Source organism: Monodelphis domestica, chromosome 4 (assembly GCF_027887165.1).
Source record: "Monodelphis domestica isolate mMonDom1 chromosome 4, mMonDom1.pri, whole genome shotgun sequence".
Taxonomy (NCBI): domain Eukaryota; kingdom Metazoa; phylum Chordata; class Mammalia; order Didelphimorphia; family Didelphidae; genus Monodelphis; species Monodelphis domestica.
Genome location: NC_077230.1, coordinates 7,766,263 through 7,874,207, shown reverse-complemented (window position 1 = coordinate 7,874,207; position 107,945 = coordinate 7,766,263). Strand labels below are relative to the sequence as shown.

At 38.1% G+C, this 107,945-nt stretch overlaps 3 protein-coding genes across 13 annotated transcripts in view; 2 read left to right on the top strand and 1 right to left on the bottom strand.

Annotated features, from left to right (window-relative positions):
* Positions 1-7,681: 7,681 nt before the first annotated feature.
* On the bottom strand, positions 7,682-19,833 carry ATP5PF (ATP synthase peripheral stalk subunit F6). Of its 3 annotated transcripts, none has more exons than XM_056826003.1 (4): positions 19,695-19,833; positions 18,126-18,296; positions 14,183-14,307; positions 7,682-7,820 (listed from the first exon to the last, which is right to left on the bottom strand). In XM_056826003.1, exons 2-4 carry the CDS (start codon positions 18,287-18,289, stop codon positions 7,783-7,785), a joined length of 327 nt encoding a protein of 108 aa, XP_056681981.1. In that variant the 5' UTR covers positions 18,290-18,296; positions 19,695-19,833; the 3' UTR covers positions 7,682-7,782. The 3 variants fall into 3 exon arrangements, with proteins under 3 accessions (XP_056681981.1, XP_007493226.1, XP_007493227.1); XM_007493164.3 differs by lacking the exon at positions 19,695-19,833 and adding an exon at positions 19,532-19,670; XM_007493165.3 differs by lacking the exon at positions 19,695-19,833 and adding an exon at positions 19,452-19,589.
* Positions 19,614-88,919, top strand: GABPA (GA binding protein transcription factor subunit alpha). Of its 4 annotated transcripts, none has more exons than XM_056825998.1 (11): positions 20,208-20,345; positions 21,870-22,200; positions 30,040-30,118; positions 36,208-36,352; positions 52,974-53,058; positions 57,441-57,686; positions 72,401-72,595; positions 74,729-74,788; positions 75,838-75,978; positions 76,240-76,432; positions 85,819-88,919. In XM_056825998.1, the coding sequence occupies exons 3-11, from the start codon at positions 30,042-30,044 to the stop codon at positions 86,045-86,047; spliced, it is 1,371 nt and encodes a 456-aa protein (XP_056681976.1). In that variant the 5' UTR covers positions 20,208-20,345; positions 21,870-22,200; positions 30,040-30,041; the 3' UTR covers positions 86,048-88,919. The 4 variants fall into 4 exon arrangements, with proteins under 4 accessions (XP_001363875.1, XP_056681976.1, XP_007493224.1 ...); XM_056825997.1 differs by having other exon boundaries at positions 20,214-20,345; positions 21,870-21,923; XM_001363838.5 differs by lacking the exons at positions 20,208-20,345; positions 21,870-22,200 and adding an exon at positions 19,614-19,742.
* A 14,735-nt stretch (positions 88,920-103,654) lies between these two features.
* The window catches only part of HLCS (holocarboxylase synthetase), a 153,942-nt gene continuing 149,651 nt past the window's right edge, over positions 103,655-107,945 (top strand). The window contains exon 1 of one of the 6 annotated variants that reach the window (XM_056825994.1): positions 103,655-103,787. Coding sequence is in view for 3 of the 6 variants with exons in the window: in XM_007493157.3 (XP_007493219.2) it covers positions 104,798-105,040 (243 nt within the window). In the remaining 3 variants the exon portion in view is untranslated. Of the gene's footprint in view, positions 103,788-104,403; positions 105,041-105,109; positions 106,102-107,945 lie in introns of those variants that run through there. The other 5 variants (XM_056825996.1, XM_007493157.3, XM_007493158.3 and 2 more) reach the window with 5 other exon arrangements.

Sequence of the window (107,945 nt, the reverse complement as noted above, 5' to 3'; positions counted from 1 at the left end):
TACCAGTACCAGACCTCAACATATACCATAAAGCAGTGGTCATCAAAATAATATGGTACTGGCTAAGAGACAGAAGGGAGGATCAGTGGAATAGACTTGGGGTAAGTGACCTCACCAAGATAATCTATGATAAACCCAAAGATCCCAGCTTTTGGGACCAAAATCCACTATTTGACAAAAACTGCTAGGAAAATTGGAAAACAATATGGGAGAGATTAGGTTTAGATCAACATCTCACACCCTATACCAAGATAAACTCAGAATGGGTGAATGACCTGAATATAAAGAAAGAAACTATAAGCAAATTAGGTGAACCCAGAATAGTATACATGTCAGATCTTTGGGAAAGGAAAGATTTTAAGACCAAGCAAGAGCTAGAAAAAAATTACAAAATGCAAAATAAATAATTTTGATTACATTAAATTAAAAAGGTTTTGTATAAACAAAACCAATGCAACCAAAATTAGAAGGGAAGCAACAAATTGGGGAAAAAACCTTCATAACAAAACTCTGACAAAGGTCTAATTATTCAAATTTATAAAGAGCTAAATCAATTGTACAAAAAATCAAGTCATACCCCAATTGATAAATGGGCAAGGGACATGAATAGGCAATTTTCAGTTAAGGAAATCAAAACTATCAATAAACACATGAAAAAATGTTCTAAATCTCTTTTAATCAGAGAAATGCAAATCACCTCACACCTAGAAGATTGGCTAACATAACAGCAAAGGAAAATAATAAATGTTGGATGGGATGTGGCAAAATTGGGACATTAATACATTGCTGGTGGAATTGTGAATTGATCCAGCCATTCTGAATGGCAATTTGGAACTATGCCCAAAGGGTGCTAAAAGACTGCCTGCCCTTTGATCCAGCCATAGCACTGCTAGGTTTGTACTCCAGAGAGATAATAAGGAAAAAAGCATGTATAAAAATATTCATAGCTGCTCTTTTTGTGGTGGCAAAAAAATTGGAAAATGTGGGGATGCCCTTCAGTTAGGGAATGGCTGAACAAATTGTGGTATCTGATAGTGATGGAATACCATTGTGCTAAAAGGAATAAGGAACTGGAGGAATTTCATGTGAACTGGAATGACCTCTAGGAATTGATGCAGAGTGAAAAGAGCAGAACCAGGAGAACCTTATACACAGAGACTGATACACTGTGGTACAATTGAATGTAATGGACTTCTCTAGTAGCAGCAATGCAATGACCCAGGACAACTCTGAGGGATTTATGAGAAAGAACACTATCCACATTCAGAGGAAGAACTATGGGAGTAGAAACACAGAAGAAAAACAACTGCTTGATCACATGGGTCAATGGGGATATGATTGGGGATGCAGACTCTAAACAATCACCCTAGTGCAAATATTAATCATATGGAAATAGGTTTGATCAATGACACATGTAAAACCCAGTGGAATTATGTGTCAGCTATGGGAGAGGGTTTTGAAGGGAGGGAGGGCAGGGAAAGAACATGAATCTTGTAACCATAGAAAAATATTCTAAATCAATTAAATAAAATTTTAAAAAGATAATAAAAATATTTTTAAAATTAGTTTATTATTCTGTTCTCTTCCTTTTCATAGGTGGGCTATAGATTTAGCAATTTTGTTAGTCTTTTGAACAACCAGATTTTAGTTTTTGTTAATAACTTTCAATAAATTACAAAATTTCCATTTTTTGTACTTTTATTGCTTGAAAAAAATTTTAAATGCGTCTCCAAAAAATTGATCTTATCTTTTTTATCTTTTAAGATATATTAACAAAATTTTATTTTGAATCTTTCTTTATCTGCATCCTAGAAACTTATATCTTGTTTCTTCATTATTGCCTTTCTGTTAATTATCATTGTTTCTATGCTTTGTTCTTTGACTCTCATAATTTAGGTCTGTCATTTTTTTTCACGTTTTTTGATTTAATTACTGCATTTATTGCAGTATGGTCTATGAAAGATGTGATTAGTGTTTCTGCCTTTTTACATTTATTTATAATTTCTCTGAACCCCTATACACATCTCTATATAATTTACCAATCTATTTTGCTTATTTTTTTTAACCATTCATCTACACATTGAATCGTATTTCATAATTTATTCTTTCATTGGGAGTTGTATTTACTCACCTTTTTCTGTTTCTGTTGTTTGGGGTGTTACAAAATCAAATACTCTGCTCATGTCTCAGTGTTGGTTTTGTTGTGTTTTATTGTTTGTAGGATTGCCTCAAATTCATCTCTTTTATCTTTGTCCATTCATGATTAGGCTTATTATAGTATGACATTTTCTGTTATATGTTCAGTTCAATTCCTTTTTTGGGATATTTGTAAGTACTTATGGAATTTCAAATGGGTACAGAATAGTCTTATTAAAAGTTCCTTCCCTTTATATTTGAAGGTCTTGCTCCTGGCTGCTTGAATCGCCTTTTGTTTTGTTTGACATTGGAATTATTAAATTTAATCATTATATGTTTGGGTGTTTAGAGCATAGGGTGTTTTCTTGTTTTCTGGAGACAATGTGTGTATTCTTTTCATCAGAAGTCCTGGGAAGTTTTCTTATATTAATTTCTGAATTACAGTATTGAGGATTTTAAAAAATGTATTGTGTTCTCCTGGGATGCCTGGTTTTTCTTTTTTAAAACTCTCACCTTTAGTCTTGGAATCAATACTAAGATTGGTTTCAAGGCAGAAGAGCAGTTAGGTCTAGGCAAAGGAGGTTCCGTGACTTGCTCAGTCACACAGCTAAGAAGTATCTGAGACTGCATTTGAACCCAGGACCTTCCAAATCTAGGCCATAAAATAAATTAGAAGTTAAAGATATTAACAATTTTAGAAAACATATTTTACAAAAAGTGTTGGGAAAACTGAAAGCCATTTGGCAGAAACTAAGCATAAACTACCATCTCATACAGTAGGCCAAGATAAAATCAAAATGGATACATGATTTAGACACACAAGCACAGAAAATTTTTTCTCTCAAATCTATAAAGAAAAAGTTTATGATTAAACAAGATAGAGAGGATCACAGAAAATTATATTGACAATTTTGATCACATGAAATTAAAAGGGTTTTTGACAAATAAAACCAATGCTGCTAAAATGAGAAAGAAATCAGAAAACAGGTAGGGGCAGGGGAAATTTATAGCAAATTTCTTTGATAAAGGTCTCATTTCTCAAATATACAAATTGAGCCAGATTTCAAAAAACAAAATCCATTCCTCAACTGATAAATGTATAAAGGACATAAAGATGAAGTTTTCAGAAGAAATCAAAGCTATTTATAATCACATGAAAAAATGCTTCAAATTACTATTAAAGAAAGGCAAATTAAAGTAAATCTTGATACCACTTCATACTATCTAATTAGGTAGCATGAAAGAAAAGGCAAATGACAAATGCTTCAGAAGATATGGAAAAATCAATACATTAATGACCTGTTTGTGGAGTTGTCCAACTATTTGAAAACAATTTGGAACTATACCCAAAGACTTATACATAATAAAATAATTATAAAATAATAAATAATAAATATAAATATTATAAAATAATAAATTATAAAATAATAAAATATTATGTATACCCTTTGATCCACTAATGCCATTACTAGGTTTCTATCCCAAAGGGATTTTTAAAAAAAAGGAAAAAAGACCTATATATACAAAAATGTATAGAAGGTATTTGTGGTGGCAAAGAATTAAAAATTAATGGGATGTGGCTAACATGCTGTGGGATATAATTATGCTGGAATACTATTTTTCTATAAGAAATGAGGTGGATTGTTTCATAAAAACCAAGGAAGACTTGTATGAACTGATGCAAAGTGAAGTGAGAAGAATCAGGTGAACCTTGTAATAGCAATAGTGTAATAATGATCAATTGTGAATTCAAGAAAATTCCCCAAACTTCATAATGAAAAATGCTATCCACCTACAGAGAGAACTGATAAACTCTGAGTACAGATTGTAAAGATTGGATTTATCTATCTCCTCATTGTAACAATGAAGATACTTAGCTCTTCCTTTATTGGGAAGATGGAATTGTAATCCACAATCTATTTTTAGATTTTAATCCCCAAAAGGTGATAACTCAGTATTTGAAGTAGATCTACCCATTTTAACTACAAAAAGGTGTTAACTAACTACAAAAGGTGAACTAACAAAAAAAGGTGTTAAGTAACCAAAAAAAGGTATAATATAACCAAAGAAGGTGTGAACTAAAGAGTGGGCAGTCCTGGAGAGGAGCATCAGTTGTGATTGGTAGAAATAAAATTTAGGGGAGGTGACACAAGAGAAAAAGATCTTTAAAAGGAGGACCAAAGGCTAGAAGATATATTCTATTCGAGTTAGATCAAAGAACTCTCCCTCAGAGGAGTCCGGAAGAGGGACACTTGGACTTGACTATGGAACTGGACCCCTGGAGGAGCTCGTGCAAAACTCAGACTGCTTTCACAGTTGGTGAGTGAAAGGCTGACTTAGTAACCCTGCCTTTCTCAGAGGTGCAAACCTCTGAGAAAGGCCCATTAATTTGAGACTTTTTCCCTGATTAGGGTCTTAAAATTTCTACCTGGCTCAGAGGAAGCCAGAGTTGTCTCTCTCTCTCTCTCTCTCTCTCTCATTCCTTAATATCTTCCCTCTATTATAAATAAAACTACCATAAATTACATTTTACTTTAGTAATACACTTTGGGATTTAGAAATTAAATCCCTGGCGACCTCCTATGTAATTATTCAAGTCTAACCATAAATAAATTTAACGAGATTGAAGCAAACTTTTTAAACTCACTTTATTTTCCTTTTTAAAAAATTTGCTATATAGTTCTTGTAGGAATGTCTTACATGATTTCACATGTGTAATTGATATCTTGTTTGCCTTCTCAATGAGTAAGGGAGCATTTGAAGGCAATTTAAAATCCAAAAAATTTTTTAAAGAATGTTAACATTATTTTAAAAAAAGGAATTGCTGGATTCCCTGAAAACCACCATTGGAAAAAATATCACAGGTTCTATGTTTCAAGAAATTATAAATGAAAACTGTTTAGGCCTATTAGAATTAGAGAAAAATTGAAGATACAATTCAATGATCAATTACTGACAGAAAGTATAAAAGTCAATGTCATAACCAACATCCAGAGATCCTATACATAAGCAGACAGAAGCATTTCAAGTACCAAAGATCCAAGTACAAAGGATAACATTTGGAATTTTTTACTCTAAGAGATCTTTGGATATAATATTCTAAAAGGCAAAAGTTATGTCTTAAAATCAAGAATAAGTTACCTTTAAAAACTGAGTATAATCTACAGGGAGAAAAGTCAAAAAAGGAAACTAATCTAGTCTAATTTGTCCTTTTCTTCTTGAAGAGATGGTAGTTCTTTCAAATCAATGCTGCTTCTATCTTCTATCATCTGATTACCAAAATTCCCTTAAATTTGACAGGGAAAAAAAATTGAACTTCATTGGTCTGTACTTTAGACTCCATCCTGTCCACTTTTACAAAGTTGCATCAGTATCTCTTCTCTAGCCCATTTTCCAGTTTTCCAAAGAAACTGTGATTATCTCTTCTTCCAGTGCCCTAGAATGTTGTTCATTTATACTTGACTATTACTAAATTGAGTGCCTATCTTAGAAGTGAATTGAGTTGAACATCTCTCTTCAATACATTGAACTTTATTCCTTTCCATGTTGAACTTTTTGGATATATTATTTTTTTAAAGTGACTGGGCCAAGAAATACACTTCTCTGTGGTCACTGAAAATTTCTCCTTGCTTCACATACTTCCTGGAAATGAGATCATTATTTTTTCTTTCTAGTAGGTCCCCTAGAGAATTGGCCTTTTGTAGTTCTTTGGGTAATAGATATGGGAGAGCCTGAGGAACACATACTATTATATGGGGCACCAATTCATCTTTTGCTGCATCATGAAACAGTCTGAATACTTCCACCTATATCCCTGGTTCTTTCCTACAGACTACAGCAACTGAAGTCAATGAAGGGTGATGATGAGTTCTTCCAGGAAAGAAAGTACAATAGCAGTACACATTCTTGGGACTGAATCTATTGATGTATCTCTTGGGAAATATAAGGAATTAAATTTAGGGTTTGACTAAATAGTGAGAGTCCCAGAGTAATATCGTGGTTGCTGATTTAATATTATAATTCAAGTCAAAATGACTTTTAAAAGCGTTTTCCAAAAAGAGTGGAAAGAGTGAAAGTAGAGAAATACAAAAAGAGGGTAGAGAAGATATCTACCCTATCATACTAAATATTGCTCCGGGGCTTGGCTCAACCCTCTAGGGCTTGTTAACCCTCAACCAGAGGACCTGGAGTTCCACCCACATGGCCTCCTCCAAGAAGGGAAGGCCTGTCCAAAACTAATCTCTCTCCAGACACCAGGAAAGGAAGGCCACTCACCCAAGAGGCAGTCCAAGTCCCAAGTTACCCCCTGACTACTAAAGACAGCTGAAGACCACAACAACCTCTAGCCAAAGATCAGTACTTTTATAGTCCTTTTTGTCCCTTCCCCTCTTCACAGGGGCCAATCACAGCTTCCAAACTGCCTAGCACTGCCCAGGGAGGGCAGTGTCTGTGGGACTCACACTTCTCATCCTCTGAAGGTGTCAATTCTTATCATAGGCCTCTGAAGATGTCAACTTTTTATCATGGGATTCACAAGTTTCTGATTGTTGGGCCAGGATTCCTCAGATTATTGCAGATGAGTTGCTTAGGGTCAACAGATGTCACACAAGCTTCTATCAATAAAGAAAGCCTTAAGAGAGACTTTCTGGAGAGAATAGGAACTATTAGTTGAAAATTTAGAATCCTTGAGACAGAAATAGCTAAGAAAAAAGTATAGGGTGCTGAAACCAACATGCATCTCCTTCCCCATATTTTTCAGTGAGTGGTTCAAAAGTGTAAATAAAATTTTAGCTCAAGATTCAAGAAAAAAAATCAAGGAAATTTACCAAAGGAAAAACTAGAACAAATTTGGTTGTGACAAGCCCAGCTCTTATATGTTTGTATAGCTTTCAAATAGTTGTCAAAGTAAATTTTATACTGTGACTTCAGTGCCAAAGGTTTAAGGTGGAGACCATCATACCACATAACATTTTGCATTTTGGTTAGATGAAGTTTTTAAAAGTTTCCTCTGGGTGAAGTACACTATAACAGTGTCTTGGGAGAATCAAGTGTCCAAAGAAATCTTTTACATCAGAGGTTCTTACTCTCTTTGTGTGCTAAGGACTCCTTTGGCAAATTGGTGAAACCAGTGACCCCTTCTTAGAATGTTTTTAAATGCAGAAAATAAAATACAAGGTACTAAAAATTCAACTAATCATGGTGAAATACTACCTACCTATCAATCTGTGAGTTCATAGATGCCATGTTAAGATCTTCTGTTCAATATACATGTTTCCCCATGAATTTTTTTCTTCATACCTTTATAGGATATCCCCCTTCCCTGCCCTATCTGACCCATGATCCCCATATTTTTGCATTTCATGTTCCTGATTTTTAGATTCTGGGATCAGAGATGTTGAGCTCCTATTGATTTCTAACAGAAAATGAAAGCTAGCGCGGAATTTCTGTAGGTACAAAGCTGAGAAAATGTCAAGAACATGTTAAGAATTGAAAAAAAACCTGCCCCAACTATCCAGATATAGATACATGATTAATGAAATAAGTATTTGGTGGAAATGAAATTAAAATTTATTGTCATTATCTATTAGACATACAGCTAATTCATGTCAAATAACCAAACAGCAAGATATAGTTTGTAGTCACTCTTCAAGCCTGGGGTTTAGGTGCCTCTTCAAATATGGGGTCTGGAAATGAGAAAAAATAGTCATAATTATTACATATGTTAAAAAAAAGAGGGCAAGAAAAGGAATAGGTATAATTTCTATGAAAATATCATCTTGTAAATACAACATTTGGAAGATAAATATACTCTAATTCCTTTACATTTGAAAGATGAGAAAAAAACCACCAAACCTTGTAAGATTCTATTTAACTTAAAATTACAGCAAATTGTAACCATAATTAGCTGGAAAATACTGATATGTATTATTTTCCGCAATCTTAAATCAGGATCAGAAACTGCACAAAACAAATTATGAGAAGAAATCTAAGCAGGAGGCTTAGAAAAAAATAAATTTGAAAAAAATAGAGCTTAAAAAATCTAAGATAATAGTGATACCAGAAGAATGGTCAAAAAATTATGGATGTATAAAACCTCAACCTTGATAATTACTACCCCCAAGAACTTGAGCAAGTCATTTAACATCTCCAAGAGTCCTTTTCCTTCTCTGTAAAATAAAAAAGGATGAATAGGATGACTTCCAAAGTTCCTTTCCAGCTCTAAATTTAAGATCCTAGGAAACGTATGAAGAGATAAATGTGATCCCACAAAGGATGTACGTACCTTGTGAGATACAGGGGAAAATCTAATAAAAACTTTTTAAAGAGATAAAGGGAGTTGCTTTAGAGGGATAGCACAGTCACTCAAATTAGTCCTCTTCATTGACAGAAGAGCCATCACTGTTTAGTGCCATTTCATCAAGTAGTAAGAATTTTACCTGAGGTCACCACCTAAGTGTTTTATTTGGGGGAAAGAGAAAAGCCTTTCCAGAGATACATAAAATTTTGATATGAAAGGCTTCAAGATTTCCTCAGTGGAGTCATTTTTGGACAGAATGTTACTGTAACTATTAATAACTTGAAAAAAATTACCATGTTAAGTACATAGGAACCTTTAAGGAAATTTCTAGAATCTTATAAGGAATGTGGCAGAGAGAGTTCCTACGTTGATATGTCAAGGGCATTTAATTTCAAGAATTTCCTCTACTTATATAGATCAAAACTCTTCAATAATTTACATTCTTAATAGTCATTTGCAGCTCAAAGAGATTAAGGGATTTATCTGTGATCACATAATTAAGTAGTAGGAGAGGGCAGGATTTGAACCCATATATCCCTCATTCCAAATTTAGCAATATTATCTCTTATACTGTGCTTTTTAGAGAAAATTCATATCAGAATCAATAAGCAAATGACAATGACTAAAACCTATGATTTCACTCCTCTCTAATCCTACCTTATACTTCTACAATCCAAGATCTTATAAAGATGCCTTTTAAAAATTTTCATTCAGGGGCAGCTGGGTAGCTCAGTGGATTGAGAGCCAGGCCTAGAGATGGGAGGTCCTAGGTTCAACTCTGACCTCAGACACTTCCCAGCTGTGTGACCCTGGGCAAGTCACTTGACCCCCATTGCCTAGCCCTTACCACACAGTATTGACTCCAAGACGGAAGGTAAGGGTTTTAAATTAAAAAAAAAAAAATTTCATTCATCAAAACAATCAATAATCACATGAAAAAGTGTTCTAAATTCCTCCTAATCAGAGAAATGCAGATCAAAACAACTCTAAGATACCACCTTACACCTAGCAGATTAGCCAATATGACAGTAAAGGAAAATAAATGCTGGAGGGGGTGTGGCAAAATTAGGACATTAATGCATTGCTGGTATAGTTGTGAATTAATCCAACCATCCTGGAAGGCAATTTGGAACTATGCCCAAAGAGCGATAAAAGACTGTTTGCCCTTTGATCCAGCAATACCACTACTAGGTCTGTACCCCAAAGAAATAATAAGGAAAAATAAGTGTTCAAAAATATTCAGTCACACTTTTTTTTAAATTTAAAAATGTATTTAATTAATTAATTTAGAATATTTTTTCCATGGTTACATGATTCATGTTCTTTCCCTCTCCTCCTCCTCCCCCCTTCCCTGTAGCTGATACACAATTCCGCTGGGTTTTACATGTGTCATTGATCAAGACCTATTTCCATATTATTGATAATTGCACTCGGGTGATCCTTTAGAGTCTCCATCCCCAATCATATCCTCATCAACCCATGTGATCAAGCAGTTGTTTTTCTTCTGTGTTTCTACTCCCACAGTTCTTCCTCTGAATGTGGATAGCGTTCTTTCTCAAAACTCCCTCAGGATCGTCCTGAACTGCATTGCTGCTACTAGAGAAGCCCATTACATTCAATTGTGCCACAGTGTATCAGTCTCTGTGTACAATGTTCTCCTGGTTCTGCTCCTCTCGCTCTGCATCACTTCCTGGAGGTCATTCCAGACTCCATGGAATTCCTCCACTTTATTATTCCTTTGAGCACAATAGTATTCCCTCACCAATAGACACCAGAATTCGTTCAGCCGTTCCCCAATCGAAGGGCATCCCCTCATTTTCCAATTTTTGGCCACCACAAAGAGCGCAGCTATGAATATTCTTGTACAAGTCTTTTTCCTCATTATCTCTTTGGGGTACAAGCCCAGCAGTGCTATGGCTGGCTCAAAGGGCAGACAAGTCTTTTAGCTCCCTTTGGGCATAGTCCCAAATTGCCCTCCAGAATGGTTGGATCCATTCACAACTCTACCAGCAATGCATTCATAGCTGCACTTTGTGGTGGCAAAAAGTTGGAAAATGAAGGCTTGTCCCTCAATTGGGGGATGGCTGAATAAATTGTGGTATATGTTAGTGATGGAATACTTCTGTGCTGTAAGGACTGATGATCTGGAGGATTTCTATATGAATTGGGAGAACCTCAATGAACTGATGCAGAGTGAAATGAACAGAACCTGAAGAACATCGTACACAAAAAGTAAAACATTGTGCAACAATCCAGTGTAATGGACTTTGCTACTAGTAAAAGTGCAACAAGCCAAAACACTTCTGAAGGACTTATGGGGAAAAAAACGGTATCCACATTGCAAAAGAAAAACATATGACATCACTTACCACAGGTATATATGGGTAGGTGATTTGGAGTTTAGGATTTTAAAAGATCACTCTACAGCAAAAATGAATAATATGGAAATAGATATAAAGTGATAACATTTGTACAACCCAGTGGAATTGCTTGTTGGCTCTTGGCAGAGGGAGGGAAGAAGGAACGGAAATAAAATGAATCATGGAAACATGGAAAAATATTTAAAAACAAATTTTAAAAATTAGAAAGATTAAGGAAGAAAAAAAATTTCATTTCTCTCTATTTTCAGGTCATCACACCATTTGATATTCCAGACTGCCCATTTCAATAAGGTCTAATTTCATGTAGGTCTATCTAAGTTGTTTTTTTTTAATTCACCTGCTCATCATTTCTTACAGAGCAGAAGTACTCCATCACAATCCTGTGCCACAATGTACTCAGTCATTCACAAATCAATGGGCATCCCTTCAATCTCCAGTTCTTTATCACCTCAAAGAGAGTTGCTATTAATATTTTAGAACATATAGGTTCTTTTCCCCTTTCCCTAGCCTCCTTGGGAAATAGACTGGTATTGCTGAGTCTAAGGGTATACACAGTTTTAGAACTCTTTGGGCATAATTCCAGATTGCTCTACAAAATGGTTGGCTCAGTTCATAATTCCACCAACAGTGTATTACAATGTACACAACCATTAGTTCAATTGTATGTTATCTCATTTGTAAATATATATATTGGATATATTACACCCAAATATTATAATTTTTTTGATAGAAGGGAGTGAGAAAAATAAAATAAGCATTATAGAAAGAAAATTAAAGAAAATAAGCAATATGGAAACTACTATGTACCAGACACTAGGCTAAAGGCTTCACAAATATTATCTCATTTGATCCTCTGTTATTATTAGGTGCTGTTATTATTCCCTTTTTACAAATGAGTAAACTGAGGCAAACGGAGGTTAGGTGACTTGCCCATGGTCACACGGCTAATCTCTGAGACTAAATATGAACTTACATCTTCCTAGAGACCCCACAACTCTATCCACAGTGCCACCTACTTCCTCATTGAGATGCAAAATCACTTCTTTAGATAATTTTCTATTTCTATTCTGAGTAGTTTTTTATACTTGTTTGGTTTTTTACATGATACTACTATATAGCGTAAATATAATTTTTATATGACCTGGGAAATAAAAATACTTTGTCTTACTTTATGGAGATATTTGCTTTATTTCAGTGGTTTGGACCAGAACCCACAATATCTCCAAAGTATGCCAGCAAATTAATTTAGGCTAAATCGTCACTTTAATTATATTGGCTCTGCCTACCCATGAGCAATTAATATTACTCCAATTATTTAGATCTGGCATATAGCACTTTTAGCAAGTGAAACCTCTAAAAACTATGGATAAATTTAAGGATACCTATATTTTTTGGCTTTGCCATGAGGCCCATTATGATTAATGGCCTCACAAATGTTTCTAGAGTCTAGCCAGAGCCATAGAGCAGGCTCCTAGAACTATGAGAATAGGCCTCTCATTCTTCATGAAGGTGAATCACATTGTTGTTCCCATTTTTCCTCCTATTCCTTTGTGCCATATATCAATTACAATACTCAACAACCTCAAAGGGTAGATTTGGGAATGGAGGTTAACAAATTATAATTTTGCTCCTCTAGCAATCACTGAACATGAAAGAAACCAAGTGAAAAGACATGATCAATATCCTAAAGGCCTGCCTATGCAGGTTTGTCAGCCAACAAGCATTTATTAAATGCTTATTATGGGAGAGACACTGTACTAAGTGTAAGCAATACAAAGAAATGCAAAAGAACCTGCTCTCACAGCACTCACATTCTAATGGAAGAACTACATGAGAGTAACTAAGTACAAGCATACTAAATTGGAAGTAACTGACAGAGAAAGGCAGTATTAGTAGCATTAAGAAGAGCTAAAAGGGCTTATGGAAAGCAGGATTTTTGATATGACTTGAAAGAAGCCAGGAGACAGAGACGAGGCAAGAGGGCACTAAATATGGGGGACAGCCAGTGAAAATGCTCATTGGGAAAGTGTCTTGTGCACGGAATAGTAAGGAAGTTAGTCTCATTGAGTTATTCGTGGAGGAGGTTGAAGAAGGTCAGCAAGGCATAGGGGGCAAGTTTATGAAGGACTTTGAACACCAAGCAGAGGAATTTATATTTGATCCTGACAGGGACCCCTGGAGTTGACAAAATACAGGGAGCTTACACTGTTAGACTTGTGCTTTAGGACATTTCATTTGTCAGCTGAGTGGGGGGAAAACACTGGAGTCAAGAGACCTAAAAGCTAGTTTTTCCTTCAAAATGTTAAAACTAATTTTCTCTCTTTTTAAAAATTTATTTACTAATTTAGAATATTTTTCCAAAGTTACATGATTCATATTCTATCCCTCCTCTCCTCCACTCTCCCTCCCAAAGCCAGTGAGCATTTCTACCGGGTTTTACATGTATCACTGCTCAAAACCCATTTCCACATTATTATTTCCATAATAAGCATTTAATAAATTTGCAATTGTGATCATTTAAAGTCAACATCCCCAATCACATCCCCATTGAAACATGTGATCGATCGTGTTTTTCTTCTACATAAAACTAATTTTCTATCCTTCTAAAGGGCTTGATTTGGCTGTCAAAAATGTGTTATTCACCATTTCATGGAGATGCCTAAGTTTTGCATTTGATCTTCCTCATTTTCCCTTTCCTTGTTTAGATATCAACGTATCATAATTAGTCAGTCATTTGGAGAAGTATTCAACACCAAACAACAAGACTAGAAAAGCAGAGAACTGAAAAATTGTAGAAACCATGAAAAATAGCCCTCATCCTATATTCTTGTAGCTATCAAACAGAAAGACCTAGAAAGATCTAGATTTGAAAGATGTGATTCTACCACTTACTGAGCAACTCTGTGTATTGGTTCTAAGGCAGAAGAGCAGTAACAACTAGGCAATGGAGGTTAAGTGACTTGCACAGGGTCACACAGCTAGGAAGTATCTGAAGCCAGATTTGAACCTAAGACCTCCAGTCTCTAGACTTGCCTCTCAATCCACTGTGCCACCTAATTGCCCAGTGTTTTAAAGCAATCTCTTACACTCAAGTTTACATTCCATCTGGAAAGATAACAAGTACACATAGATCACAGTATTCCTCTGGAGAGAGAGGGTAATTCAATCTGTTTAAATACAAATCTATTTGACTAGACAACTTTATCTTTAAAAAAACAACCACCACCACCTCCCCCCCAACTCAGAATATCTTTGTGCTAACTTTAACACTCGACAGACCCTTGTAATGAGATGTTCTCCAAACTTAGTTTATATCTATTAAATCACTAAACCAGGTTTTAATTTGAAAATGAAAACGAAAACTTACCTTCAAATTTGAAAGTCGGGAATGTATTCATGTCTCCTTTACCATACATTTGCTTAAGCTTGAATAATTCCCTTTCCAGATCTTGTTGATATTCAGGACCTGTATCAACAGGTCCTCCAACTGTCCTAATAGGCAAAAGAATAAGAATTCCTTTTATCACTTACACATTTCACCAAATGTATTTGAGGAGAGAAACCTGATCTATGATTTTATCTGTATATGCAACTCAACTCTTAGGAGATAAATGAGCACCTCAAATCACGAACCATTTGAGATACAAGCAGCTACGATCAGGGTTTTTGCTTTAAGTAACAAGCAGATATTTGAATCTGAGCTTCTACTACCCTCCACTAGATCGCCTGCCAAACATTTGGTTTCATAAGCTACAAGGAGGCTGTCTCAGTATTGTTCAGTATTGATCTGGCCGTGTGAGCATCTGTATTGAATTGCTTTTGTTTCCTTCTTTAGTTTTGTCTTTATTATCAATTTTTTGGGTAAATTTCTTAACTTTTAATATGGATTCTGACAACAGGAATTGAAGGAGTTACAGCAGTAGCAGCAGCACACAGAGGTATTGCAGGAAATTAGTGGGGAGAAGACCAAGGTGGATGAGGTAATCCGTAGAAGCGAGATTAATGAATGTTGAGAATTTGAGAAAAAAATAAACAGTTTATTGAAAAGACACACCCAGAAAAAGTTGCAACAGGTCATGTGTTGGAGCTGTGTAATGACACTTGTTTCACACATTATCAAAACGTTCTGAAAGGGAGGAAGAAACAAATTTCCATGGAAAGGTTTTGGTTGAAACAGCCTTTAAGTGAAATCAAGGAAAGTGTGGCAAAACAGCCAAAATTCACTGAAGAACATGATGATAATTAAGTAAAATTAAAAAATAGCAATTAAGTTTAGCAATAAAGTTACATATCACAAGTAATGCGTGAGGTCAATTTTCAATTTAAATGCAGCATTACATGTGTAGAGAGTAAGTTATGTTAAGCGATTGGTCAGGAAATGAAAACCTCAGCATCTTAGCCTGATCTTGAAGGTAAATAACATTTCATAAGCAAGTTTTATTTCTTTACTTTCTTTTTTATTTTTTCTTATTATCTTTCTTATTGTCTATATTTCTTAGTATCTAAAAATATATATTTATTTGTTGTTTATAAAGTACATTTTTGTATTTAAAAGCACATAAAACAAAAAATTTGTGTTTTTGGGGGGGCCAGAACGGATTGTTTTTCCATTAATTTAAATAGGGAAATTGTGAACCTTAAAAATTCCCAGACCCTACTTCATAAGATTGGATTAAGACCATTCCCCATTTGGGCAGTGAACTCTACTTAGATCAAAAATGTGGGGGGCAGCTGGGTAGCTCAGTGGATTGAGAGCCAGGCCTAGAGATGGGAGGTCCTAGGTTCAAATCTGACCTCAGCCACTTCCTAGCTGTGTGACCCTGGGCAAGTCACTTGACCCCCATTGCCTAGCCCTTACCACTCTTCTGCCTTGGAACCAATACACAGTATTGACTCCAAGAAGGAAGGTAAGGGTTTAAAAAAAAATGTGAAGACCTCTCTACTCCAAGGGTACTTAAGCCTTCTTTAGGGGAAAAAACTCCTTGCTGAACAATGAAAAATACTTAAGCCATGCCTATTTTTAGAACTAATACAAAGGGGTGCTAAGTACCTATAAAGGTCAGGCAACTTGTGAATTTACAAGGAACAAAGAGGTGAGAACTTACTCAGAGATTTTAGTCTACTCAGGTGTGAATTCAGAATGGGCTGTCCTTTGGAAAACGTCTACTGTGATTGGTAGATGGGAGAACTTAGGGGAGGTGACATAGGAGAAAATGCCCTTTAAATAGGAGCTCAGAGACATTCAGAGGGAGGATTGAGCTGGTGGACTCAGCTGAGATGGAGCTGGCCTCGTGTCACTAGAATCCTTGCTTGGAGAGATCTTGTGGTGAGTGATTAAGGACTGACTGATCTTTTCTCAAAGAGCTTAGGCCTGGGTTGGCCAGGACTGGCCAGGGCCGGATTATCCCTTTCTCATTATTCCCTCTTTTTCTCTCTTTCTTTAATTCCTCATTGTATTAATTAATTAAAATCTGTAAAAAACCCAGTTGACTTGGGTATATTTCATAATTGGGAATATTTCCCTGGCGACCACCTTATATATTGATTTAAAAACAAGACACTGTCTTGAAAGCATATTTTCTGCAGTCACAATTTAAACCATCCACTCTTATATCTACTGCAATTTATATCTTCCACTCTTTTAATCACCACATTTTATGACCATAACTATTTTAATTATTACAAAATATGATTGACACATGACCAAAGTGAATTACAAGCTTAGCCATGGAATGAATTAAACTCGTGTGTCAAGGTACCACTGTACCTGGAGCACTGAGACACTAAGAGGTCTCACACTAGAATGTGCCAAAGGGGAGGACTTCCTGACTTCAAGGTCTTCCTGACTTCAAGGCAAGACCTCTAGCCCAGTGATGACAAACCTATGTCACAGGTGCCAAAGATGGCACACAAAGCGCTCTCTGTGGGCATGTGGCCATCCCCCAGTTTGTTAGTAGAAAGGCAGAGGGACTTGAGTGGAGCTACTCTCCTTCCCCTTCTCCACTACTGAGGACATTTTTTCACATCCCCTGTTACTCTGTCCAGCAGCCCAGTGGGAGTGCACAGGGGATAAGGTGGTCTACTCACAGACAACAGAACTGGAAGGAAGCAGAGTGCTTGGGCCACTCCCCTACCCCTCTCTACACTCTCTGAGAACATTTTTTAGTTCATCACCCCTCCACCCAGTAGCCAATGGCAGCACTTCCTCCCTCCCCTGGGTGGGGTAAGGGGGTGAGTAGGGCACACCTGGCATTCAGTCTCTGGTGTCAGGGGGGTGGGGTGGGGTGGCAGGGCCCAGCAATCCATCTCTAGAAAGTTTAGCCATCACTGCTCTAGCCATTATATCATCACTTCTTACTAAACAGAGGTATTATCTGATTTCAAACTAATTAATTTGATTATAACAATTGCTATAATGCCAAATCAAGAGCAAAGTATGACCATCAGCTAATGAGCATAGTATAGGAAGTGTGGTAAAATGAATAGAATAATGGAACGGGTCAAAAGACTTAAGTACAAATCTTGGTTCTGATTTCTATTGGCTTGTACAGTACCTAGACATTTTTAAGTACATAAAGATTAAGAACAGAGAAAAATACAAAGAAATATAACCCATTTATGAGGAAAGACATTAATATTTAGAGAATGAAGAAAAGCTTCATGAAGGTACTACTTGAGCTATGTTTTAAAGCAGGAAAATCTAGGAGGTGGGGGTGAAAAGGATGTACCGTCTTGCATGCATGGATGAAAACCATAACTACAGCAGAAGCAGTAGATAAAGTATAATATGTATATGAAGACAAGAGATAAGGCACTTTTTTTTTCTTCAGGAGTGTGGGCAAGGGAGTAAAATATAAGAAGAATGAAAAAATAAATTAGGGTCAATTCACCTACTACCTTCTGGGAGAGGAGATGTTAAAAAAAGGTTTTCCTAGTTCTTCCAAGAGCTTTTGCTTTCCCTTCTCAGAGTACTTAGTAACTACTTTGTACTTATCTTGTATAAACAAATATATGAACAAACACATATAAATATGAACATATATACCATTTTAGCATAATTAGCATAGAATAATATTTGATTTTAAAGGTTTCACCCAGATTAAGTCTATAGCAATTTAATTAATGAATTACTAGAATAAAAAGCTTCTTAAAAGGCAGTTATTTATGTAAAGTATTCTCTTATAAGCAACAGCTGTACAATGAGGTTTTCGTATACTTGAAAGCATTTACCAAACAAAAAGATTTTTATTGCAATCACAGAAGATAAAACTTTGAATATCTAGAAAATATTGTATTTCATTTCTACTTACTGTCTTTTCGATTTATATTCTCTAATCTTTTCTACAAAGAGTTTTTGAACAGGATCAAGTTCCTTGCTAAATGCAATAGCTGTCATAGTAATGTTCCTTTGAGAATACACTGAAGTTGCAGACTGAACAAGAGATGAAAATCTGGAGAGCCTGTTAAGAGCCATGATGATCCTGAAGATAAATTAATAGAATCAAACAAATAGGTTTAATAGGTTGCAAATTTTTATGTGCTGTAAAGTACAATGGGATTCTAATTATATCATCCAAATGGGTTAAATCATATCAATACTTGATAAAAAATAATATGCTTCACTGTACCCAAGAACTTTCTATATGCATATGTATATATATATATCTATATACATGAATATTGGTGATATATATCTCTCTGCACAGAAAACAATATTCATCACCACTATTCTTTATTTAAAAAATCCTTTCATGTTTTAAACCCCTTCCTTTCAGTTTTTTATATTCCTATTCATATAAAAGGCTACAATAAATTAGTCTGTGGAACCCCAAAATAAACAATCATAAGGAACTAAAATTTGATCATAGTTAAAAAATCCGACACTTCAGCTACACCTAAGTTATGGAGGCAGTCATGGGTTAATTGGAAAAATAATAAGGTTAAAAACATTAAGGGTTAACCCAACCAATCTGTGTATTTAAAAAAAAAACACAATGATACTTAGGCTCAATTCCCAGCTTGCCTGCTGGGATTTAATTATGTAACAAAGTTACCTCCAATTATTACCATAGTCATAGATATCCATTTATACTTTACTCTTCAATTTACATAAACATATCCATATTCTTTTTGGATCTGTTTCTAAGTTCAGGTAGCAAACGTTAAAGATTTTTAAATCCCTAACTACTGCTCTATATTAGACATTTAGAGCTAGAAGAGATCTTAAAAAGGTCATCGAAATCCATTCCCCACAGATTTTACAGATGAGGGGCTCAGAAAAGTTAAGAGCACTTCATACTTCACCCTTAAACAAGCGGGGCGCACGCAGCAGGAAAGCCTAGGGCCCAGAAATAAAAGCCTTCTCCCAGTCACTAAGTAGTCCTAGGAGTGACCTTGGACCCTCATTGGTGTCAGACGACTCCCCCCATTCCTCACTTCCCAGCAACAGGATATTTCGTTCCTGCACCCTGACCAAGCAGGGTCAGTTCATTACTAATTTTTCCCCTAACAAGTTAAGGAATGCAAATAGATCCCGGGGTCTGAAGGCCGGAATGGGGTACCAAGGGCAAAGAGACCGGTTCTTTTCCACAAGACGTGAGGCTCTAAAGGGAAGAGTAAAGCAAGCAATCACTCACTTTTCGCAGCTTTACTGGGTGCAGGGGTGGGTACTACCAGCCCTAGGACTCAAGAGAGTACAAGAACGAGCCTGACCTACCTGGCCCTACAGCTCAGCCACAGTCACCTTGCAGGTCTAGTAGTCCCGAATACTTGGAGCCACTCGAATTCTACTTCCGGTATTTGCTCCGCCCCTCCTAGCTTCCCCACCCTCCGAATTGCATTATGGTTCACCGATACTCTCACGGGCTCTCGCTACTTGCCGGAGAAGGAGGAACGTTGGAATACTACTGTAATTTTAATCGGCCAAGGTGAGATCCGCGGCGGGTTTTTCGGGAGGAAATGGAACGGAAAGTGCTTCCGGGTCCCGTGACGAACACCCCGGCCTCCGCCATCTTTTTTTGTCCCTTCTTCCCCTTATTCTTCCTGCCCTTTCCACCCTTCTTTCCTCGCTACCCCCGCGTGGAAACCATTGATCTGTACGCATGCGCATTAGAGCGGTATTTTTCTCCCGGTCGACTTTCTAGATTGTTAATACGTTTAAAGCAGAGCGTAGGAGAATGCATGTAGGACTCAGGATAGGTGAAGGTCTTGTGGTTCTGTGACCCTACATTTTCCGAAAGAGGAGAAAGAGGGAGTGAAGGGTTTTTGTTCCCCGCGGGTCCGTCCCTAAGTGGTGGGAGGGGGTAAGGATTCTGGGAGTTGTAGTTTAGTGCCCGAAAACGCTTGGCAAGCTGGAGCGGGGTAGGGGGGGCTTCTGATCTCTGTCTGGGTGCCGAAGAAAGGCCCCAGATCCGAGCCTCACTGGAGCCGTGGCTTTGCTGGGGAAGTCACAGGAAGCAGATCCGAAGGCGCCACTGTTATCAGTTGGCTCCAAGAACCGTGTGGGAGAAAGAGGCTGATTCCCAAAACGGGTGAGTGGCCCCAGACAGGGAGGGGCGAAGGCTGGTGACCCACGGGGCCCGCAGCCCGGGTTTGGGCCCTGTCTCGATGCTTCCTCTCGCCCACTAACCGGCCACCGTCACTGTTTTGTTTCCGCTGGATCCTGACGCGATGCCTCCTATTTCCGTTTGTGGAGAATTGAGGGAGAGAGACCCAAGCGATGCTTGGAGAGGGAGGAGGAGGAGGAGGAGGAGGCGGCGCCGCGGGGCCGGGAGTGGGGGATGGGGATGGGGATTGGGGGGGGGCGCTCCAGCTTGACCCCTTTTCTCCCTAGAGACGGCTCCCCATCTAGCCCTCGAGTCCCCTGCCTCTTCCAGAGGCCAACTCTAAGGATACTTCGCCCTACAGAATTGTCACTTAAGTTATTTCTTTAATTTTTGCCTTCCCCATCCAAATCTTCAAAATTGCCGGTATCACTTTTTCTTAAGAGTTGTAGCTGCAGACCTTCTTTGCTGTTCGTTTCAGCTCGTGGCGCTGCTGTGGACTGTAGTTTACCTTTGGTCCCTTCTCTGGGGTGGGTGGGGGGTTGGGGGGAGGCGCGGTTAAGCGTTTCATTTCATTCTGGTTAGGGTTTAAATAGTGTTGGTCCCTCTAGCGATTCATATGTAATCAAAACAACTTATTGAGCGTTGTAAAGTGCCTTAGGTTGCTTTTTCATAAAAGGAGACAGTTTTGTAAACTTTTATTTCTTCCTGTATTCTCTTACTGAAAGGTCTGGAAGCTTACTTTAAAATATATATCTAAAGTCTAGATTTATAAGGCACTGAATGCTTTTTGTAGTTGACCTTTACACTAAATGTTTAGCTTATGATTAATTTCTAAGTTTTTATCAGAGCTTAAAAACAGAGAAAGGAATCAATTACTACAGTACAGTTATTTTACTGTTATCAAACTACTCCTGTACAGTTATCTTAGTGTACTGGAATCGTTTGATCCCTTTCCCCGGTTTTGGGATCTATATATTAAGATTTAGAAGTAAAAAATACCTTAAATAACATGGAATATTCCCTGATTCTATAGCTAAGGTGAGGAAACTAAGGCCAAAAGAGGTGAATTCGTGTAACTGTTGTCAAGCAGGCTTTAGGTATCTGTGAGATAAATGGTCTTCTAATGGTAATGGCAAATGTGACTGGGGAAAGAACAAAGATTATTTAGGAGATATATGAAAAGTAGAAAGAGATAGTGATTAAATGAATTAAGTATTGTTTAACAGTTTAATCAGGCACTGAGCCCTAGAGTGACAAATGTAAACATGATCACTTCCTGCTTTCTGAGGAGAATGGGGGTATTTTAAGTAGAATAGAACATATAAACTAATGCAAAGATGAAAGTTTTGATTAGTGGAATAATAGGGTTTGTGAGTAGTGAAGAGGGAAGAAAATAAACATTTATATAGTGCTTACTGCATGTTGGACACTGTGCTAAATACTTTACACATGATTATCTTATTTGAACCTAATTACACATCCTATGCTATTATTTTCCCTATTTTACAGTTGAGAAAATTGAGGCAGGCAGAAGTAAAGTGACTTGCCAGGGTTACACAGCTAGTAAGTATCTAACCTGGGATTTGAATTGTGGTCCTGCTGATTCCAGACCCTGGGCTCTCTATCAACTCAATTGCCTCTGAGTAGTCATAGGGTTTTCTAGTAGCAGTCATGATGTTAATATGACTACTGTTCCCAGAAATGTAAAAGAGGGAAGACAGTAGCTAAAGGTCACTCACTGCTCCTTTTGGAAGCAGGGCAGGTTGCAAGATATGGGACCCTGTTTTACTGATGGATGAATCAGTCTCGTGAATTCCCTATAAAGTCTATAGTGAGTTAGGTAAGTAACAATCAGGAAATCTCAACTTCTGAGCAATTGCAAAGCAAAGGGCAAATAACTTTTGGTTTTTGCTTTGGAGACTTTCTTTTCCCTTTTAATAATCAAACTTCTAAAAAAAATGCTAAACTTTTTATTGTTGTACTCTCATTTTCCACTTCTCATACCCTTGCATTTTTAAACATCGTTACCACTCAGCTAAATTCAGTTTCTTACAAGGTCAATGATAAACACCAGTGACTTCTTCATTCTTTTATTATCTCTGCAGGATTTGACACTGGACTTATCCCTCTCTTAGGATACTCATTTCTCTCTGAGTTTTTGTGACATTGTTTTGTTTTACTTCACTTCTTACCTAACTTTTCACCTTTCTAAAGTATGCTTTGTAGAATCATATTATCTGTCCTATCACCTATGTATGAGTGAGTCAACAAGCATTAGCTGCTTACTGTGTGCAGGCATTTTGCTAATGAATAAGCACTGGGTATACAGATAAAAGCAAAAAAAAGTCCCTGCCTTAAAGAGGTAACACAAATAGGAACTGAAAAGTGGGAAAGCTGGAGGCACTTGCATGAGGGGGAATAAAATGAAAGATGGATGGTTTGGACTCCTTCCTCAAATTGTTTTCTGTAGAGTTAGAGTGAGAAAGCATCTGAGTCTGTCGTCTTGAATTATGTCAGGTTTTGAACTGAACCCTCTTCAGTTCTTTCAGGGTACTTACTCTTCTTCATCAGCTCCCATGGCTTCAATCTCATTTTTATGTCATCTCATTTTTAGGTGACTCCCCAATTACATATCCAACAGTTCTTTTTTTCCTGAGCTCCAGGCTGATCTGTCCAACTACTTACAAAACATCTCTATTTGGATATCCCATAGATTTTCCAAATTGAAGGCACCACCATCCTGTTAGTCATCCATTACTGATCTCAGATCCTGGATCCTTCTCTCTTTCAACTCCCGGATTTTGGTAATTGACAGATCTTGTCAGTTCTCTTTTAGTATCTCTTCTGTCTCTTCATTTATGTAGCTACCACCCTAATTCATTTCTTACCTAGATTATTACAAAAACCAATCTCCCTTTTCTAATCTATCCCCCCACCCCCTGTAATGTGTTATCTTATTTTACACAGAAAGAAACAGGTCCAGAAAGGTTAAATAGCTCACATAGGGTCACCTGGGTAGTTAAAAAGAGGCAACCTGAAATCAGTTTCTCTGACTCTTATCTGGTGTTTTCTCCTATAGTACTAATGCCACCTTTTTTTGTAATGCACAGTTTGGGCCATATTATTACCTCTATTCAAGAATATGTAATGACATCCTATAGTTTCTAAGATAAATAAAGCCCTTACAATCTGGCTCATCTTTTTTGAAAATTAAAAATACCATATAAATTGAACATGAATAAATCAAATAGAAAAAGAGAATTGTAAATGAAACTGCAAATCCATTACATTTAGCTTACTTTTCCTTTAAAGCAGAGGTGTCGAACTCAAACAGGAACTGATCCAAAAACCCCACAAATCAACATTATAGATGTTACATTTTTATTTATTTTGTTAAATGTTTCCTAATTACATTTTAAACTGATTCAGGCTCTACATGGGAATTTAGCAGACCCTTTTGCTTTAAAATATATAATAAGCAGTATGTAATTATCAAAACTATCCTCCTTGTCTATATTTCTTTTTGATCTTCCTTCTGTTATCTTCTGTGCATTTAAAAATGCTTGATGGACCCCCTTTTTTCTTTCTTTTTTTGTTTTATTTTGTTTTTATTAATCTCAGTGCATGTCTCCTCCCCCAATTTCATACTCTTAACTCTCCAAAATAAAAGAAAAAAAAGAAAGAGACAAAAAATAAGCATATTTAAGGAAAATAGATTTCCAAATTGAGCCACTCTGAAAATGATATGAGTCCATCTCTGTCAGGAGGTGATTAGGTCCTCTTTCCTAATAAGGTCTTTTAGAATCATGGTTAATCATTCCATTGATCAGGGTTTTTAAGCTTTTCAAAATTTTTTCATTTTTATAATGTTGGGCAGCTAGGTGTCAAAGTAGATAGACTACTGAGCCTGAAGTCAGGAATGCATCTTGAGTTCAAATGTGACCAAACACTTCATAGCTATGAGTCCTTGGGCAAGTCATTTTACCATTTTTGCCTCAGTTTCTTCAAACATAAAATGAACTGGAGAAAGAAATGGCAAACCACTCCAGTATCTTTTTTTTTCAATGTAAGTTAAAAAAAATTTTTTTTTGCATGTCACTACACATTTTTATTTGTTTTCTGACATTTTGTGATCCATGTTCTGCTAAGAAGGAAGTTAATATGATATGGGTTGTACATGCGTTAGCATATAGTACATATTTCCATGTTCATCATGTTGTAAAAGAAGACATTTATTGCTTAAGACTAGAGAAAATTTCATGGAGGAAATAAAGAATGGTATGCTTCTATCTGCATTCAGACTCTTAACAGTTCTCTCTCCAGACGTGGATTTCCTTTTTCCTCATGAGAACTTTGGAGTTGTCCTAGATTCTTGCTTTGCCCATAGTTCTTACGTCATTCACAGCTGGTCATTACACATTATTGCTGTTATTGTGTATAATGTTCTCCTAGTTCTACTCATTTCACTTTGCATCACTTCATATAAATCTTTCCAGGTTTTTTTGTGATTATATTGTTAGTAATTTCTTATGGCACAATAGCATTCCATATACCACAACTTGGTCACCAATTTCCAGTTGATGGACATTTCTTTATAGTTGCTGGTTTTTTGCCACCACAAGAAGAACTGCTATAAATATTTTTGTACAAGTAGGTACTTTCTCCCCATCTTTGATCTCTCTGGTATAAAGATCTAGTGATGACAACACTGATTCACAGGATATACACAGTTTTATGGCTCTTTGGACATGGTTCCAGACTGCTCTCCAGAATGGTTGTCAGTTCACAGTTCTACCAGTTTGTCCCAATATTTCATATTAGTGTCCCAATTTTCCCACAGCCTTTCTAACATATGTCATTTTCCTTTTTTGTCATATTAGTCTGATAGGTGTGAGGTGGTATCTCAGAGTTGTTCTAATTTGCAGCTCTCTAATTACTAGTAATTTGGAGCATTTTTTCATGTTGCCAAAGATAGTTTTAATTTCTTAATCTAAGAATTATCTGTTCATATTCTTTGACCACACTCCAGTATCTTTGCCAAGAAAATTCCAAATGGGCTATGAAGAGTCTGGACACAACTGAAAACAACTAAACAACAATAATGATGTCGTTGGGGGCAGCTAGGTGGCTCAGTGGATAGAGCACCAAGCCTGGAAATGGGAAGACATTTGCCTAGCTTTTGCCCATCTATCTTAGTTGCTACTGTCATTCTGGTTTAGAAAAAATGTCATCGTGTAAATTGTCCTAGTTTTGTCTGATTCATTAATTAGTTTATACAACGTTTTCCAGGTTTATCTGAAATCATCTTTCATCATTTATTTTAGAACAGTAGTATTACATTACATTCATATACCATAATTTGTTTAGCCATTCTCAGTTGATCAATACCTGCTTAATTTTCAGTTCTTTGCCAAGAACAAAGAGCTATATAAATGTTTTTGTATCTATCCCTTGTATAGGTCCTTTTTGTAATAATAGTCTGGTAATGACATTACTGGGTCAAAGGGCATGTGATTTTGTAACTATTAGGGTATCCCTCGATGGCTAAAATAATCTACCATTACTCCAACAGAACATCAGTGTGCCCATTTCCCCCAAATTCCTTTAACATATGTCATTTTCTTTTTTGTCAGCTCTGCCAGTCTGGTGTGTTGTGAGGTGGCATCTCGAATTGCCTTAATATTCATCTTTCTGGTTAGTGAAATGTAGAGCATTTTTTTCATGTGCCTTAGATTTCTTCCTTTGAAACCATTTATATCCTTTGCTCATTTATCAATTGGCAAGTAACTCTTGCTCTTATAAATTCATATTCGTTCTCTATAAATCTTGAAAATGAAACCTTTCTCATTCTGGAAAGCAAATTGGAACTGTGTCCAAAAAATGTATAATACAGGGTATACTTGACCCAGCAATATCACTACCACTTCTGTACTCCAAAGAGATCGAAATTTTTATACAAAAATATTTATAGTAGTTCTTTTTTAGTGGCAAGGAATTGGAAACCACTCATCAGTTAGAAGAATGACTGACATAAGGTAAACATGATGAAGGGGATGTTTTATGGGAAATCCTGGAAGACTCATGTGTAAAGAATGAAGTGAGAAGAACCAAAGCATTTTTTATTCGATACCAGCAATATTGTAAAGACAACTTTGAAAGACTTAGGAATACTAATCAAAAATGATTCATCATACTTCCAAAAGACTTGTAATAAAATATGCTACCTATCTTTTGATAGTTGATGTACTATGAATGCAGATTGAGAAATATTTTGTTGCATTTGCCCACTTTGGACATTTGTTTGTAATAGGGTCTTTGTTTTTCTTGCTTTCTCAGTGGGAACATGGGAAGCAGGAGGCAAATTTTCATGAAAATAAATTTTAAAAGAATGAAGTGGAATGTAAAACAAAAAAAGAAATGAGACCTGTATCTGAAAAGCTTGCTGCAAAGATTTTTTTCCCCCTTTAACAATTTCTTTTCTAATTTTAGCTGCATTGGATTGTGCACAAACTTTTATATTTTATATAATCATAATTTTCCATTTTCTCTTCTTTGATCAAATACTTTCTTATAATCAGTAAATACATGGAGATCTATATTCTCTATGCCTTTCAGTCATCTTTTTACTGTGATCTATAGAATATTATTTTATTTTTTCTTTTTTTTTTAAACCTTACCTTCCTTCTGTTTTAGAATCCATACTGTGTAAGGGCTAGGCAATGGGCATTTAGTGACTTGCCCAGGGTCACACAGCTGGGAAGTGTTTGAGGCCACATTTGAACCTAGGACCCCCTCTCTGTAGGCCTGACTCTCAATCCACTGAGCCACCCAGCTGCCCCAGAATATTATTTTCTAAAGCTTGTCTATTCCCTTTTAAATACTTTCAACTATCAACTTGACTCAGATTTTCTAGAAAGCTAGTAGCTACATTTTGTTGTTCTTGGTTTATTCTATAAGTTTAGCAACTAAATAAGTTCAACATCTTCAGAATTTTCTCCAGGAAAAAAAAAACAACTCCTCTATGATCCAGCTCCATCCTTCACAGCTTAGTTTTACTATTCTAACTGCCTTTTGTAGCATATGAAAGAGTCCAAATGTGATCTTTATGAAAGTCTCTTCCAAATTTGGTCTTTATTTTTTGTCTCATTTTCATCCTTAAAAACTTTAAAAGGCTGCTAATACAGATTGTTTAGATTTCTAAAGCTTTCTGTAAATTTGTTTCTCCTCCCAGACTGCTGAAAATCATTTTCGTGATTTTCCCCTTATTGGCACTCAAATCATATAGAATTCTTTCCTATCAAATGAGATAATAACTAGAAAGCTCTTAGGTCAGTGCCTAGCATATAAATGTTAGCTGGTATTATTACATCACTAATGGCAGAAGCCTTCGGTATATCTAGCCAATAAGTAAGGAGAATATGGTTCTATTACCTATTTTGGAACTTTAGCAGGCTTCTTATATAATGATGCTACCTGGTTCCTCCTTCAGGGTCTCTGTTTTATAGCCATGTCTAAGGGGTGGGTATGAACCCTGAATTTCTGATGGTGCCGTGTGGCCTGCTCAAGGCCCAAGACCTGAAAGGAAATTCAGTGGCCACCGTCGCCTTTATTTCTGGATCAGTGGGGACGTAAACTTGCCGCAAAGAATTTAACAATCTCTGTGCCTCATTTTGTACCTCATCCTGATATAACCCACTAAACTAAGCTGTTTGACTCATAATCAGAAGAGACAGTATTTATAAAGTGCTTACACAATGCCTAGCACGCAGTATGGCCTTAATCAATATTTGTTCATTTCCTCCCATCCTCCATATCCTAAAAATAATTGTTTTATATCTTTCTCCTACTTCTGTTTCCCTGTGTATCAACAATTATCCAAATAATCATATTGTCAGGGCCCAATGGTAACCACGTTTAGTAACCCCCTGATTAATGATCGGAAAAGGACATGAGATAAAAATGCCATTATCTTCTTCCTCATTAAAAAACACCACCTCCATTGAAGGAATTAGCGATCACATTCTTCTCTACCCAAACAATAACTTCAGAACTATTAATATTTGATATTATTGATAACACCTACCTCACCGACTAAGGAACTACAAATACGACTCATTCCCTTCAACAATCATAATAAAGTTACAAAAAGTAACTCTAAAATGAATGGATATAAAAAGTCATCAAATTCAGTAATTCCATTTTATGGATAAGGAAACTGAGGCTCAAAATGGTCAAATAACTGGTCTAAGATCATCTGGGGAGTCTTAATCAGACTCATGTCTGACCCAGAATGTAATTTCTTCCACAGTGAAGTTAAATCTTATTTGGGAAGGTGAAAAAGTATGGAAATTGAGTCAAAACATTTATATGGTCCATCTGAGTTCATTTTAAACCTCTTTAAAAGAGACATCTTGGGGGCAGCTGGGTAGCTCAGTGCATTGAAAGCCAAGCCCAGAGATGGGAGGTCCTGGGTTCAAATTTGACCTCAGACACTTCCTAGCTATGTGACCATAGGCAAGTCACTTAACCCCCATTGCCTTCAAAAAAAAAAGTCATCTTCTTAAAGCTTGTACATACCTCCTATTCTAAAAGTTTTTTTCTTCAGGGGTAATATTGGACACAGTTCTCATTCTTTGCCTCAAAGGTAAGATTTTAACTCGTGAGATTTAGAAGGTGCTTTTTTCCTCCTTTGGTGAAAATACTAGATGATGTTTTCCCTTCATGAACTATATACCATCCCAGAATGGATCTCCCTAATGGTTAAGATAAAGTGCCAGGCAGATGCTTCCCAGGAACAGTTTCTATAACCAGTGGGCAGAGAAAATAAGATGATCAAAATATAATCAAAGTTTTGCAGCCCCCATAAGCTTTCCAAAGCACTATTTTTTTTTTAAACCCTTACCTTCCGTCTTGGAGTCAATACTGTGTATTGGCTCCAAGGCAGAAGAGTGGTAAGGGCTAGGCAATGGGGGTCAAGTGACTTGCCCAGGGTCACACAGCTAGGAAGTGGCTGAGGCCAGATTTCCAAAGCACTATTTTGAAGGCAGGCATTTCCTGGCATTCAACTTGCAGACAAATAGAAAAAAAAATTTTTTTTTAATTTCAGATCACCAGAAAGTAGCAAGATGTTTAGAAAAAAAGCTATAGACACATTTTTCTCTTTTTCCTAAATTCACTAGATAGGTTCACAATCCACATTGATCAAATCGCATATCTTGAAAGCATTGAAAGAAGTTTTCTCTTTGGCAGTCATGTAAGCCACTTAGAAACCAACTAAAGAATGCTGCTTTATAAAAATATTCTTTGGATACTCAGTCATATTATGAATGTTTTATTCTCCTAAAATAAGAATCACGTCTCTGAATTACTTTATTTACTTAAATATCTACCTCTACAGGGTTGTTATGAGTAAAATGCTTTGTAGATCTTAAGAAATATAAATTGAGTTGTGACCTTAAAAAAAAATTATCCACATCCAAGGGTTGAATGGATTATAGATATTCTTTCATTACATATTGCATTGAGAATGTAGCTAACCTAAGCCTCAGGTATGAAACATTATTGAAGAAATGTGCATTATGATCTGGTTTATATTTTTCATCTTTATCAGTAGTTTGTGTTTAGATCGAGTCTTTAAAATTTTAAATGTTGTACGACTGGTCTCTTTTTTTTTTTTCAGCCATGACTAAGAGAGAAGCAGAGGAACTGATAGAAATTGAGATTGATGGAACAGAAAAACAAGAATGCACAGAAGAAAGGTACAAATTGTATTGCCTTCACTAATTTTTTACATTATTTAATGTGTCTCATTGAAATCAAATGAAGGTTTTTATTGACTGAAGGGCTTACAGGGATTATTTATTGGTTTTCCCTTCGACTGTATAGTGTCCCATCAATTAAAAAGAATTGATCTTGTAGCCAGGAATATCCTGGGCTCAAATCTTGCCTCTGATTTGGTTCAGGTGTTGTGACCCTCGTCCTATCACATAACCTCTCAGCTGTGTAACCCACGTTCTAAGACTACAAATGAACAGAGAAGGAGCTGGCCTGCATTGGTTAGATGCAATTTCCTGGCCAAGTCTTCTTGTATGAATGACATCCTTAGTGAAGGAAGTGGGGGAGAGTTCATCTTAAACTAAGGAAGCAGAAACAGAAATAAGAATCTAGCCTCTTCGTGATTGAGAATTGCTAGTTGTATTGGTTAAACTGCCGTCTGCCCCCATTATACTTCTAGGGCCTTTTCCCTCTTCTTAAAGCTGACCACTAGATTCAGAACAATGTTGGTGTTCCCACGAGGACTAAGGCTGTATTCCATGCCTGGTAATACATAATGCTGACTTTAGTTCTAAGTACTTACAGAGGAAATAGCCAAGGGGAAGAGTGCGCGAGGCACCAAGAAGACAGTAGCCAGGAACCAAACAACTGGCCATCGAGGCTCCTAAAGAGTCTGCATTCGCAAATCTCCACAGTCCAGTATTTGAAAACAGAAACTACCTGGCTGGAATTTCTTTCTTCCAACTTGGCCTGTAGGCTGACATGACATTTCTCCTCTCGTTCTGCTACTAAGTCTCCAGGCTATCAGTCAGTCAGTTAATAAAACTTAAGTGCTTACTATGTGCCAGACAGTGGTTACCCCCCTTCCTTCTCTAAGACATTTACCCACAGAAGTGTCCTTCATCAGCTCGGAGAGCCTCCCTTTTCTCTAGAGCCTCCTTGCCCAGCTCCTTAACTAGGCAGAAGAATTGGGCAGCTAGCCTCTGCCCGTGGCCAGGGTCCCGAACCCTTTCTTGCCCTGCTAATGCCATCGGGCCCAAAGCCCTCTCTTGGCTTTCTTCCGGGCAGCTCCGAAGGCTGTATGTCTCGGGGCGTCGTTTGCCTGACCTAACCTGGGAGGAGGGCAGGCGTGAAGCTGCCGTCACCAACTTGCTCGACAAAGCGAATGTCTTTATCGTAGAAAAGTGATAGAGAGCCCTGAGGAAGTCGTCTTCGTGGCGTTGTTTCATCCCGGGAAGGCACCATGTTGTCAGTGACTCGCTGACTGGTCTCCCGGCATGCCCGTTCGCAAAGTACTCCCGAAGCCCTCCGTGATGGTCCGTCGATCAAATCTTTAGGCTTCCAGCAGCCCACGTAGGAGACTCTCCGTGCTTCAGGGAGTCGCAGAGACAGAGTTAAGCTTGAAGAAGAAGCCAGCGGAGGCCAAGTGCAGAATAAAGGAAACCACCGAAAAACAACCAGTAGATAGTTCAGGGTCCCAAACCTCACGAGGGCTTTATCCAGGGCTCCCGAGCTAAGAGTGGAAAGGAAAGGAGGAGCCCAGAGGCAGTACCGTCCTCAGGAAGGATCTTGGCCCCAGGAGCCCACGCTTAACACCTTCTTGGACCCTGCCCATCCGGCTCATGTATGTTCTGAGGATGCAGATCTCGGCCTCATCCTCAAGAATTCGTACAGCTGAAAAGTCAGAGTGGAGGCTGCTTTGTGCAAATCATGGGTCTTCCAGTGATCTTTCAGTCATTCAGCAAGCCTTGATTAAGTGCTTACTATGTGGCAAGTGTCGCCCTAAGGTCTGGGAATAGAGATGGCAGAAATAGTCCCTGACCTCCTAGGTCTTAGGTTCTCGTGGGAGAGGCAGCCTGTCAATAACTGATATATACAAGACATTTACCGAATAGCTAGAAGGCGGTCCTGAGAGGGGATGGCATTGTCCGCTGGGGAAGGGAACGTCTTACAGGAAGTGGCAATTCAACTGAGTCTTGAAGGAAATTAGAAGAACTAAGAGACAAAGGTGAGGGAGCGAGTACATAGAGAGCCAGGAATAGAAATGGGAGGTCCTGAGTTTACATATGCTCATAGACACTTTCTGGACAAGTCTCTTAACCCCCATTGCCTAACCATTAGCACATTTTTAAAGCCTTAGAAGCAATACAAAGAGTGTACAGGAAGAGGAGGTGATTAACAGTGTCAAAGGCCACAGGAAGGGGAGGGGGGGGTTGGACATTTCAATGCGGCAGGTTAGAGATCATTAGTAGTGTTGGAGAGAGCCGTTTTCAGTTGTGATAAGGTTTAGGGTTGAGCAGTGACTGATAGGCAATACCTATCATTTATAATTTAATTAAGGAGGAAGAAAAGGAAACAGCATGAGAGTGGGGACCATCAGATCAAGTGAGGTGAGACATGGTAGTATTTGTAGGCGGCAGGAAAGGACTCGGTAAATGGGAGAGATTGAAGAAAGAGTGGGCATGGTAGTGGGGCAGTCTACTGAAGGAGATGGAATGAGATGAGAGGATTTACCCTATGATAAGCATGAGGGTTAATTCCTCATATAAGGACATAATTTATTGCAATAAGGGGAGATTTCTTGATGTGAAGGTAGCGCTATGGAAGCTCAATTTATTATGATTATTATTGTTATTATGGGGAGGTGGTGAAGTATGAGTCAGAGCCTTTACCTGAAAGGATTGAGGTGGGGTGGGGGGAGCACAGGGGAGGAAGATAATAAGGTTTGGAACAACCACTGTAAATAGATAGTAGGACCGTGATTCAGTTAGGGAAGAACAGAATGTTTGGGCCCCTGCATTGATGGCCCAGTTGAATTTAGATAATATAAATTTGTATTCGATTTATTCGGTTTGGTTTTGTGATTTCGACCAGCTCCAATCAGCAGCATGTAATTCCATAGCAAATAATATTTTTTAAATTCAATATTATTTACTTAATGAACCATCATTTGACATTTACAATGTGATATCACTGATAGATATGTGTGTGTGTTTATATAACTTTCCAGTAATATTTACTACTACATCGTTGATTTTGCATCCGAAGGGATCTTGGAGGTCATCTAGTCCGATCACCCCCACGTTATGCAAGAAAATGAGCAGTTTTCTCTGAATTCAGAACCTGTTCCTCTAGTTTTTTCCACCAGCTGCACTCTTTTGGACTGGACTCCATCACGACCCCAAGAAACCTGACCATTAGGCTAGTCCTTATCCTTCAAGTTGATGTCAGCCTTGGTGCTCACAACTCATCAGTTCCCTTTGCCCTTCATTTGGAGCACTAGAGGGTGGAACAAAGACTCCCTAAAGCCTCCATTTATAGAAGGCTCCCAGGCCAACCATCTCTTTATTTTACACCTGTTACATACCTTTGGCTTGACCGCTGATCATACACTTGAGAATGCTCAAAAGGAATCTGAAAAGAGGGAGGCAAGGTACTCCCAGACTCATGAGCCAGTACCTTCACCCTCTGTTTCCCTTTCAGCTTCCTTTCTGGGTTCTCTTTCCCTGGATTGCAAGCTTCTTGAAGGCAGAGACCACCTTTCTTTTCTGTATTTTATACATCCCCAGGATCGTTGTATTCCCCGGTGCCTGGCACAGTGCCTCGCATGTAGTAAGGTTATTGATTGACTGAGGCCATATGCTGTACTTCTTCAGTTGCATCTTATTGCACACCACAGTGCTTAGTTTGGGAGATGTAGGGGAGAAACCAAAACCATCTGTAGCTGAATGTAACATATTTGGTGAGAGATGGGAAAGAGGCATACCACCAACAGGGAATATATACAAAAGAAAATAGCCGTATCTTTGGACAGAAAATATGAGCAAAATAAGGGAAATGGCTACGATAGGTAGTACCCCCTCCCAAAATTGGCTTGTGTTTATGTTAAAAGGTTGTCGTTAAGTCATTTTTCAACCTGCATGACCTCATTTGGGGTTTTCTTGGCAACAATCCTGGAGTGGTTTGCCCATTTTACATATGAAGAAATTGAGACAAATGTGATTAAGTGACTTGTCCAGGGTCACACAGCTAATACATATCTGAGGCCAAATTTGAATTCAGGAAGATTCTTCCTGATTCTAAGCTTGGTGTCCTAACCACTGCGACACCAAGCTGCCATGTATTAAAAGGTAAGGTTATATGAAAAGAAGCTTAAAACCATCAAACACAACTATGATTTTATACAATAAAGATTACTTATATGAAGTTTTGACACAAGTCCCAGGATCTGGTGGTGAAAATAATAACAATAGCATTTATATATATTTCATATATATCAGATTTAAACAAGTTGGAAGAAAGCTTTCCTTTATTCTTTGGGACCAAGAATCATATGTAAAACTTCCAGCATGCCTAGCATAGTATTTAGTGCAGAGTATGTGTTCAACAAATATATTTTTGATAAATAAAAGACAGATTTGTAGTGAAGGATGTGAATCTGGACAGGGGAATCACTGTGATATAAATTTTTAATTAGAGAATCATGCATTTTGATGTGACTTATTTTTTTATCATAGGCTTTTTGTGAAATTTCAAAAAAACTTACCTCTTCAGTCATAAATCTATTTGTTGGCCATTTTTCCAATTTAAAGTATAGTTATAGTTAATGTTTATTGTGATTATACTTAAGCATTACAAGATTTTAAAGTACTTTCTTGGTGCTTTGTTTCCTTTTATTACATTTTTTTATAGTATGGTTTGAAATCAGTTTCAAATGAGAAACCATTGAATGAAGTCAATTAACTAGCATTTATTAAAGAGCTCTGCAAGTCGTTGTAGAAAGATGGAAAATGATAGTCATGTCCATCAGGTAGTTCATAAGTAGGTGTTCATGTTATATGCACAATTATGATAAGTGGAATATGAAAGTAAAACAGGAGAGACTCGGGCAAAGTATTCCAAGAATATTTGAATAGAGATCACTTTAAGCTGGGGATGGGATGATGAAAGGGAGGACACCTGGGTTAGTAATTCTGTGCTGGACCTTGAATGAATTTAATTTCAACAGGCATTCATTTTCCTTATAATATTTATTTTATAATTTGCTTAATTTAACTTTTCAATACCATTTGTTTCTAGATTTAGAGTTAAGAGAGACCTTGGACGTAATTTGATCTTCTTATTTTATAGATGAGGAAATTGAAACCCAGGTAGAGAAGACTACATCCTAGACAAATGCCCAGAAACAAAGAGTGCAGAATAGGAGGGGGGAATCGAAATGAAGTTTTCCTGGATGTATGTAGAGGATGGGAAGAGATATAATATGAAATAAGAAAAGGCACATTGTTGAAGATCTTCACCCCTTAAGGGCATTTGTGTTGTATGGAAGTCATTAAAAGTTTTCAGGTAGAGAAGTTAAAATAAGCTCTCAAAAGAAAGGAGAAATTACAGTCTGAAAGATCAATTAGGAAGCTCTCCTATTAATAAAAAGCCATGAGTACCTGAATGAAAGTAGGAGCTATGCGAATGAAAAGGAGTTACTGGTAAACCTGTGTGTTGTTGAGTACTTTACTAGAGTTTACTGTGTCCTGACCATATCAAATTTATTTACCTTGCTTATTTTCCTAGAATTTCATGTTCTTAGTCAAGAATTCTATTCAGTAAATTGGCAATCATACTGGTTTTTAATGACAGTATTTGGCCTGTGTCTGTCTACTAAATGTTGGTATGATTTTTTTTACTTCCATTAATGTTTATATAGGTGAGAGCTACATTCAGATTTAGGGGAGTTAATTTTAAAAACTCAAGTAATTTAAGAATTTTTTTTAAAGATTTTTTAAAATTTTAATTAATTTAATTTTATTTTTTTATTTATATTTTCTTCTTGTTTTAATTAAAATAAATTTTAATTTTAATTAATTTAAAATTAAATTTTTAATTTAAGAATAGAATATTTTATTATCTAAATATAATATTGCCTTCATTTTTTTTTTTGTAAGAGTGGGGTGGTACAAATATTTGTATTGGCAATTTAATGTTTAAAAATAATATCTTAAACATTGCTGAGTTATATCAGTAAGTTAATTTTTGCAGTTTATTTCAACCACTAACCATTATATCCTTTGATATTTAGCATTGTAGAGCAGACCTACACTCCTGCAGAATGTGTGAGTCAGGCCATAGACATCAATGAACCAATAGGGAATCTTAAGAAACTACTGGAACCAAGACTTCAGTGTTCATTGGATGCACATGAAATTTGCCTGCAAGATATTCAGGTAAAGTAAAAAAGCATGGAGTCATGTTTGTAAACAGTTCAGTTCTACCTAGAATATATGAGTTAAAGTTACTTTATTATTTGTGATAAAATAGTCTTTTTTTAGCTAAGTTTTCCTGATATGATGAAATTATTTAATGAATACAGATTCTCTCATATCTATTACATATATTATTGGCAGATATTGTTGCTTTGAAAAATCTTTCCCTAACAGATAGCTTCTATTTTCCCGCCAATCTCTATATTTTTCAAAGTATAGAGAGGCTATATAACTTACTGGAAGGTATACTGCAAAAAATACAAGAGCAAAATGAAATTCAGGGGGGGACACAGATAAAGATCGTATTGACACTACCATATTAAATTTAATATTTAAAAAATGCTTCATGTAGTAGATTTACAGTCTTATAAGTAATTCTCTTTCTATCCTTTGTTTATGGAAATATTCATAACTGTCAAGTTCACAATGCAAAAATCTCTCTAAGTGTGTAAGATTAGAAGAAACAAGACCTTGATTTAATCTAGGCACTTTTAAGAGGTAATTTTGTGATTCTGGACAAGTCATTTAATCTCTCATTATCCCAATTTCTTCATCATTTGGAATTATTTTTAGCAATTTCTTTTGTTCTTCTACCTGTAGTAAAAGTATAACAAATTATCTTTGAAATTCTTTCATAGTCACATCATTATTTTTAGTAAGGAAAATATTTCCATCCTTATTAAATAATAACCTACATAGAATTAAAGCTAGCTAAATGATTTTTCTTAAGGACCTTTAAACATGATAGCATTATGAGACAAGGTCTCACTGTCATATAGATTTCTGAATTATTCAGAAGTGATTTAATGAAAAAGATACCAGAAATAGGGTGGAAAGTGTAATCAAAACATTTTGACCTTGAGGGTCAGGAAGAGCTTGGTTCAAGTACTCTCTCTGACACATCCTGGTGTCAGATATGACATTAAACAGGTCATTTAACTTTCCAAACCCTAATTGCAGAACATAAAAATAAAATCCTAGATCCAAATGAAGAAATTCCTTCTCAGCTCATTGGGTTTTTTCATGCTCCCTTTCCCATATTATTTGGCTGTTTTCCTCCCATCTCAGTCGATCCCAAGGGCAAGAGAAGGACTTTTTAAAAATTCAAATAAGTTAAACTCTTGATTTAGTAGAAAGGACAATTCATAATTAAACTAGGTCCTTCAGTTGTATGAACATAATTACTCATGAACTAACCGTACTCTTTCTTTTCATGTTACTAGATGTAGTTCTTACGTGTGAGCCTGAAAATGATATCCTTGCTTCTCTTTTTAAAAGATAGGTACACCAGTTATCTTAGCAGATGTGAAGTGCACATCATGAAATTTTAGGCAAAGATGCTGTGCCCTCCGATTCTCCACATAATAAGGCCTTGGCAATATGGTTTGCCTTAGTGTACAAGTTGTTCCAATTTGCTTTCAAAAATCCCTTAATACATAGAAACACTAAAGACAGGAGCTCTTAGGAAATGTTCTTGCCTATAGCTATGAATAAGACATTTGACTGTCTAGGTTTGGTTTGGTTTTTAATGAGGTGACTGTAGAAGTTATTGATTAAATTGGTAGGATTTTGCAGCAGAAGAGCAGAGTAAGATGTTATAATAAATCACATGTGGCCTTTAATCACCTCAAGAAGAATAACAAATACGAGAAAAGAAAAGGAACCACAAAATGCTTATAATAAAAATTGCATCATGGAAAACAAATAAACAAAATGAATGGAGGAAATGAAGAACCAAAAAGAAGTCTTCAACTTGAAAATAAATATTGAAGAATACAAGATACCCAGAATACTCAATAGAAGTCCAGGACAAAAGAATATAATGGGGTTTGAGGAGATGAGATGGGGAATACCATGAGAAGTGAAACTGGGTCTATCAAAGCAATTTCATTCTATGTAATAAACTCAAGAAATAAGAGTAATAATGGTAACAGCTAGAATTTGTGGCATATCTTAATTGAAAATGGTGGGTTGAGAATAGATTTGTCCTAGTGAGAGACAAACATGGCAGAACAAACAAGAAAGGGAAATCAAAAATCAAAAAAACTAGGAAGAAAAAATGAAAACTATTTTTTTAGGTTCCTGTAACAGAACTAGAGAGAATCTTAAAATTAATGGTCTCTAAGAAAAATAGTTACAACCATAGGCTTTGAGCTGGAAGGGACCCTAGAGATTATCTAGTCCAGCAAATATCAAACTATCTGGTCTCTGGACCCCTTTATATTTTCAAAAAATGTTAAGGACCTCCAAGAGCTTTTATTATCTATCATTATAGAAATAAAAGTTGATATGTTAATTGATGTTAATTCATTTAAAACAACAATAATCTCATAATGTTAATAAAAGTAATATTCTTATGAAAAATAACTTATCCAAAATTTAAAAATTGTGAAAAGAGTAACATTGTATCAACATTGTTTGCAAATTTCATTAATATCTGCCTACAGAAAATAGCTAAATTCTTATAATTGTTTATGCATTTAATCTCAATAAGTTATTTTGTCTCAATAAGTTATTTTGCTTGAAGTATATGAAGAAAATCCAGCCTCACCCAGCTAAGTAGTTGGAAAAGTGAAGTGTTTTTATGGCCTTTTCTGATAATTTTGGATATTCTTCTGTGATACTACACCAAAACTGAATAGGTAGTAATTTCTTAAGTTTAGTTGCTAGGTGGAACTTGAGACCATATCAGTGAACTTCTTATATTCTGGTATGTTAAAAGTCTTTTGGTATGTCTTGCATTTTGAATATCTCTTTTACCCATTCATTATTTTGTAATATTATTCATTAGTGGTTTGGAAAATACCGGTTCATTGAGCTATCCAAATCTGCAAAATGTTATCATATTTCATTATATAATATCCAGAGAAAAAACCACAGTGTATAATATAATATTACTACCTCTCTCATCAGAAAAGTCTTTAAATATGGAAAAGCTGGCATGCTCATGGTGGTAAATACATAATTTTCCAAAATTCTAATTTTTGCTTAAAAGCTCAAATTTTGTTGTTGGCAACAAACTACTGTAGGTTGTTTTTCTTGAAGTAAAAGCTCTTTTCGTTCATTTTTGAGAAAATATCTTTCAGAAACTTAAGTTTGAATAATATCATTTTTCCCCCTAAGTAAAATTTATGTTCTTTGGGGTAAAAAGCAACTAGTTCAACTCTCAATTCAAATGGGATCACCAGCAACAATTTTAGGGTACACAGTATAAGTATTTTATTTGTATTTCCTAATTTATAATGTAAAATATTAAAAAGATATGTAATCAAGGGTTGGCATTGAATAAAATTAACAATTTTTATTGCTTCATTAAGGACATCTTAAGTGAGATTGACCTTTCTGTTTATTGTGAGTGTATGGGAGTGAAGAATACAATGACTACTTGTACAATTTGTTTCCACCATGATTTATGTAAAGGTGTCAACAGTTATACTCACCACTGTTTTTCTACCATCAGACAAATTGGAGTCAACATAGTTGTTCAAGATAAGCCATGAGATTCAGAAAAAAAAAGTTATTTCACACCTTTGACTATCTCCTCATTTTTGTTTGATGCCAAGCATTCATGTAAAAGAATGTCTTTAGTGATTAATTAGTGCTGAGCCTGGACGAATGCAAACAAATCAACAAGCCTAGCACTTCCTGTAGATTTGTCCATTTGTAAGGCAAAAGTACAATTCTGCAAGTGAAATAATTAGGTCGTGTAGCCTCTGAAAAATTCTCTATGCTTGTATGACAGTGTATGTACAGACAAATGATATGTTCATATTATTATGAAAATAGTTTTGATTCTATAATCCTCTCAAAGGTTCTCTGGTTCCCCCAGAGTGTTCCTAGACTAGACTTTGAGAACTGCTAATCTAATCTGTTGTTCTCTTTTTAAAAATGAGAAACTTGAGGCTTTGAGAAAAAACTCATTTTGTCCAAGATTACACAACTAGTAACTAGTAGAGCCAGAATTCAAAACCAGCTTCAGGCTTCCAATCATGCTCTCATAACACCATACATACCATGCCACATTTCAGAAGTCATGCAAGGAAATATCCTTGAGTTAGTATTCCTAAGCAAGGTCTGGAATGTAGATGGACAAGAATCCACAGGACAACAGCAGAACTGAATGTTAAATTTAATTGATCCAGACATACTGTTGTCAAAGTTAGACATTTCAGTGAAGGAGAACGAGGATCCAGGAACCTATCTCGTGGCTCAGTGGGTACAGTACAGAGGCATAAAGACCTGGGTCCAAATCTTGCCTTAGACCTTAACTGTGTGACCCTCGATAAGTCTGTCTTAGCTACCATTTCTTCACCTGTAATTGGAGATAATAGCACCTATCTTACTAGCTTGTTCTAAAGATCAGGTGAGCTTAACTTATAAAGGACTTTGCAAACCTTTACAGTACTTGATATAGGCAAGCTATTGCTCTTACCTAATTAAGTTCTCCTCCCCATCCCCCATTTTATAGCTGAGGAATCCCCAGCCCAGGGAGGTTAAGTGATTTAAGTTTAGTCACATTGGTGACTTTTCTGTCCAGCTGTATTCATAGTAGGAAATTTCTGTGGTGTAGTAATTCCATTGCATGCACATACTAAACTTGATTTAGCCATTCTCCAATTATTAGGTTCTTTGTTTCCAGTTAAGTGCTTATTGTGTGGCAGTCATTAGGACATGCAATACAGTCTAGTAACTTCATCTCTGGTGAAGAGCAATCTGTACACCTGGTCATTTTCGAAGCAGAATGTTAGGATCAAATTAGAAATCCACCAAAAGTATATTAATGTGCTTATCTTTAGCTCTTCCCCTAACCCCTAGTTTTCGTCAATGCCAACATTTACTGGGTATGTAAAAAAAAACTGAGTTAATCTTTTGAATTTTGAGCATAAAAAAAAACACAAGTAAGATTATTTTAGGCTTTCATACAAAATAAATTGTGGCTAGTGCTGTTAATAAACAAATCAACCACAAAACAATAATGAATGAAAGTGTTAAGCCATGGTTTCATTGATAGTTTAATAGATACATTTGAACTGATTGATTTTGGAGGAGTGTCTTTAATAGTTATGACTCCTATAACAAATACTTCATATTCTCATTGAGGGGAAATGTAAAGTTGTAAGGGAGAAAAGGGGGCTATTTTTTAAAGCGTTGGACTTGATTATTTAAGAGTTTGGTCACCAGGAATTTAATTAATTCCAACAAGATTTTATTTACAATTTATTTACAAAATGTAGAAAAAGTGAAGCAAGAAATCTGAGAGAGGATAGGGTAAGATATCTAGCCTGAGCACTAAGTCATTTACTCCTGGCCCCTCCAGGCAGGGAGAATTAGTTTCAGCCGGCCTCAGCAAAGCCAAGGAACCAGGCAGTTTTCTCAAGAGGAGAGGCCTTTCCTGAGGCTGGTCTCTTCAGAGAAAAGCCAGCAGTTAGGAGTGAGCCTTTCCCTAACCACATGTCAGTCCAGTCAGCAGATCCTTCTGACCCTCTTCACCAGCCTCAACTCGAAAGCATGAAGAATTCCTCCGGTAGAAGTGGAAGTCCAAGTTAACCCCCGCCACAGGAATCTCCAACTCTGTGTAGCGTTTTCTCGTGTCACCCCCCTAATTCTGCATCTACCAGTCACAGCTGACACTCCTCTAGGACGGCCCAGAAGGCAGTTCGTCGATTCTGATTCGTCACCCACTATCGTACACGTGGGCCACAGACTTCCCACTTCATGATGAAGTGGGGGATTTGCACTCTTGGTGATCAGATCTAAATGGGCAGATCTTCTACTTCACTTTAAGTACTGTGTTTGCACTTTTGGTGAGTGAAGCTAAAAACAGACCTGAGCTACAATTCAAATCTTCACCGTCAGGGGAGAGCCAAGTACCTGCATTGTTACAGTCAGGGGAGAGCCGAATCCCATCTTCACAAAGTTGAGGCAGGAGCCTATTTACGTAATCACACGAGAGAGGTTCCACAGATGAAGATCAAGCGGCTGTGGGAGCAACAGGGAAAGAATGACACAGGCCCTTCCATTTAGAACTGGAAGGAAAGGTAGGTCAGAGACCGCAGAGATGCACTGACAAATACGGGATTGGATGCTAGTGAACCAAATTGTTCTGGCTCTGAAGAAACAACATGTATAGGCTTAGATGCAAACAGACACAACATTTCTAAAGTGGAACGGGTTACGTGATGGATTTTAAAGCAACTCTCTGGTATGTCCCCTGCTGGAAACAATAAGACCATTAGCATGAGAGCTTAGAGTGCAGTATCACAACAATAAATCAGGAGTCGTCATCATGATATTGTGTTAGGTTGAATTCAAAGTAAAAAGCATTAACAGACAGAAGGAAAGTGTATCTTTTAACAATACTAACAGTATTCGTTTTATTTTTTAACCATATTAGTTTCAAATGTATACCTGTCGAGTGCCATAGTAACTACTTAAATGAAGTTACCAGAAATGTGAAAAGTCAGACAATAATAGAAAGTCAAAATTTGACAAATCAAACTCCCAGAAAGCTTTGAATATGCATATTAGGCAATTTCCATACATATTATTCATATTAAATGTATGTGGGTGGGTGTGTATGTGTACACATATACACAGATAGATATATCTTTTATAACCCTATACACAACAAAATAGTAGTGAGGAGGAAAATTTCATCAAAAGATGCAAATCTAAAAAATGCTGTTACACAATTGGTCATACACCCAGACATAGGTGATTTTTAAAAGTAAAGTTAATTCTTTTTTTTTTTTAAACCCTTACCTTCCGTCTTGGAGTCAATACTGTATATTGGCTCCAAGGCAGAAGAGTGGTAAGGGCTAGGCCATGGGGGTCAAGTGACTTGCCCAGGGTCACACAGCTGGGCAGTGTCTGAGGCCAGATTGGAACCTAGGACGACCTCCTGTCTCTAGGCCTGGCTCTCAATCCACTGAGCCACCCAGCTGCCCCCTGGAAATATAAATTTTCAAAGACGTTGTACAACTGAGTTCAAGTACATGTACTGTATAGGTGATAGCAAAAAAAGGGGTAGAGCAGAACGTAAGACTAGAACAAGGCTCCATTTCTGCCTGTTTAAATTGGTATAAGGACTTATTTTCAAGAGAAATAGCCGAGGATCTGATGTATCAGGAATGGCACCTGATAAGGGGATAACTTGCAAACAGGCTGACAATTATTTGAAGTACTTTAATGGCTAGACAAAATTTTGTCCATCACAAACAAATTTTGGAGGGGGAGGGGTACTGTTGCTTTTGGTTCTTCATACCATCGCTTCCAAATATTTGCCCCTCCTTTTCCATAAACCCACACTTGTAACTATTAAAAATGACACGGTGACACAGAGACCGCTTCTGACAACATAGGCAACGTTCTATTCCTGTCATTGCACATCTTTGTACATTGTACAAGAGCACAATCACTAAGAAGTTATTCATTCACCTAAATCAGTTGAGAAAACTGGATGACGGTATCATGGAACAATCTGGGGGTAGATTTTCATGTTCACACATCACAACCAATTTGAGATAATCATTGATCTAAACATAAAACCTCTGTGATGACAATTCAGTAAGCTATAATTGGGTCGAGAATACACTATCGACCCATGCAGATTGTAACATGAAGGCAAAATGGACCAATATCTTATACCATTTGCCAAGAAAAATTCAAAATGGATACATCACCTAAACATAAAGGAAGATAAAAGCAAATTAGAAGGACAGGAAACATTACCTATCAGAGTTATGGATAAGAGAAGAATTTATGAATATATAAAAAGTATTATGAGATTTGAAATGGATAATTTTGAATACATTAAATTGAAATGGCTTTGTACAGACAAAATTAATGTAGCCAAAACTAGAAGGAAAGCAGTAAGTTGGGTGGGAAATTTTATATATATATATGTATGTATATAGTTTCTTGGATAGAGGTCTTCTCTAAAATATATAGAGAACTCTGTCAAATTAAGAATATGAACCATTCATCAATTGATAAGTGGTCAAAAGATATGAAATTACAGTTTTTTGGATGAAGAAATCAAAGCTATATATGACTGAAGAAATGCTGTCATTATTGATTAGAGAAATACAAATCAAAACAACTATGAAATATCTTCTACCTATTAGATTGGTTAAAATGACAAAAGGGTGAAATGACAGATGTTGGAGGGGATATAGAGAAAGGAGGACACTAATATACAGTTGAACCAATCCAACCATTTTGAAGAGCAGTCTGGAATTATGTCTAAAAAGTTACATAAAATTGTATACCCATTGACCCAGCAATACCACTTTATTTCCTAAGGTGATCAAGGAAAATGGAAAAGAAACTATATGTTCTAAAATATTTAGAGCAGCTCTCTTTGTGGTTGCAAAATCTGGAAACTGAGGGGAAAGGATGTCCATCGGTTGGGGAATGGCTAAACAAGTTGTGGCATATTCTACTCCCCCTAAGAAATAAGTTAGTTTTGGAAAAACATGGAAAGGCTTCCATGAAATTATGAAGAGTGAAATGAACAGAACCAGGAGAACATTAGATACAGCAACAGAAGTATTGCTTGAAGAATGACTTGTTTATGTCTAAAGGATTGATAAATAGAAATAAGTAAGATATAGATTTATATATGCATATCTTTTTGTCAAATGATGCCTTCTCTGACATGGGAAGGGGAGGAATAGAGTGAACTGTTTATTTAAATTTAACAAATTTTAAAAAATAAAAGCAATTCTCAAATAGTTAAATATTCCAAGAATATAAAAAGACTGTTGGCAAATCAAACTCTCAAAAACCACTTGAAAGGGGGCTCTAATCAGTAATAGACCCCCCAAATCTAAAAAACCGACATTACTTGAGTTCTCATCAAATTGCTAGTCAAATATGGGAAATCCCTATGCAAATGGAGCTGTGGAAATACTGGAATGAAACTTCTAGAGGAGTTGTGAATTTGTTCTTTTTTAAGAAGCGTTATGGAACATCACTCTTTGTCAATGAAAAACTAGAAATACCATAATTATGGTGTGTGATATTGAAATATTATTGTGAAATAAATTATTAATATGGAGAGTTGCCCAGAATAATCAAATACCAGAACTGAAAGGGACTTCAAAGATCACTTAACTTCAATCCAGACCTAAATGAGAACCTACTCAGTAATCTTCCAGCAACTGTTAATCTAGCTCAGTGAAGGAAACACCACTTCTTGAGTCAATCTATTTCACTTTGAAGTAATTATAATTGCTCAGAACTTTTTCTTTATTCAGATTATAGTTAGTTATATGACATAGTGAATAGGGTGCAAACTTCCAAATTTGGGAGACCAGAATTCAAATTCTCCCTCAAATATTTACCAGCTCTATAACTCTAGGCAAGTAACTTACCCTTTTTCTACACTGGTTTTCTCATCTGTGAAATGGGGATACTGTACCTTCACAGGATTGTTATGATATGTTAGTATGAAGATGAACTTTTGCTTTCTTGGGAAGTTTTAAGTCCATGAAAAAGCTGTGTGATTTCCCACCAATTTTTCTTGAGCCATACTTTTCTACCTTTGCATTGCAATTGCCAAGTATCAGTATATTTTGACTTGGTTTTTAAATGTTCTTCATAGAATTCCTTACCACTTCATACTCAGCAACTGATGTTGGTTTCTATTTCAGTGGTCTTTTTGCAGATAATTATCATTAATACTACCAAACATGAACTAATGGCCCTTTTTGCCTCTAGGCATATGAGGAAAACCACTCTGTCCATTCCTTTCTTTGCCCTCTTCTGGACTGTTCTATTTTTCCATTTAGTTGTAATTTTCTTCTTCCTTCTGGTTTCTTTTACATCAAAGCTAAATCTTCCTCTTAGCAATTTTCAGCCTTCCTAGTTCTTCCCTCTTAGGACAAGTAAATAAACAATTCTTCTACATCACAGTCCTTTGGATATTTGAAGACAGCTCTCTTATTCCACTAAGTCTTTCCTTAAGGCTAATCAGAGTTCTTTCAACGAACCCTTATTTTCCATAGATTCACGATCTTTAACCACTCCACCCTGTACCCTCTCCCAGCTAATGCTTGTCTTAAAATATGAGACCAAAAACTGAATACAGTACATGTCTGATCACAGAAGAGTGCTGTGGGGTCTTGCCACCTAATTTTTTGGTACTCTTTTAATGCATCTTAAATTTGAGTTTGCTTTTTGATTTTTATCCCACATTACCCATATTGTGCTTTTGGTTAATTAAAGCTATCAGATCTTGGCAGGAAAATTGCTATATAGCCATTTCCCCTCCCTCCCCCATTTTTTACTTTTGTATTTAAACTTTTTAACCTAAAATATTTAGTTTTTTAAAGCCCTATTAAATTTAGTGCTATTAAATTAAGCCTAAAGTTCTACTTTGTCATGATCTTTTTGGATTCTGACTTTGTCAACCATTTATCCTTTTCAGCTGTATTGCTTGCACATTTGATAAATATCTTGTCCACAGATTAAAAAGTTAACAGCATTAGACCAAGCAAATTCCTGGGGTACTAAAAGGATTTTATTTTGTTTAACTTCTGGTCCAGGTGCAGCCACTGTTCAGCCTATTATGCAGCAATTTACAGCCTGATATTGCTACTGATTACAATATGAACTTTTACCTAATCTATTTCTGATCTGGCACAGTTTGGCTCTCCTTCGGAAACCAAGAATTCACCATCATTACCCCCAACTTTGGTGTGAACAGTCCCACTCTGGCCTAATGCTCTTCAGAACTGTGAGCCTCAAGCAGTCCACAAGCGTCAGCCTGCCAGACACCAGGGATTCCTGGTATATACCGCCACATCCAGCCTTTTTTTACCTTTTAATCTTGTTCTGTGGGGCCAACCATTTAACTAGCTCTGAATATAACCACTTGGCCTACAATTTAGCCAGTGTTGAGTTTTTTCCACCCTAGTGTTTATGCAAATTATAGGAAGACATAAAAGTGGTGGTGAGTTAAGAAAGCGAAACCAAAAAAAAAATTTATTTTTATCTTTTATAGAAGTTAAAGCAAACTTTGTTCATGGAAAAAAGCAATTAGTCAGTAATTTGTGAGATAGCTCTGTCTAGGGCAACTAGGTAGCAGCAGACTGGAGAGAGTGTCAGGCCTAGAGTCAAGAAGACCCAAGTTCAAATTTGGCCTCCGATGCTTCCCAGCTGTGTGATCCTGGGCAATCCACTTATCCCCAATTGCTGAGCCCTTGCTGTTCCTTTGCCTTGGAACCAATACTCCGTATGTCTTCCAAGACAGAAGGTGAGGGTTTTAAGAGAGTTCGATTTCTATGACTAAAGTCTGACATCATTAATAAGGCTACACGCGTAATTTTGAATACCTCTGATGCATTGCTTACTGACTTTGGCACAGAAATCTTTGAGTATAAGCAATCTAAGTCCTAAGAGCAAAAAGGTTCTTGAATGGGTAGAGTTCAGAGTTCAATTCCATTTTTTTGTGAATGACTAATCTTGGATTTATTTCAGTATAACAAATATTAAGCTCTTAGCAGGCAATTATGCTACGTACCGGGGAAAAATAGAGAAAGCCAAAACAGTCCCTGACTTCAAGGATCTCGCTTGAAAGTGGGAGGGGTGGGGAGAGCGGGGTGTCCAAGCAGAATAAAGCATCAGCTAGTGAGCGCCTGCATCCTTGTTTGAGAAGGCAGAAAATACGTAGGGAGGTAGGACAGAAAAAGCTTTCCCAGGAGGCGGAACCTGAATTGATCTTTAACGAGCCAGGAATTCTAAGAAGTAGAACTATGTTCTAGACCTGGAAGATAGCCAGCAAGAAGGCTCAAAGGCAGGAGAAGGAGTACCAGCATTGGGAGAAGGACATTCAGCCAGTGAGACAAATGCTAAAATACGTTTATTTCCTTTTTGTAGTGATGTGCAATGACAGGAATAGAACGTTGCCTATGTTGTCAAAAGCGGCCTCTGTGTCACCGTGTCATTTTTAATAGTTACAAGTGTGGGTTTATGGAAAAGGAGGGGCAAATATTTGGAAGCGATGGTATGAAGAACCAAAAGCAACAGTACCCCTCCCCCAAAATTTGTTTGTGATGGACAAAATTTTGTCTAGCCATTAAAGTACTTCAAATAATTGTCAGCCTGTTTGCAAGTTATCCCCTTATCAGGTGCCATTCCTGATACATCAGATCCTCGGCTATTTCTCTTGAAAATAAGTCCTTATACCAATTTAAACAGGCAGAAATGGAGCCTTGTTCTAGTCTTACGTTCTGCTCTACCCCTTTTTTGCTATCACCTATATAGTACATGTACTTGAACTCAGTTGTACAATGTCTTTGAAAATTTATATTTCCAGGGGGCAGCTGGGTGGCTCAGTGGATTGAGAGCCAGGCCTAGAGACAGGAGGTTGTCCTAGGTTCCAATCTGGCCTCAGACACTTCCCAGCTGTGTGACCCTGGGCAAGTCACTTGACCCCCATGGCCTAGCCCTTACCACTCTTCTGCCTCTGAGCCAATACACAGGATTGGTTCCAAGATGGAAGGTAAGGGTTTAAAAAGAAAAAGAAAATGTATATTTTCAATGTGTGCTCTGTTGAATTCAGGTGTACTTCTGTAGCCTAGTTACCACAAAGACAAACAACTTGCCCAGGTTTCTGAGAAATCAAAAGCTCTGGCATTCATACTGTGTAGCTTCAAGTTGATGTAACGATTGTAAGACATCTAGAACTCTTTTACCTACACTAATTCTAGGAGTGCAGTGCCAGACTAAGGGTCGGTTTTTATATAACCAGAAGAAATGGAAGTAAAATATCTGACCTGCCTACTTTCAGTGAAGCCACACTTTCTTTTCCTCTGTCATCCATAGCAAAATTTATTTTGCTTCATACACAAAATTCAGTTCAGTAGACCTTTATTAATTCCGTATTTTGTGCAAGTCACTGTGTTGGGAAATGGGGGTACATAAAAACAGAGAGTCCCAATTCTCAAGGAGCTCATGTTCTCTTAGGAGAATGCAACCTATCAGTAAGTAAAATCAAGGGGACTGGAGGCAAAAGACAGCAGGAACAATTGGGGCAGTTGAGGCTTTGTAGCTAAGGCAGCACCAAAGCGGAGACTAAGAAAGATAAAGATCCTGATAATCAGAGGAGAGAAAAGACTGCATTTCAGGGAGGAGAAATGGCCTGTGCAAAGGCAAGGGGAAAGAAGATGCCATTCTGGAGGCTAGCAAATGTGAAGGGGAAATGATACGTAATAAGTCAGGTAAGATAGGGGGGTGATGGAGTGTTTAGGACTGTAAGAGCCAGACTGGATGTTTCTATTTGTTTTTCATGTGTTGTTTTTTGGATGGCGACCGCACACTTGTATACACTGATCTGTTCCTACCTTTGCATTTAGAATTTTTAAAATGATGTTTGCTCAGGTCCTTGTTTTCTCCTTTAACACTGCCGCTCTGGTCCAGGCCCTCATCCCCAGGAACCTGCTGGTTGGTCTCCCCACTCCAGTCCATCCTCCACTCTGCTGCAAAGTGACCTTCCTGCAGCACAGATGTGACCGTGTCCCCTTCCTATTCAGCCAGTTCTAGTAGCTCTTCATCACCTCTGTGATTACATAGAAAATGCTGTTTGGCATTTAGTCCTTCCTAAGCCAGGCCCCCTCGTGCTTGTACGGTTTCATGCCTTACTCAGCTCCATGCACCCTCCATTCCAGAGACCCGGGTCTCCTTGCTCCTCCTCGTACAGGGCACTCCATTTCCTGACCCTGGCCTGGAGTTCTCTCCCTCATCTTCTCCCTGGCGTCTCGGCCTAGCTACAACCTGGCCTTCGGCGCAAAGTCTTTCCCAGTCACCATTAATGCTAGTGCCTTCCTTCCGTAGATAAACTCTGGCTTATTTTGTGTGTGTCTTATTTGGGGAAGCGAAGGGAAGGGGCATTTATGTAGCACCCTACATGTGCCAGGCACTCTGCTAAGGGCTTTTACAAGTATTTTCATTTGATCTCACAACAACCCTGTGAAGGAGGTCCTGTTATTGTTCCCATTTTATGATTGAGGAAACTGAGGCAAGCATTGTCACCCTGCTGGTAGCTGTCTGAAGTGGATTTGAATTCAGCTCTTCCTGACTGTAGGCCCAGTACCCTATCCCTGCACCACCACCTCCCTACCTAGTTGTTTGTACCTCGTGGTTAGCATGGTGCCTCCCTCATTAGACTGCGAGCTTTCCTTCATGGAACCTTTGTCACAGATTTCATGAAGGAAAAATTGCCACACATTTTCCTTCAGCCGGAGCTCTTAACCGCATGATCTCAAGGCTTTCAGCATCCTCGTTACCCTCCTTCGAACTGCCCAGTTCCTCATCGTCCTCCTAAAATGTGCATGAAAGAGCTCAACAGAATGTCCCCTCTGGTCTAATCAGGGCAACTCCCCCACGTGAGGATTGCTTCTCCTTCCTTGTCTACCCAGATAGCCTGGAGCTTTTCGGCTAGCGCCTCTCTGCTGAGCTTGAACAAGCTGAGGGCTCGGCGCCTAGAACGTCTCTGGTTGCCTTTTTAACCCAAGGATGAGACTCGGCACGTATGGTCAGACGGGAAAGGAAAAGGGCACTTGCTGACTAGGAAGGCCGAGGACTGGGGTTCAGCCTCGGGGCGAGTCATTGCACATCTCTGGGCCTCCGTTCCCTCAACTCCAACGCGGGGGAGATACAGCAAACACGGAGGCAGTGGCCAGTTTGTGAGATGTAAATTCTGAACACTGCACAGTTAACAGTTAGCAGTTAAAGTGGCTCAAGGACACCACTGAGACGGAGTTTGGTGTGCGAGGACTAGCGAGGAGGCCAACATCACTGGATCTCGGCGTGCCTGGTGAGGTGTACAGTCTAAGGAGAATAAAGAGGAAAGGTTAGGTGGGACAGGCACTGAATGCCCAGCAGATAGGGAGTCACTGGACCGGACTGAATAGGTGATGACATGGTTCGAGCTGCTCTTTAGGGATCCGTTTGGCAGCAGCCCCTTACATTAGAGCAGACCTGAGGAAGGTAAACTCGATGGAGCTTGGCAGCACATTGGGTATGAGACGGAGGATTCAAGAAGGACAGTCTGTGTCCTCGGAAGGTGGTACCTCAATAAAAAGACGTGCACAGGTGGGAAGAATTTAGGGGAGATAATGACTTGTTTGGACATGTTGAATGTCTACTAGACATCCAGCTGCAGATGTCTGAGCTAAATAAATAGGTTTGAGAATCTTTACCTTAGAGATGACAATTAAGTTCGTGTGAGCTCATGAGATCACCAAACTAAATAGAAGAGAGGGCGGGAAGAGGAGGTCCCAGTTAAGAACCCTCTTAGAGCTCTCTCTCCAATACCCTTCTTAGCAGGCATGCCTTGGAAGAGCGTCAAGCAAAGGAGACAGAGAAAGAACAGACAAGTAGGAGGAGAAATTCAAGTAGTATCCTGGAAACCCAGAGACCCGTTGGTCAACTGTCAAAGGGGACAAGAAGGATGAGGATAGAAAAAAAGACCATTGGAGTCAGGGATTAGGAGATCCTTGGTAGGAACAGCTAGATGGCTGGGTGGGTGGAGAGGCAGGCCCAGAGATGGGGGTTCCTAGGTTCAAATCTGGCCTCAGAGGCTTCCTAGCTGTGTGGCCCTGGGCAAGTCACTTCAGCCCTATTGCCTAACAGGAGGGGGGGATGATGTGTGTGTATGTGGAAAGAGAGAGAGAGAGACTTTGTAACTTTGGAGACAGCAGTTTTGTTTGAATGGCAATATTGGAGTCCAGCGTATAGAGAATTAAGATAGTAATAGGGTAAGTAGAAGCATAAATTTTAGGGCGTCTTTTCATATAAAAGAAAACTACAGATAAGAAACGATAGCTAATGGGGATGGACAGATCAAGGGAGGGCTTTTGAGGATGGAGAAGACATGGGCATATTCGTAGGTCCCGAGGAAACAGCCAAGTCGTCAAGGAGATACTCAAGATAGGTAAAAATGAGGATGTGAAACGGCATTTTTTTTTAAACCCTTATCTTCCGTCTTGGAGTCAATACTGTGTATTGGCTCCAAGGCAGAAGAGTGGTAAGGGCTAGGCAATGGGGGTCAAGTGACTTGCCCAGGGTCACACAGCTAGGAAGTGGTTGAGGCCAGATTTGAACCTAGGACCTCCCATCTCTAGGACTGGCTCTTAATCCACTGAGCTACCCAGCTGCCCCCGAAACGGCATTTTTTAAAGATAGAGGAGATTTGGGTGTTTGTAAGGCAGCAGAAAAGGAACCAATATATCAGGACAGATTGATCTTGCAGTGTGGTGCAATGGAAAGAACACTGTTTGGAGTCACAGAAACTGAATTTGAATCCTGGATTTACCACTTACTACTTCCTGAACTTCTCTGAGATTCTTTCCAGCTCAAAATCTATGGCCCTAACGTATGCAATCTTTTGATCTTAATATTTACTCCAGCAATTAAAATGGAAAATTAAATGTCACATTCAGTCAGGTAATCAGATGTCATAAAATGCCTTAGTCACTCATGGCGGTTATGTTCATGTTTCCTTGTAGTAAAGTGATTTATTTTAAAGACTGAAACAAATTATGACAACATATTATTATTTTATACTTATATCAAGCTGGATCCAGACCGAAGTTTATTTGACCAAGGAGTAAAGACTGATGGAACTGTTCAGCTTAGTGTACAAGTCATCTCTTATCAAGGTTAGTGTTTTAAAATTATTTTTTAGCTTAAAAAATGTATTAAGCAACTATTATGTTTCAGGCATAGTCCTATCACTTGACTATTTAATAATTGCTTTGTAAATTAGAAGTTGCCTCTTAAAGTACTTAATGCTTTCATAGAACATGACCTTACACTTTATAAATTTTGCATATATCAAGAAAACTTTAAAAAGTACCACTCTTTCCTAAAATGCAATAAACTTCCAAATTTCCCTTTCACTACTAGAATTAACTATAAAATTTTGTTTGGTGTTCAACAGCCCTTCATAACCTCCCTGTCTCCTGCCTTTCCAAGCCTTTTACACCTTCTACTACTCTTCCCAGCCTCATACCCTTCCATCCGGTGACATTGGCCTCCTTACTGTTCCTCAAATTAGCCACTACATCTCTCATTTCTGATAATTGTCACTGGCTACCCCCCATAACTAGAGTACTCATCTTCATTTCTGCCTCCTAACCTTCATAACTACCATCAATTCCCAACGAAAATCCCTTCTATTGAAAAATTTTCCTTTATATACTTTAATTATAGAGTTACCCCTCTGGTGATTATTTCAAATTTAACTTGCATACATGCTCCCATGTTGTCCCCAACACCTTGAGACCAGGGACCATCTTTTGCCTTACTTTGTATTCTCCAGTGCTTAGCAATCTCTGGCACCTATTAAGCACTTAATATTTTTTATTGACTATTTATTGCCTGGCTAAGTAAGGTATGGATGATTCTTAATTTGAATTACTTTAGGTAATTTATTTATTATTTTAGATAATAGGACATGATTCAAAAATTGTCACAAACTGAGGTTTTCTTAATGGATATTAGACAGTTGGTCCTTATTTCTACCTTGCTTGACAATTTTCAGAAAAATAGAGATATTCAGTAATTCTATCAGAAGCCTGGGGAATCTTTGAAGGCTTGATTTAATAAGATTTGAATGTGTTCTAAGAAGTCATATCTTTAAAATATTGCTGCCTCAAATCTCTTTATCTTAGGTATTGCTGAGAAAAAAGACTTTTTAGGTCTTTATATGTTAGGTAAATGAATTTTAAAGAATTAATTGGGCAGCAAAGTTTTAACAACTTTCAAGACTGATTTTCATTATTAATTCAATGTGAGTTTGTTTTTCTTACCAAAAAGTTTGCTATATTATATTTTGATTGAAAACTGCCAACAGATACCAAATTGGGAAACAGCTGCTAAATCATACACCGTAATTTTTAAGAACTATTTAGAAGTGAAATGATTTGGCCAGGGTCACAGACTAAATAATATTCTGAGACTTCATTTGAACTCAACTTCCTGACTTTAAGCCCAGGACTCTAATTACCACCTCACTTGCTGCCTTAACTGGGAGTGGTGCCACAGGAGGTAGAGGGATTTTCCAGGATGAAAAGGCTGCTGGGGCATGGCATGGAGGATCAAGAATACACGTAGATGGTTTTCTCTAAAACGACAAACTATTAATAATACTACAAAAAATGGATCCTAAGTAATTAAAACTAACAAATACAGTTAAAATATAATTTCTATTTTATTCTCACACCCATGAAATTGGCAAAGACGATAAAAGATGGGACAGTCTGATTCCAAGAACCTGTATTAGAAGATAAGTGCACTGTTGATTTGGGTTATGAATTGGGCCAGCAATTCTGGAAAATAATTTAGACAAGCAAGAAAAATTACCAAACTGTTCGTGTCGTTTGACCCAAAGGCCTCACCTCTGGACACTCCCTCTAAAAGGTCTAAGACAAAGGCACGCTCCTCTGATATACCAAAATTACAGATGGTACTTTTTGTGGTACCGAAAGGATAACTAGAAACAAAGTATTGTGTGCGCGCACACTTACAGACCCTTGTTTGGAGTGCTATTTACTCTCTCCTCCCTAACTGCGCAGGCCCCACTTTGTGGGAATGTCTGAAGAGAACCGTCCTCAGAATCACTTACTTGCTCTATCCATCCCTTACTCTGTCCGTCTTTACCAGCTATTGTCCTCTATATTGTCCACCTCCCTTTCTTGGCTAAACTCCTTCAGGAGTCCATCTGTAATCTGGGCCTCTGCTTTTCTTTCTCCTCTCTGTCTCCTTAGCTTTACAATATGGCTTTCAGCCTCACCATTCAACAGATACTCTCTCCAGAGTTAGAAATGGGCTCCTAATTGTCAGATGTGAGACTAGCCTTTTCTCAATCCTCCTCCTCCTTGATTTCACTGCAGCCGTTGAGACTCGCCTTCTGCTCCTTCATACTCTTTATTCCCTTTCTCCTGGTTCTCCTCTTGCCTGACTATTTATTCTCAGTTTCCTTTGTGGGTTCTTCTTTTAAGTCATAAAAGTCCAAAGAACTTTTGTTTATGTGGATTTTAGCTGTTGATGTTTATCATATTAAAACTTAAAACATTGTAGTATTAGAGAAATAGATTTGATCTTGAAGAATCCCCTACATGGGTCTCGGGGATCCTTAGGGATCACATTTGCTTGATGCTTTCATTAACTGCCATGGAGTCAGTTCTTCTCCCTGTGCAAATGAGTCTCCTGTCTATTCATCCGGCTCTACCTTCTCCTCGCCTCCGGCCCTGCATATTTAGCTCCCTCCTCAGCATTTCAGACTGAAGGCTGTCGGCATCTTAAAATTAACCTGCCCCAAACTGAACCAGTTACTTCTCTCCTAAAACCCTCCCCCCTTCTTAACGTCCCTGTTACTGTGGAAAGCAGGGCTCCTTGCCTACTTGTCTTCCTTGATTCCTGCCTCACTTCCATTCCTAGTCGTGTCCGGTCATGATTCTGCTTCCACAGCACCCCTCTTGCGTGTCTCCGTCTCTCTTCGGGCACTGCCAGTACCCAAGTGTAGGTGTTCGTCACCATGCAGTAGCTTTGCGGCGAGTCACTCTTCCTCAAGCCTCTCCCCCTCCAGCCCATCCACCATTCAGTTGTCAGAGTGAATTCCCTAAAACGCAGCGGCGACCACATCACGCGGCTATTCAGCTCCGGTGACTCCCTGTCACATCCAGGATCAAATACAAAGTCCTCTTCAGCTTCCATTCTTGTTACTGTTCAGAACCTGGCCCCTGCCTGCCTTTTGGGTCTTCGTGTCTCCTCACCCTCACTAGCTGTGGCCTCTTGGCTCTTGCTCCTATTTGACATTCCATTACCCAGCTCCATGCATTTTCCCTAGTTGTTCCATAGGACTAATGAGGAAATGTGGAAACTGCCCTTCCTTATGTCTGCTGCCTGCCTTCCCTGGTTTCCTTCAAGTCCCCACTCAATCTCGACCTTGAGCAGGAAGCCTTTTCCTGTTCTAATGCTAAGTGCTTTCGGTCTGTGTATATCTCCAGAATGCCTGTAAACGCCTGGCTCATACATGCCAGTTGGCACATTTTCTCCTCCTTGTAAGTAAGGACTGTGGGCTGCCTTTCTCTGTATCCTTGGCCCCTTGCACAGAGCCTAGCACATAACTAGCTGTTTATTAAATACTTGTCATGCTGAATTGAGTGTTTTAATCAAGCCGGCCTTCCTTAAGCACCATGTTCCCAGGCTTTCTTTTTTCCTTTCCCATCATCAGAGGTAACGGACTTCTAAATCGGGGGTAGCATCCCAGATCATTTCAACCAAACTTTTTTAAAACCATAACATTTTGAGTGTTTGTGCACGTTTGTCCTTGTTCTCAGAAGTGCTAATATTATTCGTTGTCACGAGAATTTAAATGTACTAAGCAAAAATGTATAAAGCAAAAACTTCCTTATACGGGTAAGAAACATAATATAATAGTGGATATCAAGTTGAAATGGAATCTGAAAGCGTTGGGTTCTGACCAGGGTTTTGCTCAATTCATTTGTGAGAGCTGATTGTTAAATTTTCAGTGCAAAGATTTACATCTTAGAAATCAGTAAACATTATAAATCAGGACTTGGTCATTGTTTTGTTGATTAGAGACTTTAAAAAGTGATGAGAGGAGGTTACTGTAATGGAGAAAATGTCAATATGCAGATTATAAACCTAAAAGTGTTTGTGGAGGACCAGTAGTTCAATATCCAGTATAACCATGGTTCTGGCACGTATTGCCTAGGTGAGCCTTAATTTCTCAGTACCTTAGGCAGCTCTATGAAAGTGTAAGTTGCAGAACAGGGCCTTTTTTGTCTTGGAAGAGACCTCTTGGAACCACTCTTACCCTTCAAATCACAGGTCTGGTTTAAAATAACATTGAATGTTTTTATTATCTGTTATGTGCCAAGAATCATTTTGAGATATGTTATAAAACATTGTAATAGCAATTTGTTGTATGATATTTTTAAGAATTTGAAATAAACTTAAATATTAATCTTGCTCTTTTTCTGTTAAATTAAAAATGTTTTTCCATTCTGTTTAGGTATAGAGCCCAAGTTAAATATCCTTGAAATTGTTAAACCTGCTGAAACTGTCGAAGTTGTTATTGACCCAGACGTTCACCACGCTGAAGCCGAAGCACATCTTGTGGAAGAAGCTCAAGTAATAACTCTTGATGGCACTAAGCATATTGCAACAATTTCGGACGAAACCTCAGAACAGGTGACAAGATGGGCTGCTGCACTCGAAGGCTACAGAAAAGAACAAGAACGCCTTGGGATACCCTATGGTAATAAAAATATGGAAACATTGGTAACTGTTTTAAAAAAGTTTTATTTGGAAAGTATATTTATTTAGAAGGCACCAAAAAGGTGGCTATGTTTATATGAGTTGTTTTCAAAGATACATATTTTAGTTTAAAAAGTGGCCTATATTTACATAATTTTAGTTCAGTGGTTTAGGCAGACTTGAAAATATGTGAAACCCTATGTAATATAGATAAAAGGTTATCATTTTTTAATTCCTTCTCATTTCTGTCCAGTTCTGTTCTATTCTGTATTATGTTCTCCCTTTCATTAGTTATAATGCTACATCTTCCTTATTAATTCTCTTGGTTTTTTAATGACAGATTAAATGTAAAAGTATTTGAGTGCCAAATTTGAGCTGCCTCCTCGATTCCCTTCCCTTTTTTCCTTTTGCATTTTTTTTAACAAGGCCTTCTCCTGTGCCTCGTTTCTAGAAATCAGTTCACAAGCAAACAGTGCAAAGATTTTTCCCCCCATTTGACCACTTCCCATCTTATTCTAGATACAGTAATGTTGTCTATGAAAAACTTTTCAAACTTGAAGTAATCCAACTTATCTATCTTTTGTAATTGCCTCTATCTCTTCTGGTTTAAAAAAAAAAAAAAACCCTAGTCTTACCTATGCCTGTGAGAGGTATATAGTCTGTTTCTTTTCTAGTTTTTTTAGAATATGATCTTTACTATTAAGGTCATGTATCTATTTAGAATGTATTATGGAGTAAGAGGTTGGTCTAAGCCTGTTTTCTGCTCACTGCTTTCTAATTTTCCTCAGTTTTTATCAAAGAGGAAATTTTCCCTAAGTAACATGTTTTGCACTTTATAAAACACTGCATTATTGAAATCTTTTGTTGCCCAATCTCTCTTCTATAATCTGTTCCATTGTTCTAGTTTATAGAGAGACAAACAATACCAGGTAGTTGTGACAACTACTGATTCCTACTATACCAAATAGTTCCCCAACTATTTTAGTTCTGTTTCTTTAAGGAGCACTCTGTAATTGAATCTGTACAAATTTTTGTGTGCTTTAGAACATTGATCACCTGATATTTTACACATTTTGTAGTTATTTTGAATGGGAGCCTCCTTTTTATTATTATGCCTCTTGTGTTTTGTTACTATTCTATAGAAATGCCTTTTTTTTTTAACCCTGATGCTCTGTATTCTGAGACAGAAGAATAGTAAGGAGTAGCCATTTGGGGTTAAATCACTTGTGCAGGGCCACACAGCTATACAGAAACTAATGTCCAATTTGAACATGTCTTCCTGACTCCAGATCTGGTACCTTTTCTACTGGGCTACCCTACTTGCCCCAGTGCTATTCATTTTTGAAGATATATTTTGTAAACTGTGACTTTGCTCATGCTGTTGTTTCAATGTTAGTGTCTTTGCTGGTTCCCTGCAGTTCTCCAAGTAAAGCATCATATTATTAGCAAACAGGGATAGTTTTATCTCTTCTCTTTATTTTCTTAGTTCCTTTCTCTTAAGAATATTGCTAGCATACTAGGACTACGTCAAATAATAGAGAGAATGGGCATTGTTACTTTAACTCCTGTACTTATCGAAAATATTCTAGTGTATCTAAATTGTATGACATGCTTGCATTTTATTCTAGACAGATGCTTTTAATGGTATTTTTTTAAAAGTTCCCTCTATTCCAGAGGCTTTTTCTGCATCTATTGAGAATAACCTGTGGTTTGCATTTTAATATAATTAATTGTAGTGATTGGTTTTTAAATTTTTTAGCCTTACTTGTATACCTGGTATAAATCTTACTTGATTACATTCAGTGAGACTTTTAAATCTAGTTTTTCCAGAAATTTGTTCAATTCTCTACTTTCCCTTTTGTTTGTTTTTCTGTTACATTTATCCAAAGCTGATCTCTTCTATTATACCATTATTATTTCATTGTATTATCATCTTATGTCTTCTTAATTCCTACATACAACATTTCCTCTATGAATTTGGAAGCTAAGGCATTTTGAGAATATGTTTATCATTGATAATGATTTATTAACCATAATTCCTTTCAGTCTAATAATAGTTTACTTATTTATCCCATTTTATTTTTTGAATGTTTTTGTTTTGTCTGATAACATGGTCAACACCCTACTTTTTCGGATTGATTATGTAGTAAAATGTTTTTCATCTCTTCAGTTTTATTTTCTGTATATCTTTTTTTTTTTAAGGAACAGCAGATTGTAGAGTTTTGTTTTCTTATCCAATTTTGTCACTCCTTTTTGCTTTATTGGGTTGTTAAATCCTTTCACATTTGTCGTGTAAAGAATTAGGTTTATATTTTCCTCCAACTATCTAAAGTTGGTGTCCTTTCTCAAGTAATAATTTTTTGCCCCTTTTCTGCTTTTATTATATATAATATAAATATATATATATATATATAAAATATACACTGTTATATAGTTTTTGACATAATCTTTTTTAAAGTGACCGTTCCCACTAGTTCTGTTCCCCTCATCCTTGATCCTCAATTCTCATTTGTTACCCTTTTTTACTTAAAGGGTTTTTTTTTAGTAGATTCTTCTTTCTGCATAGATCTGGTTTTATATTTCTTCCTCCTCTTTTTTTTTTCCTCAGTTGGTCAAGTAGATTCCCACTTTCTCTCCTCTCCTTCATCTCATCCCATTCATTAATCTTTTTTTGTTCTTGTTTTTATACCCCTTTCCAAAAAAAGATTTCACAGATTTTCTTCATTATTGATCTTCCCTTTCTATTTAAACTCTCATTCTTTTCTTCATGAACTCTCTGTATTCTTCATGTAATCAAAGCTTCTAAGGCATGCATTCTGAGACTCTAGATGCTTTCTGCCTCTGCCTTGAAGGGCTTAGCCTGGGTATTCCCCTTTTTCCATTGTGTATCACTTTCAGAACAAAGCCAATTATTGTGGGTGTTAGAGAAGGCACTTGCCCTGGTAGGTGGAAAAGGTAATTCTTAATCCTTTGCTCTAACTTAACTGGGGAAAGAGCTGACCAGCCCACAGTTAAAGGAAATAGAAAATGCTCTCAGAGGAGAAGTGGGGTAAAAATGACAGTTGGACAGTAAAGGCAAGCACAAAATGTGAGAAGGGGGATTTTTTGCTCTAAGTTTTCCTGAGGGCAGGGTGCTGCTGGCAGTTGCTGTTGACATTTGGCTGCTGAAGAATTAAAGGAGAGTGTGTGGGTTGGTAGCTGTCCATTGTTTAGTGAGTTAGTTAGAATATATATATTGTAGGTTAGGCCTGGTTAGCTAGGCTGGAGAGTTATTAGTGAGACTCTACAGTTTTTAGGTAGTTTATAGGTTATATAAGAAGATTTGGGTAGTACTAGGGTATATAGCTAAATATCTCTCTCTCCATCTTTACTATTTTTTCTCAAAACAAAAATCTGTTAAACTGCTCTCTATCTTTGTCAAGCTCCTAATTTTAAGCCCTACATTTCTTTAAGAGCCAGCTAGGAATTTGATTAATCTTGTAATCTACTGATTATTTTCCACACTTGTTATTAAACTCTCCCTACTGGAATTAGTTAGAATTTTTAAGACTATATAGGCAAGACTATATAGGCAAGTATGGTGCTGGAGATCATGGCACAGGTTGTGAAGCAGTTTCCAGCCTATCTCAAACAACTCCTGTTCCCAGAAAACTCACAATTTTAGATTGCCTCCAATTATTACTATTTCTGGGATTATTCGTTCTGATAGGATCCTTACAAATTTACCAAATAGTTTACCTATTTCTCTCCAGCAAGAGAAAACAATGGAAAGATAGTTTAATTGAGTCTTTAAGAGAATACCATGAAAAGTACCTCTCTCAACTAGCCCAAATTATCTCTCAACTTAATGAAACTACCTCTCACTCTACCGAACCTGTCTCTCTTTCTGTTTCTCCTCCTCCTCCTCCTTTCATCTACTGCATGGCAACTCAAGCAGGAAACCAAGAGGGGAAAAAAAAGAAGAAATAATATAGTTACAGGCCTATTCCCCTTTAATCATAAAGAAGAGTTAGTTTCTATAAGACATCAAACACCATTCACCCCTCAAGATACTGAGAAATTTAAGAAGTATACTCCTTCTTTTGAGGATGAGCCTATACCAGTTATCAAAAAGCTAGAGAATATTTGTCAAACATATGACCCCACCTGGATTGACTTTGAAATTTTATTACAGTCATTTTTTAATGGAAAGGGAGAAAAATAAGATCATCACTCTTGCCAATCAGGCTCAAGGTAGGGGAGCAGTTAGTTGACCCCGGCAAGACCCACAATGGAATGTGAATAATGAAAATGATTACATAAGACTGTGTCGAGCTAGGGAGGCATTACTAAGAGCCATGAGAGCATGTTCTCCCAGACCTAGTTCCTGGACAAAATTTGAAGATCTCAGAAAAGATTGGTGAAAATCCTTCCCAGTTCATGGACAGACTTATTGAGCTGAGAGGTAGATATGTAGACCTAGATCTGACCAGAGAAAGAGATGCCAGACAGATAAGTAGGCAGTTTATGAAAAACTAAAGTCACCCCACCCTATCTATACCTCTCTTGTTGATCTTTTTGTACATTTGTCTGTAAATCTCATGCTTTTGTCCATGCTTTCCCATTTCTCCAGATGCCAATTGACCTCAGAGCTTACAACTTTTCTCTTCTCTGAATTGGTAGACTTTTCAAATATCAAATACCCTGGGCCTCATCCTGTTTAAGGTCCTAATCTCCCTTCACCTATAAGAACATATATCAAAATATCTGCAGGTTCTCTCCAGTAATACCCTATGTTGGCCTCTTCATTGTTAACTCTACTAGATTACTGCCTTCACTCCCATCTCTTAATGTACATTTAGAAGATTATCTCCTGATCTTTCTCTTGTTAGTCTCTTTCTATTTTTGTATACAGTTATTTAGTCCTCCTGAATTTCTTCTGTTTGGGTATTCATGAACCAAATCTCTTTAGTTCTCAATTTCTTTCTGAAAATGTTTCTCTTCTTTTTTATTGAATGCCCATCTTTTGTCCTGTATAGTTAGTCTAGATTTTCAGGATAGATCACCCTGAGATGCATCCTAAGCACTAATACCCTTTTAGAACACATTCTATCCCTCCTTTTTCTAGCAGGTGCAGAGTAGCCTTGTGTTCTTTGAGTACCCTTTCCTTTGTATTAAAAGGTCTTTCTCCTCATGGCTTGCAGAGCTTTCTGGTTTCTAAATCAAATTATTAAATTTAACCCATTGGGTCATGAAGTTTGTAGCCTTGGGTTTGAGGTTTTTTTGATTGGTTGTTTTCTGGAGGTGATCTGAATTCATTCAGTTGGAATTTCAGAAATTTTAGATTGTTTTCTTCTATTTCCTTCAGTATGATGTTAAAGGTTTTTGTTTGTTTGTTTTTTGGTACTATTATGTTCTTCTGGGAGACCCTTGATGCTTAGTTTGTCTCCATCCTGTCTTTGGGAAATCCATATCCTTTGCTCGCACAATAAGCATATTTTCTTTTAATATTATTGGTTTTTGTTCCTCTTCTTCTTCTGGTTTTAACTTCTGTGTATTTGCATTCCCAACTTATTGTTCTTTTTTGTTTCTTTAGTGAAGTTTCTTATTGCAAATTCCAGTTTTTCTACTCTGCTCTTTATTTTTGCTGTGTAAGACATCCATTTTGCTCTTAATACCATTTTTAAACACTCAGAAATAGTGTGTTTTAATTCCACATTCTCCTCAAATCCCACAGAGTCCTGTGCTGGATCATTTTTCTTTATTTTGAAATCTTTATTCATAAATGCCTGAATTCTTTTACTCAGTTTGGGGGCCATATTTTCCTCCTTTTATTGTTTCTCCTATTGATACTTTCAGGCTCCTCCCGTCTCCTTTATTTTTCTTTTTACTCACTACCTAACTCCCTCTCACCTGATTATGGTTTCCTTGGGGGCTAAATCTTAAAGTATCTCATAACTAGTCAGAGCTAGCCCCAGCTGGATGTTGTGTTCTTTCCCTCAAAGTTAGTGCAGTGCTGCTTAGCTCCCCACACATACTGTGTCCTGTCCTAGTGACCTGTCCCATTCCCTCTCTTCCTTAGTTCTCTGGCCTGGCACCAGCAGTTCAGAGCCTGCATTCCCTGTACCTGCATTTCAGAGCTTTGCAGCACTAGTGCTTCTGAGTTTCAGTCCCTACCAGACTTTTGCTCCTTAATTGTCATGGCCAAGCTGGCTGTCAAAGCCCAAGCAAACTTCTACAGCCTGGAACCCAGGTATCTATGCACTAGAAACAGGGAGGGGAGAACAGGGTGGTACAGGGGTGGATTTTGATGGAAGCTTATGCTTTGGGTTAGTCAGTACTTTCTCACTGACAGTCAAATGTGTGTGTGTTGGTGGGGAGAGAGGGGGCGAGTTAGTTCAGGGTCAGTAAGCATCAGTTCCTAGGTTTGGTTTGGTTTCTACCTACCTTTATGTTCTGGGTATCTTAAACCGTAAAAGCAGCTGAAGTTTCTCTAATCTGTAATTTTATGTCTTTTCATTTTTAAAAATAATTTTTTAAAAGTCAATGTTATTTTATTTTCAGTTCTAAATTTTCTCCCTCTCATTACCCCTTCCCCCACCTACTGAGAAGGCAAGAAAAATAAAATCTATTACAAATATGCATAATTATGCAAAAGAAATCCTCACATTAGCTATAACCAAATAAAGAAGGATACAAAAGAATATATGGTTTGTTTACACTCTTGAGTGTAAACACTTCAGCTCCCCAAATAGTATCATTGGGGGAAAGCAATAGATAATCTGTTCATTGTCCCCTGATCTGAGTTATTCACGTTTCTGTACCAGATTCAGGTCTATGGGCTTATTCCTGGTTGATAGTTTAGCAGACTGCTATTGGCCCACTGGGAAACTCTCCAGGTTCAGAGCCACTGAACTGCTTGTTCCCCTTTTGTCTGGAGTGCTGCTCTGCGCCCGAGTTCAGAGCCACGTAGTTACCACCATTTGCGTTGCTGAGCTTGTTCCTTGTTCAATACCCCAGCTAGGACCAGGGCTTACAACCACTTCTCTCTATCCTAGACCTGTGATCCAGCACTAGGTGGAAGCCATCCGCTTCCAGTTGTCGCCCATCCAGCACCCAGGACTTGTGCAGGGATTCACTTTTTGGTGTCCTATTTCAACCCACTCTGTCCGCCAGACACTGGAATCCTCTGTTCCCCTGCCATTTCTGGCCCGATCTGCTCCCCTCCATCCATCAAGCTCTTTGTCCATCTCCCTGAGCTGGATAAATGACTCACTGTGCATTTCCCAGTTAGAATTCAGTCGAATGTATCTTTAGGTCTTTGTCAAGCAGGTAGGTAGGGGAAAGAATGAAACTCTAATGCTTCTTCTCCCTCTAACATGTGTTAGGCCCCATTTTTCCCAACAGGCATATACCTCCCTTTCCACCATTTCCCCTTCAAGAGCCAGACCCTATTTCCATCCCCCTTTTTCTGTTGTTATTACTCTACTGTGTAACTCGTAAAAACACTGTTGATCTTGAGGCTAGTTGGGTATGTATCTCTCCCTCTCTTGCTTCCCCTCTTACTCACTTGGACAACTTTCTTACCTACCATAAATGCTATTTAACAACCCTGGGGCAGCACAATTCCTCCCACTCACCTGTCCCCCAACCGCCAAAACTGGTCGTTTCTCTAGGACATCGAATCTTTGCTTTATCTTTTGTATTTCTAGAGTTTTACACATGACGATTATTGTGAAGGTTGAATTGAATTACTCTATTTGTATATCTGCCTAACTTCCCTTGTCAGACCCACCTCCCCTCCCTTTTACTGAATCCATGTCATTTAGAAAAGGTTCTACTGTAAAAATGGATGTTAGCATTTCAAGTACAGCCTTAGATGAGAGTTGAATAGATGTGAAACGAGGTTAAACTTATATGCATCAATATGCTACTCATCAATGTTTTTATTTTAGAAGTTTCAATGTTTGAACAGCCATAGTGGTTTCTGTCCAATAAGATTTAAACCCAGTTTTTAAAATAATTACATTTTAGACAAGATAACTCACTACATTTCTAGTAGTTTGAGTTTTACCTCTAGATTCTTCATCAGTTTCTTAGACATTAAGGTTGGAGAAAATGAATGTTATGTAAATTTTTTTTTCAAAAGAGGAAGAAAGTTAAATTTGATCAACAAACATTAAATTTCTACTACTTGCCAGGCATTGTTCAAGGCTCTGGTAGTATAAATACAAAGAATGAAACAATTCCTGTTTCCATGCCGTTGCATTCCTGTAAGGGAAAAAACAAGTACATACAAAATATAGCATAAACATGAAGTGAATACATATAAATAAATCTAAAATGATCAAATGCAAGATAATTTGGCAGGAAAGACCCTAGCATTTAAAGAGATTAGGAAAGGCTTTATGTATATGATGTTACTTGAGTGGCATCTTGAAAGATGAGAGGGACTTTAAGGCAGAGGTTAGCAAGAAGTAAATTCTAAGTATGTGGGATAGCGAGTGTAAAAAGCAAGGCAACAAGAACTGAATTGTCATGGAGGGAAACAAAAGGCTGATTTGGCTGAATTGCAGAGTGCAGGGCAATAAAGAGTGAAGCAGGAAAAATAGGAGGGGGATATAGAAGATTTTATGTTGAATTCTAGAGACAATAAGAAGCACTGGAATTGATTGATAGGTACATCACATAGATCTGTTTTTAAGGAAAAATATTTTGAACAACAGTCTGTTCGATAAACTAGAGACTTGAGGCAGGTAGACTAAATAAGAAATTATTGTAGTAATCTAGTAAAGAAATGATGAAGGCTTAAATTTAAGTGGTAGCTGTATGAATTAATAGAAGGGATCAAATATGAGAGATGCTATGAAGATAGAAATCGAAAATTTTGCCAACTGATAGATAAGATATGATGTAATAAGAGAATATGAGGAATTAAAGATAATGCTGAGGTTACAAATCTAAGAAACTAGAAGAGTGTTAATGCCTTAGATAGAAATAGGGAAGGCTTCAATGGGGGAAGATAATTGCATTTTAGGCATATTGAGTTTGAGATGTTTATTGAGACATCCATTTTGAAATGTCCAAAAAAAGCATTTGGTGATAGAGGCCTGAAGCTCAAGGAATAAGACTGGGTCTGCATAGAAATGGTAGTTAATAACTTTTTTTTTCCCCACAAACAAAGTCAATGCAGCCAAGATTAGAAGAAAAGGAGAAAGCTGATAAAGGCCCTTTTTCTCAAATATATAAATAACTGAATCAAATTATAAGAATACAAATCATTCCCCAATTGATAAATAGTCAAGGGATATGAATAGACAGTTTTCAGATGAAGAAATCAAAGCTATATATATATAAAATCACATGAAAAAATGTTCCAAATTGCTTTTGTTTAGAGAAATGCAAATTAAAACAATTCTGAGGTACCACCTCACCTCTATCAGATTGGCTAATATGACGGAAAAGAAAAATAATAAATGCTAAATGGACGTGGCAATATTGGGAGACTATTACACTGCTGGTGAAGGTATGAACTGATGCAACCATTCTGGAGAACAACTTGAAACTACGCTCAAAGATCTTTAAAACTGCATATCCTTTGATCTTGTAATACCACTATTTGGTCTATATCCCAAAGAGATCATAAAAAAAGAGGGGGAGACCTACTTGTACAAAATTTTCTATAGCAGCTCTTTTTTGTGGTGGCAAAGAATTGGAAACTGAGGAGATGTCTATCAATTGGGGAATGGCTGAACAAGTTGTGATACATGATCATAATTGAATACTACTGTGCTATAAGAAATGATATGAATGAAATAGAAAAAAACATAACAAAGTTCATTTGGAAGAACAAAAGATCAAGAATATCCAGGGAAATCATGGAAAAAAGATGCAAAGGAAGGAGGACTTGCAGTCCCAGATCTCAAACTATACTATAAAGCAGTGGTTATCAAAACAATTTGGCACTGGCTAAGAGACAGAAAGTAGGATCAGTGGAATAGACTTGGGGTAAATTACCTCAGCAAGACAGTCTATGATAAACCCAAAGATCCCAGTTTTTGGTTCCAAAACCCACTATTTGATAAAAACTGCTGAAAAAATTGGAAGACAGTTTGGGAGAGATTAGGTTTGGATCAACATCTCACACCCTACATCAAGAGCAACTCAGAATGGGTGAATGACTTTTGAATATAAAGAAGGAAACTATAAGCAGATTAGGTGAACACAGAATAGTATACATGTCAGATCTTTGAGAAAGGAAAGACTTTAAAACCAAGGAAGAGCTAGAAAAAATCACAAAATGTAAAATCAGTAATTTTGATTACATCAAGTTTTTGTACAAACAAAACTAATGCTTCCAAAATTAGAAGGGAAGCAACAAACTGGGAAACAATCTTCATTACAAAAACCTCTGACAAAGGTCAGATTACTCATATTTATAAAGAACTAAACCAATTGTGCAAAAAAAAAAAGTCATTCTCCAATTGATAAATGGGCAAGGGACATGAATAGGCAATTTTCAGTTAAAGAAATCAAAACTATTAATAAGCACATGAAAAAGTGTTCTAAATCTCTTATAATCAGAGAGAAGCAAATCAAAACAACCCTGAGGTATCATCTCACACCTAGCAGATTGGCTAACATGACAGCAAAGAAAAGTAATGAATGCTGGAGGGGATATGGCAAAGTTGGGACATTAATTCATTGCTGGTGGAGTTGTGAATGGATCCAACCATTATGGAGGGCAATTTGGAACTATGCCCAAAGGGCGCTAAAAGACTGTCTGCCCTTTGATCCAGCCATAGCACTGCTGGGTTTGTACTCCAGAGAGATAATAAGGGAAAAGACTTTTACAAGAATATTCCTAGCTGTGCTCTTTGTGGTGGCAAAAAAATTGGAAAATGAGGGGATGCCCTTCCATTGGGGAATGGCTGAAGAAGTTGTGGTATCTGTTGGTGATGGAATACTATTGTGCTCAGAGGAATAATGAACTGGAGGAATTCCATGTGAACTGGAACAACCTCCAGGAAGTGATGCAGAGTGAAAGGAGCAGAACCAGGAGAACATTGTACACAGAGACTGAGACACTGTGGTACAATCGAATGTAATGGACGTCTCCGTTAGTGGCAATGCAGTGATCCTGAACAACTTGGAGGAATCTATGAGAAAGAACACTCTCCACATTCAGAGGAAGAAAAAACACCGAAGGAAAACAACTGCTTGACTACATGGGTCGAAGGGATGTGGTTGGGGATGTAAACTCTAAATGAACAAACAACAACATGGAAATAAGTTCTGATCAAGGACACAAGTAATACCAAATGAAATTATGCGTCGGCTGTGGGAAGGGCGGGTGGAGGAGAGGGAGGGAAATAAAATGAGTATTGTAACCAAAAAAAAAATTAAAAAAAGAAATGATATGAAGTATGATTTAAGAAAAACCTGGAAAGATCTACATGAACTGATGCAAAGTGAAGTGAGCAGAACTAGGAGAACATTGTGCACATTAACAGCAATATTACACAAACAATAGTGTATTCCTAACAATACAGTGGTCCAAGAAAATACTCAAAGACTCATGATGAAAAATGCCATCTGCCTCAAGAGAAAGAACTGATAGGGTTTGAATGTGGTCCAAGACATACTTTATTTTACTTTATTCCTTTTTTTTCCACAAAAAGACTAATATGAAAAGATTTTTGAGTATCACACATGTAAAATCTATTCAGACTGCTTGCTCTCTTGGGGAGGTTGAGATAGGGAGAAAGGTGAGAATTTTGACTCAAACTAAAAAAAATGAAGATTAAAAGTTGTTTTTTTCATGTAATTAAGTTTTTAAAAAATAAATGGTAACTTAAACACTTAGCTTAGTTTATTACAAGTTTATTAAAGGAAAAGAAAAGAGGCCTTCTTAAACAAAGATCCAGCATTAATTGAGGTGAGCACAGCTTCCCTGTGCCAGTTTTGGTCATTCTGGTTTGACAGTCAGAAGGTCAGGTAGAGTTTGTGCATCCATCATGCCAAGACTTTTTAGTATCCAGGCCAGCAGGAAGCTTACACCATTTGTTTCTTAAATAATTTGTCATATTCCATTTCATTCTCAAGGAGCAGTATCTATTGAGTAATACGGTCAGAAATCAGATTGAAAAAGAATTGAAAAGAAAATGTTGTTTGAGAGCAGAATAAATGGAGGAAGCAAGTCTACAGAGTTTTTTTTAAGGAGCTTGCCTGAGAAAGGAGACATAGAGGAAAGGATATGATCTAAGTGAGGGATTTTTAAGGATAAAGGAGACCTGGGCCTATTTCAAAGCAATAGAGACGGAACCAGTAGGTTGGAAGAGATTGAATATTCTGGAAAGAGAAGGGGGGTGATTGAAGATGAAAGGTTCAATCTGCAGGAGAATATAAGAAAGAATGGAATCAAGTACACATGTACAGAGGTTGGCCTTAGCAAGAAGAGCCACGTCTTTGACAGAGACTGGGGGGGGGGGGGGGGGGATGATAAAAGAGATCATGTTGAATAGCCTCAGTTTTTTCAGTAAAGTAACAGATACTATCCCAAGCTGAAAGTGGAAATGATAATAGAGTGAGCGGCATGAGGCTTGAATGGAGAAGAAAAGACTTTGAAAGCTTCTGTGGAGAATAAAATAGGCCCAGCCTTGCAAAGAATAAGTTATAGTTTGCTGCAGTAAAAGCTCATTCAAGGTTAGATAACATGAATTTGTAATAACACCTTACAGGACAACTTCCCTTCAGCTGGTTTTGGCAGCTTGGGTTAATGGTGAGAATGACAGAACAAGGAGACAAGGGATTCCCAAAATGGAAAGTTGAAATGGCCAGTTATTGAGTTGGCATTGGAAAAGTAGGAAAATAAAAGCAGGTGTGACAAAGCTCACAGTCGGGTGGGAGCATAGTGCTACCCAATCTCCAGGGAGCCAAGAAACGAGGACCAACTCAGTCCACAAACCTTTGTGTCTACTAATGCCTCAGACCCCCAACCATTCCCTCTTATCTCCTGGGCACCAAGGCCGGAAGCTCATACCCTGGAACCCAGGCCCTGGCCCTGTACTAGACCCAAACGTAGATTCTGCTCTGTATCTAGAGCTCCTGCCTTCATGGAGCAGGAGATTCCTAGTGGTCTCTTGACAGGCATAGGGGCCTGAATTTGAATTCTGACCCAGCTATTCACATTTTAATAAAAGCAAATCTGAAAATCGACTTAGTATTTGATCTCTTTTACTTCATTAAGTAATTGCATAGGGAGAAATGGACTTCTAAAACCAAGGTAACTTACTCTGTTCTCTTCGTTGTGATCAGACATCTTTTAAAATGGAAGGAACTATAAATATATATATATATGCATTTTTTTTTGACAAAATGTCACAATGACTAATAACACTAAGTGAACCACATCAGACCCTGGTGGGTGTGAGAGGAACACAAAGCAAGGTCCAAAACAAGTTGAGGGAAACCCGTAGCCTCAAAATATAGGACATAAAATGACAATCTAATTTATTTTTGTAGCACTTAAATTGGCATTAAATTAGCTTTAAGTAAGGGAAGATTTGTTTACCTTTTTAAAGTTTCATCACACTTAAAAGTTTGCCAAGGATCTTACCTAAATTATCTCTTTAGCATCAGAGCAACTCTGTGAAGTAGCTATTACAGATATTTTCTCCTCGACAGATTTAAAAAAGATTCAGAGGCAGCATTGAAACCTAGATCTTTCTGAATTGGGTACAAAACTCATCTAAGTACTAGAGATACAAATAGAAAAATAGACATTCCCTCTCAAGTAGCTCACATTCCAATGGGATGTGACATACATAAGGAAAGTTTCAGCCGAAAGTCTTATGGAAATATTCCGTATAGTCCTTAGCCTGCAGCATCAAAATAAATGTTATTATTCTTCTTTCATGTCATTTCCACTGATAACATCATGCATTTCTGATATTGAACCTCTTGAATACTACCAAGCCCCCCCCCCCCCCCCAGTTTTAAATTCCTTTAGCTATCCTCCCTGGCTGTGGTTATAATTGCCAGGCTGTACTTGCACAGGTGCTCAGGGTCTTGGGTTGTCTATCTCAAGGTCTAAGCCTTAGACTAAGGGGAGATGGCGGTCATGGTCCTGGTCGGCCATTTAACTTGCCTGACATACATGCGGTCTCTCAGGGTACCTTGCTCCCTGATCTAGCCTTGCTTTCCTGAGGAAGCTCGTGACTCAGGATTCTGGGCCCACGTCCAGCTTCAGAGGGACTTTGAAGCTACGGGATCTGGTACAAACCCTTCTGTCTTAGCGTTCTGAACTGTAAAATGAAGCTAATAATAGCACCTACTTCTCAGAGTTGTTGTGCCGACCTAATGAGATTATCTGTAGAAAGCCTGTAGCACAATGTTCCACCCGTAGGAGGCGCTCTATAAATGCTTGTTTTGTTTTCTTCCCCTTCCTCACTTGTCTGTGAAAATGGATTAGCAACTGGGAGAGATGATTGTCCCTTCTCCATAGGAGTTGTTTCTCTAGATGATAGCTGTGTCCAGCCTTCTGTCTACTTTTGCATGCATTTTTGGATGTCTATTGACTATATTACTGGTTATTGTTAATGTTAATAAGTTAGCTATAAGAAATGGCATATGTTTAAAGAAAGAATGAAAAAGAAATAACAGGTGCTATGTAATATGCATAAAGTGTAGCAAAACTGGCTTTAACTAATGAAGACTTTTCTACATTGTTTTTAGATCCCATACAGTGGTCAACAGACCAAGTCCTCCATTGGGTGGTTTGGGTAATGAAGGAATTCAGTATGACTGATATAGACCTACCCACACTCAGCATTTCAGGAAGAGAATTATGTAGTCTTAACCAAGAAGATTTTTTCCAGAGAGTCCCACGAGGAGAAATTCTGTGGAGTCATTTGGAGCTCCTTCGAAAATGTATGTTAAATCCATCATATGTTGTGTAATTTGTTAATTTGAGTCTTTTGTAACTTTTATTTAAAAATCCATCTCAATTTTTGTTTCCTTCTCAAGTGCCATTTCAAACTTTTCTTGCTATTTGCTCATATATGTCTATATGCGTGTATGTGTGCATGCATGCGATATTTTGCAGAATTTTAGAGTTTGAAAGGTCCTTGGAAACCTTGAATTCAAACCATTTGACATGTTAGGATTCTCCATAACAAACTAGGCAATTGGTCATCCAGCTTTTGTTTGAAAATCTCCACTGAAGAAGACCCTCAAGGAAACAAACCCATTCCATTTTAGTTAGCGCTAATTGTTCAAAAATGTTCTTTACATCAAACCTAAATTTGCCTCTTGGCGTCTTCTACCCTTTGCTTCTCATTCTGCCCTCTAAGGATACGTAGGGTAAGTCCAATGCCTCTTCTCCGTGATAGCCCTTAAGAGATTCGAGTACCACTATCGTAGATCTCCTGAGTCTTCTTTATGCCAAACATCACCGATTTCTTCAACCAAGCCTTATGTGGTATGACTTGCGGACTCTGCATGCTCTCTAGTGTCTCAGGGTCACTCGACAAGCATTTATTTACTAAAAGCATACCAGCTTCTGTTCCAAAATCTGCAGGCACAAAAAAGGCAAACCCAATCCGGCTAGAGAAGGATCATCAGTATCTTGATCCTGAACATGATTATTTAATGCAGCCAAATACCACATTGTTGATTGATATGGAACACCCACTACTCCATCTAGTGCTTGTAAAGGTTGATTTTTTTTTAACCTAAGTATACATTTATTTATATTCAATTTTATCTTACTATGTTTGGCTCCCTGGTCTAGACCAAGTTCTTTTTTGAATCCGGACTCTTTTTATCCCTCCCACCTTTGTACGGAGGGGTTAGAGCAATTTCCCTTTCACAAATCTCCTCCCCCCTCCCCACAGATCTCACTTCTCCAAATATATTGATTTGAAGGTTAGATCAAAGGAGGGTTTGTGAGTATGAGCTTGCACATTAGAGCACATCTCATCTGGTTCAGGATTTTTAAAAACTGAAATAAAAATTTGAACAGTCTGTTTGATCGAAAGTCCTGATTATTTTCCTGTGGTCTATTTTTTCTTTTCTTATTTTTATTTTTATTTTATTCTTTTTTTTTTAATTTTTTTTTAATTTAAGTGTCAAGTATCATTACTTTTTAAAGATCCTTCATCTCTGTATTTTGTGATGAGTATTACAGCCCCTCAAGTGGCAGGGAGGTTTTGTAGATGTCTTTTTAAATAGGCAATGGTTCCATGGTTCAGGCAGTAAACTAAGCTGTAGACTCCAGCTCTGTGAAAGAAGCCTGCTTCGTACTCCTGGCATGCAGATGAGTGGTATCACATGATAGACGTATGTGCTATGCAATCAAAAGATAAAGGCCACTTTGGGATCATTCTGGAAAGGGTTTTGTGGGTTAGAACAGACTTTAGCTGAATTTTGAGGACTAGAACGTAGAGAAGGAGAGAAGAGAGGGACAGAGAGGCTTCCAGATTGACTAGAAGTGGGAAGAGAGACCTCATGACTAAAGAACTAGTGTGGTAGGAGCAGAAGTTGGATAACCGAAAAGGTAAACTGTGACCAAGAAGCCTTAGAGGGCCTTGAACGTGAGGCTATTACAAGTTTGGGTTCTTTTGCCTTATAGAGTAAGGCTTTATGCTAGTATGTATTTCTAAATAGGGCTTTTGGGTCCTGACTTGGTTGTTGAGTCTTCTCCAAATCACTTCACTTATCTGGACTTTGGTTTTGATTTAAGATTCTGTCATTCTGGCTCTCTCCTGTGTACCCTTTTTCCGGGATGAGATTTGAGGATTTATAATATAACAACTTTGGATCATTAGAAAGACTAACTAAAGGACGTACACATTTTCTATGAAAATTATGTTTGTACTTATTATATTGTTGATAATAATGGAAGTTTTCTTCTGAATTTATTATTTATTTTAAAAATTAGTTACTCATTACTTTGTAACATAGACCATTAAATTTAATCTTTTTTTATTTGGTTTTATTTATTCCACTGAGGTTTACATTTAACAAAATTAAATGATTCCTTTTTTTTTCTTTATTCTTCAGATGTATTGGCTAGCCAAGAACAACATATGGGTGAAATAGCAACAGTTACTATTGATCAACGTGAGTATATAGGTCAATAGTTTAAGGGCTAATTTTTTTTTTCAGTTTAAGATGTCTTCCTCGCTTAATTATAAAATATTAAAAATAAAATTCATTTAATTTTGTGAAAGCAATTTGCAGGCAAAATATAATTTGCTTACTTTAAGCCATGTTTTTTTTTCAGTTTTTCTGTTATTTGCTAGTCCACGTCCAAATTTACTATTTCTTTAAATCATTTATTCATTAGTTATACTAACAAATGGTTATAATAGTTGATCAAAGGAATTTTTCCTATACTTGGGGACTATAGGAAGTACAGAATACGTGATTGTGTAATTGCAGTGTAATAACCTATAACATAATATTGATTTTTTTTTTAAACCAGACTTATGATTTCATTGGTATAGGAAGCTGCTTATAAAGAACTTCTTCTACTAAGGCAGATCAGCACCTTCTCTGCAATTTATAATCTTAAGGACACCGAAAGATTATATGATTTTTCTCAGGGCCACACAGCTAGTATGCAACAGAAGACTTGAACCCAGGTCTTCCTGACTCTAAAGCCAGCTGTTTAACCATTACACCACACTACCTTTTATAGTGTAGATAAAGGATGTCAGACTCAAGTAGAAAGGAATTCCTCCGGCCCATAAATTGACTTAGAAAACTACAAATTAGCATTATGTTGTATTTATATGGTTAAAGTTTTTTCTATATTTTAATCTGGTTGGTTTTGCAGGTGGGAGTTTGACGCCTCTCGTGTCAATCTGTCCCACATACATATATACATACATACATACATACATCACTGTACTGCTGTTTTTCAAAAGGAGAATCATGTTGAACATTGATCAAGTTATTTGTATAAAATAAATTTTTTTGCATTATGCTACAAATTTTGAGTTTTAATTTTGGTCAAATTATCTTATAATTGTCAAGAAATTGTAAACCTTCTAAAGTTAAGTTAAGGGAGAGAAATTAAAACAAACGTGCAGGGCGTGTTTTCCCAGAATATTGCCAATCTATTACTAAGAAATTATAACTACTTCTTCTCTGGTCTTATATTTCAGCTGTTCAGATTATACCAGCATCAGTACAGCCCAACACACCAACCACCATTAAAGTTATAAACAGTAGTGCAAAGACAGCTAAAGTACAAAGAGCACCACGAATTTCTGGAGAGGATAGAAGTTCACCTGGAAACAGAACTGGTATTTTCCCACCTTCTTTATTATCAAGTATTTACATTCCTAATGTATTGTCCAAATTACGTGTATATGTTAGAATTGTACCTGAGAATTTTCATCACAGATGTAGAGTAAGGGTGCAGTTTTCCCTCAAGTGGGCTGCAAGTAGTAATCACCTATTTATATTATTGTTAGTCGATTGTAAACCAAAGAAATAGATTACTTGTTTCTTCTTTGTTCCATGTATAAGAATGATAGTTGTGGCTTCCAATTCTGTCTGAATAGGAAATAATGGGCAGATTCAACTATGGCAGTTTTTATTGGAACTTCTAACGGATAAAGATGCTCGAGACTGCATTTCCTGGGTTGGAGATGAAGGAGAGTTTAAGCTAAATCAGCCTGAATTGGTGGCACAAAAATGGGGACAGCGCAAAAATAAACCTACCATGAACTATGAGAAGCTTAGTCGGGCTTTAAGGTAAATAATTTGCTAAATTTTGGAATTTTTCAAGAGTAGCTATTGTTTAGATTTGTTTTTCAGCTATAATTATGTTATTGGAATTAGTGTGTGGTTATAAAAATATTTGTACTAATAAAAATACTCGTAAAAGGATTTGTATATTTGGGGGGACTTGACTCTTAACCTTTCATCTTAGAATCAGTACTATATTTTGGTTGCAAGGCAGGAGAGTGGTAAGATCTGGGCAATGGGGGTTCTTAAGATTATACAACTAGGTAGTGTCTGAGGTCAGATTTGAACCCAGTACTTCCCATCTCTAGACCTGGTTCTCAATACACTGATCCACCTAGCTGCTATCTGAGGTTTCTTTAAAATCTTGTTTTTACCCTTTTCCGGTTTTTCTATTTTATTAAGATATTTAATATCAACAAAAACTAAAACTGGTTTTCATACAAAAGCAGTTATCTGAACCTCAAAAGTAAAGTAGTGACTTTAAATTATATGTTCATTGAACTGCCTAGTTTATTGCTATCCTTTCTAAATCTGCTATAGATTTAAAAATCAATTTTCACTCAGGTTTTTATTATAATTGTTTTTATAACATTGCTGTCAATGAACCCCAAAACTTTTGAAGACATATTATTTTGGGGTATCCCAACAAACTATGATTCATTTATGTCATTGGAAAGGAAAAGTAAAACCTGATATAAACATGGAATTTTAAAGTTTGAACAATATACCTAGCAAGAGATCATCTCACCTCTACTTGAAGATGTTGAAAGACAAGTGCCACTTCCATGCTATTCCAGAATTTTTCTAATTGTTAGGAAGTATCATCTTTTCACTAAGCTAAGTGTCCCACTTCCTTCCATCAGTCCTCCTACACAGTGCATTTAGGGCCCTTGACTATCTTGGTTCAGTCAATCAGTTAACAAGCATTTATTAAATGCCTCTTCTGTGCCAGGAACTGTGCTTACTTAATAATAATTGGAGGTGTAAACAATACTAAGAGAAGCCCTGGCTTTCAAGTAACTAACATTTTCATGAAAGAGGTTACACAAACAGTCATACACAAATTGTCAACTTTAAAATCTGCATCTTGCTTGGTCTAGCACCCAAAATTGTGCACACCCACACTACACGGGCATGTGCTAGTCAATGGCAAATCAGAAATAACTAACTGCCCCCCTGGGCTGTCCCAAGCCAAGCTTGAGCCACCATTGGCACTTGTGAGGCACAGGAAGTGACGGAGAGAGCAGCCTCTGGAGTTCGCTGACTTCCTATGGACAGGGCTAGGCGCCAGTTGGTGCTAGAAGCTTGAGCAAGGTGGAGGCCCGCAGACAGCTTCCCTTCAGATCGGTCACCTGAGTCAAGGACTGTTTCCTTCTCTACCTTGGCCCCTTTGGGCCTAACTCCCTCTGGCTCCCTGCTAGAGGTTGAGTAAACCCTTTCCCTTGTCTCCCTCTCCTTTTTCTTACTCCCATTGTGATTAAAACCACCATAAATTCCATTCTGACTTGAGTGTTTCATTTTAGGAATTTCATAAGTAAATTCCTTGGCGGCCACAGTTTTAATATTATAACAATCTTAAAGGGTGAAATTTTCACTATAACAAAACAAGATGTGAAACAGAAAATAGTCAACAAAGCAAAAGCACTATCATTCAGGGACATTAGCAAAGACTCCTTACCAAAGGGGAGATTTTAGCTGAGACATGAAAATCAGGAATAGCAGGGAAATCATTCGAAGCATATGTGAGTAGCCAGTGAAAATGACAGGAATCAAGAGATGGAATTCATGCGTGAGCAAGAGCCAGGAGACCAATGATACTAGAGAGTTGAGGTGTTGGAGTTAGATAAACTAAGAAGACTGGATTGAAAGAAGGGGCAAGGTTATGGAAAGCCAGACAGAAGATTCTGTATTTGTTCTTGGGTGTAATGGGGAGCCACGGAAATTGATTGAATGGGGAGGAGGGTTGGTCTAACTTGCTCTTTGGTAAAATCAACCTGTGTGGAGGATGGACTGGAATGAGGAGAAACTTGAGGCAGGGAGATAAGCCAGAAGACTGCTGGAATTGTAAAGGGATTAAATGATGAAGGCTTGTACCTGGGTGTTGATTGTATCAGAACGTTTGTATCAGAATGGGGGAGACACTTTATATGAGAGATGTTGTGAGGGTAGAAGTGACCAATTTGGCAACTGATGGGATATGGAGGGTGTTAACGATAGGAAGGTGTTAGAGAGGGTGGGGAGGCAAGGATTACAAGTAGGTTGAGGACCCATGAAACTAGTGCCCTCCACAATAAGAGGAAAATCAGGCAGTGGGAAGGGTTTTAGAAAAAATAAGTTCAGTTTGGGATATGTTGGTTTAAAATTTCTAAAAGATAATTCAATTCTAGGTTTCTAATAAGCAGTTATATGAGTGGTGACAGAGGTCAGGAGAAGTAGGCTAGGGCTAGTACAATATATCTGAGAATCATATGCATAAAGATGAGAATTGAGATCATGGGAGCTGATGAGATCACCAAGTGAAATAATATAAAAGGAAAAGAGAAGAGAGCCCAGTACCGAGCCTTGAGGATACCATCTCCATTAATGGTCATGGCCTAGAAGTAGTCTATCGAAGAACACTGAGAAAAAGAAACAGTTGAAAGGTCATGTAAAGATAATTTAGGGTTATGACCTAATCTAAATTTGACTTTTGGTCACCAGGGGATTATCGTGGTTTAATCAATATATAGGGAAGAACTCAAGGAGAAGAGACAGGGAAAAGGTATAGGATTTCTCCTGCCCAGCCTGTGCCAGGTGAGCCATGTGGTCCTTGAAGATTAGAGGCTTTCTCTAAGAGGATAGTATTTGGAAGGTAAAGGAGAGAAAAATCAGCCTAACTCTGAGAGATCTCAGGAAAGAGCCTCACCGAACTAGGTTACTAGGCTTCCTTCAGTATGGTATCAAGGAAAATTCATCGCTAAACCCAGACAATAGAAGCTGCCACACCAATATGCTGACACACTCAGCAAGCTACCACCTGTCCACCGTCAAAGAGGCCTGAGAAAGGAAGTGACACCAAATATATAGACAATTTTACATCACTTTCCTGTGTCTCACATGTACCAGTGATATCTTAGGTTTGACTTAGGACAGCCCAGGGGTCTGTCAGTTGTTTCTGATCTGTCATTTGCTAGCACATGTCTGTCATAGGCCATCCTCCTAGATACTTAATCCTTAAGTATGGGTGTAGACATTCCTGATTTTGTTAGACTAAGTAGGGTGGAGTAATCTAAAGTTCACAGTTAGAAAGAGGTACTAGAGAATGCCATCATGAAAGCCTAGAAGAATGAATTACTCTCTAGTGTATCACTATCTTTCCTAAACTTTTCTGACCAGGACACTGTTGCTATCACTTAATTTTTCTTGGAAAATATAAATCTTAAAGCAGAAAGGAAAGCATTAGCTTAAATTGATAACTCATTAAGCTTTAGTCCATCAAAACCCCCAGATCTTTTTCAGACAAATTATTTCTCCCTTCCTGGTATGTGTGAAAGTGCTAATTTTTCCAGTCTACCTTTTGATTTTGTAGTACAAAGATCTCAGCTTTTATCCATTGTTATATACTCCTTCTAACTTTGTTTCATCCTAAAATTTGTAAATATGCTATCTGAGTTTATACAGGTCAGTGAGGACCAAGCACAGATGATTTCTGGACACTTCACTTAAGATTTAATCAGGTCTACGTTGAACCAATACCAGCAACTTTATGAGACTGTCCTTTAACTTCACCAGTTCTGAATGCATCCATCATCTGGCTGATATTTCTCTTATCTTTATTTTATCTTTTCCAAAGAAAGATTAGCAATTGCCATTCCCAGGGAGGAAAGGATGGAGAAGTGGAGAAGGAAGAGGAGGATTAGGTTCTTGCTAAAGATTTGTGAAGATTAAATTGTAATCCCCTGTCTATTTTTAGATTTTAATTCCCCAAAATGTAAGCACAGTACTTAAAGTTGAGTATGGAGATCTACCCATTTTTTTATTTTAACCACAAAAAGGTATGAACACCCATTTCATACATTGAGTGGGAGGTCTGTGACCCACGTGTGAAAGAGTGGGCAGTCCTGGACTGGAGCGTCGGCTGTGATTGGTAGATGTAAAAATTTAGGGGAAGCAACACAAGAGAAAAGGGTCTTTAAAAGTGGAAACAGAGACACTTGGAGTGGAGAGACAGACTTGCCAATATGCACTTAGTCTATTATCTCTCGAAACTTTCAAGAGAGAAACTTGGTGGTCCTTCATTGATCAGAGCTCCTAAGACTTTTAAAGTCAATTTTGCTATTGTTGCCATTATATAAATTGCACCTTGGCTCTATTCACTTTGTAACTTTATACATGCCTTTCCAGATAGCTCTGAAACCCATCCTCTTAATCGTTTCTTATAGCACAATAGTAGACCATCATATTCATGGACTACAATCTGTTCACGCATTTCCCAGTTGATAGGTACCCTCTCAATTTTCAGTTCTCCACCACGTTCCCGGTTTGGTGGTGGGGAACTTTGTCCAATTCAGATCCACCAGGGTTTAGAACAGGAGTTACCTCTTTAGGATTTATCCCTCTTTTAATGTACTATCTTTATTTTCCCTCTCACTTCTACCTTTTCCCTCTGGTTTCCCTGTTAAGTGAAGTGTATTTCTGTATCCAACTCTATACATATATATAATTCCTTTTTTTGACCAGATCATGTGAAAGTAATGTTTAAATGTAGCATCTCCATTCCCCACCTTGTCTTTGTATATACCTCTTCTTGCACACTCCACTGAGATAATTTTCTCTACCCTTCCTCTCCTTCCTGCCCCACCCCCTATTGTGTATGATCTCCTTTCCTTATAACAGAACCACAGATATATCATCTTCCCATATGAGAATTTAAGTTATTTGTTCTTTTTTAGTCTCTTATTGTTATTCACGTTTACCTTTTCATGTTTCTCTTAGCACCTGTATATAATACACTTCAATGTTTCTGTGCATATATTGTTGTATCAGCAATGCTTGGAAGATCTTTACTTCATTGGAGATCAATTTTTTTCCTCTGTAGAATGATACTCACTTTTGCTGGCTAAGCTTTTCTTGGTTGTAAGCCTGCATCCTTTGCCTTCTGTAATATCACATTCCAAGTTCTCTGTTCCTTTATAGTGGTAACTGCTGGGTATTACATGATCTTGACTGTGACTCCTCGGAACTTGAATTCTTTCTTTCTGGCTACTTGCAGTATTTTTCTTTGACATAGAAGCTCTGGATTTTGCCTATCATGTTCCTGTGAGTTTTCATGTTGGGATTTCTTTCTGGAGGTAACCAGCATGTGCTTTGTCTTTCTGTTTTGTCCTCTGGTTGTCTTGGAGATCTAAGTAGTAGTTTTCTTTTGTGATTTCTTAAAACATGATGTTTAATGATTCTTAAATTCTCTCACCTCACTCTTTTTCATATCAGTTGTTTCCGCTACAAGATCCATCCACTTGGCCAGCCATTTAACTTTTTTAGGGATTTTGTTGTTTGAACAAGGTTTTGTATTTTTCATGTTAACTTATTGATTCCCTTTTCAATTCTGTTTTTTTCCCCCCATAGTCCTCTGTTCTTTTCCATGTTTTCCTTTAGTGTTCTCATTTGATTTTCAAAGTAATTTTTGTAGCCTTTTTTTTTTAAACTCTTGCTTCATCCCTTCCAAGAATTTCCATTGAACTTAAGCCCAAAATGTTTTTCTTTCAGGCTTGACTTATAGATATTTTAGAGTCATTCTCTTTTTTGTATTTGTGTCTTAATTGTCTCTTATCTCCATTGATAGTTCTCTTTGGTTGAATCTTTTTTGTTTTTTCATTCTTCCAGCCTGCTTCCTGACTTTAGACTTTATGTTGGCCTTTGTGTACTTTTGGGGAGAATGGCTGCCTTGAACTTTTGTTTCCAAGTCTTTCTGCTGCTTTCTTGAGGTTTTGAGTGTTCTATGAGAATCTCAGTGACAGTTCATGTTAGAGAGCTGTACGTTTTCCTTCATTCATGTTCCCATGGCAGTATGATCTGGGACCAAATCTGATCTTGCAATATTCAGCCACTATTAGCCAGCTAGAAAACTTCAGGTTCAGAGTGAGGAGTGCAGGCTCTCCTTTGACCTCCTTTATGTTCCTTGCATGTAGTAATCCATATCACAACTCTATTTTCATGGGCTTATCCCCATGCCTGGAACCTTCTCCCTCCTCATCTCTACCTTTTAATTTCCATTGTTCTTTTCAAATTTCAGCTAAAGATTCAGCTTCTGCAAAAAGCCATTCTGAGTCCTAAATCTTAGTGTGTTCCATCTAAGATTGCCTCCAATTTATCTTGTTTGTTCAGAGCTGTTTTGTTGTCTCCCCTATTGGACTGTGAGCTTCTTGAGAGCAAGGATTATTTTTTATCTTTCTTCTTCAGCTTTTAGCTCAGGCCATGGCAACATAGTAGGTGCTTAATAAATGCTAATTTACTGACTGATTGAACTGAATCATGTCTTCTGTGGGGTTAAACTGAACATTAGGAAGATACATAAAAAGGATATAGGGATAAGGAAGAAAATTGATGGAATGTGTACTATATCTTAATAAAATCAATGAAGACAATGAAGTGAAAATGAAAATGCCTCCTCTACTCTCAGGAAGAAAAAAAAAGAGAATCAGTGTATTAACAGGGAGAGATTGAAATGGGAAAGAAAATGGTAACTTGATTGACTAGTTAGTTGTAGAGTGTTCCACTAAACAATACCCTCATGAGAAGAGAGAGCTATTCTATGAAGTGATAATAGCAGTGGTTCCCAAAGAATTCTGTTCCTCGAACCCTTTTCTCTAACAAAAACTATTGCAAATTTGTAGGGTAGTTTCATATACTATTCAAAATATTCTTTTAGTTTTATTCATTATGTACTTAAAATAATTACGATGAAAATTTTGTTCCCAAAAGTTCCAAATTAAAATTTATATTCTTTAACTATAATCATCAAGTCTTTTTATTCCTACCTACAATTTTGAAAACTATCACTATTAATTTTAAAATAATTGCAATTTTATGAGACATTCTATAAGAATTAAAAGAAGTGATCCATCAAAATTTCATATACTTGTTACCTTCAAATTTTCATATTACATTTATTTTATAAAAAAATTTTAATGTAAATAATATTTTTAATGAAATAAGTTCATGTAAGTTATATTGGAAAATGCTTAACATAATAATCATATATAAACTTAATTTCAGCTTTGAACACTTTCATTTGATCATGGGTTTGCAATATTTCACTCACCACTAAAAATATATATAATTTTAAATCTTGTTCTGCATCCAGTTTACTTGTTTTTCAATTTAAACAAGAAGATGAAGCTGCTTGATCACAAATACATTGTAGAATTTCACAAGCTATCTTGCAGAGAGATAGAAGTTCATTTTTTATTTTTAGCCACCTAACCAATGAAATAATAGCTAGTTTAAAATATTAACTTTTCTACTGGCCAATCACAAGCACTGCATAGAGTGATGAATATACTTAAGGTTCATTTGCATATAATTCATTTGTTAATATAATTATTTATAAACTAATCCTTGTTAAAGATCTTATCACACATCACTTTCCTTTCTACCCCAGTACACTGTTCTTTTTTTTTTTTAAGCTCTTACTCTCTATCTTAGAATCAATACTGTGTATTGCTTGCAATGCAAAAGAGCGGGAAGAACTGGCCAATGGGGGTTAAGTGACTTGCTCAAGGTCACCCAGCTAGGAGGCATTTGAAGCTAGAACCGAGGACCTCCTGTCTTTAGGCCTGACTCTAAATCCTCTGAGTCTTACGGAATCTAGGTCAGAGAGTAATAGAATAATTAGAAAATAAGTTGAAATCAGGAAATAGCCTTAATATTGCAGGAAAAGGCAACATGAGGCTTGTTTCTGCAGAACTTTAGTGCACATGACACTAGAATGCTAATGTTCTTATGTGTGATTACACATCTAGTGAGGGTATGCACGTGCATCTGATCATCCGATGGGGATAGGCTTGGCCCTCAAATGTAAACTCCGTTTAGAAACATCTTGATAAGAGGTTAAAAGTACTGCAAGAACACATGGAGCTTCATCAGAAGTCATCAGAGTTTGACATTCATATAATCACGAAGGCTTCTTGGCTGCCCCCCCACCCCCAATCCTGTAATTGTCCAAACGTCTTTATTCCTGTCGCAGGAGGAGAGTATTTGTATCCTCTATTGCGGAAGACTCCATTAAGGAATTTCACCACAAACCCTTTAGACCATGAGGTTAGAGCAGCTGCAAGGGGTTGGTTTAGCACTAAATAGAAACTAGTGATCATTAGGGATTTGGTGCTTAGAGAGACCCCAAGAAAGCGCTGTGGAGTCCATGGAGAGCATCCTGCCTTGGAAAGGAAGATCCGAGCTCCTAGAAGTACCTGACATTGAAGCCTGGGGGAGGGCATCACCTGACAAGGAGACTTGGGGACAGAGGGGGGAAATGCTTATGAAGAGGAAGGACAGTTTTAATGAGCTGTTCAGTCAGGGATACAGGAAAGTCTCCACTGTACGACTACATGGTTATCCTGGCTCTTAAAGGAATTGATGCTTTCAAGAACGAGGCAACACAGGGAAAGGGAAAAGAGGAGAAGATCTGTAAGACAGTAACACCAGATTTAAAGCTGAAAAGGATTCTCGGATACCTCCAAGTCCAACCCCTTCATTTTACAGATGAAGAAACTAAAGCTGAAAGAAGTTGATTTGTCCACATCACGTAGCAACCAAGTATCTGCAGCACGATTCCAGTGTGGATCTTCCCAAGTCCGAGTGCTCTGTCCACTGTGCTGCCTAACTGTCCCAAACATTGAATAGGACAGATGGGAACAAGTCAGTTACCCAACTGACCAGCACTTATTCAGCATTGACTGCGCGAGACACTGGAGATAGAAATTTTAAGAATGCAACAGGCCCCCTTTCAACATACAGTCTAAGGAAGGAGACAGTATATGCATATATTGGTATTGGTGGACGTTTGCTTTTTTACAAAGGAGAAGGTGAGGGAGCAAGTTGATGATTCCTGGGCAGTCTTTTTGTTTAGATGACAACCACAGTTTTGTCATCTGGGTTGTTCCCCCACCCTAATCAGTGTTTTATTCTAGCACTGAGGTCATCTTGGTAATGAGGAACGTAGATATGAGATGAGGCTTTTGTATTTATGGTGGCTTTCAGCGTTCCACTCTCACATTCATTCATCCATCCGCTATTTATGGAGCACCTATTCCTTGAGATGATCTGCCTGATTTCTGTTCTGTAAGCTCTTAGAATGTCTCTCTCCCATTTGTCCCTGCCGTTGTCCTCATGTGTTGCTATTTTTCTTTTTCAAGGTATTACTACGATGGAGACATGATCTGTAAAGTGCAAGGCAAAAGATTTGTGTACAAGTTTGTCTGTGATCTGAAGACTCTTATTGGATACAGTGCAGCAGAGTTGAACCGCTTGGTGACGGAGTGCGAACAAAAGAAACTTGCCAAGATGCAGCTCCACGGTATTGCCCAGCCGGTCACAGCAGTGGCCTTGGCTACTGCTTCTCTGCAAACAGAAAAGGACAATTGAGGCCGGACCCGAGAAGCCCGAGGCCTTTTTGGATAGCTAAAGAAAGCATTGCTCTTTGTAACAGAATCTGAAGCTTCTTTTATTCGTAGACAATACAATCTGATGCATGATTTTTTTACAGAGATTTCAGACTATTGTGAATTTGGATCTTTTTACTTTGAGCATATATTTCATTGTATGCATCTGTATGTGTTAAGGGGTTAACACAGTGTCTTCAGTGTGAAGGCTGTCCCGCTGTGGTTGGTAGTTGGATATCTGTCAGGAAAGTCGAATCTGGTCAGTATTAATTAATTCCAAAAAATTCGTAGTAGCATCTACAGAAGAACAACTAAATGAAGAATCTACAGGAAACGGTCTATGTTATGCTTTGATGCTTGAGAAAGGGGACTGTTTCCCCTCTCTGCTGTCTTAGATGTTACTTCAATTAAAACTACAGAATGGAATTTCCACCACTAGTGCATGTATGCCTGTTAGTTTCATCTAATCAAACCACTGAAATGAGAGATGTTATAAAGAAGTTGAATAAATTACTAAACTTGCGGTATCAAGTCCTTATGGCAGTTTTTGTATTTGCAAGGAAAGTACAGAAAGAAGGTGACTAGCAGAAGATCAGTGCTGAAGAAAGAGATCCAGGTTTAAATCTGGCTTAAGTCAAGCCAACTCTATGGGTTCATTGTATTATGTGTAGAATAAAATACATACATGAGACCAAGAATTTTAAATTATTTTGAGAGATGTAAATTCTAATAGACCAGCTATTAACCGAAATCTTTATGATCTGTTTTTCCTGTCAGAAGTTTAAAAGCCTAAAAAAGGTATACCTCAACCAGAAAATAGTTTTGTGTTTTATTACCCTACGGTGCTGGTTTTATTAAGCAGGGCAGCTTATGTACTCATTATGCTTTTTTACCTGGATGAAATGAAGACTTCAAATCAGTCAATAGTTCCTACCATACAGGAAAATAACATTTTACTTGCACATATACTTAAGAGAAGTTAGGAATTTCGCTTCTAGTCTTTTGGACAGTCTAATATATTTAAAAATGGAACTAGGCTTTCATTTATGCTTCCTTTTCAATATCTTAAGATATTCTCCTCATACTCTTTCCTCCATGTAAATAGCTATTTTCCTTCCATCAATTAACTTGGACAGAAATCTCATTATACCTTTTCTTTAAAACATTCCTTAAATCCAGAATTGAGAAATTGATAAATATGTCTTCAGCCCTCCATGATAGAAAGTTGACATCCCAGACATGATTTTTGATACGTCACATCACTCTTAACCCTACTTCTATCCCTTCCCACAGCAGTAGCTTCATAACAAAGATCACTAAATGTTATTGACCATTAATTGGGTAGAAGAGATCAACATTCATAGGGAAGGTCAATTTCTTAACAGTTGATCCTGGAAACAGGGAAGAAATATCTTAAAGATTTCTACCTTCTTCCTTAATAGTTTCTACTCCCAAGTTAAAAAATGCTTTACTCTAATAATTTAGCTTTTTTAAAAAATCTTACTATCTTTTTTAATGCCTACAACACTTTATGTAGCCGAAGTATAAGAACAATAAAACTCTTTAATTTCTATTTTACATGTCAGTTTGTTAATCCAGGTGGCATAGTGACATTTGCCATTTAAGTTATATAGTTATAAGGCTTTTCTCTCAAAGATTATAAAAGGAGTAGTATGCAATTATAAGTAACAGCAATAGCTTCCATTTTTAACCAGTAAAAGTTCAAAGACAGTAGTACTCCCCCTTTTTCACGAGAAGAAAAAAATGACAAGTTACTTGTGGTTTTTCTAGTTGGTAAAGTATTCTCTGGGAAAAGGGAGCATCTTTTTCCTTGCCTGGATCCCATCCCTAACTAAAATACATGCGTTTTTGGCTTGGGGGAAAGGCCTGGGAGCCACATTACTGTTGTCTGATTGCCCACTATTTTTTTTTCTCATGAGTATTCTCATTCCCAGAAGTACTTTTTTTCCGTATAATTGTATCAATTTTCTCCATTGGTAGCCACCTTAATTTGCCTTATTCACCAATGATAGCAGACACATAGGCCAAAAAACTTGTAAGCTCATTTGCTCCTCAGCTTTTCTGAAAGCACATGTTTTTGAAGCTAATGAACAAAGGCTTATTCTGCAGTTTTGTTTTCAAATGCCCCTCCACAGGTAGCCATTTACATACTTCGGCTAACTTGACTGGACCTAGCAAAGATCTGGAAAATCATGTGTTAGCCTGCTTAATTAGAGGTGGGCTGCCCTAAAGAGAGATGCGTTCCTGTCCTTAAACTCCACGCTCCAATTAAACATGTTTTACCAAACCAGCTTTATCTCACTAAATTGGAAAGACTTCAGACACATACTTGCTTTTGTGGCCTAAGCAATTATCTGAAACTCCTCCATTCTTGAATACGTACAATATTTCTTCGAAGGTTTATGTCACTCATTTATTTTTGGTAAGGTCTGCTGTTTTTCTACATTTGTGACTTACGCACTCCTCCCCTTTAAAAAGGGCTAGTGCAACTTTAAAAATAGCACAAAACTTTTCAAATTTGTCATGCTTGCAAATCTTTGATTAGCTGGGTCATCAGACCTACAGGGTACACATATATTGAGATGTCAATGATACTGTTCTGTTGCTACCAGGAAAAAAATACCAATCTTTTGTAAAGGGAAGCAGGATTTTTTGAATATGTTTTTACTCTTTAAATAAAGACACTTAATACTGTCATAGTAACAATTATGTATTCGTGTTTTTTTAGTAATTTTAAATAAAACTATTCTTTTCTATTTTTACTCAAAATATAAAAATATTTGTGCATAAAATGTCAAAATCATAAAATAAGAATAAAACTGTTGAACAATAAATGTCTTGATGTTTGAGGGGTGTTTTTTTCTAAATACAACAGTAGTTTCAAAATTCCTAAAAGTGAGTAAGAGGTAGAGAATATCAAACTCCTGCATCCTATCTAAGCAATTAGCACTTGAATCTCATACACAAATACACCCAAGGACTGGAATTGTATTGGTATAAAACCTCATTCCACTAACTCAGAAAACTTTTAATTGCCAATTCCTAAGAAATTACCTAATCAGCTCAGGGATTAAATAAATTGCCTGTAGTCGCATAAGTCTTTGAGAGGCAGAATTTTAACCCAGGCCATTACCCCTCCAATGGAAGCTTTCTATCTGGTCAACCCTATGTAACTAATTAAAAAAACAAGCAGTGTGTTAAAACTTTTTTTAAAGTTTTTTTCCATAAAACCAAATTAAAAGGCTACTCTTTTCTATGAATAATAGTCATAAAGAATGTTATGGACACTCAGTTGCTTCAGATGTAATGGTGCTGATTTTCTATCTTAAATTTAAACTTGTAAAATTAGTGGTTGATAAGAGTTAGAATCAACAAAATTCTTAGAATTACACTCATGCTCAGATGGCTGTCTGGTTCAACACTTTTTGATAAAGCTTTTTATACAACCTTACTTGAAACTAGATCACATTTCAACTCTAAATTCTGGTTTGCTTTTGTTTGTAATAATTGATAAAGAGAAATGAGTTACTTTCTATCCAAATGATGTAGGCAGTACAATGGGAAAATACCTATTCTATTCTGAGTCCTAGACTCGGTTTTAGCTCTGCAGATATCCTATGAATTGTCTTGTTTTAATTTTGACAATTTCACATAATGTTAACTGTGGAGACAATTTAGTCCAACTTCATTTCAGATGAGCAAACCTAAAGAGGTTAAATGATTTGTCAAACAGTAGTAGATCCAAATGATAACCCTTGTCTCCTAATTCCTAATGCCATCTTGTTTTGTTTTTGTTTTTGTTTTTTTGTCCAACACACTTTTTAAAAGCTGTTTTAAGATTGACCTATTCAAGCAAGATTAGGAAAATGTTGAGGGATTTTGACTCATTATAATTTGTGTTGACTTAATTTATTTTCGATTGTAAAAGCACTTGTTTTGTCTTCCCTATTTCCAAGTTAATCTATGAATAGAACCTGAAGAGCCAGCTCCTAAACCCCTTCTTTCCCCTCCTTGGCCCCCTAACCCCAGGAGTTCTTGTCCCTCCCCCTCCTGACATATGCCAGGAACTGATAACACCTCAGCCCCAGGAGTTCCTGTTCACTCACCCCATCCCAGGGATTCCTCTACATTCCCTATACCACAAAAGTGTATAAAAAGCCTGCAAGCCCCAGACTCGGGGCCAGCCACTTTTAGTGCTGAGCCCAAACTGCAGTTTGCTTAAATAAACTCCCTCTTGTGTGTTATGTTGTTGGTCATTGTTTCATCCTTGGGATCAATTCACCAGACACTTCAAACCTACATTTAAACATGATTATACCCATAGTAAACTTGTCTGGCTAAATAAAGAGACCTTGAAAATATTTTAACATGAATATACTTTTTCATTTTCATTTTCATTTCAACTCACTGGTTAAAAGAAGTGAAATGTTAATATTGGTATCTAAAGGTTTGTAGGTAATGTGAATAGATGGCAATTCCATTTGCTTGGGGATATTAAAAAAAAAAATTAGACCCCTTCTCCAGGAGCAACATCAGGACCAGATTCCAGAAAAGACTATCAGAGGTGCTACTTGCACTGAGCTTTGAAGGGAGAGAGCAGAAGTAGGGAGAGGGCACTCTGGGCACAGGATCCTTGCCTGCAGAGGGCAAGTAGACTACTTTTAGAAACTGAACACAACTGGGATTCTGGAGTAATAAGCCTGCAAAGGAAGGATGGAGTCAGTGAAGGCTTTTAGATACTAATCAGAGGCATTTTGTCTTTTATCCTAGACAACAGCAGTCTCAGGAGATTTTTGAGCAGGAAGGGGAAGAGCATGGTCAAACTTATGGGATATATCATTTTGGCATTTGTGGGAGAAGGGGGTTCTGGATAACAGAACTGAACCTAACAGAAATGATACCGTTAATGGGAGGAAGGAGGTTTGGGAGGAATGCTGAGTTCTGTTTTTGACACTAAAAATGGAGATTTGAACCCCAGACTTCAATCCCCAGAAGTCCTTGGCAGTTCCCAGAATTCCCTATAATCTCACCTGAATCCCCACCTGGGCCAAGAACAAAATTTGTATTTGGTCTCTCTCTGCTTCCGCTTCTAAGCACATGCATCTCTCAAGATGCAGAGGAAGTGGCTGTGAATGGGCTATTCAGCCCTAGACATGTGTTTTTTCTTATTTTGTATTTTCTTATTTCCTTGATTTCTAATAATCTTTAATAAGTCTCTAAAAATATACTTTTAGTAGAAAAACTAATTTAACTGTTACAGTTAATGGCGACCAAATTGGGAAAAAACTCAATTAAAAAAAAAAAGATAGCTAAGCCACATTTCTCCAAGTCTTTTCAGAAAAGCATCTTGATCAGCTCGCTGGAGCCTGTTTGCCCTTGCCTGCTCCTGCCTGCAGCCATTCGCTTTGGACCTTCTTGATTCAATATTACTCACTTGGTACCAGCCCTGCCCACTGGGCCTGGCCTGGCCCGACCCTCCTGCTGCCTACCTGCTTCTATGCTCCAGCAATACAGACTTGTGCTCTCACTCACCTGGCCCAGCCCCGGCCAAGCCCCAGCAACTCTGGCCTCCAAGCAGATTGCTCATCGCCCCAGGACCAGAACTCATTTCCATCAGCTGGTAAAAATGGGGGTGATTTTTCCTTAGGGTACAATTAGCATCCATGTGGTAGGGGGGAGGGGGGAGAACAAAGAGAAGGAAGCAACTTTTCCAAACAGGAACTTACAAGGATGGCTACTTTAAAAGGATATCTTTTAACTGTATTGATTTGTTTACTTAGCTCACCTGGGAGTCAGGAGAGAATTTCAACTCCCTGGAATTCTTTGGCCAAATTTGAGATTCCAAAAAAACACCCTCACTGTGGGGAGGCAGCTCAGCGGCTCAGTGGATTGAGAGCCAGGCCTAGAGATGGGAGGTCCTGGGTTGTAATCTGGCCTCAGACACTTCCGGGTATTGTGGCCCTGGGCAGATCATTTAACCCCCATGCCTACTCCTTACCAATCTTCTGCCTTCTGACAATAGGCATCTAAATGGATAATTAACTAAAACAAACAAACAAAAAGGAACTTTTTTTTTTTTATAAAACCTTTACCTTCCGTCTTGGAGTCAATCCTGTGTATTGGCTCCAAGGCAGAAGATTGGTAAGGGCTAGGCAATGGGGGTCAAGTGACTTGCCCAGGGTCACACAGCTAGGAAGTGGCTGAGGCCAGATTTGAACCTAGGACCTCCCGTCTCTAGGCCTGGCTCTTAATCCACTGAGCTACCCAGCTGCCCCCCAAAAAGGAACTTTTAAGAGACTGGAGGTTATATTTTTAAGGCATTTCAGACTCCAATGTTTTATAAAAATATCTGTATTCTATTGCATTTTACTGATTGTTTTGTTTAATATTTAACTTTGTGATTTTAAGTTCATATATAAATGTATTCAATACTATTCTGTTACAATGAATCATTTTAATATGCTGGGTTTTAACTACTGTTAAATTCTGTTGCTTTTCCCCTATAACTACACTGAACAAATATTATTGAGTAAGCCTATATAAAAATAACTTTTCTATTTTTGACTTTGTAAATTGTCAAATAGATGATGGATGGACTCCATCAGAAAATTGCTACAATTGTATAACAACCTTTGGAAAATTTGAGCTAAATATCTCAAATTGATTTTAAGGGTTCTTTAGACACGATTTTTAGAATTTTTCTTAACAATCTCTAGTCATTTTGCCTTCCCCTAACAGGAGGTAAGGCCCATTTTAGTAGCTGAAGTGAAATATAATTATAATCCCCAACTTCCGCATTTATAAAAATGTGAATGGAAGCTTGGAAGTTAATCCCAGGGCATATAGTACCCTTGGAAGACTCCCAAAAAGAGGAGCATCTCTCATTTATAACTTCAACTCATTTTACCCAACATCAACAGCACAGAGGTTTGGGTTTTTCCTAGACTCCTCTGCCACATTTTTTGCAATGATATCTAGATTCCATGGTGATATTCTAGACACAAAATGAGTTTTACTTTGTTCAAAAATATGTTTACCAAGGTTGAAAGATTTGCTATGTTTGTAAAAATTGTGACAAATATCCATCAGTTCATAGGCTTTTAAAAATGCCATACAGCAACTTATGTGAAATATGATAGTGGGTTTGTTTGTTATTGTAATTAACTGGACTATTGAGAATTTTGGGGATATTGATACCTACATATTTGTACTACTGTTCTTTATATTAAAAAAAAAAACCTGTTACCTTGTAAAATTAATTTGCTTGTACTCACAGTGGATCAAAGCCAGATATGAAGAGGAAATGGATCTCATTTTTGGTGAGAAAGCCTTGTTTTCTATATTTTCTTAGCTGACACAGTGTGTGAATGATTATAGGCTATATTTTTATTTTAAAAACTCTTTTATTACATTTTTCTTGTATGTGCAATATACTATTTCAGGTTTTTTTAATTTTTTCTCTCCTTTTTATATTTGAAGCACATGTCACCAGTATTAAGATTTCCTGTAACCTTTTGATTTAGCACTAATACAAGTTAAAAAAACATTTGCCCTAATGTCAATGCATAACCAAAAAGCTTGAGACTGTAAAAATGATGCCACTAATTCTTAAAAAAAAATAATGGGACTTTGCTTAATGATTCTGTCTGATTTCAGGACAATATTTACAAAAGAGCCATTTCACAGGGCCAAAGAAGGAAAGCTAAACCTGAATTGTGCCAAAAGAGCACACAGGTCAACAAATAAACCAATCCAGGAAGGATTGATGTACTTCTAAGCCAATACAAAGGACTTGAACCTAGTGTGAAGACTCAAGGTTGCGATGCTTAACATACATTAAGACATAGAACTTCCTTGTATCCACACTCTGAAAATACTTACAGCCGAGTATCCCTAACTTGGCTCCTACCTATGATCTAGTCCATTTTCTGTCTTTCATAGTGTGGCAAACTTTCTGTAGTCCTGGCTACTGACTGGGTAAATGCTTACTTACTTATGTCATTTTAATTGAGCCCTGATTCAAGGACCTGTTATAGATTTATTTTTCCTTTACTTAGAATTTCTACATATAAGACTTTGATAGGCTATATTTTCATCCAGAAATTATCTTTTTTTAATTTGGATTTTTCTGATGTCTTTTTAATTTCTCTTGCCAATTGATTCATATACCTCCTAACTCAGCCATGCATCCCTAAATGATCACCCTCTCCAATGGGGGAATGTAAAAATATTATTTTAAATTGCAAAGTCTAAATTCCTTTTGAGAAGGAATTTTAAGTTAAGAAACATGGTACGTCTCCGAATCCAGAAACTGAACTGTTTGGAGAAGACACCATGAAGATGCCTCCAGACCACAAGCTGCACAAGAAGATCAAGAATGAACTTTGGGTGTGATGATTGAACATTTATTTGTATGTATACTTTCATGCTAAAGGGGACTGCCCCCTAACTGGCTTTTTGTCAATGTGTCTAGCAATTATTGGTTTTGTTCTTTTTTCCTCTTATCCTCAAATTATTGTAATCTTTAAGTTGATTATGTTTTCATGATCCTTTTGGGGGAAATTTTTCCCAATAATGATCAAACAGGGGAATGTAAAAATGGAGATTTGAACCCCAGACTTCAATCCCCAGAAATCCTTGACAGTTCCCAGAATTCCCTATAATCTCATCTGAATCCCCACCTGGGCCAAGAACAAAATTTGTAGACTGTATCGCCAACTTGGTCTCTCTCTGCTTCCACTTCTAAGCACATGCATCTCTCAAGATGAAGAGGAAGTGGCTGTGAATGGGCTATTCAGCCCTAGACATGTGCTTTTCTTATTTTGTATTTTCTTATTTCCTTGATTTCTAATAATCTTTAATAAACCTCTAAAAATATAATACTTTTAGTAGAGAAACTAATTTAACTGTTATAACACTGAGTTTGAAATGTCTGGGGAAATCAGATAGAGATATCAGAATGGGTAGGACTGGAATGCAGGAGGTGGATGAGAGCTGACTTTGAATGTTTGGGAGTAACCATAGAGATAATCATTGAACTTGTGGCATTTGTTGAACCCTGGAACCAACAGTGAGGGATAAGAATGATGAGTACAAAGAAGACAGGAATAAACCAGAGAGGAAATGGAAAATTAGAAGAAAGCAATAGGTTGTCAAAATGCAGAGAGGAGAAAATAAAGGTGATAAAAGGACTTATATTAATTTATTTGTTCTTTAATTAATATTTATCCAGTGACTATGATGTTCAGGGCATTGTATGAAGCACAAAATGACAACCAGATAGCAGTAGACACCTTCACACTAACGGGGTATCACACAGAAATATTTATTTTACATATTAACAACAACCCAGTGTAAAGAATACAGAAAAACAGGTAAAGAATTACAGTAGATATCCATTACATTTCACAAAACGAATACAATTTAGCTCATAAAGATTATCATATAATCCTACCAGAACAGCATTACTCAATTTTTTTTGTAACGAATACACATGTATCTGACATATAGCAGTGATGCTCCTGAAATAAAATCACTGTTAATACACTATTATTGTTGTGAAATACAAAACCCACAGACTTCAAAGAGTCAATTTAGGTAAATAAAGTCAAAAAGCCAAATTTTTCCAAGTCAAGGCAGAAAGTCAGATTTTATTGAAAGAGGGCCAAGTTCTCCAATAAAAACGTTCTCTTGCAATGTAGTACATTGTCAGACCCCTTCCTGCTGGCCCAACATGAAAACATACACAAACACAAACTTTCAAGAAATTAGGAATTTAGTATATGACTCCACGTATTTAAGAAAACCAAGTCTTTGGTACCAAGGCAGAATTAAATATTAATTTATTACTAAAAAGTCTTACTAAAAAGCCCTTAACACTTGCTTTTTTTCCAAAGGTCAGTGGCTCATGGCAGATAATGGCCTTTTTCATACAAATTTGGGTGGATGGATTTTTTTCATGAATGAAATGTAAGAACTGCCCATTTACTTATCCCCCTGCAAAGAGGGCATTTTCTTGGAGAAAGAGCACATTCTTTATATTCTATTTTAAGTACAATAAAAACTTCTTTGTCCTTCAAACTTCATGCATTCTGCTGGTAATCCCTTAAACTTTTTTTTTTTCCATAGGAGGATCTGAAATATCTTTTGGAACATACTGCATGCACTTCTCCACAAACAAATTTGTACACAGCCCAGAAAAATGATGATCCTACCTCAGTTAATTTACTTATTCAGTGCCCTAGCTATCAAACTACCAAAAACCTTGTTTATAGAATTAGAAAAAAAAATGATCACAAGGTTTATCTGGTAGAACAAAAGATCAAGAACATCAAAGGAAGTAATGAGAAAAATTGTGAAGGAAGGTGGCCTAGCAGTGATAAAGCGGTGGTCATCAAAACAATATGGTACTGGCTAAGAGACAGAAAGGAGGATTAGTAGAATAGACTTGGGGTAAGTGACCTCAGTAAGAGTCTGTGATAACCCCAAAGATCCCAGCTTTTAGGACCAAAACCCACTATTTGATAAAAAATTGCTGGGAAAATTGGAAAACAGAATTGAGAGAGATTAGGTTCAGATCAACACCTCACACCCTACAAAGATAAACTCAGAACGGGTGAACAACAAGTATAAAGAGGGAAATTATAAACAAATTCGGTGAACATAGAATAGTTTACCTGTCAGAAAGGAATTTAAGAACAAGCAAAAGACAGAGAAAATTATGAAATGTAAAATGAATTATTTTGATTATATTAAAAAGATTTTTTTACAAAAAAAAATTGGTTTCATAATACTGTTGACTGGGAAAAAACACAGAACTACTAAATAGCCAAAATCACTCTTTAATCAAGGAGTTTTAAACAAGGGGTTCAGTGCAATAGTAGGACTCAACACAGCTGCACACCACACATGACTACACGGAGTCCAAGGATTGAACTCTGACCATTCAGGACACTGACCCCTTGGAGTGGTACCAAGCTCCATGACCCATTCTGAGGAGCCATGAACATTGGGGGGCTTAAATACCTTTCTAGGTGAAACCTGGGAGCTTAGGGTGAGAGGGACAGTTGATTGACTTTACCATGGTAAGAAAGGAAAAGGAGGAGTTCCAGACTGGAATACCAGTGAGGGGCTGATGCTTTACAATGGACAGGAAAGGGAAAGCCCCAGCCCAGGGCTGGGCCACCCTGGTGAAGGACTTTAGCCTGGGGGAGAAGCCATTGGGACCAAAGAGATACTTAACATCTGATGGGATTAGCTATTCCCACCCCAAACTACAAGAAGGTCTATTGTTAGCCTGAGACCAGTGAAGTAGGACCTTCCCTCAGGGGGGAACTCTCCAGTGACAAGGCCAAAACCAAATTCCTCCAAGCTGCAAGTGTGGGGACCTCTAGATTCCATGTTGACAAAACCAATGCAACCAAAATTAGAAGGGAAGCAACAAATTGGGAAAAATTATTTATAACAAAAACTTCTCACAAAGGTCTAATTTCTCAAATTTATAAGGAACTAAATGAATTGTACAAGAAATCAAGATATTTCCCAATTGATAAATGGGCAAGGGACATGAATAGGCAGTTTTCACATGAAGAAATCAACACTATCAATAAGCACATGAAAAAAGTGTTCCAAATCCCTCCCAATTAGAGAGATGCAAATCAAAACAACTCTGAGGTATCACCTCACACCTAGCAGATTGGCTAACATGACAGCAAAGGAAAGTAATGAATGCTGGAGGGGATGTGGCAAAGTAGGGACATTAATTCATTGCTAGTGGAGTTGTGAACTGATCCAACCATTCTGGAGGGCAATTTGGAACTAAGCCCAAAGGGCGACAAAAGAATATCTACCCTTTGATCCAGCCATAGCACTGCTGGGTTTGTACCCAAAGAGATAATAAGGAAAAAGACCTGTACAAGAATATTCATAGCTACGCTCTTTGTGGTGGCCAAAAATTGGAAAATGAGAGGATGCCCTTCAGTTGGGGAATGGCTGAACACATTGTGGTATATGTTGGTGATGGAATACTATTGTGCTCAAAGGAATAATAAACTGGAGGAGTTCTATATGAACTTGGAGAACCTCTAGGAAGTGATGCAGAGTGAGAGGAGCAGAACCAGGAGAAGTTTGTACACAGAAAGTGGAACTACCCAATGAAATGGAGTTGACTGCTAGCCACAATGCAATAATCCAGGACACTCCTGAAGGATTTATGAGAAGAGTGCTATCCACATGGAGACAAAGAACTGTAAAAATGGAGATTTGAACCCCGGACTTCAATTCCCAGAAGTCCTTGGTAGCTCCCAGAATTCACTATAATCCCACCTGAGCCGAGAACAGAAATTGTATTAAAAACTGACTCCTCCTACTGCTCCCTCTCCCTGCTTATGCTTCCAAGCAGATGGGTCTCTCAAGATGTAGCTCCTAGCCACGTGCTTTCCATATTTGTATATTTCTTTATTTCTTAATCTTTAATAAACCTCATAAAATATAATACTTTTAGCAGAGAAACTAAAATTTAATCTTAACAGACCCACGGGAGCAGAAACGCAAAAGAAAAACAAATGACTTATCACTTGTATAAATGGGTGTATGATTTGGGATTTTGGCTTTAAAAGATGGCTCTGCAGCAAAAATGAATACTATGGAAATAGGTATGAAGGGATAACATTTGTACCCCCCAGTGGAATTGCTTGTTGACTGTGGGAGGGGGGAGGAAAAGAAAATGAATCCTGGAAACATGGAAAAATTTTAAAAATGGATAAAAATTATTAGATGCCTGATATGTGCTGGGTACTTTGCTAAGTGCTGGAGATACAAAAGAGGCAAAAGATAGTCTCTACACTCAAGGAGCTCAGTTTAATGATCTCATAACAGTCTTGAGAGGTAGGTACTATTATTATTCCCATTTTATAGATAAGGAAACTGAGGCAGATGGAGAGCAATGACATACCCAAGGTCACACCGCTAGGGTTGGAGACTGCATTGGAACACAGGTCTTCCTGCCTTCAGACCTTGCACTTGCACAATGCTTAGAGTTGGCCTGAGAACTTTTGGGAGAGCAGAGACATTTTTACTTCCAGAGGACATTGGAGGTACCAGATTTTGAAGTAGTTGGAATAAGGCAAGATCACAAAATTGAAGTCCATAAAGCAGATCAATCCCTTCCTGCATTTTTAGGAAACAGACTCAGACCCTCCCAGGGGGTCAAGCAGATAATGCAGGCCTCAGGCTAGATGCTAATTAACCTAAATTGAGAATCAGGAAGTTCAGGGAACAAAGAAAGTCAGGAATATCCAAGAGGTCAGGATGGGTCCCAGAGAACACTTAGCTAACTGTGGGGAAGTGATTGAGTACAAGTGAAAGTCAACAACCCCTGAAGGACCTGAGGATGGTCCACTCCTCACTGACTGCACCTACCTGTGTTGGTGATAACGTTTGATCCTCAAATGAGAACCTGCCAGTGAAAGGAAATCGCTTTGTATCTTGTGTGGACTGGGAAAAACAGGGAACTAGTAGTAGTTTCTCGGTAACCGAGAATGACGATTGTCTTTGTGTGCTTTCATCTGTGATGTAGATGAGTGTGCACAAAGACACTTGTGCGTGAAGGAGATTTAAGTGGAAAAGTCGGTGCACAGAGACAGTCCCACTCTCTCGGCGTTGGAAGCCTGGGTCCAGTGGCACGAAAAGTCGTTACACCTGGAGACTTCCTCAGCTGCATTGGGTGGCCGTGTTGTCCTTTGTGCTCCAACACGCCCTAAGCACTCCACAGTGCCTTGCTGCGTAGCCATCTCAGCCATTGAACCTTCTTATTGGGTACTATAAACAATGGAGTAATATCAATACTAAACACCAAATGGTATGGTATCTAGATTTCTAAAGGAAAAATTGAAGGAACTCAAGAAGGAAATAGAAAGACCATACTAGTAAGGGATCTCAACCTTCCCCTATCAGAGCTAGATAAATGGAACCAAAAAAAATAAGAAGGGAAGTAAATTAAATGCTAGAAAAATTCAGAGTTAATAGGTATCTGGAGAAAACTGAACAGGGATAAAAAGAAATATACCTTCTTCTCAGAAGTACATGGTACATATACAAAGATCAACCATGTATTAGGGCATAGAAATATTGCAAACAAATGCAGAAAAGCAGAAATAATAAATGACACTTTTCCAGATCATAATGTGGCAAAATTTGTAATTAACAATGGTCCATGGAAAGGCAAATTTGAAGTTAATTGGAAACTAAATAATCTAATTCTTCAAACCTGGTGGGTCAAAGAAGAAATTATAGAAACAATCTTCATTAAAGAGAATGACAATGAGGCGACATCATATCAAACCTAGGGGATAGATACAGCCAAAGCAGTACTCAGGGAAAAATGTATATCACTGAGTGCCTAGAGCAACAAAATAGAGAAAGAATAGATCCATGAATTGGGCTTGTAACTTAATAAAAAGAACAAATTAAAAATCCCCAAATAAAAACTAAATTGTAAATCCTAAAAATTAAAGAATAAATTAATAAAATAGAAAGTAAAAGAACTATTCAACTAATAAATAAGACTAGGAGCTATTACTTTGGGAAAAATAAAATAAATTACTGATTAATCTAATAAAAAACAAGAGAATCAAATTAACAGTATCAAAGATGAAAAGGGTGATCTCACCTCTAATGAAGAGGAAATTAAGGTAATTGTTAAGAACTATTTTGCTCAATTATGTAGCAATAGGTGAAATGGGTGAATATTTACAAAAATCTAGATTTACAAAAGAGGAAACAAAATATTTAAATAATCCCATCTCAGAAAAAGAAATTGAACAAGCCATCAAGGAACTTCCTAAGAAAAAATCCCCAGGGCCAGAAGGATTCACAAGTGAATTCTACCAAATATATAAAGAACAACTAATCCCAAAACGATGTAAATTTGAAAAAATAAACAAAGGAGTTTTACAAAATTCCTTTTATGGTATGATATATGATATAAAAGGAATCATTTATGAATTTTTACTATCGCATAGTCAAAATCACTCTTCAATCAAGGGAAAAGGGGTTCAGGGCTAGGAGGACTCGACACAGAGCTGCGCCAAACAGAGTCCAAGGATTGAACTCTGGCCGCTCTGGACACTGAGCCCTGGGAGGGCCACCATGCTAGATGGGACACTTCCAAGGAGCCATTAAAGTTGGGGAGCTTAAATACCCTTCTAGGTGAAACTTAGGGGCTGAGGATGGAAGGGACAGTTGATTGACTTTATGATGGGAATTTCTTCTCTCTTGAGTTTGGGGCTTTTCTCTTGGTTTAAAGTAATATATCGTATTCCCAGAAGAAGAGTTCATTCACTCTATTTTCTGGCATAATCTAATCCACGTAACTTCTCTGAATTTTGTCTGCCCTCTGTGTTGCTAAATAGCTTTATTCACCATTTGTGATTTCCCAAGTAAAATTTTGCCTGAAGGAATTAAGTCTGTGGCTTTCTCTGGAATATTTCCTCCTTTAAAGGAGGTGCAGGTGGATATAATAACCATCCTCATGGCCCATCTCCTGCTCTTCTTAATCGTTGCATCCTTTGGAGAAGGCTGAGTAAGATGACAATACTTACCAATGCCTCCCCCACGACCTATGTTTAGAGAACCCAGGAGGACACGTCTGTCTTACATAGGTGAAAAGCAAAAACAACAATGTAGCAGCTCCCTGAAGATGCAACCTAATATTTCAATTTTTAATTTCAATTCAATAAATATTTATTAAATGCCAAGTATGCGCTGGGCATTCTGCTAAGGTACAGGGATGCAAATAAGAAAAGGAAAGACAATTTCTGAATATAGTGGGGGAAGACAACACACAAAAGGAAGCTGAGGAGGGGCAGGGGAGATGTCCCCGGGAACTCCCAGCCTCAGAGCAGGAACTTTGGAGGAGATGAAACCAATCAGAGCCTCTGATGGAAGGTTGAAAGTGCTGAACCCATAAAGGAAGGTTTGGGGGACCGTCTCCAACTAGCACTTCTGTAACCCAGGGAAGGAGTGGAGAAGGTGTTGAGTAACAAAGCTGAGTCAGTCTGCACAGGGATGAGATCTCAGAGGACCCCTTTACCTGGGGAGGCATAATGTTCTATGGAGTTTCAAACCTAGTGCTTCCTCCCTCCCATCTGGGGTAAGGTGGGATGTTCACATGCCCCGTGAGGATTGCAGTTTGGGCACTCAGTCTCTAAAAGGTTTGCCATCACTGCTATAGAGGAAAGAGCTGTCTAAAATAATCTCCACAAAAAGTATAAAGTTCCTGTTATTTACATGTGAAGAACAACTCCTATAAATCAAGTAGACCCAGAGGCCCGCGTGAGAGGTAACATAGTTGTTAGGATATTGATAGATTGATTCTCAATACAGCTAAAAGATTTATCAAATGACTGTGGGGAGGAAAATATCTCTACGTCGGACATATGGGAGCATCATATACTTTATTTGCTATTGTTGTTCAGTTGGTTCAGTCCTCTTTCACTCCTCATAATCCCATTTGGGGTTTTCTTGGCAAAGATTCTGTAGTGGTTTGTCATTTATTTCTCCAGATCATTTTATAGATGAAAAAACCGAGCCATACAGAGTGAAGTGACTTTCCCAAGGTCACATAGCTAATAAGTATCTGAGGCTGGATTTGATCTTAGGAAGAAAAAGAGTGGTAAGGGCTAGGCAATGGGGGTTAAGTGACTTGCCCAGGGTCCCACAGCTGAGAAGTGTCTGAGACCAGATTTGAACCTAGGACCTCCCACCTTGACCTGGCTCTCAATCCACTGAGCCACCCCAGCTGCGCCCCCTCCCCCCCATTTCTTAATTTCTACCTTCTATTGTAAATAAACCACTATACATTTCCATTCTGACTTGAGTATTTAATTGGGATTTAGAATTTAAATCCCTGGCCACCAACTAAAACCCTAAATTTTAGCCCTTACAGTCAGTAAGATTCATCTTAATTTCATATTTGGCCTCAGACACTTACTACCTGTGACCCTGGGCAAGTCACTTATCCCTGTTTGCCTCAGTTTCCTCATCTGTAAAATGAACTGGAGAAGTAAAAGGCAAATGTCTGCCAAGAAAACTCCAAATGGGGTCACAAAGAATCCAATGGGATAGACAGCCCCTGAAGGAAGCCAGAGTTTTTAAAAGGATCAAAGAAGATAATATTGTTGTGGGGGGCTAGAGGTGATCCCCTGGGGTTCAGGAAGAATGCAAGACTCTGAAACTTAGCTTAAAAATAAAAAGAGAAACATTAATTTAGAAGGTGGTGTTGAATCTGGCCAGGAGGGCAGCCTAGGTGAAGCCTGCCTTCTAGGTGGAACAGCGTGGCGGACAGCTGGATGGAAAAGCTGTCCCCGAGATCCTCCATTCCGGGGATTTTCTACTCTTTACCAGGACTCCGGAGCCCGGAAGGTTTGCCCGGAGGCACGGGGCGGAGGACCAATCGGTGACCTTGTCTCTTCGTGCATCTCCAATCCATGGGACCATCCAAAGTGGGTAACGTGGAGGTCAGACGTTTGGGTTGGGGGTCACGGGGGGGGGGGAGGGAGCCGAGGAACTTCCCCATCCTAGTTTCTGGGGGTCCCCTGCCCAGGCCAGCGAGGAGTGCCAAGCGCCGTGGCTGTGACACAGGAAGTACTTCCTGCTATTTTATTCATCCTTCCTAACTTGAAGAGTGGGAGAATCATGTGAAGGTTAGTCATTTGGGGGATGTGAAGAAAAACGGAAGAGAATTCATCCTTTTAAAGAAACTCATTTTTCTTCTTTTCTTTTGCCTGCGTCAGCTAACAGCTAACTCAAGGTCTATTGTTAGCCCGAGACCAGAGAAGCGGGACCTTCCCCCAGGGAGAAACTTTCCTGGGAGCAGGACTTCTAGATTCCGCCTTGACCCCCCCCCCTCCCCAGCTAATTACAGGACTTCCGGTGTCATCTATATCGTTATCTTCCCAGTGGGCGGGACTGCGTCGGGAATATGGGGGAGACTTTGGAACTCAAAGTTTTTAAATTAATGTTAAAAATGCGTTCTTTCCCGTGTAATGTAAAAGATTTGATTGGGAATAGATAACAGAAATCGTTCTAAAAAGCGTCGCTTTTAGGATTTTGTAAAGGGAAAAGGCCCACAGAAGTAAGTGTGGAGATTCAGACAGACAACTTCATAATAAAGAAATACAATCCCAGAGGAAAGAGGACGGAAACAAGAATTAAACCCCACGCCCCGATTGGGCTCCTCGGGGACTCAGAGGAGGAGCGTGAAGGCGTGGCCTGTCCTGTCACTCCTCGGCCAGCCCAACCAGGCTCGCCCTTTCTCTTTCTGCAGGGCCAACCAGAGCAGGAGGAGGGGTCGGGGAGGAAGTGGTAGAGGTTGTGCTGGGGAATGGGGGTAGAGGGGCGAGGGACCCCCCGGGCCTGGGTGAGTGATTAGTCGGCCCGCTGCCCAGAAAGAGGGGGCGGAGGCCAGGACGTGCGGGGGAGGGCGGAGGAGGGTTCGGAAGCCTCGTTGCTCCCCTCCACGCGTGCACCTGAGACTTTTACGTGAAAGTGGGTAAAGGGGTGTTACGAGGGCATGAGGCGCTAGACGTTGCGTGTGCAGGAGGACGGGACCGGGCTAGGTGGGAGCAGGGAGGCAGGGAGCGGGACGGAGTGAGTGAAAGCCACAAAGGGCGGCTGGGTCCCGGGGGGGCGCCGTCGGCGGGCACTCCGGGGCATGCTCATCACGCTGTGTTACCTGTACCTGTGGGCGCGCTGGGGGGCGCGGCCCGCGCGCATTATCCGCAGCACGGTCCGCAGGCTTCACCGCACGGGCTGCTCCTTCACCTTCTGCAGCAGCGGCGGGGGCAGCAAGCTGCAGCTGGAGCAGCTGAGGCCCGCCCCGGGGGCCCCGGGGGCCGCGGAGGATAGTATCTGCTTAAGGATGGGGAACCGAGTCTTCTTCATTGACGAGACCCAGGTAGTTTCTCTTATTCTCTGTGTGTGGTGGGTTGACGGGAATGGGATAGATGAAGACGGGGCGGCTTTGCTTAGCTTCCCCCGGTCCAGAATGGCGAGTGTCGGCCTTGGGCTCGGAAAGGTTTGGGTTCGAATCTCTTTCCCAGCGGCGTGGTCCTGATCTCTGCTTCTTCATCAGTAAAATACGCATAGAATATCTTTGGTTCCTGAGCCAGGAGGGGCCCCTGGGCGGTCTTGTGGCCAAAGCGGACATCCAGGGATCCTCAGTTCAGATTCCGCTTCAGACCCTAACCGTGATCCTGGTCCTTTAGTCCTGTGCCTTAGCTTCCTCTTCGATACAAGGAGCTAGAGAAGTACTTTGGGGCACCCTCTGCCAAGACAAGGAGTCCTGAAGAACAGGAACCTGCCCGGCCCCAGGGCTGAGTCACAGATGGGGCTAGTAGGGAAAGCTCTGCAAATTGTAAAATGAACCGAGTGAGCGTTTAGTATCGCCCTTTGGAAGGTGATTTTGTCACATGACTCCTGACCCTACTTTCCCTGTCTATGTGAGTCCGACGTTTGTGACCGAGGACCGAGAGTGTAACCACAGTCAGCTCCGCGACCCCAAAAATGCTCGGTTTATACATTTCCTAGTTGTTTTCTTTTGTTGTGCTTATGTCCGGCGCTGTTTAGGAAGCAGCACTGAAACATCCAAGAACTTTTCTTTTTGATTACATGCTGTTACTTTGAGGATCGAGATTTGTGTAGAAATGCTTCATGAAAAAGTGCCGGGTCGCCAGGTGGCTCCCCGGCAGAGAGCCAGGCTCAGAGACCCGGGCTCCGGGGCTCCGATGTGGCCTCAGATACGGCCTGCCTTCCTTAGGGTCCTGGGCACCTAATACCCGTTGCGTAGCCCTTAGGGCCCTTCTGCCTTGGAACCATACCCAGTATCGATGCTAAGGCGGAAGGCGAGGGTTAAAAAAAAGTGCTGAGTAACGTGAGAGTAGAGCAGGGAGTTCAGTGGAAAGAAGCGCGCTCGTTAGAGGCTTGGCGGTGGAGGTCTGTCCAGGTGTGTAAAACTGGGTAAGTTGCTTAATTTCTCCGGGCCTCAGTTTCCCCCGCAATAAAAGGATGGGCCGGACTAGATAGCCTACAACTCGGAAAAGGAAACCTCCAAAGCCGAACTCCAGGGCCTTGTGGTGATGGTTTCCCTGAACCATGGCCAGTGCCCTACGGAGCATTTTCTCTAGATACATAAAGGCCTCTGCATGATCCTTGCCACATAGTGTTGAAGGAACGGGCTAGTTTAACTATAGAAAAGCTCGCCTCTGATTTGTCAGCTTCCAGGGGACACATTTATTGTCCGTGGTCTTTTGAAATAAAGAAAGATACAACATGCAACTCGGGCCTAAAAAGCCCCCTTCTCTGCCATTCTTGATGGTAGAAAATGGGGCTGAGGGTCCTAAGAATCGCACAGTTTTAAACCAAATCTGAATACTAATCGTCATGCTAAATATGTTAAGAATATAGAGAAGGGAGAGAGATTTTCATTGTAAATATTCAAGAAATTAAGACGTTATAGTTAAGTCTAAGGTTCATGTGGTTTTTGTAGATACCCAAATAGAAGAGTGTTTCATAGAGCCATAGGCAAGAAATGCCATTTTCTGGGACATTTGATGATTTTGCTTTGTTTGTTCATGAGGAGCAAAGGCAAAAAAGATAGCAGGACAATTGCAACTTAATAGATTAACATACTGCATAAAAAGAGAGAAATTCCCCAGAAGAATTGAATTTCTTTGGAAAGATGTCAGCTGGTATATTGATTTTTGATACCTTTATTGCAAAAGTGGGCACAGGGGAGGATGGAACATATCTATAACGAAAAATATTCATCGTTAGTGACAGGAACCATCACATTTGGGGTTCTTAACATTTGAGAAAAGCCATGTGGTCTAGTGGAGAGAGTTGGATTTGGAGTCGGAGTCTGTTCAAATTTCAGCTCATTCGCCTCAGAGAGGGAATATATAATAGATGATAGTCCTGAGGTTCCTTTTAAGTTCTTTATAGTTGTGTTAAGATTTCACGTGCTTCATAAAAGGAGGCGGAAATAACATTACAGAAGGAAAGAACAAACTGACGAGACCAGACACACATAGAACAAAATGATATTCATGACAACAATTTTAATCGGCTCATCCCAAATTGAGGGATCAATTTTCAAGTATCTTCAAGAAGAAAATATTAAAAGGTTGGGGAAAATCACACATGATCTTATTACCCAAAGTATTGATGCAAATATCAAGTCACTTTCGATGCACCCGTTACCAGAAACTTGTTGTCTCTTCTGGATTCCATCCCTGGATCAGAAGCTGAATGAGTACTAATGGGGCAGATAAGGAGAACTTTTTTCTTTGAATGTTCTGGGCTTTTGGTAGTCTGTGAGCAGCCATACCCTGGGGAAACCACCTGGTACATGGGCTACATCAGATTGAGACTGACAGGCTTTACCGCTTGTGATGATCCAGGCCTGGGGAATGTCTGTCCCCAAATACAAAGACTTCCTGGTGAACTAGAGGAGGAGAATATAGTTTGTTTCATTGATTGTGACGATGACGGAAGTAGGATCTGTGAAGTGCTTTGGCCTTGTTAATACCCTGAGGATGCCGAGGTCATCCACTACATCCTGGATGGCTGCCATTTTATCTTGACTTCTGTGTTGCCCCGGACTTCTGTGACTGGAAGGGAAAGGCTGACAATTTTGTGCAACTCTGCCTCACGAAAGCCTGATTCTTAAGCCTGGGAAAGCCGTCCCTCGTCAGGAAGTCATCGGTCCTCAAAAGCAAGGACTTAACAGCTGTTTGTTCAGTTAAAGCCAGCACAGTTGGCTCTAAGGCTGGTTTCATTTCTACATACATGAAGAACTTGCT

What these genes read in the sequence shown, in the direction of transcription:
- ATP5PF (XM_056826003.1), bottom strand. Translation starts at nt 18,289, where the DNA reads ATGGCTCTTAACAGGCTCTCCAGATTTTCATCTCTTGTTCAGTCTGCA. An exon ending in GAATATAAATCGAAAAGACA is followed by an intron (nt 14,308 to 18,125) that starts GTAAGTAGAAAT and finishes TTTGCCTATTAG; the next exon opens with GACAGTTGGAGGACCTGTTG. An exon ending in CCCGACTTTCAAATTTGAAG is followed by an intron (nt 7,821 to 14,182) that starts GTAAGTTTTCGT and finishes TCTCATTTCCAG; the next exon opens with ACCCCATATTTGAAGAGGCA.
- GABPA (XM_001363838.5), top strand. Translation starts at nt 30,042, where the DNA reads ATGACTAAGAGAGAAGCAGAGGAACTGATAGAAATTGAGATTGATGGA. An exon ending in ACAAGTCATCTCTTATCAAG is followed by an intron (nt 53,059 to 57,440) that starts GTTAGTGTTTTA and finishes CATTCTGTTTAG; the next exon opens with GTATAGAGCCCAAGTTAAAT. An exon ending in AACAGTTACTATTGATCAAC is followed by an intron (nt 74,789 to 75,837) that starts GTGAGTATATAG and finishes CTTATATTTCAG; the next exon opens with CTGTTCAGATTATACCAGCA.